The sequence below is a fragment of the Suncus etruscus genome, chromosome 4 (assembly GCF_024139225.1).
Source record: "Suncus etruscus isolate mSunEtr1 chromosome 4, mSunEtr1.pri.cur, whole genome shotgun sequence".
Lineage (NCBI taxonomy): Eukaryota > Metazoa > Chordata > Mammalia > Eulipotyphla > Soricidae > Suncus > Suncus etruscus.
Window position 1 is genome coordinate 53,718,193 of NC_064851.1, and position 121,896 is coordinate 53,840,088.

Genomic DNA, 121,896 nt, shown 5'->3' on the forward strand with positions numbered 1-121,896 from the left:
TTGGGTTTTGGGTCACACCTGGCAGTGCTCAGGGGTTACTCCTGACTCTATGCTCAGAAATTGCTCCTGAAAGTCTTGGGTGACCATATGGATGTCAGGATTCAAACCACTGTCCCTCTACATTCAAGTCAAATGTCTTACCCTCATGCTATCTCTTCGACCCCTCATTCTTGTTTGTTTTAAGGAGTATTTTGATTTCCTCTTTGATTTCTTCTCTGACCCAGTAGTAAGTTGTTTAATTTCTAGTTGTTAAAGTTTTTTTTCCTATGTATATGCTATTCACCTCTAATCTCAATGAGTGATTATCTGAAAAGGTAGTTCTTACAATTTCTAGCCTATTTATTTTCTAGAGGTATGTTTTATGGCTCATCATGTTCTGTATCTTGGTGATTGACTATGTAAATTGGAAAAGAATGTGTACTCAGTTCTCTGGGGATGGAAAACTTCCTTCTTTTTCTGTTTTCTGTGAATAAAAGCGTTAGAACATTATTATAGATATCTATAAAGAGCAGTTGGTTGAACACCTGCTCAATCTAAACAACTGTATCTATTCTTCACAGGAGAGTTTAATCCATTGACATTTAAGGAAACTATTGACAAGAAGGACTGTTGAGTCATATGTTGTAAAAGGTTGTTGTTGTTTTTACAATTGGGGGTTTGATTTGTGTAATTAATCTTTAATTAGCTCACTCAGGATTGGTTTGGTTAGAGCAAATATTGAGAGTTCTTTTTGTCTGAGAATGTTTTTAACCCTCCCTCTCATGTAAATGAGAGTTTAGTTAACTCTAGGTTAAAAGTTTCTTTCATTTAGTAGTTTATGTTTTAAACTCTTTATTTAAGCACCATGATTGCAAACATGATTGTAGTTATGTTTCAGTCATTAACAAAATGGCCCCCTTCACCAGTGCAACATTCCCACCACCAATGCCTCCACTCCCTCCTTCCCATCCCCTGCCTGTATTTGAGACAAGCATTTTAATACAGTTACTTTATTTAAGTTTAGTAAGCTCTTATTTTTATTTAAAGCATAAGTTTAAAAAATATAATAATAATGGTGTGAGAGTGGCAATTGTTGTTTGCATAGGCCCAGAAAATATGGGAAAATGGAGTAAAAGCCTTGCCCTAAATACAAGGAGACCTTATTCCTAAAGTTCATTTAGTAATTTAAATGAACCTTACACCCTGAACATTGACATAACAACCTGGCACAGACCTCAGAAGAAAGGGCATTTTCCGTTCACCCTTGAACCAGGGAAGCCATCCACAAAACATCCAGGTTTCTCTATAACATCACCTGGAAGCAATCCTCTGCCACAGAAGACCCTACCACTGCTCAGATATCGACCTGCTCAAAAGAGACTTCCCTGAACACTGAGAAGACTTAACAACAACAACGACCTGCTTACAGGACAGGGCTCTCTGCATTGCCCTTTAATGGTGAGGTGAAACGAGAGGACGCTCCACATCCTGACTTCAAGGTAGGATATGCAGATTCCAGGATCTTTAATACAGAAACATGATACCAACAACAGAGACTGTGTGAAAAGTGTGTTGGTACTACAGTCAATGTCTTGGATTGAACGATCTAGCTTGCCTGGAGCCTAGAGTTGGTCTTATGCCAGGAAACTTCAGGGGTAGGGTTTCTTTGTATTTAGGCCAAGGCCTTTCCATGCTTCTCATATTTTGGTGGGCCTATGCAAACAACAATTGCCACTCTAACACCGTTTTTACTGTGCTTCTTTGACTCTAATCCTTAAAAAAAAAACACTTAAAATTTGAGGTTAACTTAAGCTAATATGCATGTACATGGAAATGTAAAAAATACTATGCCTCTAATGTTTAAGGAGTTATGTAAGTTTTATGGCTTTAGATTGCCTTGTGTGCTGTTAAGAAATATTATAATGTGTTACAAACTGAGGACTTGAGGGACAAAGTAATTGTATATGGATTCTGTTTTATTTATCTTAATGTTCTTTGGCTGAAATTTCAAAGTTAAGATATCAGCAAGGGGACTTCTGAGAATTATGTTATGGGTGATTATCTTTACACTGTAACTTTACCTTGTCCTCTTTCTTTGCATCTTTGTTCTCATAATTAAAAATAAAAAAATTAAAAAAATATGTCATTCCACTCTTTTCTTGTCTGGATTGTTTCAAATGGAAGATCTTATTTGATTCTTTTGTTCTTTGCTTTATACTTGAGGGGTTTTTTCTCCCTTACTGCTCAAAAGAGTTGGTCTCTCTCTCTCTCTCTCTCTCTCTCTCTCTCTCTCTCTCTCTCTCTCTCTCTCTCTCTCTCTCTCTCTCTCTCTCTCTCATCATTTGGTTTCCTAAATGTCTTGGTGTTGTCCTGTATGGTCTATTTTGTTTGGCACTTTTTTTGCTTCTTGAATTTGTAGAGAAATCTCTTTCCCAAGGGTGGGGAAGTTCTCTGCTTTTATTTCCCTCACTATCTGTTCTTCCCTTTTTCCATTTTCTTCCCCTTCTGGATTTCCTAAAATACCAAGATTACTCCTCTTGTCTTTCTTCATGAAGTACCTTACATTTTCTTCCAATGTTTTGTCTCTCCTTTCTTTTTTGACTTCTTTATGATTGGCTTATAATTTGTCCCCAACTTTATCTATGTGATTCTCCACCTGTGTAATTCTACTATTATGGCCTGATAACATGCTTTTTAGGTCCTTCAATTCCATTTGTATCAATTTCTCATCTTCTCATAGTTTATCATCTTTGAATTGGTTGAATTGTTCATCTATAGATTTCTTAGTTTTACAGGCTAGTGACTTCTTGAATTACATTGCTAAACCATTAAATGTTGATTTTAGGTCCTCAAATATACAAATCAGGCATTTGGGTGGACTTGGAGATTTGCCAATTTTTCTCTCCATATCCCCCACAGTAGATGACTTATTTAGCTTCCCCATTTATCTTTGTATTTAGTGGTGAAGAGTTATAGAGTATCAGGGTTTTTAAGAAAGTGATCTATTGAATTGTTTGTATAAAAATGTGATCAAGGTATATCTTCTTAGAGGTCATTTTTCTAAACTAGCAATGTTGTCTAAGTATGGTAAAAAAAATATTGCATAATAGTTTATTGATTTTTTTCAGCTAGTCTTTGAGCTGTATGTTTTCTAAGAGAAAAAAGTTGCTAAATCCAATCTGCCAGAAAGTCTATGATATATATTGAAATTACTTCCGCATGGTTTGGGAAAGGAAACTGATGGGAAGGAAGGGGGATTTAGTAATGATCTGGAAGTTGTCTGGGAAAAGACCCAAAAGAACAGTCCCATTTGCATTTGGTGGAAGGGATTAAAGCATGAGGTTCCCTATTCCCTCCCCAACACAAACCTGACTGGCCCCAAAGGGAAGATGAACAGTGATGGCACCGAAACCTAGAAGACTAAGGGAGGGGTGGTAAAAGGGCCCCATTCAACCTTAATTTATTGGTTTCTAACATCAATTATTCAATGAAATAAAATTATTCTCTTTGTTGCAAGAGGAGACTAGGCACTCAGTCTGTGATGTGACTCCTCCTAAGAAGATTTGGTAATACAAACCTTCTGGTGCCCATGAGTTTTGAAAACAGTGTAAGCTAGTAGAAACCATATTGACAATGTATTCATTTGTATTCATACCACATTTTGTTCACAAAATGACATTTGAATTTACAAAACAATTTGAAATGTGGTTTTAGTGTGCACTTCATTATGTTTGATTGTTGCAGTGCAAGATTCACGATGAATGGTTCTTTTCAATCTGTAACAGAACATAAATACTTTTCAGCATTAGCCCCTTGCTTGTAGCCTATTAACTTATCAACAAATAAGTGGAGGAGATACAGATAGAATTTGAGAAAAGATTATTTTACAGGAGTATGGATATTTGTTTCTTGTGGAGCAGTCTATTTCCATATACTCTTGTGACCTATGGAAATGGAAATCATGGAAATATTTTGACTGGGGGGAGCTTAATATATGGTTCATCTTCTCTAGTGCTCCACTCAAGACCATATGGGATACAGAAATGAACTAGTTCTAACTACAAAGCACTCTGATAGCCTGAAGCAGAGGAAGGTATTACAAATATGTGTGCTATGTAGAAATCCCACTGTGATTTCCATAACGTGTCTGTCTGAAGGTGCTTGTCCACTATGGGAAGCAAATCACTAAAATATTCTCAATTCGCTCTGAGCACTGACCCTTCAACTTGGCCAATAAGGCCAATTGGAACCATGTGTATAGACTACAAATTGTGCAAAGCTCTGTGGAACCCTTGCCAATTTGACTTCTGGTCATGATCTCTGAACCTTATCAGGTCCATGATTGTAGATCAGTAAGCATAAACTTAGCCTTCTAGAAACTATATACCTCTAGGTATACTATAAGTCATTCAGAATTGGGTTTTGTACTGAAATGAAATCATTCAGTACTAGCATCATTCAGTACTCTACCACTTTCTAGCTACATTAATTTGCACAAGTTCATGTCAATTCCTGAGATGCCAGCCATCTTATATATAAATATATATTATCATGTAATAACCTCATATATAATAACCTCCTATGTTAGTCATTATATAATACCTAATGTATAACATCTAATTAAAGTAGATAATTGTGTCTATCTTCTAGGATAAATGTTCAATGAAAGAAAAGACAGAATAAAAAAGAATAAAATGCTTAAGCACTTTACATTCTCTCAATTTTAGTTTCCTTTCCTACAAAGTAGAAATAACAAAGTACTTAATAGTATTCTTTATGTCTGTGCCCAGCTAGCTCCATCAATTCACTTTACTCTAGAAATAGATGTAAACTAAGCTGTGATGGGTACACTGACCACTCAACAAAAATTTGGTAATCTCAAGAAAAAAGGCAGGCCAAGTTCCCAACTTGTTCCACCCATCACTCACAATCGCCTCTTCAACAATGGTCTTGCTTACACACTTTTCTTAGGATCTCTACAGTTACCAATCTGACCAGAACTCTAGGTATGCCAGTATATCACCAGGACATTTTTGGAAGTGAGTGCAGGCATCCTCCTACCACCTTCTTGTATTCCTAGAAAGACCTGGCAGCTGAAAATATACCCACCAAAGCCATAGTATCAACAATAGTGCTTGTGACTTTGTGGCCACTCAAAAGCCCCATTTTTGTTTAATATTGTCATCCTCATAGAAACACATTAATTTAAATTTCAATGTGTATCTTAAGTCACCTAATGTTCAAAAACAAATGAAGTAACATAATAGTCAACTAGCAACAAAGTGGGTCTTCTACATAGAATCAATCACTGTGCTTGTAGTAACTAGGAAGTCATATTTTCAAACTCTGACATTAATTTTACAGCAAAAAGTATCACTGGATATTATTTATTCTTTGAAGCTTACAAAGAAAATGGGGAATAGAAAGTCAATTAAAATACAAAATACATTTCAATCTCCACATAGAAATATTTCCTAAAGAAAAATAATATAGAAATACTACCCAATAGGGCATATACTCTTATTATACAAATAACAATGAAAACAATAGAAATTTATGCAAATAACCACAAAGAGAATGTATGTAAAAAGTTTCTGCTTAGAAATAATTTTGGGGTTTTTTTTTGGGGGGGCGGTCACAGCCAGCGGTGCTCAAGGGTTACTCCTGGTTCTGCTCTCAGAAATTTTGGCAGGCTTGATGGACCATACGGAATGCCAGGTATAGAACCACCATCCATCCTGGATTGGCTGTGTGCAAGGCAAACTCCCTACCACTGTGCTATCTCACCGGTTCCAGAAATAAATTTTTCATTTTTCATAAATTCTATGTTTACTTCGGTTTGCCTATACTTCTGTCATTCATGAATAATCTTTTGTAGCCAATTAAATAGAGATGCCTCCCCTAACATACATTTATAAGATAATCTACAAAAACTTTATATTAAAAATAGGAGTATAAATTTCTCTTTAATTTTAAACACTCATTTTAACATCAGCTCTTAACATAAAAAAGAAATTATTCTACACTATCAGTTACCACTGAATATTCCAGATGCATATTTGTTACATTCTCTGTGATTTCCAAGTCTTTGAAAATATAGAAAGAGCAGTCATTTCTCATTGTGAAAAAAAATTGTGATGATAATTTATGTTTGAGAATGAAACAACCACTTGAGCAACTTTTCACACACTTTCAGTGTGGTATTCATGTCAACATCAGACAGAGCCAAGGTGGCTTATGAGCAGAGATTAAATGATATATAAATCATGTCAAGAGTACCACATGTAAAACTCTCTACTCTAAAATATATAAGTATCTTGGTACTGTCTTTGTCTTTACTACAGCTTATAATTTTTTCCTTTCTTAATAATTCTCAGTGTTTTGATGTCATATGTTTTGCCTTACTCAACCATTAAGAGTACAGGTGTGCTGCTGTGTTTCTGATGGAGTGTCGCTATTCCAGAAAGCTCCATCTAAAACACAATTTCACATATGTAATCAAAATCTGAAGATGAGTCAACCATATGTCTTTGCTCTGGTATTTAAGAGGACTAGATTTGACAGAATATATAATTATTAAAACACATATGATAATTAAGAAATAATACCAAACACGAAAATATCTCAACTTTTTTTCTACAAATTTGCATGGAGCAAATGTAGTTTTAAATTTTGTGTGCATCCTTCTAGAGTTATATTGCAAACATTAAAAAGTTAAATAATTTTCAAAATATAAACAAGAATCCTGAGAGATTTTTTTTGTTTTCTTATGAGAAAGAAAATGAGCACTTTTAAAAAGCTCAACATCTATGAGAACAGTCTGATCATGTGGCTTAATCTGGATATTATTTTTGTGACATACTTTGTAGTGCTTGTTGGAGGCTTGTTCCAGCAGTGTTTATATCTTGTGCTATGAAGTTCAGAAGCAATTGGCTAAAAAGATGCTGAAAGAAAGGGAACAAACAAAGGGGCAGTGTCATATTCTTTGTACTCCTATCCAGAGCTTGCACAGCCAATTCCTTGGTGACAAATGTGGTACTATGTGGGTGGTTGTCCAATTTCAAATACTCAGCTGTTATTATTCCCAGAATACTAACAAACTGCCTTCCTCACTTCAGAATCCACAGATGATGATCCTCTGGTCCTTTAAAAAAACTGAGTACAATATGATGATTTTTAAGAATTGGTATCTAAAGATATAAGGACTTTATGTAGAGCTTCATACATCTTTTGGCTAAATTGCGTGATTTCTTCCATTGTTCCCTTGTTAGAAAACCACCTTTCAGTTTAGAACTTTATAAAGAATTGTAGACACAGATGAACAGAAATTCAAATCTGGACACAAGTTTTAGGAGATATATCTCAAACTTAAAAATCTAACATTGTAAGTGTGAAAAAAGTTTGTGAACTGAAAAATTCTGTCCTAAATATAATTTATTTAAGGTTACAAATCAAGAAACCAATGTCTTGTAGTTAGGTCTGACAAATAACTGCAGAATCAGTTTCCATGTTCCTAACAAATGTCCTAAAATGTTTAAAAATAAATCATGAATTCCATGAGTTTAATTTTGCTTATATTTTTAATAAATAATTATAAATTTTTTCAAATAAATAGTCTAACTTACAAGCAATGAAAGAAGTAATTAAAAAGAAAATTGTCAATCAAAATCAGAATGCTTCTACATTCTTTTGGTCATCATAAAATTGGCTAAATGGAAATGCCAATTAGGAGCTAACTTATATTTCACAGCATTCATAAACACCCTTATTTGAGTATGATTCAGATAATTGTGTGATTTTAATACCATAAGCCTCTCAGTACCTTCGTATAAAAAAGTACTGCAATCCAAAGTTTCAAGGCAAGGCATAGTCTAGCAATCAGTGTGGGGCCATAGTTCTAGGCCTGAGTTCAAGGATTCCTAATCTAATTGAGTCACTGTGGTACTGAAAAGCAAATTCAGAAACCCAGTCCCAATTTTATACCACAGGAAAACCAAGGAAAGAGCCCAACATTGGGTTCAGATGCAGCTCAAAGTAACTGTTTTGACTTGATCATAGACCTCACAGTAGCAACAAAAACCAAGATCTCTACTACTTGAGCCTAAAGTGGTGTTCTAAGGATTGATGAGTGGAGGTGAAATCATTGTACATTTATTTCTAGGTATTCTCATAGCAACCACAACTGGCATTGATCTTAGGACTGCATACAAAAAAATATATGCATCTACAGAAAACAGTAAAGGGGCCTGGCTCATAAATGGGACCTGGTAGAGCCACAGACCTACTGAGTCTCAGCCAATCCCACCAACCTCTTGCATGAGGATTTCTGAATGATTCCCACCCATCAGCACAAAGGGTGGAGTTCCAGTTCCTCCACTCAAATATTCTCCATGTTAGCTGCTTAGAATGTATAAAAGAATCAGATAATTGCTAAGAAAAGAAGTTGAAAAAAATAGAAAAAGAAGGAAGTACAGAAGGATTGCTTATTCATATAAAAGAAACTAAATAAATGCTTTATATAATCGTGGTCTTTTAGTATCTATAGTTTTATGCACTGACCTTAACAATAAATAAGAAGTAGAAGTGATTTTCACATTACTCAATCATTGGGATATATAAGAAAATACCCTCCTCCCCACATAACCCCATCTTGGGTACTCCAGTAGCACACCAAGCCTGGAAGATGCCAGATGTCTACTAGCTTACATTTCGGTATCCAGTTCCTCCTTATTTATTTTCTTTTGGAAAGTGATGAAGCTAGGGATAAGGATATATAACATTATTTATTCAGTAGTTTTGTCAAAGCAACTGATGACCACTGTCAGCATGCCAATCACCCCCATTTTCTTTATTGCACCCTGCCTCTAATTCAACAGATTATAAGTTGAAAAAGTAGGGAAACAACTGGCATAGCTTTAATTCTTACTCAACCTAGAGGTAGATCTCCATCCACCCTTACTCCAGTGATCCTCCTTTCATTTGAATAACTGGGATAAAAAGTTGCTAGTCATATTATTTCAATATCATAGCAAGAAATTTTAAACAAATATTTATAATTTATATATTCAGTGCTGTTCTGGTTTAGATTCTAAAACTAATAAGAGGAATAAAATTGGATAATATAGAAGAAAATGCTACTAGAGAGAATATCTTTCACAGTGTGGTGCTTAGGATAAACATACATTTATATACTGTTTATTATACTTCAAAAAGCACTTTAAAAATTTACTGTGGGGAAAATTTTTCTAGCTGTATTTACAAAGTGACTTGAGATGTGGGAAACTTGTCTATTGCTTATGTTATTTTTTTCACTCACTTTTGAAATCTTTGAGGCTACATTTCCCTTGAGTGAAACAGATTGCCACCCACCTTGGTTCTTCCTGCCTCTGCCCTGACAGAACCTCTTTGTTGTTTTATCTAATCAGATTCAGAGGCTCTGCTATGGTTAGTTCATTGGATTTTTCAAAGAGGTTATATTTCTTATTTTCCAGGTTTCAGAAGACTAAAAATAACTGGGTAAAAAAATCTGCAAGGCAAAGCTGCTTGTTCTGCCAGTATTGTGCAGAGATAAGATCAGACTTATCCCAACAAAAGCATATCTTTGTCTTTTGGTGACAGTTAAAGCAAACTTGTATCTGATCTCAGTTTGAGATCTGGTGCCTCTGATTTGTTTTATATTCAGATTTAATAATTCTAATTTTTTTATTAAAAGTATCTATTTAAACACCTATACTTCTGTTCCTAACTAAACAATTAAATTTACTTTAAATCTTGTCTGAGCTTCATTATTGTTCCTCAAATAGTTTAAAACAAAACTAGTAAACTGAAAATGACACCAGTGTAAGTGTATTCAAATGTCTCCTCCACCATTTGTAGCCACTTTCAACATGTCAGGTTCATTCTAGTTCTTTTGCCATTTAGTTTAAGTTTTTCTTTTTTGTTGTTGTTGTTTTTGGGTCACACCTGGCAGTGCTCAGGAAAAACTCCTGGCTACATGCTCAGAAATTGCTCCTGGCAGGCACAGGGGACCATATGGGAAGCTGGATTCGAACTGATAGACTGATGGCCTTCTGCATGAAAGGCAGACGCCTTACTTCCATGCTATCTCTCCGGCCTCTTAGTTTAAGTTCTTATCAAGAAACTGGTAATGGTGGCCTTAAGACATTATGAAAGATTGTGAGTAAAGACAGGCAATTCTCCTTTCGTGAAAGGCCAAAATCTCCATCTCTCTGTTCTCAAAAGATTAATTATACCTATGAAGCATAGTTGAGGAAATAACTGTCATACAAAAAAAAGTAAAATATATTTGGCTTTGCCTTTTTATGTTTTAGCTTGTAGAGACATAAAAATTAAGAGACTAAGTCAGGGGGGAAAGTTCAATTAAGAAGTTTGTTCCATTAACTCTGCTGGGGTGTCAGAGGAGATATAGAATTTCAGTTCTGAACCTACAATAATGTGAAACTAGAGATTATGAAAATAAATATGTAGCTATTTCAGAGTTGTCTTTTTTTTTTATAAAGGTTACAGTTCCATGCTGAATTCAAAGCAAACAAACAGTGGTGAGTTAAGAACTTTGTTCAAACTACTTTCTTCGTCACGTTCACGGTGATAATCTGTCTTACAAAACTAAGCAATAGGAAAAAAGAATAAATAACACTAAAACATGCTATTGTTTGTGGAAAGCATATGTGCGTAATGTCAAAATTTTAATAACTACTTTATCTTAAATAAAGCATTCACAAATATAAAGAGGTACATTCCATCATTAGGCTTGACCAAATGTTTTCTATGTTTGAACTAAGTTCCAACTAATAATCATTATAATGAAATTTATATAAATATGAAGTAGGAGAGAAATAAATAAGATCTTCAACATATGTTCTGTCTTGAGCAGCTGTTATTCTGTTGGTAAGAAGTTTTTATTTCACCCACCAAGATTTTCAGTCCTGTTATTCAGGTTGAAGTTTTCTCATTTCTACTTTCATATCCTCTTGATTCTTATTTGTGGTTTTCTCATTTTGTTCATGTTTTCTTTGAATACTTTGAGCATACTCCAGATCTCCTCTCTAAAGTCTTTATCAGAGAAGCTATAGATATGGCCAGTACTTTTTGGGACTGCAGAGCTACCATCTTCATTCTCTAAGTATATTGGTGTTCTGCATTGCCTTTGAATTTTAATGTTTTTTTGTTTGTTTGTTTGTTTTTTTACCACAATTGTGGTAAAATTGTGCTGGAGTTTATTATATAGAGTATATGTGCATGGCTAGAAGCATAGTGGCTGCACTATTCTCAATGTAGAGGTCTCATTGTGTCATTTCTGGGTTTCGAATCTGGTGCCACTTATTGCCACCTTCAAGGGCATGGGGAGTTCACCACACTGCTGGTCAGCCTTCCTGCTGGTTCCCTCCCTAGGAATCAACTTTAAAAAAAAAAGATGAGAAACTATACCATGAAAACTTCAAAACACTTAAGAAATTATAAAAGACATAAGTAAAAGAAAAAAAACATTTTATGCTCATGAGTTGAAAGAATGAGTGTTATTAAAATGTCCATCTTGCCAAAATTACTATTCAATTAATGCAATGTATTGTAGATTTAGTGTAATTCCTATCCAAACTTAGACAATACCCTTCAATTATAAAGTTTGTGTGGGATAATAAAAGACCTAATTAGCAAAACTACACTGAAGAACAAGAAATTGGGAGGCATCTTATTACCTAACTTGAAGCTGTATGACAAAGCCATAGTGATCTAAATGGAATGGTGTTGAAGCAATGACAGATATCATACTAATGGATCAGAATAGAATAGCCAAATTATTAATAAAATATTTAAGTCTATTGAGATGAATAAAAAAATCACACAGTTCTCTTCTAATTCCTAGCAGCTACCTTCTCAGTAGACTGTTCTTAACCAGTCATGCCAACCCTGCCTCTCCACTCATGATTCAACACACATGAGTTCTGTGGCACATTTTGAGATATCTCAGACAGATCAATTGTATCCTTCATGACAGTACACACCTTTAGTTGTTTGTCTGCTATATCCCTGTTGTCAAAACAAAACCACTAGATGTATTGGTTCAAAGTACAATTATTATCATGGAAATCCCAAGCTCTATAAAGATTTTATTTATCTCCTCAGTTTAGACTCCCCTGGAGTCATGAGAAGTATTCTCTCTGATTCTGCTATGCCTCTTCTTTAAAAACAAATAGCATTGGTGGTGGGAATGTGGCTCTGATAAAGGGAGTTGTTGTTTTTTTTTATAATTAAAACATAACTACAAACTTGTTTGTAATCATGGTACTTAAATAAAAATAAAAAATAAATAAAAGCAAACAGTAGAACATAAACATATAAATTTCTTTCTTATTTCTTAGCTATGTATTAAAAATACATTTCAAGTAAAATTATAATTATGCATGTAGGGGGAAACGGGATTAGAGTGGTTAAACATAGTGATGCTCAGGGTTTACTATTGGCTCTGTGCTCAGGAATCATTGCTAGTGGTGTTCAGGGAAACATATTTGGTACTAGAAATTTAACTGGGGCTGGAAAGTTTTAAGGCAAATGTCTTAACCTTTATACTATTTCTCCATGCTTTGAATCAAGTTATTTTATTTAATGTGTTCCATAAATTTATGAGAGAATACATTTATTAAAAATCAAGGTTTCTTTTGCATTTTCAGAGACATTAAGGCAGCTACCTCACCCTTTAAATAATGGTCAGTGTTTGCTACTCTAATGATTTTGAGAAATCCTATTCCGTTACATTAAGAATTAATCAAGATTTGCTCTGTGTCTTTTAGAATTAAGATAAAAAAAAACAGATTTTCTCACTAATGCAATGGTTTCCAGATTAAAAGAACCTCTATTAATTTATTTTTAGAACTTTGCAGGACAGAGAACATATAATTCACTCTTAAGAACTTCAGGTTCTCCAATGATCACATATCATACTATCCACAGTTATTTGACTATCGCTGCTAGAGATAAAAATTAATAGATTGCCAAAATTCTATTCTAACTGAATTTACCCTTGCTTTGAAATAATGTGTTCTGACCCACGCTCATGTCAAAGAATTATCTTTTTATCTAAAATATAGGAATATATATCTTACAATTATTCAAGAAATGTTTAAAAAAATGTACATTATAACAGCCATTAATATAATAAAATGTACCAAAACACACAAAGTCAATAATTATTAACTACTAAATGAACACTATTTGGACCAAAAATTGATATGACAAAAATCAACTGCAGAGTACTCACATTCCAAAAGCTTATGAAATTGTTCCACTAACAATATAACACTATTTTCAACTTTAAGTATCAAAAGGTCACTGAAGCCTTGGATGTGAACATAAAACATGAATTGGGTTTTCTTCTTTTTTTTATGCAGTTTTCCCAAAGTTTATTGAATTCCTTTAATAAGGCAATAGTGTTAGAGAAGTAATAATGTCAGTGGTTTTGACTGTTGATGTGAAATAGTTCACAGATTATGCAGTACTTTTATTCTTTTGACTGTCACCACAGAAAAACAGCTCATTTCTCATTAAAATCTCTTGCACAGGGCAATCAAGGGAGAGAATAGAGATAAAATTTATTGAGGAACTTGTTAGAAGCATTTGTTTTGGTTTGGTGGAATTGTAGACATTTTCTATATATTTCTTTTTCTTTCAAAAGAAACCTTATTTCCTATCAATGAGATTTATACAGTGACTAAAAATGGCAAATATTCCCTGACTTTCTGAATAAAAGGATTCTATAGAAAAGAACTTCAATAAATTCTCCCACTTCATATGAAATGTTAGTTTTTATTTTTTTAAATATCCAAAAACTAATAAAACTGAGTAAGATATTTCTCAGCTAATGTAATATAAAAGTATTTATACACAAATTACAAAATCTATTTAATTGACAGGCTTTCAGTTTACTAATTAATCGATCAACTATTAGCAACAAAAAGTTGAGAAATATTTGTTTTTTGTTGTTGTTGTTTTTTGGACTACATTCTACAGTGCTCAGGGATCAAACCTAGCAGTACTCAGGGGAGTGTCAGAGATGGATTCTAGGAGGATAACATGATTTACATATATGAGTCTCTAAATTTAATCATAGAACTAATTTTTTTTTTTGGTTTTTGGGTCACACCCGGAAACGCTCAGGGGTTACTCCTGCCTCTAAGCTCAGAAATCGCTCCTGGCAGACTCCGGGGACATATGGGTTGCTGGGACTCGAACCACCATCCTTCTGCATGCAAGCCAAATGCTTTATCTCCATGCTATCTCTCTGGCCCAGAACTAAATTTTTTAAATTGAAAAAATTGAAGAAAATGGTGATTTTAAATTAGTGAAGAATGAAGCATGAAATATATATATAACATTAATATGCAAATATATGCATTAAACATTAATATACATTCATATAGTTGATATATTAAATAGTTAATATAAATTTTTGAAGCTCCAGAGTTTTCTTTTGTTTATTTGTTTGTTTGTGGTCCACATTCAAAGGTGCTATAGGGTTATTCCTGGTTTTATTCTCAGAAGTGACCTCTGGTGGTACATAGAAGACATATGCAGTGCCACGGATGGAACCAGCTGGGCCAAGAAGCATGTTTACCTCTTGTACAATCTGTCTGGCCTTAGAAGTTTCAGCTTTTTTGGTTTTTGGCTTTTGGCTTTTGGGCCACACCGGGCGGCGCTCAGGGGTTACTCCTGGCTCTATGCTCAGAAATCGCTCCTGGCAGGCATGGGGACCATATGGGATGCTGGGATTTGAACCACCGTTGGTCCTGGGTCAGCTACTTGCAAAGCAGATGCCCTACGGCTGTGATATCTCTCCGGCCCCAGTTCCAGCTTTTATTTGGTACTCATTGCCTTCCCCACCACTCCCACACACACTTATTATATATAATCATTTGTTGTGTGTAAATAGAATGATTTCATATAAAGTATGCTATATATTTGAGCGAAAAGATTCAGAATTTAAGAGCTTCTGGGAAATGAGGGTAAGTCAGTAAAAAGAATTACCCTTAAAGGGGCAAAGGAGGGCCCGGAGAGATAGCACAGCGGCGTTTGCCTTGCAAGCAGCCGATCCAGGAGCAAAGGTGCTTGGTTCGAATCCCAGTGTCCCATATGGTTCCCCGTGCCTGCCAGGAGCTATTTCTGAACAGACAGCCAGCAGTAACTCCTGAGCAATGCTGGGTGTGGCCCAAAAACTAAAAAAAAAAGGGGGGGGCAAAGGAGTGGTAGGAGAGATAGCACAGTGGTAGAGCGTTTGCCTTGCATGCTGCTGACAAGGGATGGATTTAGTTCGATTCCTAGCACCCATATGGTTCTCCAGCCTGCCAGGGGTAATTTCTGAGTGCAAAGCCAGGAGTAACCCTTGAGCACCACTGGGTGTGGTCCAACAACCAATCAATCAATCAATAAAGTTTAAGGGGGAAAGGGCAAAGGAAGGAAAAGACATGGTATAAATAATAGAGAAGACCAATATTTATCCTTTTATTTTACTTTATTGTCTTTATTACTGTTTTAAAAGCTTGCAAGGGCTAGAAAGTTAGCATATTGTGCTTGAATGAACATTTTTTTTCTCTCAGATGGCAAAGATGCCATTAACTTCACTTCATAGTTCTGAAGTATAGAGCCATGAATAACTCCTGAACACAGAAACACGGATCGCCCCTGAGCTTTGACCAAAAATAAACTCAAAATGAAATTTTATGAAGGAAGTAAAAGTCTGCAAAAAAAAAAAAGACTCAATGAACAAATGAAAAAATTGTTTTAATAGCTAGGGATCCAAACTACTGTGCAATGACTTGGGAATTTGCCTTGCACTTGGCCAACCCGGGTTTGATACTCACATCCTTTATGGTTTCCACATCTTGTCAGGAGTAATAGCATATGGCTGATCAAGAAACAATCCCTGGCATCCAATATGGTCCCCCAAATCCACCAAGGGCGATTCCTGAAGAGATAGAAGTAACCTCTTAGCATGTCTGGGTGTGGCAGTAAAACAAAATACATGAGAATATATGGCTCATGTTTTTAGAACCCAAATGCAAATTATTTATATTTTTTTATTTTGACCATATTGGCTTACATATCTTTCACAGTAATATTTTAGGTATATATTAACATTGAATCAGGGGATATTTCCATCACCATATTTGTCCTCCCTCCACCCCCGTTCCCATCCTGAATCCCATATTCCCCACCCTCAGCCCCCGGGGCTGCTAAAATAAGTGATCCCCTCTGTGTCTAGCTTCCTACTTAGTGATCGTACATCTGTTTGGTCCTGGTACCCTCCCTTATTTCCCCCTCTATTTGAGAGGCAGAACTAGATAGTTCAAGTTATGTAGTTTTGTTTGAAGAAAAGAAAAACAATAAAATGGGGTAAAAATCAAATAAGCCGAAAACGGGTGGGGCGAGGCTCTCAACCTCAGTTAAGAGAGGAAAGGAAAAAAGGAATTGAAACACCACAACAATAAAAAGAAATATTGTATAAAATATCCAGTGAGTACTACAGCAATAAAGACAAGCACCACATAATAGACTCCATCCTGAAGTAAAAACATGCCAGAGTGTGTAAAGAAAGAAAAAGATACAATAAAATTAGAGACATCAACTTCAATATCCACACCAAAACAGTCAAAAATAGATAAATAAATAAAAGAGATTATTTATGCCTTTTTTTTCCTGCATAGGCCAGTAAATATTGGGGACATTAGAGAGGGAATTCCCTCGGCCTAAGAGATACAGAGTTTCTCCACCCTTGAAATATATTGTCGTGGGATTAACTATAGACTCCTTGCAAGTTCATTTTCTCTCCCCTCGGTGCTTTTGTGGTGTATGGAAGACTTCTGCTTCATCATGAGTGATAAAATCAGACCTCTGTATCTAGAGATCTTGGTGTCTGCACAGGTCAAGGAGTGGAAGTCTTTCTTAGTGGTTCTAGTTGTTCTGTTCCTTCAGTGTCGTTTTAATCCATCTTCTGAGGTTGGTGGTCTTGGTCTTTGTGCTGATCCTAGGATGGAACCTGGGATAGAGTCTTTCCAGATGTGTTTCCAGATGACCCATTCGGTTGCGATTGTCTCAGTCAGACCTCTGGAATTCGAGATCTTGTTTGTTGTACAGATCGTAGAACAAAACCTAGACTAGGGCTTTTTTTTAATCTAGTCATGATTGTAGCAACCAGTCATCTGTAGATAGCGATCTTGGCTTTTGTACAGATCAAATTATTTTGATGTATTTTTGTATTTATAACGATTGAGACACTTTGCAATGATTTGTAAAGTTTATTCTATATTCACAAAGAAACTTTCTATTAAACACTTCTTGATATTAGTTGCACTTTCGTCCTTCCTTCAAAGTAAGTAGAATTTGTTAACTGTAAATCTACAAAATTTAAATGAAATTAAGTATTATATATTAACATGATAATACATAATCTAATACTTAATATTATATTCTTTTTTTAATATTATTTCTTAAACTGAAAATGAAAGCATCGACATAAAAAGAAGGCCCGATGTTTTTGTAATGCACCAGATAATTGTAATCATTTTTTAAATTTAATTTACTTTATTTAAAGAGTAACTATTACATAGTTGACATAGTCATCATACATTTATTTAAAGATAAATGGGAGATAAATTATTTTTAAAGAAAAAATAAAGGAAGAAAAAAAGTACAATAACAAGAAAATTTGTGAAAATATTGTATCTCTAATGAAATCATTAAATCACTGTCAGAAGATATAGTAAGTTCTTGTTGCTAGTTGACCTTTTTGTTACTTCATTTGTTTCTAAACATTGGATGGTTTCAGATACACATTTGTGTCTAAATTCCTGTGTATTTCTATGGAGATTTCAGTATTGAAAAAAATGGAGTTTTATATGGCCATAAATAAGCCTATGCAGTCTAGGAACTCCAAGCATTATTATTGATACTGTGACTTTTGTTGGGCATGTTTTTGGCTACCAGGGTCCAGAGTGCTCGAATGCAATAGAATTGAAGGAGGGTGCACACACTCATTCAAAAAAGTCCTGGTGACATAATATCTAATCTTGGCATACCTGGAGCTTTGGCCAAATTGGTGTCTCTGCAGAGAGCCTTAGAGGAGTGGTGAAGCAGGTCCATTTGTGATGTGGCAATTGTGGGAAATGGGTGCTGCAGGCATGGATTCGTCAAGGTAAGGACTTGGCCCTCTCAAAACTGCCAGCTTTCAGATTCAGATAATGTTATTCTTTTTATTTTACTTTACAAATAAAATTAAGTAGATCTTGTCTTTCCTTTTTTAAAAGTCTTATAACAAATTAAGATTCAAATTTAAATTTTTTAAATAAAGTTTAATGTTCTGTTCTATACTGTCCTTTCATGACCTCTGATGGTGAAAGTGTGCACTGACATACAAATATCAACACAAGAAATGCAAAAATTCTGTTCACCGAGTTACTGGAGAATTTTTCTTTTTATTTTTATCTTAAAAATAAATAATGTGGGCCCAGAGAGATAGCACAGCAGCATTTGCCTTGCAAGCAGCCAATCCAGGACCAAAGGTGGTTGGTTCGAATTCCGGTATCCCATATGGTCCCCCATGCCTGCCAGGAGCTATTTCTGAGCAGACAGCCAGGAATAACCCCTGAGCACCGCCGCGTGTGACCCAAAAACAAAAAATAAATAAATAAATAGTGAAATTATGGAATATATTGCTGAATTATTCCAGTGTATTTAAAATAGTGTTAATAATGTTGGACAATTTCAAAGCATCTTCTTATGCAGTCTATAAATCTTTAAATATGTGTGAATTTTCTATGGCAAATGAGCATTTTTTAAATTTTTAACAATTACTTTATTTGAGGGGCTAGAGCAATAGCACAGCAGTATGGCATTTGCCTTGGTCTTCCAAGCCAGGAGTGATTTCTGAGCATATAGCTATGAGTAACCCCTGAGAGACACCAGGTGTAGTCCAAGTCCCCTCACATACACCCAAAATTACTTTATTTGAATACCCTGGTTTACAAGGTTTTTCAAAATTGTTTTATTTTCACAGTTAGAAAGCTTGTCGTTAATTGAGTTTAGTCACTTCACCATATTTCCTGCCACCAATGTCCCCAGTTTCCCTCCTGTCTCCCCTCTGCCTTCTCATCTGTGTGTCTCTGTGGCATTTTCTTGTCTCTTTCTTTTTGTCTCACTCTTTATCGCTCTTTCTTTCATTTTTCCCTTTTAGGCACTGTGTTTTGCAATATTGTTAATGAAGTTGTATCAGATATATCACTTTATTTCCTTTCAGCACCCAGTTCTTGTCCAAAGTGATAATTTCCAATTACCATTGTTATAGTGGTCCCTTCTCTGCCTTAACTGTACTCCCCCACTACCTGTGGGAGCCTTATTACTATGGACCAGCCCTGCTGCCCCTAATCCTATTGTCTCTAGATATTATTGTGATACTATTATGCTTTTGTAAGATGCCACAAATGAATGTGACCATTCTATAGCTCTTTTTCCTTCTACCTCATTTTTCACAGCATAATACTCTCCATTTTATCTATGTATCAGCAAATATCATGATTTTATTTTTCCTAGCAAGTATAGGAGTAATCCATTATGTAGACATAACACAATTTCTTAATCATTCTCAGGACTGGCATTGTTTCCAGGATTAGTGTATTGTAATAGTGTTACAATGAACGTTGAATACAGAGGGCTTTCCTGTATTGAGTTTTTGGTATCTTAAAATATATTCCTAAAAGTGCACAATTGTGAATGGGATTATTTTTAATGACTCTTTCTTCTCTTTTATTATTTGTATATATAAAAACAATGAAAGTTAGCATATTAACTTTGTAGCCTGACACTTTAGTATACAAATAAATTGTCACTAGAAGCTTTATTTTAGAGCCTTTAGGATTTTCCAAATATACTATCATATCATCTTCAAAGATTGAGAAACTTGACTTCTTCCTTTTCTATCTGGATGTTCTTAATAGTTTTTTATTACCTAATGGCTATGGCAAGAATAACCAGTAACTATATTGATTAGAAAAAACAAGGATGTGGGCCCGGAGAGATAGCACAGTGGTGTTTGCCTTGCAAGCAGCCGATCCAGGACCAAAGGTGGTTGGTTCGAATCCCGGTGTCCCATATGGTCCCCCATGCCTGCCAGGAGCTATTTCTGAGCAGACAGCCAAGAATAACCCCTGAGCACCGCTGGGTGTGGCCCAAAAACCAAAAAAAAAAAAAAAAAAGAAAAAACAAGGATGTATAACCTTATCTTGTGCCATATTTTAGAGGAGAGGAATGGCTTTGTTTTCCTTCATTGAGTATAATGTTTGCCACATATATTTTCAGTGTATCATGATCTGAAAAATATTTAGTCGATACAATTTCTATCCTCTTTATTTTTATGTATGTATGATTTAAGGCCTAGCATGTGGTCTATATCTTGAAAAATGTCCCATGTGCATTGGCAAAGAATATGTGTATATAAAACTATATATACATATATATCTACTAATCCATTTCTTTCTTCAAATCCAGTTTATATTTTTTAAGTTTTAGCATGGTTGTATATCAATAAGTGACTGGGCAGTGTTGAAGTTCCCCACTACTATTGTATTGCTATTGATGTTTTTATTCAAGTCTATTAGCATTTGTGTTAAGTAATTTGAGTCCTCTCACTGGGTGCTTATATATTTAGGGGTGTGATTTCTTCCTGTTGTACACATACCTTGATTATTAAGAAATAACTGTCTCTGTCTCATTTAATCTTTTCAAGGTTGAAATCTATGTTGTCCAATATTAGCCAGACTTTTCTTTCACCCCAGACTTTTTAAGGAAGTTGTTTGCTTGAAGAATTGGCCTCCAATCTTTGGCTTTGAGTCAATGTTTATTCTTACTATTCAGATGTGTTTTTTTTTCAGGCAGCAAAATGTTTGATTCAATTTTCTGATCTATTTTGCTACTCTGACTCTTAACTGGGTCAGTCAGTCCATGACATCAAGAAAGATTATTAGTACTAGATTTGTGTCAACTTTTTGTAGAAATTTGTTGTGTAGGGGTCAGAGTCATGTCTTAGTGGTAGGGTGTTTGCCTTGCATGCAGCTGACCTAAGATGTACCACAGTCTTATCCCCTGACATTCCATGTGCTCTCACAAGCAGGAGTGCAGAGCAGGAGTAACCCCTGAGCATCATTCAGTGTGCTCAAAAACAAAAAACAAAAAAGTTGTGTTTGTCAAAGAACAAGAACAACCAGTACTGGTGTGAATGTCGAGAGAAAGAAACTATCATTCACTGCTGTTGGAATGCCATCTGGTCTGATCTTTCTGAAAAACAATATGGATATTCTTCAAAAACCTAGAAATTGAGCTCCTATTTGAAGCAGCAATACTACTACTAGAGCTATACCCTAGGAACACAAAAACACAATACAAAAATGCCTGCTGAACACCTATATTCATTGAAGCACTGTTTACAATAGTTAAAATATACAAATAACTCAGATTTCTAACAACAGATGTGTAGCTAAAGAAACTGGTACATCTACACAATGGAATACTACACAGCTGTTAGAAAAATGAAGTTGTGAAATTGTCCTATAGATGATTGGACATGGAGATTATGCTGAATGAAATTAGTCAGAGTGAGAGAGACAGACACAGAATAATTTTACTCATATGTGGGATTTAAGTAAAATAAAAGGCAGTATAATAATAATATCTAGCAGGGGTCTTCAAACTACAGCCCATGGGCCACATATTGTATTTATTCCCATTTTGTTTCTTCACTTATAAATAAGATATATGCAGTGTGCATAGAAATTTGTTCATAATTTTTGTTTTTACTATAATCTGGCCCTCCAACAGTCTGAAGGACAGTGAACTGGCCCCCTGTTTAAAAAGTTTGAGGACCCCTGATAGAATATAGAAATGAGGGTGGAAAGACCATCCCATGTTATGAAGCTTACTACAAAGAGTGGCAAGCTCAGTTAGAGAAATAACTGCACCAACTACTATCGTGACAATAATAGTAAGAGGGAAATAGAATACCTGTTTCAAAGATGGGCAGGGGGTGGAGAGGATGGAAATGGAGAATGTTGATGGTGAGAAAGTTACAATGGTGAAGGTTACTATAAATTCTATAACTGAAACCCAAATACAAACATTTTTGTAAGCATAGTGCTTAAATAAATAAAAAAGAAATTATTTTTTAAAAAACTGTTGTGTTTGTTAGGACTGTCTTGCCTAAAAGTAGAACTTCAGTTCTTCTTTTAAGGTTGACTTTGAGATATAAAGTTCTTAAGCAGTTGTTTATTCTGAAGAAGTGTTTTGTTTCTTCAAAACTGAATAAAAATCTGACTGGGTGAAATATTCTTGGATAGGTATTCATCTCGTTGAGTTTTTCTAAGATATATCCCACCATTGTTTTCAGGCCTAGAGGGTTGTTTATGATAAATCTACTGTAAATCTTAAGGATTCTGCTTCTTCATATATAATTTCTTTTTTCTATTTTGCCACTTTCAGTATTGTATATCTGGGGGTTTCATCATTGTGAATAAGATGTGCTTTGGGGTACTTTTATTTAGGTCTCTTTTTCCTTGTACTCTTTGGTAGTACAGGATGTGGTTGCATGCACTTCTCAGCTCTGTGACCTTCTCAGCAATGTTGTTCTTTTTTTTTTTTTTTTTTTTAATTTTTTTTTTATTTAAACACCTTGATTACATACATGATTGTGTTTGGGTTTCAGTCATAAAAGGAACACCACCCATCACCAGTGCAACATTCCCATCACCCAAGTCCCAAATCACCCTCCTCCCCACCCAACCCCCGCCTGTACCCTAAACAGGCTCTACATTTCCCTCATACATTCTCAATATTAGGACAGTTCAAAATGTAGTTATTTCTCTAACTAAACTCATCACTCTTTGTGGTGAGCTTCCTGAGGTGAGCTGGAACTTCCAGCTCTTTTCTCTTTTGTGTCTGAAAATTATTATTACAAGGGTGTCTTTCATTTTTCTTAAAACCCATAGATGAGTGAGACCATTCTGCGTTTTTCTCTCTCTCTCTGACTTATTTCACTCAGCATAATAGATTCCATGTACATCCATGTATAGGAAAATTTCATGACTTCATCTCTCCTGACAGCTGCATAATATTCCATTGTGTATATGTACCACAGTTTCTTTAGCCATTCATCTGTTGAAGGGCATCTTGGTTGTTTCCAGAGTCTTGCTATGGTAAATAGAGCTGCAATGAATATAGGTGTAAGGAAGGGGTTTTTGTATTGTATTTTTGTGTTCCTAGGGTATATTCCTAGGAGTGGTATAGCTGGATCGTATGGGAGCTCGATTTCCAGTTTTTGGAGGAATCTCCATATCGCTTTCCATAAAGGTTGAACTAGACAGCATTCCCACCAGCAGTGGATAAGAGTTCCTTTCTCTCCACATCCCCGCCAACACTGTTTATTCTCATTCTTTGTGATGTGTGCCATTCTCTGGGGTGTGAGGTGGTATCTCATCGTTGTTTTGATTTGCATCTCCCTGATGATTAGTGATGTGGAACATTTTTTCATGTGTCTTTTGGCCATGTGTATTTCTTCTTTGTCAAAGTGTCTGTTCATTTCTTCTCCCCATTTTTTGATGGGGTTAGATGTTTTTTTCTTGTAAAGTTCTGTCAGTGCCTTGTATATTTTGGAGATTAGCCCCTTATCTGATGGGTATTGGGTGAATAGTTTCTCCCACTCAGTGGGTGGCTCTTGTATCCTGGGCACTATTTCCTTTGAGGTGCAGAAGCTTCTCAGCTTAATATATTCCCATCTGTTAATCTCTGCTTTCACTTGCTTGGAGAGTGCAGTTTCCTCCTTGAAGATGCCTGTAATGTCCTGTAGTGTTTTGCCTATGTGCTGTTCTATATATCTTATGGTTTTGGGGCTGATATCGAGGTCTTTAATCCATTTGGATTTTACCTTTGTACATGATGTTAGCTGGGGGTCTAAGTTTAATTTTTTGCAAGTGGCTATCCAATTGTGCCAACACCACTTGTTGAAGAGGCTTTCCCTGCTCCATTTAGGATTTCCTGCTCCTTTATCAAAAATTAGATGGTTGTACGTCTGGGGAACATTTTCTGAGTATTCAAGCCTATTCCACTGATCTGAGGACCTATCCTTATTCCAATACCATGCTGTTTTGATAACTGTTGCTTTGTAGTACAGTTTAAAGTTGGGAAAAGTAATTCCTCCCATATTCTTTTTCCCAATGATTGCTTTAGCTATTCGAGGGTGTTTATTGTTCCAAATGAATTTCAAAAGTGTCTGATCCACTTCTTTGAAGAATGTCATGGGTATCTTTAGAGGGATGGCATTAAATCTGTATAATGCCTTGGGGAGTATTGACATTTTGATGATGTTAATCCTGCCAATCCATGAGCAGGGTATGTGTTTCCATTTCCGTGTGTCCTCTCTTATTTCTTGGAGCAGAGTTTTATAGTTTTCTTTGTATAGGTCCTTCACATATTTAGTCAAGTTGATTCCAAGATATTTGAGTTTGTGTGGTACTATTGTGAATGGGGTTGTTTTCTTAATGTCCATTTCTTCTTTATTACTGTTGGTGTATAGAAAGGCCATTGATTTTTGTGTGTTAATTTTGTAGCCTGCCACCTTGCTATATGAGTCTATTGTTTCTAGAAGCTTTTTGATAGAGTCTTTAGGGTTTTCTAAGTAGAGTATCATGTCATCTGCAAACAGTGAGAGCTTGACTTCTTCCTTTCCTATCTGGATTCCCTTGATATCCTTTTCTTGCCTAATCGCTATAGCAAGTACTTCCAGTGCTATGTTGAATAGGAGTGGTGAGAGAGGACAGCCTTGTCTTGTGCCAGAATTTAGAGGGAAGGCTTTCAGTTTTTCTCCATTGAGGATAATATTTGCCACTGGCTTGTGGTAGATGGCCTTCACTATATTGAGAAAGGTTCCCTCCATTCCCATCTTGCTGAGAGTTTTGATCAAGAATGGGTGTTGGACCTTATCAAATGCTTTCTCTGCATCTATTGATATGATCATGTGGTTTTTATTTTTCTTGTTATTGATGTTGTGTATTATGTTGATAGATTTACGGATGTTAAACCAGCCTTGCATTCCTGGGATGAAACCTACTTGATCGTAGTGGATGATCTTCTTAATGAGGCATTGAATCCTATTTGCCAGGATTTTGTTGAGGATCTTTGCATCTGCATTCATCAGTGATATTGGTCTGTAATTTTCTTTTTTGGTAGCGTCTCTGTCTGGTTTAGGTATCAAGGTGATGTTGGCTTCATAAAAGCTATTTGGAAGTGTTTCTGTTTGTTCAATTTCATGAAAGAGTCTTGCCAAGATTGGCAGTAGTTCCTCTTGGAAAGTTTGATAGAATTCATTAGTGAATCCATCTGGACCTGGGCTTTTGTTTTTCGGCAGACATTTGATTACTGTTTTAATTTCATCAATGGTGATGGGGGTGTTTAGATATGCTACATCCTCTTCCTTCAACCGTGGAAGATTATAAGAGTCCAAGAATTTATCCATTTCTTCCAGGTTCTCATTTTTAGTGGCGTAGAGTTTTTCAAAGTAGTTTCTGATTACCCTTTGAATCTCTGTCATATCAGTAGTGATCTCTCCTTTTTCATTCCTGATACGAGTTATCAAGTTTCTCTCTCTCTCTTTCTTTGTTAGGTTTGCCAGTGGTCTATCAATCTTGTTTATTTTTTTCAAAGAACCAACTTCTGCTTTCGTTGATCTTTCGGATTGTTTTTTGAGTTTCCACTTCGTTGATTTCTGCTCTCAGCTTTGTTATTTCCTTCTGTCTTCCTGTTCTTGGGTCCTTTTGTTGAGCATTTTCTAGTTCTATTAGCTGTGTCATTAAGCTACTCAGGTAAGCTCCTTCTTCCTTCCTGATGTGTGCTTGCAAAGCTATAAATTTTCCTCTCAGTACTGCTTTTGCTGTGTCCCATAAGTTCTGAGAGTTTGTGTCTTTATTGTCATTTGTTTCCAGGAACCTTTTTATTTCCTCCTTGATTTCATCTCGGACCCACTGGTTATTGAGCATGAGGCTGTTTAACTTCCAGGTGTTAAAGTGTTTCTTCTGAGTCCCTTTGGAGTTCACAAATAATTTCAGAGCCTTGTGGTCAGCGAAGGTAGTCTGCAAAATTTCTATCCTCTTGATCTTATGGAGGTATGTTTTATGTGCCAGCATGTAGTCTATCCTGGAGAATGTCCCATGTACATTGGAGAAGAATGTGTATCCAGGTTTCTGGGGATGGAGTGTCCTATATATATCCACTAGGCCTCTTTCTTCCATTTCTCTCCTCAGGTCTAGTATATTCTTGTTGGGTTTCAGTCTGGTTGACCTGTCCAGTGTTGACAAAGCCGTGTTTAGGTCCCCCACAATTATTGTGTTGTTGTTGATATTATTTTTCAGATTTGTCAGCAGTTGTATTAAATATTTTGCTGGCCCCTCATTCGGTGCATATATGTTTAGGAGAGTGAATTCTTCCTGCTCTACGTACCCCTTGATTAATATAAAATGTCCGTCTTTGTCCCTTACAACCTTCCTGAGTATAAAGTTTGCATTATCTGATATTAGTATGGCCACTCCAGCTTTTTTATGGGTGTTGTTTGCTTGGATAACTTTTCTCCAGCCTTTTATTTTGAGTCTATGTTTGTTCTGACTATTCAGGTGCGTTTCTTGTAGGCAGCAGAAGGTTGGATTGAGTTTTTTGATCCATTTAGCCACTCTGTGTCTCTTAACTGGTGCATTTAGTCCATTGACGTTGAGAGAAAGAATTGTCCTGGGATTTAACGCCATCTTTATTTCAAAATTTGGTGTGTCTTTTGGGTAGTCTTGTCTTAGATTAGGTCTTTCAGTTTTTCTCTTAAGACTGGTTTTGTGTCTGTGAAGTTTCTGAGCTGTTTTTTGTCTGTGAAACCATGTATTCTTCCATCAAACCGGAAAGTGAGTTTTGCTGGGTATAGTATTCTGGGTGAAGCATTCATTTCATTCAGTCTTGTCACAATATCCCACCACTGCTTTCTGGCATTGAGCGTTTCTGGTGACAGGTCTGCTGTAAATCTCAGGGAAGCTTGCTTGAACATGATTTCCCCTTTTGATCTTGCTGTTTTCAGAATTCTGTCTCTATCTGTGGGATTTGTCATTGTGACTAGGATGTGTCTTGGGGTGGTTTTTCTGGGGTCTCTTTTGGTTGGTACTCTTCGGGCATGCAGGATTTGATCACATATATTCTTTAGCTCTGGAAGTTTCTCTTTAATGATGTTCTTGACCATTGATTCTTCCTGGAAATTTTCTTCCTGGGTCTCTGGGACTCCAATGATTCTTAAGTTGTTTCTGTTGATCTTATCATAGACTTCTATTTTCGTCTGTTCCCATTCTTTGACTAATTTTTCCATTGTCTGCTCATTTGCTTTAAGTTTTTTGTCCAATCTCTCCTGCTGTATGGAATTGTTATGTATCTCATCTTCCACAGCACCAAGTCTATTCTCAGCTTCTGATACCCTGTCCCAGAGCTTATCCATTTTGTCATTCACTTCGTTTACTGAGTTTTTCAGGCCTGTTAGTTGACATGTTATTTCAGTTTGGAGTTTTGTCATTTCTGCCTTCATATTTTCTTGGTTCTTATTAGTGTTCTGTTCAACTCGATCCATGGTTTCTTGGAGTCTGTTGAGCACCTTCCATATTGCTAGTCTAAAGTCCTTATCTGAGAGGTTGATTAGTTGTTCAGTCATTATCTGGTCCTCAGAATTGTCATCTTCATTCTCTATGTCTGATGCTGGCCTGCGCTGTTTCCCCATTGTCACATTTGTATTGTGGGTTTTTCTACGTGTTGTAGTGGTATTCATTGTCTATATGATGTAGGCAGCACACTCCTCTGGCTCCTCCCTTTCTGGATGGGCTGACTTGCCTCTAAGGGAGGGGAGTCCTCCGTGGATGAAGCCTCACACTGGGTCAAATCTTAGGCCCGAGCATGTAACAGAGAAGACAGTCCAGAGAGAAATGTTTGCTTCTGTGATATAGCGCCGTTCTTAGTGTGATTTTTCCTTCTTGTTGCAATGGAGTTCTTTCCTTAGAAAGAGTGCACGGCCGCGTAGCGAAGCGGAGCGGCCGTGCTCCTCTGAGCCTCTTTTTGCCCCACTCGCAAGAGTTTCACGCAAGAGGACAGTAGACAGACATAGACAGGTCACACTCACAGTCTTTCACAGCTGAGCCCCACTGGGCCGGTGTACTTTCGCGGATTTTCCCCGCCTGGTGTCACACATGGAGCCAGCTTTTGCAAAGGATAGCCGGTTTTTATGCTCTGAAGTCCCTCCCTGAAAATGGCGTCTGGGCGAGCGAGGTTTCTGGAGGCTCTTTTTGCCCCACTCGCAAGAGTTTCACGCAAGAGGACAGTAGACAGACATAGACAGGTCACACTCACAGTCTTTCACAGCTGAGCCCCACTGGGCCGGTGTACTTTCGCGGATTTTCCCCGCCTGGTGTCACACACAGGGAGCCAGCTTTTGCAAAGGATAGCCGGTTTTTTGCAGCAATGTTGTTCTTAACTGCTGATTCTTCATGGGGGTCTTTCTTCAGTTTCTTGCATGTAGTTGACCATGTTTCCCAGCATCACTTGTTGAAAAAAACTCTACTTCATATTTTTGTTCATTTATCAAAAATCACTTTTTAATATATCTGGGGACCTGTTTCAGAATATTCAATTTTGTTCCATTTATCTGAGTGGTTGTATTCCAGTTCCATGCCATTTTAATTATACCTCTTTATGATATAGTTTGAAGTTATTCAAATGGTGCCTTCAAACTTTTTTCCCAAGAATTTTAGCTATTTGTGGAGATTTATTCTTCCATATGAATTTCAGGAGAGCCTAATCTTTGCAAATGTCATCTTTGTAAAATGTCATGGCATTCATATAGGATCTGTATTGAATGTACAGTGTTTGGGGGAGTACTGCCATTTTAATTATGTTAATCCTCCCAATTCATTAGTAAGGTATGTGTTTCCATTTCCCATTATCCTCTATAATTTCTTGAAGCAGTATTTGACATTTTCTTTGTATAGATCTTTCACCTCTTTAGTTAAGTTAATTCCAATTTTTCTGAGGTACAGTTGTGAATGAGATTGGTTTTTAAATATCTCCATCTTTATTATTTGTAATGACTTGTCATAAGAAAGCTATGGATTTTTTGTTGTTAATTTCTTAGCCTAAAACTTATCTGTTGTTCTTATTGTTTCTAGAAGCTTTTTTGTAAAGTTTTCAAGATTTTCTAAATATAGTATTATATCATCCTCAAATAGTGAGAACTTGACTTCTCCTTTTCCTATCTGGATCAGGATTATTATTAAATGATATTGTTTCAATGATATTTATTAAGAATGTAGAGATGTGGGCCCGGAGAGATAGCACAGCGGTGTTTGCCTGGCAAGCAGCCAATCCAGGACCAAAGGTGGTTGGTTCGAATCCCGGTGTCCCATATGGTCCCCCGTGCCTGCCAGGAGCTATTTCTGAGCAGACAGCCAGGAGTAACCCCTGAGCACTGCCGGGTGTGGCCCAAAAAGCAAAAAAAAAAAAAAAAAAAAAAAAAAAAAAGAATGTAGAGATGTCTGTATTGCTTGTGTGTTTATAAATAAACTGCCTTTTTTGGTCAGTTGAGCTTAACTTAAAGCACATGGTAAGTACCAAAGCTCTTTCTCTCTGAGAAGAATAGAATAACCTTACATCTACAGGAGACTGTGGGCAATAATAAGGCTGGAATTAAAATACTAGGACAATATATTTAAAAATTACACATTATTTTTGGGTCATCTAATGTCATAGCTAAAATTTATGTAACTTCTGCAGTTAAGTCTTGGAAATTGGAATTCATTGATTTCCTTGAACCCACCAAAATGGTTCAGAGCTCCATTCTGCTCGCTAAAAGGGAGCATTCTTCTATTGCTTGGATCATCCAAGACAACCTGAGGATTCTGTGTAAATATTATTATTAAAACAGGTACTAGCACCAGTTTTAGCTATCTACCAGATGATTCTTAAGTTTTTTTCCATTTCAAGAGACACAGAGTTGCAAAATGGATCCATAAATTGAATCCAACTTTTTTGTTTCAATTTATGAGTTGGAGAAGGGATGAAATGTATGTTTATATGTACTGAATTGGTATTTAATATATATTGCCATGTCTCTTCAGGAACCGAGATGTGGGTGTGCAATCAGTTCTTTTTTCATAACTACTTAATATTCATTTTCCAAAGTTGACATTTCCTGACCTTAAAATATTTGCCTATTGAATACAGGGTTATGGTTCCCAGAAGGGAGTACTCTTCTTTCTGGAAAATAAAAGGTTTAAAAGTTCTACATAAATTTGATTATCACCCAGTCACTTGAAGTACCTAACACATACCAGATATTGGGCTCCTCATTCTTTGAATCATCAACGAAAGGGTACTGACATGTTAATAATCTGAAATATTTATCTACTTATATTAAAAATTAATCCAAGACTTTGCCATATAATAGAGACAGGGAGTAATATGCAGAGATATTGGTGACTAGTTCTTCTCCTTGTATGTTTGTATCAAGCAAATAGATGAATGCAACACTTGGATTTAATAAGGATTTAACAAAACAGGATTTTTTGAGTTACTCTATCAGAAAAAAAAAACTTCTATTCTCGAAGCTATTGGCCAAGGTTGAAATTTAGTATTAGAAGTGGAGGAGAGAAATGGTCACTGTCAATAAGCTTCAGTATCAGGGTCAATAACTAGTTCTAGAAATCTATTTGTAGACACTGTTGCTTACCAGCACCTTGAAGGAAACTTAGTGACATATCAGAGTTAATGAAGAGATAGAATGGATCTAGAGATGCAAAAGTTATACTATATCAGCTAACACTTATGCATTAGTTAAAGTAATCTCAACATTACAACCAATTAATTTTTGATAGAGGGAAATAAATACAAAGTGGAACAAGGAAAGTCTCTTCAAAAATAATGTTGGGAAAACTGGTCAGCTACATGGCAAAAATGATAACTGAGAACTCTCAACACCATGCACAAAAGTCAAATGAAAAGGGATTTAAGATGTGATATCACTTAAGGTCCATAGAGGAAAACATAGATGGAACACTCAATAGCACTGATGCTAGACATCTTCAAGAATGAACCACCACTGGCCAAGTAAGTGGAAGCAAAGATAAACAATGAGAATAAATTTTTATTTATTTTTAATATATATATCTTTAAGTGCCATGATTGCAAGCATGTTTGTAGTTGGGTTTCAGTCATAAACAGAATAACCCGCTTCATCAGTGCAATATCCCCACAATGAAAATAATTAAGCTGAGAAGCTTCCGCAGCTCGAAGGGAACAGTGACTAGGAAGCAAAGACTACCCTCAAAACAGGAGAAACTGTTCACCCAATACCCATCAGATAAGGAGTTAATACCTAAAATATACAAGACACTGGTAGAGTTTAGCAAGAAAAAAAAAACACCTAATCCAATCCAAAAATGGTGGAGGAGGCCCGAGCTCTAGCAAAGTGGCAGGGCTTTTCCCTTGCATTCAGCTGACCCAGGACTGACCCAGGTTCCACCCCAGGTATCCTCATAGGTATCCCCTGAGCCTACTAGGATAGTTTTTTGCACATAGCCAGGAGTAACCCCTGAGTGCCACCGAGTGTGTCCCAAAAATAAAAACAAACAAAAATGGGGGGAGGGGCTGAAGCAATAGCACAGCAATAGGGCATTTGCCTTGCATGCAGCCAACTGAGGGGGGACCTGGTTAAGTTCCCAGCATTTCATATGATCCCCCAGCCTGTCAGGGGATATTCCTGAGTGCAGAACCAGGAGTAACACCTAAGCATCACTGGGTGTGGCCCAACAACCAACTAATCAATCAAAATAAAGTTTTTTTTTTAAAAAAAAATTTAAAAATGGGGGAAAAATGGACACATTTCCTGAAAGAAAAGATAACTGGCCAAAGGCACATGAGAAAAAAATTGTACATCTCTAATCAAAACAACACTGCGATATCATTTCACACCACAAAGACTGGCACACATCACAAAGAACAGTGTTGGCTTGAGGTAGAGTGGGACTCTTACTCACAGCTAGTGGGAATGTCGACTGCTCTAGCCTTTTCCAAAAACAAACAAAAAAAAAATCGAGCTTCTATATGATCCAGCAATACTATTTCTAAGGATATACCCCAGGAACTCAAAAAAACCATGTAGAAAACCCCTCTACCTTCTAATGTTCAGGTAGCACTATTACAACTTCCAGAATCTGAAAACAATCCAAGTGCTCAGAACAGATGAGTGGATAAAGAAACTGTGATACATCTACACAATGAAATATTAGTTATTAGGGCAAATAAAAATGAATTTGCATATACATCGGTGGACAGAGTGAGAGAGAGAGAGAGAGAGAGAGAGAGAGAGAGAGAGAGAGAGAGAGAGAGAGAGAGAGAGAGAGAGAGAGAGAGAGAGAGAGAATAATGGCACTCATGCATATTTTATTATCAGGTCACATCTGGCTTTCAGTAAATATTTTGGGGTGGGGATGTACACTGCGATGAACATTTTTTACTTGAGTTTAGGCCAAAGATGAAGTTCTGAGCCTTGGCAATTCTTTGAAATGTATTGACTTTACTTCCATCTTTCCTTTCGTTTTGTTTTTGGCCACACTTGGCACGGGTATGTAGGACTCCTGGCAGATCTCAGAGGATCCCCGGTGCCATCATCCGCAAGCTGTCTCGCGCTCGTACTTTGGGGCAACAGTACAGATCACCTTTAAAACTGGATAGAGTAGGGATAGGACGCCCTCGAGAAACGGATGCATCGAGGAGATAAAGGCACCCGCGAGCTCAGAGCAGTGTGGACATAGTCGTATATTCTTAGTCTCTCGTCCACCAGGTGGTGGAAGCTTTCCCTCTTGCTGGAATTTTCCCTCCATCGCACCGATCTGAGTGTCAGAGTGCAAACCCAGGCTTCTGACCGCTGAAACAGTCCAAATACCCGTAACTTTCTTTCCCCAAGCGTCCGAATGCAAAGACCCAGCGGTCCCGGATGTTGAGCCAGGGGGCGGGAAATTCTAGGAACTACATTTCCCAGAAGGCCGTGGAATCGCCTACAACTCCCATCAGGCACCGTGCTGGCCTGTTCCCGCCTTCCGCTTTTCCTCCAGGCGTATAGAAAGTTGCGGCGTTCCCGCGGCTGAAGCAGCAGAGACTCTTACTGCTTAGGACGTCTCCCCCGCCCCCACAGCCCAAGCTGCTCTTCACCTCCTTGGCAAGAGTCACTGCTTCGCGTCCCTCGAGGCCGCTAGTCCAGGGCTAGGTCTTAGTCATGTGACCCGGGCGGCACCGCAACACCTAGGCAACGGCTGGGCCTCCCACGCCCCTGCTCTGCCCCCGCCCCCGCCACCGGGACGTTCGCTAAAGAACACAACTCCGGGGCTTGGGAGGCGAGGCGAGTGGCTTCCCTCCGGGTTTGCTGGTCTGGCCAGGCACTTTGCAGAAAGGAAGGAGTGCAACTGTCTTCCAGAGGTGATCCTTGATTTCACGAAGGGGTGGTAAGGGAGTTGCATGTATTTGCTATGAAATTGCACAGTTAGAAGCTGCGTGATTGCCTCGTACTTATCGGCCTTTCCCTACAAAGCAAGCACACTTGCACACCACTTTTTGGTTATTTGTATCCTATTTGTGAATTTTGTTATAGGTCATCTCCAGTTGTCTGTACCTGCATATATATATGTATATGTATATATATACATATACACACACACACACACACACACACAACTTTTTGAGTTTTGCTCGATTCTTCCACACTATAACTGTGGATCGATATAAATTTCACTTCTAAGGCAGTACAAACTGCTTTGCAGAAAGAAAAAAAAACAGACTTGAATTTGCTGATTTGTCATTTTTAAAAGACTTTTTAAGCAGAATTTGTTGGCCAGGTATGTTAATCTTTCGCATAAAAATTGGAAATTAAACTGAGGATGTTGATGTCAGTAAGAGTACTTGGGTAAAGAGGAAACGTTGTATGACTACAATTCAACGATCAGCGACTTTTTAACTGCATATCTCACAGTGATTTAATTAAGAAGATTATAAAGAATTGGAAATATTGTGGAGAACTGTTAGCAGTTGGTTATGGGCAATGGTAGAGGGACTCCAGCACTTTAGTTAGGGAAATCGTGTCCAGCTAACTTTGTATGATGATGAACACATCATCATAAATACAGTTGGTAACCTTGTTACCAGAATTACAGTAAACATTATTAATTATTAAATATTATTAATTGAATAGTAACAATGAAAATGCAGTACTGAATCATGTGTACAAGTCAATGTGAAAGCATGTTTTCCAAGTCAGTGTTATTATTTGGAAACTTAAAATCCAGCTTACTCAATAATAATTGAGCTTATATGTAACTACGTTTTAAGAGAAATATATGACATATGGTTGAATTTATACTGAATGAGGATTTTCTCAGAAGATGTTGCTGTTTTGTTATTTAGTGTTTCCATTGTAATATTTTAGAATGCTCACTTTAGGAAAGTGAAGATTATTATTATGGCTCATTATTCAAAGGAAGAGTTGGATGAAGAATTTGAGCAGTTTATGAAAGAGGTAAATTTATATTTTCAGCAGCTTTTGTAAATTGTCTTTTAAGAGACTTCTTCAGTCTTCTTACTTAAGAGAGAATCAGTTCATTACCAAGCTCTGTAAATTGTCTCCAAAGTATATGGGTCATCCCTCTAGTTCTCTCCCTGTTCCCTGTTCCCATCCTTGTCCATATTGTCTTAACTCACCAGGGCTCTGCAATGGTTTATATCTAGGCCCTACAGTCCATCACACTGCTGATCATCATGATATAATTAAAATGTACAATTATGAAATACTTTGTTGACTTTCCATTGCATATGGTTTAAGGCCCAATTCCTTCCACTGCTTCACAAAGCCCTGGCTAAATGTTCTCTTGCCTGCCTCTCTGACATTATACTATTCTTTTCTCTTATTCACTTATGCTACTATTGCCTTTTTTACTCACCCCTATTTGCCATACATTTTATATTATGATATTTGCAATGATTGCCAGTAATACTCCTCAGAGATTCTTAACCTGACTGGTTAACATCTTCATAAGAACTTCTGGATGGAGACAGAAATAGAGCAGATCAGATATAGCACCATTCAGTATTTTACTGGCTTATATTTCTTGCTTTCCATGATAATAATTTTGATCCATGGTGGCTGTGTCTTCATGCATAATAAAGCTGAATAAATACTTAAGGAATGGATAAATTAGAGTAGAGAGTTCTATACATATTTTATGTTTCTATAAACAAAGAGACCTTGACTACAACACTCAAGAGATTCACATTTTAAACTACTATGCTAAATGTTTCTTTGAGGATCACACCCAGTGGTGCTCAGGAATTACTCCTGGTGGGTTTAGGGTATTATATGGGATTCGGGGATCAAACCCACGTTGGCTGCATGTAAGGGAAGTGCCTTATGGCCCCTAACCCATCATACTAATCTTTAAAAAATTTATTTTTTTAAGTAAGGGGTTAGACCACACTAGGCAGTGCCTTGAGCTTATTCTAGCTCTGTTAAGGGATCACTCTGACAATGTGGGGTGCAAACATTGAAGTCAGCTTCTTACAAAGCAAGTGCTCTACTCCTTTCCTATGGGGATTCCTTGTTGGTATATATGGTGTAGTAGATATATAGGGAGTCTGATGTATGATGTAGTATAATAACTGCTGAAATAGATGAGTAGGGAAGGCCACTGTGAAACCTTGGCCAAAATAAATGAACATTATTGCTAACCTTTGATAATAAAGTTTTGGCAGGCTTTCTTTATGCAGAGGACCCCCACCCACTTGAATCAGCTGCCTATTTTCAGGTTTAGCTTCTGTCACAGATTGCTTGATTTATTGTAGGATCTCCCTTAACTACCCTGGTCCTTTGTTGATTCCTATAACAAGCTCCATAGATAACTTACAGATGCCCTGTGTATATGCCTAGAGATGGACGGACACTCACAATGGAGTAACACTTGAAAGTATAACATCAGAATAAACTAATTAGTCAAGTCTAGTGACAGGGGACTCCTTAAAGTTATAGACTCTGAAGACAAAAGATAGGGCTTATTTTGATTTTCAACAGCTAAATTTTAATCACATTTTATCAAATTTAATCGTATTTCCCACTATTCTGGGAAACCACAAGGGGTCAGTCAATACCTAATTCTGGATCTTGTTACTGTTCTCTAAATATGTTAAGACAGTAATCCTAATAGAATGAATTTCTGATGTTTGACTTGATTTTCTAATTCACATTATTATTGCAAATCTATTTTTGTATTATGCTATTTAATATTGAAATCATTATATTTGTATAAATAAAGATGTATAGATTTAGGTGTCTTAGTAACAGAAGTGAAAAGAAGTAATTTGTTGCCTTTATGATAACAAAATCTGTTTTGCTTACCTATTTGCTCCTCTACTAAAAGGATGTATTCCATACTTTAAAAAGGCTGAAAGAACTGTATTCAGGAATGCACTTAGCTTTCCTTTGTTTGAAGTGCAGTCACTTATGTGGCTAATAAAGAATTCCTGACTAAGCTTTGCCCAGAGCTTCCATTCTTGCCATACTGGAATATAACAGTCACAAAGTTATTCATAAGATGGAGGAAGTGATACTATGGATTTAAAGGTAGATTTTCAGGAGGTAAATTAAAAGTCACCAACAAATTTCTTAATGTAATTAGGAAAGATTTCAGACAGTAATCCTTTTTAATTTGGGTACTCAGGAGGCCATTGATCAGTAGAGTTGTGTATGGAAACTGATTTTTCAGGGGTTGAGCAGTGAACACCATAAGTGAATACCGTAAGCTTTTCCATTTCCACTGAGAATAATTATAAACCTTAAACTGAAAATAAATTATTTAAATTAGTTTTAAATGGCTATAAAATTTATTTTCAAAAAGCATGTATACTGGGCTGGAGAGAGAGTACAGGAGTTAATACAGTTATTTTTCACACAGATGATCTGGTTTGATTCTCCAACACAGTCAAGCAAATATGAATTCTAGAATATGGTCTCCAGAACAGTCAAGAGTGATCCATGTACACTGTATGGTTTCTCCCACACATACACACATGTGTTCTACTTTCTCACACACCCATCCTGGCAATAAAATAACCTTAGTCATAATCCAGTTTATAAAACTATATTATAAAGGACAAGTGTAAGTAGAGTGAAAGGGAGGGAGGAATAGAATCTTTTTTGATGGTTTTGTGGGTTTTTGTGTTTCTCTTTTTTCCTATGTTTTGTTGATGTTTTTCTCTGTGATCTCTATGCTTAATTCTGAATGTGAAATAGATATTAAGAGATAATGTTTGATTTTTAAGTTATTTTTTCACAAAGTTTAGGAATTAATTTATTCACTATTGTGATACATCTGTTATTGTTAACTCTGAATTAATGAAAGCATTTTTATTGATGAGGATGGGATATAGAAATTTAAAAAAATATTTTTATATCTGATTTAGCTTTCTGATGAGTCTTTTGAAAACTCAAATAAAGCACTGACACAACCTAAAGAAGAGAAGATGAAAGAAGTACTGCCATGGTGGTTAAGTGAAAATGACTCTGAAGATGGCGGTAAATATTGTTGGTTTTTAATTTTAAAGTGTTTAACCACAAGTGGTCAGTCAATACCTAATTCTGGGATCTTGTTCCTGATCTCTAAATATGTTAGAAAAATAAACCTAATAGTATAATTTTTAGATCTTTGACTTCATTTTCTAATTCACATTATTATATTATTGCAAATATGTTTTTGTATTATGCTATTTAATATTGAGATCATTATATGTATACATTAAGATGTATAGATTTAGATGTCTTAGTAACAGAAGTCTAAAATAATTTGTTTTCTTTATGATAACAAAATCTGTTGATAGGTTTGGCATATGTTTATACAGTCCCAGGACTATTCCTCTTTTTAAAATTATTTTTCCTTGCATTTTAACACCCTGATAACAAAATTGTTCATGATTGAGTTTCAGTTTTGCAGTGTACATCACTCTTCACCAGTGAACATTTCAAAATCTACCACCAATGTCCCCAGTTTCTCTTCCCCATTCCCCCTACGTGCCTCAAAGTGAGCTCATTTTCTAGTTTTTTGAGGAATAACCATATTGTTTTCCAAAAAGGCTGGATTAGTCAGAATTCCCATCAGCAGTGAATGAAGTGTCCTTTTTTCTCCACATCAGCACCAGTACTGGTTGTTCTTGTTCTTTATGATGTATGCTAGTCTCTGTGGTGTGAGATTATATCTCACTAATGTTTTGATTTGCATCTCCCTTATGATTTATAATATGGAACATTTTATTATGTGCCTTCTGGCCACCTCTGTTTCTTCTTAAGGAAATGTCTATTCTTTTTTTCCCCCATTTTTGAGTGGGGTTAGATATTTTTTTCTAACTGAGTTCTACTAGTGCCTTATCAAATGGGTGTTGGGTGAAGAGTATTTCCTATTCTGTATGTAGTCTTTGTATCCTAGTCACTGCTTCCTTTGAAGTCAATAAATTTCTCAGTTTAATTAATCCCATTTGTTTTTCTTTGCTTTCCACTTGCTTGATCAATGGTGTTTCATCCTGGAAGATGCCTTTAGTTTCAGCGTCATAGAGTGTTCTGCCTATATTTTCTTCTGTGTGTCTTATGGTTTTGAGTCTGATACCAAGGTCTTTAATCCACTTTTATTTTGCCTTTGTGCAGGACATTCATAGATGTCTGAGTTCACTTTTTCTGCATGTAGCTGATATTTTCCCAGCACCACTTGTTGAAGAGGGTTTCCTTGCTTTTCTGTATATTTCTTTTTTTTAATTTTATTTATTCATTTATAATTAATATACTTATTTAAGCACCATGATTACAAACATGTTTATAGTTGGGTTTCAGTTATAGAAAAGAACACCTCCCATCACCAGTGCAACATTCCCACCACCGATGCCCTTCATCTTCTTCCTCCCCTACAGATGAATGAAACTATTCTGTGTCTATCTCTCTCCCTTTGACTTATTTTACTCAGCATAAAAGTTTTCATATCCATCCATGTATATGACAAATTTCATGACTTCATTTTTCCTAACAGCTACACAGTATTCCATTGTGTATATATATCACAGTTGCTTTAGCCACCATTCTGTTGTCAGGCCTCTAGGTTGTTTCCAGATTCGGGCTATTAGAAATGTGCTGCAATGAACATAGGTGTGCTGAGGGCCTTTTTTAATTGTGCTTTTGTGTTCCTAGGGTATATTCCTAGAGTCGTATTGCTAGATTCTATTGGAGCTCAATTTCCGTTTTTGGAATAATATGCATATTGTTTTCCATAAAGACTAGACAGCATTCCCACTAGCAGTGAATACAAGTTTGTTTTTCCCCACATCCCTGCCAGTACTGATTGTTCTTTTTCTTTGTGATATGTGCCAATCTCTATGGCATGAAATAATAATTTATTGTTGATTTGATTTGCATTTCCCTTATGATTAATAATGTGGAGCATTTTTTCATGTGCCTTTTGGCCATCAGTGATTCTTCTTTGAGTAAGTGCCTGTTCATTTCTTTAACCCCTTTTTTTGGTGGGTTAGATTTCTTTTGTTGTTGTAATTTCTGTCTATCTTAGATATTAACCCCTTATCTGATGGGCATTGGGTGAATAGTTTCTCCCATTCAGTGAGTAGCCTTTGTATCTTAGTCAATATTTCCTTTGAGGTATAGAAGCTTCTTAGTTTAATGTAGTCCCATTTTTTATCTCTGTTTCAACTTTGGACAGTGGCGTTTCCTCCTTGAAGAAAATGCAACCTTCTAAATGAATGTTTTGTTTTTTTTTATCATGGGGAATTGTAGAAGTAGAATTGCTGAGTCATATGGCAGCTTCATTCTTAGTTCTCTGAGAACCTTCCATACTGTTTACTGTGAATGCTCCATACTGTTTTCCATAAGGGTTTAACCACACAGCATTCTTATCACCACATCCCCACCAGCACAGATTGTTTCCTGTATGTTTGATATATGCCATCTTCACTGCTTTAAGATTGTATCTCATTAAGTAGAAAACCTGTCTCAAATACAGGCATGGGTGGGGAGGAAGGGGTGGGAATTGGTGGTGGGAAGGTTGCACTGGTGAAGGGGGGTGTTCTGTTTATGAATGAAACCCAAGTACAATCATGCTTGTAATTATGGTGCTTAAATAAAGATTTTATAAAATTTAAAATAAAAAAAATTGTCAGAAGACTCCATATGCCAGTTCTTCTGTTTCTCTTCAGCTGGTATGTTTGGGGCTCTGGTCAAAATAGCTAGCCATAGGACCCTGGGCTGACCACTTAGTCCAAGGGACTGAGATCTCCCCCCATGCCAGATAGGTCTTCAGGGCCATGCCTGGTTAATCGGGCCCTGCGGGGAGAGTGGGGGAGAGAAATTTCTCCCCTATGCATCCACAAACTACAGAGGCAGGGGCTGGCTGCACCCAGAAGACTCCATATGCCAATTCTTCTGTTTCTCTTCAGCTGGTATGTTGGGGGTTCTGGGCAGGACAGCTAGCCATAGGCCCCTGGGCTGACCACTTAGTCCAGGGGACTGAGATTCCCCCCCACACCAGACAGGTCTTCAGGGCCACGCCTGGTTAATTGGGCCCTGGGGGGGGAAGGTGGGGGTCCCCTGGAATGACCATTAGTCCAGAGGACTGAGATCCCCCACCACACCAGACAGGTCTTCAGGGCCACGCCTGGTTAATCGGGCCCTGGGGGGGAGGGTAGGGGAGAGAAATTCCTCCCCTATGCATACTGGACCCCATTCAGGAGTTCTTTTCTTACTAGTATTCATTTTCAAAAGTGCGCAGGCTCTTTTAACAACACCCAAAAATATTCTTAATTCTCGACTGTTTCTAGGAGAAAAAAATTGAATTCCCTAGATTTTGAGGATAATATTCAAATAGGTCTCTAAAATCAGTGTATATGTAGACGTGACTTCCTATATAGTGGTCCTCTCTGACTGCCAAGCCTAATCCATAAACAATCCATCTATACAATGTATTTAACCCCTCTGATATATTTCCCCTCCTCCACACAGAGTCCCTTCTACTCCCTCATCTACCAATCTGGATTCATTATCTTCCCCTTAATTAACCCTCTTTATCCTCAGTTCTTTAATTTGTTAGGCACCAAGACTGACCTCCTACCCCAACAGATTCTGCCCTTTTGCATACTCCTACAAAGATAATTCTTACTCCTTAACTGTCTCAACCCCAACCATCAGTACCCCACATTTACCCTTTTTAACTTCAGTACTACAGTTTTAATCACAGACCAAAGTCATGCATTGGATTTAACAACCCCCAACTATGTCAAAAGACATAAAATGGACACATAAGTCTTTTGCATAATTTATGTGTATTTTCTTTAACAGCTATAACTCTTTCTAAATATTCTTTTACCATGACGATTCTACCCACTTTTTATCTTGTCTTTTTGTGAGCTGTTCAATAAGGAATTTTGGTGAAAGAGTCCCTCAGTTTAATGCTTATGATTGAACCATGGCATGGAGATTGTCGGACTTGTTCCTATGGCCCCTATATGTGCCGATAATGCCACGTGGCATTGTTCCTTGTTTGCATAGGCACATTAAAATGGGAAAATACTATACATACAAATAAGTTCTTATCTAATAGAGGTTGGAACACACAAATCTTGTAGTGCAATGGGACCTTACACCCTGAACATTGATATAATGACCTGGCACAGGCCTCAGAAGAATGGGCATCCTCCACTCACCCCTGAACCAGGGAAGCTATCTATGGAACATTCAAGGTTTTTTATAACAACACCTGGAAGCAATCCTCTACCAGGAAAGACCCTACTACAGCTCTGACATCGACCTGCTCAAAAGAGACTTCCCTAAACACTAAGAATACTTGAGAACAACAATGACCTGCTTACAGGACAGAGTTCTCTGCGTTGCCCTATAATTGTGAGGTGAAACGAGAGGACGCTCTGCACCATCCTGACTGAATATAGGATATGCAGATTCCAGGATCTTTAATACAGAAACATGATACCAACAACAGAGACTGTATGAAAAATAAAAGTGTATTGGCACTACAGACAATGACCTGGATTGGACAAACTAGTTTGCCTGGAGCCTAGAGTTGGTCTTATGCCAGGAAACTTCAGGGTTAGGGTGTCCTTGTATTTAGGCCAAGGCTTTTCCTTTCCATGTCCCTCATATTTTGGTGAGCCTATGCAAACGCTAATTGCCACTCTAACACCGTTTTTACTGTGCTCCTTTGACTCTAATCCTTAAGAAAAACAACCCACTTAAACTTTTGAGGTTAACTTAAACTAATATGCATGTGCATGGAAATGTAAAAAAGTACTTTGCCTTCAATGTTTAAGGAGTTACATAAGTTTTATGTCTTTAGATTGTTTTGTGTGCTGCTAAGAAATATGTACTAAAATCTGGGGACTTGAGGACAAAGTAATTGTACATGGGTTCTGTTTTATTTTTCTTAATGTTCTTTGGCTGAAAGTTCAAAGTTAAGATATCAGCAATGGGACTACTGAGAATTCTGTTTATGGGTGATTGTCCTTCCACTGTAACTTTGCCTTGTCCTCTTTGCATCTTTGTTTTCATAATTAAAAAAATTATTAATAAAAATGTAAAGAGCCGCATGTGGCTTGCGACCATTGTCCTATACCCAAGAAATTTTCACTTTTAAATAATTTTCCATGAGTAGTAGATGAATTTATTTTATTATATGGAGTACCTTAGGTAAGATATGTAGATAGAAACACTGTTTTAGTAAAGTCAGTATTTCACAATGTAATTATTTAATCGACAGGTAGAGATAATTGGAATTTGTTGTCATTAACATTAATCTAAATGGAATTATAAATTGAACTTTAAATTCATAGCATTTATATTTTCAGTGTTAAATATAGTTGATATGTATGTACTAAAATAAATCTATATTGGAGAAATGTCATTTAACAACAATTAAAAATGGTATATTTTCAAAAAAAGATTGTATCTCATTATTGTCTTGATTTAAATTTCTCTAAGAGACGATGAGCATTTTCTCATTTGCCTGTTGGCCATCTTTTGTTTTTTCTCAATGAGGTGTCTGTTGATTTCATTTCTCCATCTTTTGATTGGAGTTTTAGATTTGGGGTGTTTATCTATGTGAATACTTTGTATAGCCTAAATATCAACCCTTAATCTAATTATTTGAATACAAATATTTCTTCCCACTCAGCTGGTTTTAGTTGCTAGCCTGTGTTTCTTTTGCCATATAGAAACTTTTCAGTTTGAGATAGTTCCATTTGTTCAGTTTGATTCCGTGTCCTGTGCCATTGGCATCATATCACTGAAAACTCCTTTGAAGTCTAGATATTGGAGTGTTCTGCCTGTTTTCCTCAATGTGCTTATAGATTCATGTCTGATTGCAAGGTCTTCGATCCACTTTGAGTTGACTTTTGTGTAAGGTATGCGATATGGATTCAATTTGAATTTCTTACACATAGTTATCCAATTTTTCTAATACTGTTTGTTGAAGAGGCTTTTTTAATCCATTTAGTACTCCATCATTTAGTAATTCATTTAGTACTCAGCTCCTTGTCAAGAAGTACTTGACCGTATACTTCAATGGTTGTCATTGTATCTATTGGCCTTAAGTCTGTCTCTGTTTCAACACCATTCTGTTTTCATCACTGTGGCTTTTGTAGTAATTCCTTTGTAGTGAATTACAGCTTCAAATTAGGTGTTGAGTTTTTTATTCTTCTGTATAGTGTTGGCTACCTGGGTTCTTTTTTTGATTCCACACAAACTTTATAATTGGCTGATCTAAGTCCTTGAAGAATGTTGTTTGAATTTGGATAGGGATTGCATTGAATTAATATAGTAGTTGATGTAAGGTGGTAATTTTGATAATATTGATTCTTCCTATCCATGAATATGTTATGTTTTTCCATTTCTTTAATTTTTTTTATTTCTTAAGTATTTTGAAATGTTTGTGGTGTAGGTCTTTCACATCTTTGTTAATTTAATCTAAGTACTTGTAAGTTGGGTTTTTTTACATATTTTAAATGGAATAGATTCTGATCTCTTTCTTCTCTAAGTCATTATTTGTATAAAAGATTGCAACCATTATTGTTTATTGACTTTGAAGCCAGCCAATTTGCTGTATTGGTTTATTGTTTCTAGAATCTTTTTTGTGGACTTTTTGGGTCTTCAATGAGTATTATGTCATTTGCATATAGAGATTAGATAGTTTGCCTTTCTCCTTTCCAATTTGGACCATCAGTTAAAGGGTTTATATTTAGGATATACAGAGTATTTTTAAAGATTAACCCCCAAATCTAAAAATTCCATCATAAATCGGTGAGATGAGCAGACACCTTATTGAGGAAGACCAGAAATTATTTATGTCAGGTTCAGGTCCATATAGGATGCCAGGGATCAAACCTAGGTAGGCCTCATGCAAGACAACCACTCTACCCTCTGTACTATTATTCCATCCCCATGATTTCCCTGAAAAGAAGTTAAGGTTCTATATATTCTGACTAGAACCCTCCATTCTACCATCATCGGCTATAATCATTGCATTCTATCTTCTTGAAACCAAATTCATTTTAGTTTAAGTTCTTCTTAAATTCTCAGATCAGTGGAATAGGCTTGAGTACTCGGAGAAAGTTCCCCAGACATATAGTCACCTAATATTTTATAAAAGAGCAAGAAATCCTAAATCGAGTAAGGAAAGCCTCTTCAATAAGAGGTACTAGCACAACTGGTTAGCCACTTGCAAAAAAGCAAACTTAGACCCCCAGCTAACACCATGTACGAAGGTAAAATCCAAATGGATTAAAGACTTTGATATCAGACATGAAACCATAAAGTATATAGAACAACACGTAGGTAAAACACTCCATGACATCGAGAGTAAAGGCATCTTAAAGGAGGAAACAGCACTCTCCAAACAAGTGGAAGAAGAGATAAACAGATGGGACTATATTAAGCTGAGAAGCTTCTGCACTTCAAAGGAAATAGTGCCCAGAATACAAGAGCCACCCACTGAGTGGGAGAAACTATTTACCCAATATCCATCAGATAAGGGCACTGACAGAACTTTACAAGAAAAAACCATAACCCCATCAAAAAATGGGGAGAAGAAATGAACAGACACTTTGACAAAAAAGAAAAAAAATAGTAAAAGACACATTAAAAAATGCTCCACATCACTAATCATCGGGGAGATACAAATCAAAACAACTATGAGGTACCATCTCACACCACAGAGATTGGTGCACATCACAAAGAATGAGAACAAACAGTGTTGGCGGGGATGCAGAGAGAAAGGAACTCTTGTGCACTGCTGGTAGGAATGTCATCTAGTCCAACCTTTATGGAAAGCGATATGGAGATTCCTCTAAAAGTTGGAAATAGAGCTCTCATATGATCCAGCTATACCACTCCTAGGGATATACCCTAGAAACACAAAAATACAATACAAAAATTCCTCACATCATATTCATTGCAGCACTGTTTACAATAGCTAGACTCTGGAAACAACTAGATGCCCCTCAACAGATGAATGGCTAAAGAAACTGTGGTACATATATACAATGGAATATTATGTAACCATCAGAAGAGATGAAGTCATGAAATTTTCCTATACATGGATGTATATGAAATCTATTATTCTGAGTGAAATAAGTCAGGGAGAGAGAGATAGACACAGAATAGTCTCACTCATATATGGGTTTTAAGAAAAATAAAAGACATTCTTGCAGTAATTCTCAGAGACAAAAGAGAGGAGGGCTGGAAGGTCCAGCTCAGGACTTGAGGCTCACCACAAAGAGTGATGAGTGCAGTTAGAGTAATAATTACACTGAGAACCATCATAACAAAATGTGAATGAATGAGGGGTGTGGATAGCCTTGTCTAGAGCACAGGCCAGGGTGGGGTGGGGAGGAGCGACACTTGGGTCATTGGTGATGGGAATGTTGCACTGGTGAAGGGTTTGTGTGTGTGTGTGTGTGTGTGTGTGTATGTGTGTGTGTGTGTTTATAAAAAATAAATAAAGCATCTATCACAAAAAATTTCTTTTTTACATCTTTCCACCACACACAATGACATTGCCTTTCTCCTCGGTCTTTGGTAAAAACTTACTTCTATGTACTCTGCAATTCTTCCCTAACTTTTCTAGATTTCAAAAACCCAGTTGTCTTTTTTGTTTCATGTCAAAATATTCCAATAGCATTTATACCTTGTGGTGATTGTTATAACTACTATTAGGATCATTCCTGAAATTGGGGGTTTTATGAATCCATGTATCTCACTTCTGTATTATCTTATATTTTTCCCAAGAAAATAATCTGGTCCTTAGTTCATTTACAAATATTAAGGTATGTTATAATTTGAGTAACTAGCACTAGTAACCTAAGACAGTTTGATTTCAGTCATTGAGGACAGAGTAATAGGATAGTGTGGAGGATACTTACAGGTTCAATTCTCTTTATCCTATATGGTCCCCTGTGCCTGACAAGGTTGATCTTTGAGTGAAGAGCCAAGAGACTGTTCTGAGCACAGTTGAGAGTGGCCCAAAAAACAAACAAGCAAGAGGGTAAATGCCTAAAAGAGAATTAAACATTTCACTTAGGAGTGGAATGCATTATGAGTCACTATTAACCATTACTGCTGAACTGTTTATTCCTATGGTTTCACATCATTTTTTTTTTTTTTTTTTGGTTTTTGGGCCACACCCGGTAATGCTCAGGGGTTACTCTTGGCTATGTGCTCAGAAGTTGCTCCTGGCTTGGGGGACCATATGGGACACCGGGGGATCGAACCGCGGTCCGTCCTAGGCTAGCGCAGGCAAGGCAGGCAGGCACCTTACCTTTAGCGCCACCGCCCGGCCCCTTCACATCATTTTTAATTGCTATTTAAAATATTGTGCCTATACAAGAGAGCATCTATTCTTTCTAATGTGTTTACTTATCACTTTAGATAACTAATTCTCTGCACCTAATAGGAATTTCATCCCTTATTTCAATTTTTCTTCTTTAATAATATATTTTAATAATATAGTACTATAAAATATAATATATTTATATATAATATATATAAAATATAATAATAATATAAAAATAATAATCTTTTTTTTTTTGTTTTTGGGCCACACCCGTTTGACGCTCAGGGGTTACTCCTGGCTATGTGCTCAGAAATCGCCCCTGGCTTGGGGGGACCATATGGGACGCCGGGGGATCGAACCGCGGTCCTTCCTTGGCTAGCGCTTGCAAGGCAGACACCTTACCTCCAGCGCCACCTACCCGGCCCCAAATAATAATCTTTTAATAATATCTTTATTTAAGCACCATGATTAAAAACAAGATTGTAGTTGATTTCCAGTCATAGACAAAACACCCCCCTTCATCAGTGCAACATTCCCCACCCCAATGTCTCCCATCTCCATTCTCCCCTACCCCTGCCTGCATTCAAAACAGGCATTTTACTTCTCTCACTCATTAGCATTGTCATGATAACTCTTAGTTTAGTTTTTTCTTTAAGTGGACTCACCACTCTTTGTAGTGAGCTTCATATTGTGAGCTGGTCCTTCCAGGCCTTATCTCTATTGTCTGTGGGCATTATAACAATAATGTCTTTTGTGTTTCTTAAAAACCTGTCCACTTTCTTCCATTTCTCTTTTCATAGCTAGTATATTCTTGTTGGGTGTTATCCGGTTTGACCTATCAGAGGGTGACAGGGCAGTGTTGATATCTCCTACTATTATTGTATTGCTATTGATATCTTCATTCAGATTTATCAACAGTTGTATTAAATATTTTGCTGCCCCATCATTGAGTGCATATATGTTTAGGAGTATGTTTTCTTCCTATTGTATATTTACTTTGATTAGTACAAAATGTCCATCTTTGTACCTTATAACTTTTCTGAGTCTGAATTTTGTATCATCTGATATTAATATAGCCACTCCAGCTATTTTAAGGAAGTTGTTTGCTTTGATGACTTACCTTCAGCCTTTGATTTTGAGTCTCTGTTTGTTCTGACTATTCTAATGTGTTTCTTGTAGGCAACAGAATGTTGGATTCAGCTTTTTGATCCATTTTGCCACTCTGACTCTTAACAGGTGCATTTAGTCCATTGACATTGAGAGAAATAAATGTCATGGGATTTAGTGTCATCTTTGTGTAGATCTTTGGTGTGCCTGTTGGTCTGTTTGTCTTAAAGTAGAGCTTTTTGTTTTCTTTAAAGGCTGGTTTTGAATCTGTAATATTTCTGAGCTGTATTTCCATGAAGCTATGCATACTTTCTTTAAACCTGAAAGTGAATCTGTCTTGGTACAGTATTCTATGTGAAACATTCATTTCGTTGAGTTTTGTTACCTCTCATGGCCCACCCAACAGTGGAAGGCACATCACCACTGTTTTCTGGCCTTGACACCTGTGACAGGTCTGTTGTAAATCTTTTTTTTTTTTTTTTGCTTTGCTTTGCTTTTTGGGCCAACATAGTGATGCTCAGGGGTTACTCCTGGTTTTGTGCTCAGAAATAGCTTCTGGCTTGGGGGACCATATGGGAACCCAGGGGATTGAACCGAGGTCCATCTTAGGCAAATGCAGGGCAACCAAGCACCTTACTGCTTGCGCCACCACTCTGGCCCCATAAATTTTAAGGATGCTCCTTTGAATGTTATTTTCCTTTTGATCTTGTTGCTTTCAGTATTCTCTCCCTGTCTGTGGGACTTGTCATTGTGACTAGGATATGTCTTGGGATGCTTTTCTTCAAGTCTGTTTTAGCTGGTACTCTTTGGGCTTGCAGGGTTTGGTTGCATGCAGTTTTTAGCTCTGAGAGTTTCTCTGCATTGATGTCCTTGATTGTTGATTTTTTCTGGGTATTTTTTTCCTGGGTCTCTGGGACTCCAATGATTCTTATGTTGTTTCTGTGAGTTTATTAAAGACTTCTATTTTCATCTGTTCACATTCTTTGAGTAATCTTCCATTGTCTGATCATTTGCTTTGAGGCTCTTTTCCAATCTCTTCTTTGTTTGGAGTTGTTACACATCTCATCTTCTAGCTTAATGATTCTATCCTTAGCTGTTACCTCATTGAAGAGGCTTTCCAGTGAGATTTTCATTTCCTCTACTGAGTTTTTCAGACCTGTTATTTCTGTTTGGAGTTTTCTGATTTCTATGCTATCCACTTGATTCTTATTTGTGTTCCATTCAACTTGATCTATGCTTTCTTTGAGTTTTATGAACATTCTCTATATTTCTTCTCTGAACTTCTTATCTGAGAAGCTAACTAGATGGTTGGCAGTTTTCAGGTCATCAGAGCTGCCATCTTCATTCTCTATGCCTGGTGTTGGCCTCCATTGTTTCCCCATAGTCAAGCATGTAGTGTGTTTTTTTTCTACTCTTTATGGTTAGGTTCATTGGCTATAAAATGTGCGTGGCTGTGAAGCTGAGCAGCCGCCCTCCTCTTGCTCCACAGTTCGTTGGTGGGACAGCTCACCTCTGAAGAAGAGCCTTTAGGGAACGATGGGTGAAGAGGATCAAAGTTCAGGCCACATGGGGCCAGCGTGATGGTGCATCGGTAGGGCATTTACCTTGCATGTGTCTGACTCATGACGGACCATGGTTCGATCCCCTAGCATCCCATATGGTTCCCCAAGCCAGGAGCCATATCTGAGCAGATAGCCAGGAGTAACCCCTGAGTGTCACCACGTGTGGCCTCCCCCCAAAAAAAGGTCAGGCCAGTGGCCTCCCCCCAAAAAAAGGTCAGGCCACAGCTCAGCTCACCTCTAAAGGAGAGCCCTCAGGGAATGATGATGGGCAGAGAGGATCAAAGTTCAGGCCACAGGACAGCAGAGGAACAAAGACCAATGCTGTGTGTGTCAAAGCGGCACATAGCAGCACTCAGTTCCACCCCTTACTTTAATTTTGGAACAAGGGTGAAGACTTTGAACAGTTGCTATAAAGGAGCCTAACATTGATGTGCACTTTTTCATTTGGAATGTCTAGAGAGAAATTGCTGGTGGATCTTTTTAATATTTATATCACATTTTTATTATTTTACTATCTATTTTAATACTTTTGTACTCCTAGAGGTAAGGAAACTTTTCAGTTGTTTTCTAGTATTTTGTGGATAAAGTTTAATGTCCTCTTTCTAGCCTGTAACAGTTGCTTCTGACTTGACCTCTTGGCTCTGGGCTTGTTCTTTCCAGACTCATCTTAACTTTGTAGATCTTGCCTTTTTGACCTTTGTGTACTCTTATATGTTTGCCAGAACTCCAACGATTGACCTTTGTCTACCTTTCCTAGTTCATTCAGGTATTTTCTCTAGTCCTTTATGGCAAAAGAGAATCTAATAGGTTATATGACATGCTTCAAAATAGGATTTTAATTTTTTCTTATTCAAAGAATTGAAATGTTCTATTTAATATTAGAATTATTATTTGTCCTTTGTGTATTTTGGACCTGATATATTCTTTTGATTTGGATCTGATATATTCTGTTGATGTATAATTTAATAGGCTAGCTTTATCTTGTAGTTACTGTTCATAAAATTGGCGTAACAATCCACTGCATTGACATTGTGGTTAATAAAGTTTTCAGAGAATAATTAACTATTCAACTATATTAATTCTTATTCCTAGGATTGCTTGCAACAAATGTAAGCTATATTAAAACCAAGAAGACTTCTCAGCCTCTTACAAAAATTGAAGAAGAGTGCACTGAAAGGATTCAGTTTCTTAAGAGCAGTGGAACTTCTATCTTAAGTATTGACAGCTTAGAAACAAATGGTAAGAAATGTAAGGGATATGGGTTGACAGGTAATTAATTACTGTGCTATAATTTTTTTAAATAACTCATCACTACTATGTAGCTTACTTTACTGAAGCATGCAGACAAATTTAATATCATTTGGGAAGGTTTTATGCTTACACATGTAAAGAAGCCTTATACAGTTCACATATTGGCTATCAATCTAAATCTGTATTTGGTGTGTGAGAGGTTATGCATTTTTAAATTTTTTCATTCCTTTATTTAAACACTATGGTGTACAAGGTTGCTCATAACACATTTGTTTTCCTCACAGGTACAAATTTTTGTGTTGTCCATTATTGAGTTTCAGTCATGCAATGTACAACATCCTTCAGCAGTGCACATTTCCTGCCAACATTCCACCCCACTGCCTGCCTCTGTGGCAGACATTTTTTTCCTGTGTGTGTGTCTCATTTTTCTTCTCTCTATCACTCTCACTTTTCTTTTAGACACTGTGGTTTATATTACCATTACTGAAGGGGTACCCCACTTATAACTTTATCTCCTTTCAGCATCTAACTCTTGTTCAAAGTGATCATTTCCAATTATCATTGTCAAAGTGGTACCTTCTCTGCCCTAACTGCAATTCCCTGATATTTGTGACAAGCTTTCTACCATGAATGGTCCTCCAGGACCTCATTTCTATTGTCTCTGGATAAAACTACCATACTATATGTTTTTGTATATTCCAAAAATGAGTGTGATCTTTCTGTCTATTTCTTTACCTCTGACTCATTTCCCCAGCATCAAACTCTATCCATATCTATTCTTGTATAAGCAAATTTTATGACACCATTTTTCCTAAAAATTGTGTAGTATTCCATTGTGTAGATGCACCTCAGTTTCTTAACCACTCATCTGTTCTCAGTACTTGTATTTTTTCCAGGTTTTGGCTATTGTGGACAAAGCTCAATAACATAAGAATGAAGAAGGTGTTTCAGCATTTTGATTTTGAGCTGCGAAAGTATATTTCTAGGACTAGTATGACTGAATCATATAGGAGATTAATTATTAGTTTTTGAAGAATATTCATATTGCTTTTCAAAAAGGATAGACCCTTTGACATTCCAACCAGCAGTAAATAAGAGTGCCTTTCTCCCTGCATCTACACCAGCACTGGTTGTTCACGTTCTTTGTGATATGTGTCAGTCTCTGATGTAATATGATGTCTCATTGTTGTTTTTATTTGCACACCCTGATGATTAGTCATGTGGAACATTTTTTGTGTTTTCTTCTGTATCTCTTTCTGTGTTCCTGTATTTCTTCTGTATTTATATTTCTGTTTTTCTTCAAGGAAATGTCTGTTCATCTCTTTTTTCAATTTTGAATAAGGTTAGATGTTAAGCTATACCAGTGCTGTATATATCTTAGATATTAACCCCTTATCAGATGAGTATTTGGTGAATGATTTCTCCCATTCCATGAGTAGTCTGAATTCTAGTAACCTTTCCCTTTGAGTGAGTGGGGTTGGATTATTGGAGAGTTGTTAAACTTCATTGTTATGGAGAGTTATGTCTATGTTTTTCCTCTGTAAATATTTTGGTTTCAGGTTTATTTTCAGGGTAATCCATTTTGATTTGGCTTTTGTGCATGTCATTAAAGGGAGATCTGAGTTCACTTTTTAGCTTGTATTTTCAAATTTTCCCAAAACTGCATGTTTCTTTCCCCATTTTTGAAGAGTAGTTACTCATATACCTGAGGGTAGTCTGAGGATATTCAAGTATATTCCATCGATCTGAGAGTCTGTCTTTTTCCAGTGCCATGTTTTGTTTTGTTTTTTATGACTACTGCTTTTTAATACAGTTTAAAGTTGAGGAAAGTGATGCTTCCCAACACCTTTTTCCCAAGAAAAGCTTTAGCTTTACTTTGATATGCTTTTTTGAAAAATGTCATGGGTATGCTTAAATTGCATTAAATTTGCACATTGCTTTGGCAAATATTGCCATTTGAATTCTGTTAATCCTCCAATCCATGAGCAGGGTATATGTTTTCATGTTCTTCTATATTCTTTTATTTATTGAAGCAGTGTTTTGAAATTATATTTGTATAGATCTTTCACCTCTTTTGTTAAATTGACTCCAAGTACTTGATTTTCTGAGACACAATTGGGATTTTTTTTAATTTCTTTTTATTTTTATATTATTATGGGGGATTTACATTTTATTTTCTTTTAGGGTTTGTAGACCTTTTATGTATATTTTAAAATATATATTTAAGCAATATGGTTACAAAAATGTTCATAGTTGAGTTTCAGTCATCGAATATACACCACATTAATGTAACTTTCAACCAATGTTCCCTATTTTCCTCCTTCCCCACTGCCTGATTTTCTTTGGAATAGGCATTCTATTTCTTTCATTATATTGCCATGGTACTTGTTAGTGCAGTTATTTCTCCAAGTACACTCACCACAATTTGTGATAAATTTCATATTATGGAATGGTCTTTCAGGCCCTCATCTCAATTGTCTCTGGGTATTATTACCATACTGTCTTTTATTTTTCTTATATCCCACAGATAAGTGAGACTATTGTGTGTTTGTCTCTCTCCCTCTGACTCATTTTACTCACACTGATAGTCTCCATGTCCATCTATGTATAAGTAAATTTAATGACTTCATTTTCCTGTGTAATTCAACCAGCAGTGAATGAGAGTTCCTTTCTCCCCACATCCATACCAGCACTGATTTTTCTTCTTAGTGATGTGTGCCAATCTCTGTAGCATAAGATGATACCTCATTATTCTTTTTATTTGCATCTCCCTGATGATTAATGGTATGGAACATTTTTTCCATGTACCTTTTTACCATCTGTATTTCTTCTTTCAGGAAAATTCTGTTCAATTCTTTTTTTTTTTTATTGTCCCCTTTTTGGATGGGGTAAGATGATTTTTCTCGTTAAGTTCAGTCAGTACCCTGTATATTTTAGATATTAGCCTCTTATCTGATGGGTACTGGGTGAAAAGTTTCTCCCGTTCTGTGGGTGGCCTTTGTTTTCTACTCACTTTTTCCTCTGAAGTGAAAAAGCTTTCAGTTTAATGTAATCCCAGTTGTTTATCTCTGCTTCCACTTGTTTGGACAGTGGTGTTTCCTCCTTGAAGATACCTTTAGACTCAGTGTCATGGGCTGTTTTGCCTACGTTTCCTCTATATGCCTTACAGTTTCAGGTCTTTAATCCATTTTGATGTGCATTAAGTTGTACAGTGCTTTGGGGAGCATTGCTATTTTAATGATGTAAATCCTCCCAATTCATGAACAGGGTATGTCTCCCTGTGTCCCTTTTACTTCTTGAAGCAGTGTTTTATAGTTTTCTTTGCATCAGTCCTTCACTTCTTCAGTTAATTTGACTCCAGTGTATTTGAGTTTCTGTCACACTATTATGAATGGTTTTTTTTAATGTCTATTCTCTTTCATTATTTGTGTATAAGAATGCCATTTTTTGCATATTAATGTGTAACCTGCCACTTTGCTATATGAATCTTTTGTTTCCAGAAAGTTTTTGATAGAGTCTTAGGGTTTTCTAAATATAGAATCATGTCATCTGCAAAAAGAGCTTGACTTTTTCCTTTTCTGTCTGGATACCCTTGATATCTTCTTCTTGCCTAATTGCTATGGCAAGAACTTTTAGTACTATGTTGAATAGGAGTGGTGAGAAGAGGAAGCCTTTTCTTGTGCCAGATTTTAGAGGAAAGGCTTTTAGTTTTTCTTCATTGTATATAATGTTTGCCATGGGTTTGTGGTAAAAGGCATCGACTCTGTTGAGAACAGTTCCTTCCATTCCCATCTTGGTGAGCTTTTATCATGAGTGGATATTAGACCTCAGCAAATGCTTTCTCTGCAACTATTGATATGATTATATGGTTTCTATTCTTTCTTTTGTTGATATAGTGCATTTAATTAATTGATATTGAGATAGATGATTGTCACAGAATATTGTGCCACCTTTTAGCAGAACTGTGTTGGGCTAGTGGGCTAGTGGAGCTTGTCTTTCCTTAAAGTATCTCTTCAGTTCTTTTAAAGTTTGAGTCTCTAAAGTTCTTGATCTGTTGTTTATTCATGAAGATGTGTGTCCTTTCACATCTGAGAGTCTAGCTGGATGAAATATTCTTGGTAAGATGTTCATTTTATTGATTTTTTTCATTCTATCTCACCACTGCCTTCAGTCCTTAAAATTTTAATAAATCTGCTCCTTTGTGTATGTTTTTTTTCTTTTTTCTTTTTTGATATTGCTGTTTTTAGTTTTATGGGCTGTTTGTTCCATGGATCCTTTGAGTTCCTTGAACATTCTCAACATTTTCTCTTATAAGGGAGGCTATACAAAGGTAACTGATACTTTTAGTCTTCAGAACTACCATTTTCACTCACTAAGCATGGTGCAGTTCTGTATTGCTTTCCCATTGTGACCTTTGCTTTATGGTGTTTTTATTTTGTTATTTGTTGTTTTGGGTGTGTTGACTATTTGACTATTTGCAGCTGCAAAATAAAGCAGAGCAGCCACGCTTTTTTGGGGAGAACATTGTCCTACTTTTGAGTCAAAGAGAGTCCCCCCCTATTGGTCTTTTTTATTTGCCTCCTTTTCTTGGGACTTTGTGGCTAGGTGGAGCCCAGCTGGGTTGGCTAGGAACTCCCACACCCTTTTCAAGATTGTTCTCTTTTCCTTGAGGTGCACTGACCTGGGATTAAAATGGCTCTTCTGAGTCAAAGAGGATCACTCTGCCAGTATATCTATCTACTTCAGTTTTTTGGAACTTTGTGGCTGGGTGGAGCCTAGCTGGGGTGACTGGAAGACTCCATCCTTTTACCTAGTACTTCTCTTTTCCTCAGAATACACAGATATGGGGTGAAAATCACTTTTATTTGTCAAAAAGGACCCTGCAGCTGGTCTGTCTGTATGCCCCCACTCCTTTGGATGCTGTGTCTGAAAAAAAAATTTTTTTTTGGTTTTTGGGTCACACCCAGCAGCACTTAGGTTACTCCTGGCTCTACACTCTGAAATTGATCCTGGCAGGGTCGGGGGACCATATAGGATGCCAGGATTTGAACCAAGATCCTTCTGCATAAAAGGCAAACTCCCTACCTCCATGCTATATCTCTGGTCCTGAAATATTCTTAATTAAAATATTTTATTATATAAATCAATGCATAATTACCTTTATTTTATCAAAAACTTATGTACTTACAAAATATTTTCTCTCTATTTAGAGATAGTTTCTGATCTTAATCATAGTGTTGTTGGAATGGGATTGGACACATTAGAAGAACAAGAAGAAAAAGAACAGTTTTTTGCTAGACTTGAGAAAGGCTTAACATCTTCCATTGATTATTCAAGACTAAATAAGGAATTGGATTTTAATGACTCTGCACATTTTAAAGATTTACATAGGTAATATAAGCATAATATAAACTAATTATTAAATAATTTTATTTTTGCAATTTTGACATATTCATAAACTTTATAGGTAAACTTTAGCAGGAAAATGATATATCTTATTGTAGCTTATTCTTTGCTTATTATTTTGCACATTTTAAAATATTATATAAAAAGAGAATATGTTGGTTTGTGTTTAGTAGCATACACTGTCTCTAGATATCTGAAATTTTATGCCTGAGTGCTATAACAAAGAACATTGCCAAAAATACCTTACTTGAAATTAATTTAAGTAATCTACAAATAAATCTAGGGAGAAAAAAACTAAAAGGAAAGGGGAGAACTGGGAGGGGTGAGAAATGATTGGTCTGGGGGCCAGAGCAGTGGTGCAGCTGTAGGATGCTTGCCTTGCATGCAACTGACCTAGGATGGACTGCAGTTTGATCCCTCCAGCATCCCATATGGTCCCCCAAGCCAGGAGCGATTTCTGAAAGCAGAACCAGGAGTAATCCCTGAGTGTCACTGGGTATGACCCAAAAATCAAATTAAAAAAAAAAGTTTGGTCTGTCCAGTCTTTGTTTTTGATTAAAACTGATGATTACTAGGAAGCTTTTACCCTAGAAATCCTGCTTCTCAATGAAGGACTTTTTTTGTAAGTATAGCAGACTTTTATAGTCTCAAGACTTTAGTCAAATTGGATGTCATTGATTTACTCAATTACAGTTTTCCATTTTATTTTATTTTAAATAAAAGTCAAATTGCAATTCTATTTAAGAATACCAAAAATTAAGGGTAAGAGAAACATATCCTCTGATCAGAAGATTTCTTTATCTCCAAAAGATGCTTAGTTTCTTGTAGACTAAAGACAAAGAAGTACAGTGACAAGTCAGGGATATGGCTCAGTGGTAGAGCATGAATTTTGCATGCAAAGACTCTGGGTTTGATATCTGGTACCACAGTACCTTCCTGAAACTATCATAAGTGTCCCTGGTAGTCCTTGAGCACCAACTGGTGATATTAGCCCTATGTGCCATAAAGTACAGACCCCACACCAACTTTTTTTTTTTAAAGGAGTAAAACAATGGGACCAGAGAAATAGTACAGCGGATAAGGCTATTTGCTCTGCACATTGTTGACATGAGTTCATTTACCTGGCATCCCAAACTCTTACAGGTAATGATTCCTAAATGCAGAATTAAGAAACCCCTGGACTGGGGGCGGAAAGATAGCATGGAGATAGAGCATTTTCCTTGCATGCAGAAGGATGGTGGTTCGAATCCCGGCATCCCATATGGTCCCCTGAGCTTGCCAGGAGCGATTTCTGAGCATAGAGCCAACAGTAACCCCTGAGTGCTGCCAGATGTGACCCCCCCCCAAAAAAAAATAAAGCAAAGTAAAGTAACCCCTGGACTGTAGTGATAGCACAGTGGGTAGGGCATTATTTGCCTTGCATGTAGCTAACCTGTAACGGACCCAGGTTCAATCCCCCACCATCCCATATGGTCCCACGAGCCTGCCAGGAGTGATTTCTGAGAGCAGAGCAAGAAGTAAGCCCTGGGTGCTGCATGGTTGGCCAAAAAAACAAAAATAAATCAATGTCTTAAAAAAAAAAAGAGTAGCCCCTGAGGACTGCTGCGTATGGCCCTGAAACAAAAAAGTAAATAGAAAAAGATTTAGAACAGTGACTACTGTGAACTATGCAGAGTCTGAGATTTTTACCCTACTTTATAATCTAACAAGTTAGCCTTTCAGTTTTATGGAGACTAACAAGTAAACACAAGAACCTGAGTCAGAAATAAAGTCCTTTATTAAAAATCAATAAAATTATTAAAAAGCCCTTTATTAAAATTAAATATCAAGGTGTCAGTAAAGGTTTTTATGCCTTAACAAGTCACTTGGCATAACACTAAGGGTCTGTTGTGACTGTCAGCCAAGCTGTGAGTTTCTTTACAGGAGAGAAATACATAAATTTAAGGAATATTTTGCTTTTATGGTATGTGGAAACACACCTGCTTTATGGGCTCAATCAATACCTTCTCTCTAAGAGATGTTCACTGCACACCCAACTCTGAGATATAAATTAGAAAAAAAAAAGTCTTATTGCTATCCCCAGCCAAATTCATGGATATTGTTTCTCAAAATAGTGATAGCACATATAAAAGCATGCACAAGTGTGCTGGCCACAAAGATTTGCATCTCTGCATATTTCTTAACTTGTTTTTATTTCACAATCATGGTATTTCAACTAGTACTTCTGCTCTAGAACACTTTATTATACAGCCTGTATTAGCAAATATTTGCTGTTATAAATATTATTGCTTGATAGTTTCTTAGAGCTGCTAATAATCATACAAAAGATAATTGAAAGAAATCAATTTGTGAGGTATATGTCCTAACATAATGAAAAAATTTTAAGGTCCTGAGTTTTCTGAAATCTATTTAGCCTTCATTTCATAATTGCAATCCTTATTAGCACATAAATATAAACCTTGTTTCTGGCCTCCAGTGACTTCTCTAGTTCTCATAATTTGTGGTAAATCCAATCTTTAGCTAAAGGGTTATCTGAGTTGTAATCTGAGTTTTAAGATGATTTATATATAAATGTACACATTTATATGTGTATATGTAGTTAGGAAATATGGAATTTTTATTTATTTTAGATTATCAGTTACAGCTGATTTGAAATTTTGAGGATTCTTGGTTCTCAAAACATTTCCTTTAGATAGCTTCCTATATTTCTGCTGTTTTTTTATTTTCAGTCATATATTGAACACATGGCCTCATATTGGTAAGGTATGTGCTCAACCATGGATCACATCTTTTCCCCTCTCATTTAGTTTATAACTTTTTTTTTTTTTGGTTTTTGGGTCACACCCGGCGTTGTTCAGGGTTACTCCTGGCTGTCTGCTCAGAAATAGCTCCTGGCAGGCACGGGGGACCATATGGGACACCGGGATTGGAACCAACCACCTTTGGTCCTGGATCAGCTGCTTGCAAGGCAAACACCGCTGTGCTATCTCTCCGGGCCCTAGTTTATAACTTTTAATAAAGCAAGAGTATACTTAAAACAAATTTATGCTGTTTGAAAGTTTTTAATATATACAAATATATAGAGGGGATTGCATGGAAATATTAATATATTAACATGTAATAATAAATGTTTTCCAGGAATCAATCTAATATAAAACTAGCTGAAGATAAGCATGAGAGTGAATCAAAATATGAAGAACTGGCAGGTGATAATGTCATTTGTTTATAATTTACAGTATTTGAAAAGATAACTATAGCTCTCAGTATTGATAAAAGAGGTCCGGAGCAATAGCAAAGCAGGTAGGGTGTTTGCCTTGAACGTGGCTGACCCAGGTTTGATCCTTTGTATTCTGTACGGCCCCCCTAGCCTGCCAGGAGCAATTTTAAGGCAGAGCCAGGAGATCCCCTGAGTTTTCTGGATGTGGACTAAAAACCAAGAAAAATCCTCTGAAGGTGTCTTAACTTAGTTTCAAGACTCCAAAATGTATTTCCAAGCTTCTATTATCAATTATACCTAAGTTTTCTCCTTCATTCCAGGAGAAGACAAAGGACAACTATTCCAAAAAGTAGGCTCTAGTTTTTCTCACATCAAGGCTTTTGTTATCTGATTTTTGTAACATAAAAAAGATTGTATGTATTTCTGAATTCATTTCATTCTGAAGGGGCCAACCCCCTGCTATAACTAATAAATCTCATTCATTCCTTTGACTTAAAGGCTATAAACAATAGGCTATTAAACTTTGAAGAGATCCTGGCCAAATTGTGCCTGTCCCCCCATCTTCATTAGTCTGGTGGTATCTGTTAACATGTTGTATGTATGAAACCCTGTTATTAACTTTATTGCAAATCAGGATGCTTCAAGTTTTAAAAAAGGGGGATAATATAGATCAAAGATACTAGGTTGTAGATCCAGTTAAGAGAAATCATTCAAATGGGCTCTGTTCAGTGCTATCCAGTGTGACTGTAGATATGAAAGAGCAAGATGGGGGAACCATCCAGGGAGAAACTGGCTAATGATGTCAAGGGATATGGTCTGAAAGAGAGCTTTCCCTAGTATATGAGATAAGGTGGCCTTGTATTATTCCAGATTTGAGGTTGCCAGCATTGAAATCAATAAATGTTTACTATATAACAATAATAAAAGACACAGATACAGCTCTCTCTTCTATTATAAATCCTTTGAGATATCATTTGGGACTTGAGCTGAAAAGTGCCCAGAACTAAGAAACAATGCATGTCAGCATTATTTGCATAAAGGAGAAATGATGTAAATAGGACAGAAATAGCATTTTTATAAACTGTTTTAGATGTAGAGGAAAACTACCTACTGAGGTTTAGAAATATAGTTTTAAAAAACTTAGGACTGGAGTGAAAGCACTGTGGGTAGGGCATTTGCCTTGCAAAGGGCTGGCCTGGGTTTGGCATCCCAAATGGTCCCCCAAGCACTGCCTAAAATGATCCCTGAGCACAGAGCCAGAAGTAACCCCTGAGCAATGCCAGGTGTGGCCCCAAAACAAAAACAGACAAAATCCAGTCTTTTTAATAGTGTCAATAGTTCACAAAAATGCTGACTTTTATAGAAACAACTTGAGGTTTTGTATTTAAAAACATACTGGACAGTATGCTATCTGCTGGATAGCCCTGAAAAATTTTTATTTGTATTATAAAAGATCAAGTGTGTAAAATTCATAATTATTTAAAAGTAAAGACCTAAGTTAAGATAGTTTTATGAATTGAATATTTGTTCAATCTCTGTCATAAAAACCAAAGCCTGGGGCCAGAGAGATAGCAGGAGGTAAGGCATTTGCCTAGCATGCAGAAGGACGGTGGTTTGAATCCCTGTATCCCATGTGGTCCCCTGAGCCCGCAAGGAGTGATTTCTGAGCTTAGAGCCAGGAGTAACCCCTGAGCACTGCCTGGTGTGACCCAAAAACAAAAAACAAAAAACCTATTTTTTCCAGCACATTGGAAATATGTTAATATTTCAATAAATAAAGAGTTTTAATGTATAAATTGGAGAGGGGAATAGTAATTTCCTTAAAATTTGATATTTTTGACAGTGTGATTTTTACCTAATTTTTAATTCTTCAGAAAACTACAGTGATGATTTTGAAGATGAGGAAATTGATGTACCTTTGGCTACTAAAGATGAAGAGATTAATTTTAAAGAAAATTCAGAAAAAATAAGTGTACCTGAAAAGGTATAATGACAGTTTTAAAACTTTCAACACTTCATTCACTGTTACTTTAGGAAGAGTTTAAAACTGGAGTTCTTCATACTGTCATTACTGTAAAGTTGCAGTCTAACATGGCATTTTCTTAAATCAGGAACTTTGTTTTAAATAATAAAGGAGAAAAGGTTTGTAACTTTATTATACTAGGAGTTTTATATGATATAGCTATTTCTCTTGTAGTTGAAAAAAGAAAATTTCTTTGTGGGGTAAATGAGCATATGGCAACTAAATATTTTAGATAAGGCATATTAAGGCCTATATTTATTACTAAATAACTGATAAAGTCCTAAAGAGACATGTAGAAGAGCTGTTTCATAAGTTGTCTCTATGCTTAAAGAATTATTGGTGAATGAGAGTGATGAAAGAAACCTAAAAAGTAAATTTCCTATTCTAATTTCATAATGTAGAAAAACATTGGCTTTTTTACTATATACTATTTTCATTGTAGTTATTTATAAAATCTTAAGTTTCAAATTATGCATATGCTAATATTTATTTTTTAATTTAGGAAGAAGAGAAAACTGGAATGTTGGCTAATGGTAAGTTTTATGTATGCTCTTATTATTTAATTGGGAAAATTGCTCTGTCCAGGATAGTTTATAAACATACCTGTACTTTGAAATACCATACAACTGAAAGCTGGCAATCTCAGGAGGAGAGGGCAGACCAAGTTCCCACCCTGCTGAATCCATGCCTATTGCACTCAATACCCACAACTGTAGCTTCACCAATGGCCCTACTTCACCACTAATCTACAAGTCTGTTGAGATACCAGTCTGACCAAAATTAAAGGTATAAAGGTATTTTGGCTGATATCATCAGGACATATTTGGAGTGAGTGTGGGTACTCTCTCTACCTCCACTCTCACACTCTCTTGTACTTCTCGAAGTTTTGGCAACTAAAACCACACCTCACAAAAGCTGCAGTATTAGCAGTAGTGCTTGGAATTCCTGGACTGGATTGTGCATCCATGGCAGCTCCAATGTTTTTAATACTGTCATCCCCATAGGAACCCCAATTTAGATACCAGTGTATATCTGAAGCCACCTAATGTTCAGAACCAACAGAATAATTAGCTAGCAACAAGAGCTCACTAACCTGATATTAGCTTAATTAAATCATTGAGAGATAAAAATAATTTTCATAAGCTTTCTTGTTGCTGGACCTGGAAACAAATATATTATGATCAACTATGTGATGCATGTTCTATACATAAAGTAATTTATATTTTATAAAAAATGGCCAGAGAGATAATACAAGGTTAAAGCGCTTGCCTTCCACCCAACCCCAGTTTGATTCTTGCAACCACATATGATCCCTCAGTGCTACCAGAAGTGATCTCTGAGCACAGAATCAGTTGTAAGCACTGAATAGTTGTAAGCACTGGGGAGTATGTCCCCAAACAAAATCAGAAATGGGCAAAAGACCTAAATACACACTTTTCTAAAGATGATGCATAAGTTTTCTACAGAAAGATTCTTTACTTCACTAATCAGGGAAAGAAACCAAAACCACAATGCCAAAGCGGTAGCACAAAGGGCAGATCATTTGCCTTGCACACAACCAACCTGGGTTCAATCCCTGGAATCCCATATGATCCTATGAGCATCACCAGAAGTAATTCATGAATGCAGACCCTAGATTGAACCCTGAGTACCACCAAGTATGGCCCTAAAACCCAAAACCCCAAACAAAACTAATGAGATATCACTTTAACCTCTGAAACAACTGCTAGCAGAAAAGGAAGGTGAATTTTAGTGAGAGTGTGGGGAAAAAAGAAATTATTGCAAACTATTGGAGAAAATGTAAATTCATACTGTTACTATGGTAACCAAGAAAAAGTTTCTAAAAAATTAAAAATAGAATGACCTTTATATTAGTCCCACATGTGATTATATAGAAGTTACTGTACTTCCATATCATTGCAGTATCCTCAAGATATGGATTTGCCTAAGTATTCACGGATTGTTGAATTGATAAAGGAAATTACATGTTACTGTGTGAATATTACAGTGTAATACTCTGGAACAAAGACTTGCTATTTACATCAGAGTATATGAATGTGGAGAATATTAGGCTAAGTGAAACATGCTGGATGTAGAAAGACAATACTCCATAATCTTACCAATATGTGAAATATAAAAACATCAGACTTACAGAATGAGGTTATATAAGAGTTACCAGAGATTAAAGACGATGTTGGTCAGATGCGACAAAGGTTCAGTAAGATGAAGTTCTAGAGATCTAGTAGTGTAAGCATAATTCATGTTTTAAGTTTTATATACATGAAATTTGCTGAGAAGGAATCTTATGCATCTATTACATGGACAAAGAAATTATTAAGGTGACATGTTAATTAGCTTGTTAAAATTTCACAATGCATATGTATATCAAATCAATCATTAAGTTGCATGCTTTAAATATGTAGTTTTACTTATAAGATATGCTTCTAAAATTATGGGGTAAGAGATAGTGTTTCTGTTTTATTTTTCTCTCTTCCCTCAACAGTGTTTTTTTAATAAAATTTTTCTCAGGCTTTGTGATTACCACATATTATTGTTTATTAAACATATATAAAAGCATTATATGTATGCTAATGCTTGCCTCCTCTTGTATATGAAATATTTTAAATGCTGATTATAGATGATTTTGTATATACTTGTTTATTACATACACATACTTTTATTACATACTCATATGTGAATATCTGAGAATTAAAAGCATGTTGTTTTATTATTATCATGTTGTTATATAGTTATAAAATATAATGTATAATATATTATAAATATTCTTCTGATTTTTAAGTTACATATGATTAAATATCTTATTCAAGAAACCATACACATTTATCAACAACCCTAATATGATTTTCTTTTATATTATTCCAGTGGTGCTGATTGATTCATTAGACTCCATTGTAGAGTCCAATCTTGATGAAGAAAATAAAGCAACAACTAAGCCCATGGCCTTGCCAGAAGTGAATGAGAGTGAAATGGCAGGAACAGGTAAAAGTGTTTTCAAAACAATCTATTCTCAAAATATGTGAGATTTTATGCTTAATTGACTTCATTTATAGTTTTTAATAATATGCAATAATGGGTATATTTGTTGATAATTATTGACAATAAAATTGTGCATCTTACATGTTTTCTGTATTTAGCAAATTAATCTGAACTTGCTAATAGTGGCAATCCTTGACATAGCACTGTAGGTGAATATCTAGATCATTCTAGATTTACCTAAAGTTATAAAGGTCTTTAAGACAATTCCTTTTCAAATCCTCTTAAAGCATGGAATGGAACACTTATCTCTAAATAAAATATAGAACTCTGTATAGGTAAAAATGTTAAGTTATCATATAAATATTTACATTTGCTACGTTTACTTATAAAGTTAATAAGAATATTGGTCTTTAAAATCAGAAATTGTAAATATGGGGCCAGAGTGGTGGTACAAGCAGTAAGGCATTTGCCTTGCACGTGCTAACATAGGATGGACCACGGTTCAATCTCCTGGCATCCCATATGGTCTCCCAAGCCTGGAGCAATTTCTGAGCACATAGCCAGAGTAACACCTGAGCATCACCAGGCTAGCCCAAAAAGCAAAAAAAAAAAAAAAAAAAAAAAAAGAAAAGAAAAAGAAAATTGTTAAATTAATATTTAGCTTGTTCTTTAAAGGCCATGGACTCTTGGACTCATATCTCTCTCTGCTGTTTTAAGTTTGTGTTATTTCTGGTATATTCTCTTTCTCCCTCTCATCTTTATTTTTTTATTTTTTAATTTAAATTTTTTTTTGTTTTTTTTTGTTTTTGGGTCATATCCAGCAGCACTCAGGGGTTACTACTGGCTCTACATTCAGAAATCGCTCCTGGCAGGCTCAGGGGACCATACGGGATGCCGGGATTTGAACCACTGTCTTTCTGCATGCAAGAAAAAAGCCTTACCTCCATGCTATATCCCCAGCCCCTAATTTAAAATTTTAATTTAAATTTTTTATTTTCTATTTTTATATTTTATATGTAATATATAATATATTTTATATTTTAATTGTATATTTAAGGTACATAGTGACAGTAAATTCAGGCAATTCCCACCACCAGTGTTAACCTTCTTCCCCCATTGTTCCCAGCATGCATCCCATACCTCCACCCTCAGCCTCCTGGACTGCTAGTATAACAGGTCTCTTTTGTATACAGCTTGTTGTAGTGTGTGTCTCTTGATTCTATTGTCATTGACTTTAAGTTGGATATTTAGGTCGTTTCATTTTTTATTTTCACTTAATGCCCATCAGACCGCTTTGCTCCTGCTATCATCCACTTTTTTTTTATAGGAAGCCATAGAAATATGAGGCAGAACAAGATGATTCATGTTCTGTGGTTCTGTTAAAAAAATAAATAAAATTGAGCAGGAGCCCCTGTCTAGAAGCTATAAATATAAATTTAAAAGAAGAAAAAGAGGGAAAAGGCAGGGGTCTGATGTGGCAAGTTTGTTTTTGTTTCTTTGTTTTTGTTTTGTTTTGTTTTGTTTTGCTTAGGCATAGTAAGTATTGGGGGAAATTAGAAAGGAAAATCCCTTGGCCTATGAGATACAGGGTTTCTCCACTCTTGAAGCATACTCTCTTGAGACTGACTGCAGGCTTTGGATATGTTCATTGTCAAACCCCAAGGTCTTTCGTTATGGTGCCAGGAAACGTTCTGCTCAGTCACAGTTGTCAAAGTCAGTCCTCTGTAATTAGAGATGTTTTTGTACAGAGCCTAGGATGAAGTCTAGGATAGAGTTTTTTGTTAAATGGTCCCAAGAAAAGTTCTTCTCAGTGGTGGTTGTAGTTGGTCTTCTGTAATTAGTGATCTTGGTTTTTCACAGATCTTAGAATAGAGTGTCTTTGGATTTCATCTTACCATTAAGTAATGAAGTAGGACAACTTGTCCTTAAATCAAGTTGTTGCTTTTTCCTTGTTGTCAGGGCGTTGAATGAACCTACCCTGGTACAAGTTGGTGCCAGAGCAGTATTAGGAACTCACTGGGGGGATTGATTCCAGGTGCTGCTGCAGGGAACTGTGCGAGTTCTAAGGTTGGGGTCAAGGGTTCTGGGTCGAACAGTTGATGTTCGATCACATAAGATCTAAATTGAGTCCCCATGACAAATGTTCAAGGTGAAAGATGCCTGCCCCCTGTATTATGAAATTTATTGGTTCTTACACTATTAGATAAGAACTTTATCTATACATAACATTTCCCCATTTTAGTGTGCCTATGCAAAAAGGAACAATGCCATATTATTGGTGCATTTGGGGACAAAAATGACAAGCTATACAATCTCTGTGCCCTGGTTTTGACCTTCGTTTTTATCCCAAGCAAGACTTCTAGAATTTCGTATGAAGCAGAACCAAATCAATCAAAAGAAAAATAAAGGGATGAAGGAGGCTACCTCTACATTTGGAAATAAACATACTAAGAGTTAGAACTATTAAGAAAAAAACATTAAAGAAAATATAGATATTTTCATTGAGTCTTTTGAGATAGTCTTGGGGGAAGATAATAAATCCAGGGCACATTTTCATCCAAGACTGTGGTCTTACTGAGTTTGAGAAATGGTTTGCAGCAGTAAAGCAGTCCCTCACATCTTTCTAAGTTAATTTTATTCAAGAAAAACTATTTCACTTCACTTAAAAAAAATTGAAAACGTATTTTATATTCTCATATGTTTACACTTCCAGTATGTTTATATATTTTGCTTTTGTTATATAATACAGTTTTTTGTTTCTTTCTTTACTACATAAGGAAATTTAAGTTTTAATCAGCATGCTTTACAAGTCTTGGTTGATCATTGTGTTCAAGTTTTGATACTTAGGGAGAACAAAAGGAAAAGAAATGATAAATCAGGGCAGAGCAACAGCACAGTGCATAGTGTCTTTCCCTTGCCCACAGCTGACCTGAATTTGAACCGTGGCATCCCATATGGTCCCCAAGCCCACCAGAAGTGGTTCCTGGGTGTAGAGCTAGGAGTAACCCTGAGCATTTCTGGGTGTGGCCCTAAAACAAACAAAAAAAAAACATATAAATCACTAATCAGCTTTAAATATTTGATTACATTTGGCTTTTATTTTATTATTAAAATATATCTATAGAACATTCTTGTCTCATATAGTACAATTTGGTTAATTTTTTAAATACTGAATATACTCATTAAATCATTATATAGCATATATATATATATATATATATTTTTTTTTTTTTTGGTGTCACAGTTGGAAGTACCCAGGGCTTATTGCTCGCTCTGTATTCAGGAACCAGTCTTTTGCACGCTTGGGGACCATGTGAGGTGTTGGGGTCAAACCCAGGTTGACTTTGTACAATAGCTCTGCCCTGACCATCATCAGATTTAAAAACAAAACATGACCCAAGCCAAAGAAATCAAATCTCTTATTTCTGCTATTCCAAAATCTTTATGACATGTTTCATTAACTTCCATTTTTAAATATAAATATAAGGGTAAACAAATTGCAACAGGGGACTGTAGTGATGGCACAGCAGATAGGAAATTTGCTTTTCCAGCATCTCTTATGGCTCCCTGAACCTGCCAGTAGTAACTTCTGAGCCAGAGCCAGGAGTAATTCCTGAGTTCTGCCACTTGGTGTGATCTGAAAACCAAGCATGTTTCTCAGTCTACTGCTATTTAAGTGCTTGTCAAATATGTATTAGAAACGTGCAGCATAGTTTTCTGTAAGCAGACATGAACTTTTTTTTCTTAAAAGAACCAGTAGAAGGGTTGGAAAGATAATATAGTGAGTTAGGCACTTGCTTTACATGCAGTTAACCCTGGTTTGATTCCAGGCACCCCATATGGTTCCTCAGCCCACCAAGAGTTATCCCTGAGCACAGTTGAGAGTAAGACCTGACAATAGCTGGGTGTGGCTAAAAAAATAGAAAAAGAAAAGCAAGGAGAGTAGTGAGGGATAGAAGGAAGGAACAGAGGGAGGAAGGGAAGAAGACCTTCAAGTTTTTAGGATATTCATTAAAGCGGGCCCGTAGAGATAGCACAGCGGTGTTTGCCTTGCAAGCAGCCGATCCAGGACCAAAGGTGGTTGGTTCGAATCCCAGTGTCCCATATGGTCCCCTGTGCCTACCAGGAGCTATTTCTGAGCAGACAGCCAGGAGTAACCCCTGAGCATCGCCAGGTGTAGCCCAAAAACCAAAAAAAGAAAAAAAATGGATATTCATTAAAGCAAAACAGAAAGCAAAATTTATCACTTTTTTTTGGTTGAAAATAAAACAGTACATAAATGATACACTGTAGTTGATATATTAATTTGATTATAGTTTTAAAGCATGTTTTGAAATAAAATTATAATAAAGTATTATGACATTTACTGTTTTCTATGGAACACGGGACTGCTACTTAGAATGGAAAGCACTGCTATAATTTATACAAAAAACTCAAACATGATAAATGTATTTCTTAAAGTAAAGATGATCCAAGCAATTGTATAAAATTATAGTTTTTGTTTCTCATTTCTTAAATGGCCTGGACTCTGAAAACATTTTAAATTAATTACTGAAAAAGACTAGACTAAGCACTTTTTGTCATGTAGCCTGAGATTCATATTCCCAGCCTTTCTACTTATAAGCTAGGTGACAAGTGGGAAAATTCCTTGAAGGTTATTTCCCCTTCTTAAAAATGAGACTTTGTGATATCCAACTCTAGTATGTACATGCATTTTTAATAAGTATTGTCAAAAATATAGCTGGCGGTAAAGTTCTTGCTTAAGTATATAAAATCCTATGTTAGATTCATGCACTGCCAAAAAGAAAAAAAATTCCATAAGCATCTTCAACCTCTATTTTTTTTATTGTTCTTTTATATTCCTTTGAAATTAAATATTTGAAAACTTAAAAGAATGTACTGGGCATGGATTATTGGATTTACATATTATTTTAAAAACAATTTTGAAATCTTATCAGCATTTGAACATATTTAATTTGTTTTTATTTTATTTTATTTTATTGGTCTAAGGTTCATACCTAAATGTTTGGTGGATATTCTTGGCTCTGTGCTCAAGTGACTATATGTACTACATAGGATCAAAGCAGGGTCCAACTGAAATAACTGCATGTGAGCCAAGTGTCTTTCCTCTTGTGCTATCTCTCTGACCCTTTATTTTTATTGTTACAAGGGCCAAACCCAGCAAAATTCTCTGGAATCCAAGACCCCTCTTGGTATTGATTAGCCTGAGCAGCAGTGCTAGTGCCAGTGTTGTTGAAAGGCCACCAGAGCCATACCCAGTTTTGCTTAAGGACCATCTGCTAGTGGTTGGAGGCCATGCAGTTCCAGAGATGTAATCAGGGCCTTGTACATGCTGGGCATGTTATCTATTTCTTGAGTCATCTCTCCAAGCCTTTGTTTTGTTTTCTTTTGTTTTTTCCAAAGTTTCTTCAGGTATTTTGCAGATTTATTTATGTGATACATTGTCAAAGATCACCTTTTAAAAATATTGGGCTGAAAGATACTACAGCAGCTAGTATGCTTACCATGCATGCAAATTACCCATGTTTATTTCTCAGTGCCCCAAATGGTCCCCAAACCCCAATAGTAAATTTCTTAGCACAGATTCAGGAATAAGCTCTGAGTACAACAGATGTGCCCAAAAAAACAAACAATATTTGTGCATGAATTATATATATACTTATATATTTATACACAATTAAGTTCTTGTATTTCCTTTTATTTTATGAACTTGATCATTATTAAAATGAAGTTTTTCTAATACCAGTCAAGATCTTGCCCTTTACTTGGTTGTGTTAGATCAGAAACAAGTATCAATTTTTGTTATGCCTACTTGACTAGCACTATTGGGTTATGTTATAATTATATAAAGTAGCTCAACTCTGTTAGTATTCAAAAATTTAGATAAAGACAAGAGAACAGTTTGGTTCAGCATATACATATGAGCAATAGCTAAAAGCCATAGGTCTTAATGAAATTAGCCAGGTCTAAAAAAAAATGATGAGTCTACTCTAAAGGAAGGTTAAGGATCATTCCCATCAGAATGAGAAATGAAGGAGAAGGGACACAGAGAAGTCCCAGGTCAAGTATATACCCAATTTTTCACAGTGTTGAAGAGAAATAGTGGTGATTGGATTTCACAATAAAAAAATTACTTTTCATCACACACTGAATTGCAAATGTTGAAGAGATTTACAAGTTACTTAGTGGCATAGGGAAGTAGAGAGAAATGAATGAGTTATTGACAGTGAAGGAACAGAATATTTGAAAGGATTATATGTCAGTTTGGGCAGTCTTGGAATTGTTTTCTTCAGTACACAGATGCAGATCAAGAGTAATAGGAAGTGAATTTGGAATTTGGCTCAGCCATAAAGCACATATGCTACTTTTGTAAAGTCCTGGGTTCAATCACTTAAGAAACCACTTAAGAAACAGTAATAGCAAAAAAAATATGATAATAACTAAAGGAGTGAAAATAAAAGTTATCACAGTAGGTTGTACTCAATATGCTGTTAAGTTATGTAACCATGTAACCTGCTCTGTGAGTTCACACTGGTAGGCTATAGCAATTATTATCAATATTTGTACTTAACTATGTTTTTATTGTCCTGCATCCTTATTTGACTCTAACAGATGATTTTAATGTTTTATGTTTCTCATATTCTTGTGTGATCACGTTAGGGATTGCATTTATTTTAACAGCTCTTTCTTACGGACAAAGCAATAGTGACATTGAAGCTCTGCATCAGGCTTATTGTCACATAGCCCATTCTTTGGGAGATGCAGAAAAAAGAATTGAGAGTACTGAGATGGAATATATCAAGAGCTCAATGAAAGAACATTTTCAAGAAAATGAAGAGTCCTCTAAAAACATCTCCACTACAGAATCTGGTAAAAAAAAAAAAAAAGAAAAGAAAAGAAAAGTTATTGTTTGAAATCCTTGGAACAATTTCTATTCTTTCTGCACAGCCAGGAAATAGATCAGGAGTTGTGGTGATAGGCCTTGTGTCACAGGGAATAGTGTTCTGTCTCTGGCACCACATTCTCCACCTGCCTCTCTAAGCATCACTGACTACATCTCTGTAGTTCATCAAGCACCAATAGGTGCTTACCAGCTCTGGCCAGATATAGGGACAAGTAGCCCCCAGAGTCCTCTGATTATTGCTTTGGGAGACTCCCAAAATGAATAATTACAATTTTTTTGTAATAATTATTTCTCAGTCTCTGAAATATGTGAAGGATTTGTCCAAATGAAACCTGAAATTTTATAAATTTAAAACCAAATACAGGGTAAATTTTTATTTTATCTTTCGATATACATTGGCCAAATTAAGAAATCATTTTATGATTTTTCTGAAGAGAGAGTACAGTAACTGCATGCCTTCATGTAGCCAATTCTGGTTCAATCTCCAGCAATGCATCTGGTTGTTCAAACCCTGTAAGGACCCCTAAATGCAGATCCAGGAGTGAGCCCTAAGCACTCCAGATGTCAGCAACTCCCCCCAAATATTCTTTTTACAATTTTTTTTAACTTTTCCATGCTCAACTATTATAGTATTTTTTTAAATAGAGAACAGTATGGCCAAGGATAGGGCACATGAGACCTGAGTTGGGGCAGGGGAAAGAAAAGAAAGATGATAAGGGCAGGAGGGGAGGAGAAGAAAGGGAAGGACCAGGAGAATAAGGTACTTTAAGACTGATCAAGCAGGGGCCAGAAAGATAGCCTGGAGGTAAAGCATTTGCCTTGGCGTGTAGAAGGTTGGTGGTTCGAATCCCGGCATCCCATATGGTCCCCTGAGCCTGCCAGGAGCGATTTCTGAGCATACAGGAGTAACCCCTGATTGCTGCTGGATGTGACCCCCCCAAAAAAAAGATTGATTAAGTAAATATTTGTCTGATATGTATATACATGTTTAATGTATGTGTACATAATAAGCATGTGCGATACATGTATATTTTTCTTGAATAGGAAAAGTTTACAAACTAAAACCAATTTTGTTGTATTTGTCATTTGTCAATTATGTTAAGAGAAATGAAATTTTAATGGTATTACAGTTTAAATTAAGCAGTTTACTATTCTATATTTCTCTTTAGATCTGCCAACTGTAGAGGAGCTGATGAGACCTATCAGAATAGATTCCACTGGGGTCAGGGATTTTGATTTCAAACCTGTCAGGTATGAAGGTTTGGGAAATTAATTATGTGTGTTGTGTATTCAGTTTTATTTCTTTATTTAATTATTTAATGATTTTAGATCGTAAGATTCATAAGATTTTAGAATCATTTGTTAATATCATTCCCAGAGAATAATTCATGGGCAACTTGTATAAGTCTACTAGTTACTGCTCTCTTATTTGTTACCAATCTTTCCTCAGTTCTTTAAAATTCTAGTATTAAATTTTTTTAAAGCTAAAAAAAGATGTTTCCTTTAATAGTCTTAAGGTTTTTCACTGAAAAATGCAAACTCTTCAGCTTTAAATATCTCAGGGACAGTTGTTTTAAATACTAAGTGGGAGCATGCAGTTTATCTCTATGCATGACTTGCCTCTTATATAAAACAGTACATTTGGTATTTAGTCACAAAACAGTTGTCATCTTATGGGTGGGTCATTTGGCTATAACATAAAGAGGCTTTATGAAAATTTAATTTGTATTATGTTGTAGTTTGAGGCCGTGCTCTGTTCCCCAGCCTGAGTAGCACATTGGTATCACTTGTGCTGAGACAACTTGACATCAATTTGTGAAGAAATTAAAGTGTCACGGTCATTATCTCATGAGAACTTATTATTATATAAGAAAAGCATATTTATTTCTGTCTTTAAAAATATGAAGCTCATGTAAACCCTGTTTGATGATGGAAAGGGTAGTTTTTATAGTAAAAAGTATCTTTTGTACTTACTGGAGGCAATGTAAAGTTCTTTACATATACTACTTCATTTAGTTGTACAGCAGTTTCATGAGGTATATTATATTTTCCTTGTTTTTCATGTAAGAAAGTTGAGAAGAGGAGCCAGAGAGATAGACAGGATTAAGATCTTTGCCTTTCCTATAGTCAGCCCTGATTTTTAAGAGTAGCACTGCATGTGGTTCCTTATGCACAGAGCCAGGCATGAATATTAAGCACCTCTGGGTGTGACCCTCCTGCACCATTCCAGTGAAAGAAAAAACTGAAGATGAGCCCATGCATGAAGTTTGGTGTTGGAACATGATCCTTGAATGTTTGATCTCTGGCATTGCAACCATCAAGAAAATGTGTTAAGAGGTTAAATAAGTTGTGCAGCATCATAAGATTATAACCAGAGAATATAAGATGTACATGTGTTTTATCATTTACATTGTCAGATCTCTGATATCCATAAAACAGTTCTAAGAAAAGTCTCATACATTCATATATTGATTTGTTCATTTATAATTTCAGCAGGCCCTTCCTGTCTGATACATACCACATATCCTTCATTATAAGTCTAGTTGAGGTGATTGCTTGGCTGTATTTCATAATTTGTAGTAGCTAAGGAAATAATACTGCTACTTTTAAGTCCATCTACCTGAATTCTTGTGTTCTTCTACGGACCTGCTATGCTAGTTTATTTATCTCTTGGGGCCACACTTTGTTATTCTCAGAACTTACTCTTTCCTTCCTTCCTTCCTTACTTGTTTAAGGATCTCTACTATTAGTGGTGCTCCTGGGGACCCTGGAGGGTATAGGAATAAAGCCAGAATGCATGTAAAGCAACCATCTTATCACCTATCTTTCCAGCCCTTGAAATTTGAAATTTCTATTTAATAACTTTTAAATTAATTGATTTACAATACAATATGGTGCTTTCTTATATCCATAATTCCAGTAACAAACCCAAACCCATTACCAGTGTACACAGCAAGGTAACAACAAAAGGCCTAATTCATCACAACTAATACATATAATCCATAGATCTGAGTTTGTGGTATTAGTTGCTTTGCTTTCTTTTCTTTTCTTCTTTTTTTTTTTGGTTTTTAGGCAACACTTGGCAACACTTAGGAGTTACTCCTGCCTCTGAACTCAGATATTACTCCTGCAGGGTTGGGGGACCATATTGGACGCTGGGGATCAAACCTACATGCAGATCAGCTACATGCAGATACCCTCCCTGCTTTGCTATCAGCCAATCACTTAAGTTCTTGTCACCATTGCACTCACATTTTAAAAACAGTAAATACTGAATGACTGCCTTTCTATGCAGTGAGTTGTAAAGTGGTAGTTTATATGTACTCAGAACAGAAAGTCTCTGATGAATATCTAGCCATATTTTACTCCAATAAAAATGATTGTATTATGCCTGATTAATCTAGCTACTTTAAAATCTACGAACAATTATTGAAAGACAATTTACCATGTAAGAAAATAATAGCCTTTTAGGTTTTTTTTTTTTTGAAAATTACAATCTAAATGACCTGATTAAAAATGATTAAATAGTTGGAAAATGGTGGTTTGTATTTTTGAAATTCTCATTCAGAGTATGTTGATATCTGACTTGACTTTAAACATTCTTCAGGGATGTTATCCTTTTTTATTTTAGTGGTATTGAATTCAGACTTATATACCACTGAAATGACTTTTTCAAAATATTAGTTATTTTTCTGAATTTTTTGTGCTTCAGCAAATATGTACATAAATTAGTACTTCTTTAGTATCTTCTAGAAATATACAAAACATTTCTCCTGCCACAAGACATGCTGATTTTATAAGATATTTCAGATGAGCATGTAAATAATTATTTTAAAATTACTTTGTTTCTTATACAAAATTAACCGCAGTTTCATTTGTGGTTTTGAAATAAGTCTCAGTGGGGCCATAGTGATAGTACTGTGGGTAGGGCACTTGTCTTGCACAGAACCAACCTGGATCCAATCATTGATATTTCATATGGTCCTTGGAACACTGCCAGGAGTAATTCCTGCCTGAGTGCAGAGCCAGGAATAACCCCTGAGCATTACCAGATGTGACCACAAAACAAAAAGCCCCAGAATTTTCTATATAATTCTAACATTAAACTATCTGAAAATTGTTATCTTAAATTTAGAACTATTACATTACACTATCAAAATACTTTGGTAAGCCCGAATCATAATATTTTATTGGATATTTATTATTTTAATAGTGTCATCTAATTTTAATAGTGAAAACCATGCACATATATAAATATTATATATACACGCATGCAGTTTTTTCTCTTTATTTTTATAATATATTTAAACATCATGATTAAAAACATATTTGTTGTTGGGTTACAGTTATATAAATGAACACCCCCCCCTTTCACCAGTACAATTTTCCTACCATCAATGACCCCAATCTCCTTCTTCGCCCTCCCCCTGCCTGTATTTGAGACAGGCATTCTATTTTTCTCACTCACTGCCATTGTTATGATAGTTGTTAGTGTAGTTATTTATCTGCTTGTACTCACCTCTCTTTGTGTTCAGCTTCATACCTTCATACTGTGGCCAGTTCTTAAAGCCCTCATCTTTATTGCCTCTGGATATTATTACAATACTGTCTTTTTTCACTCTGTGTTTCTTTTTTTTCTTTCTTTCATTTCTGGGTCGCACTCAGCAGTGCTCAAAGGTTCCTCCTGGCTCTACACTCAGAAATTGCTCCTGGCAGGCTCAGGGACTTTATAGGATGCAGGAATTCAAACTGCTATCCTTCTGCATGCAAGGCAAATGTCCTACCTCCATGCTATCTCTCTGGCCCCTCACTCTGTGTTTCTTAACTGGAGCATGTAGTCCATTGATGTTGAGGGAAATATTTGCCATGGGATTTAGTGGCATCTTTATGTAGGACTTTGGTGTGTCTCTTGGTCTGTCTTGTCTTAAAGTAGACCTTTCAGTTGTTTTTTTTTTTTAAGGCTGGTTTTGGGTCTCTAAAGTTTCTGAGCTGTTGTTGTGAAGCTATGTATACTTTCTCTGCTGGTTGTAGTATTCTAGTGAAGCATTCATTTCATTTGAGTTTTGTCACTATATCCCACCACAGCCTTCTGGACTTGAGGATTTCTTAATGACAGGTCTGCTGTAAATCTTAAGGATGCTCCTTTAAATGTAATTTCCCTTTTTGATCTTGCTCCTTTCAGTATTCTATCCCTATCTGGGATTCATCATTGTGACTAGGATGTGTTTTGCAGTGCTTTTCTTTAGGTTTCCTTTAGCGGTACTCTTCGGGTATGCAGTATTTGGTTGCATGCAGTCCTTAGCTCTGAGAGTTTCTCTGCAATGATATCCTTAACCATTGATTCTTCCTGGGGATTTTCTTCCTGGACTTCTGGAATTCCAATGATTTTTCAGGTTGTTTTATTGAAACAAAGACTTCTGTTTTAATCTGTTCCCATTCTTTGAGGTTTTTTTCATTGTCTGATCATATGCTAAAGTCTCTTTTTCAATCTCTTCTGTTGTATAGAATTGTTATGCATCTCATCTTACAAGTCACTGATTCAGTCCTCAGCTGCTGTTACTCTGTTGGAGAGACTTTCCAGTGAAGTTTTCAATTCACCTACTGTTTTCATTCCTGTTATTTCAGTTTGAAATTTTCTCATTTCTATTTTCATGTCCTCTTGAATCTTATTTATCATTTATTCAGCTTGATCTGTGCTTTCTTTGAGTTCTGTGACTATCTTCCATATTTTTTCTCTAAACTTCCTATCTGAGAGGCTAAATAAGTGGTTGGTACTTTTTGGATCTTCAGAGATGCCATCTTCATTCTCTATTCATGTTGTTGGCCTACGTTGTTTCCCCATTGTCATGCTTGTAGGGAAGTGTTTTCTATGTGTTCTGCTGGGATTCATTTGCTAGGAGATGTGTGCAGCTGTAAAGTGAAGCATAAAAGCTGGCTCCTCTGGTTCTTCATCTTTCTTGGGCAAAGACAGCTCACCTCTGTTGTCTTGCCCTCAGGAACTGTTCTGGACGGGGTGGTTTACAGCCCAGCATGCAGCAGAGCAAGACTATTCATATTGTCTTCCATGTACCAAAGCATATAGCAGAAATCAAGTCACACACATGTAGTTTAAAAATATTTAAGGAGGACCAAAGCAATAGCACAATGGGTTAGGTATTTGACTTGTACAAGGCTGACCTGGGTTAATTCCCAGCATAATATATGAAACCCCCACTCCACACTAGTTGTGATCCTTGATTGAAGAGCCAGGAGTAAACCCTGAGCTTAGCCCAAAAACATAACCTACATATGTGTGTTTGTGTTTGTGTTAGATTACACCTTGTTTTACCCAAAACAAAGATCATCCCTGGTCCCTTTATATCTGTCTTTTTACAACTTGGATTTGCCCCAAAACAGAGGTTGTCTTATATGTAAACCTGGGCAATACTGTTTCAGTATAGCTTGAGCTATTTTGTTTACTCTGTCTACTCCACCTGGGTTGGTCTCTGTAATCAATAAAACGACAGTCTGGAAGGAAGCTGGCACTCCATACAATAGAAGATACATACATAGAATGTATACATACATAGAAGATACATACATACAAACATACATAGAAAATTGACAGACTGCATGTGTTTCATCCTCAGTCTAGTTTGAATTACTTAATACATGACCCTGCTTCAGATCTGCTCACCTGGGATTGGAAAGATGGCACTGGGGTAATTTTACATACAGATATATTTAGGCATATATATGTATATATATATTTCTATGGATCATACAAGGTTTATATTCTTTTTGTTCTTTTTGTTTGTTTTATAGCTATAAGAAAATGGCTGATAGTAAAGAAACTGAATTTATTAGCCCTTTCCCACTTGAGATGAACCAAAATATTATGTCTCAAGACCAACAAAATGTAAACCAATTTTCTCATAGTAATGAAGAAAATATAGATTTGGAGAAGATAAAAAATGAAGCCATAGAAAATAATAGTTCAAGAATAAATGCTATGGAAGAACATATAGATAAAATGTGCCTTGATATGTTAAGGAAAAAAATATCTGTTGCTTCTTCATTATCACTTCAAGATAACAAAATAAATAAAGTAAGTGTTTATAATCTAAATTAATTTGACATGATTCTTGTAGGTACTGTTGATAAGTATGTAAACTAGTTAGATTGATCTTATATATGATAAAATAATTTTAAAACTTGCTTCCTATTTCTCTCTCATGTTCATTGTAATTACTGTATTTTCCGGCTTATAAAATGACTTTTGAAACAAAAAAAAAGTCAACCGGGAGGCGGTGAGGTGGCGCTAGAGGTAAGGTGTCTGCCTTGTACGCACTAGCCAAGGAAAGATCGCGACCACGGTTCGATCCCCCGGGATCCCATATGGTCCCCCCAAGCCAGGGGCAATTTCTGAGCACTTAGCCAGGAGTAACCCCTGAGCATCAAATGGGTGTGGCCCAAAAAACCAAAAAAAAAAAATTTAAAAAAAAGAAAGGAAAATAAAGTCAACAGAAAATCGGAAAATCGGTGGTCGTCTTATATGCCAAGTATATCCCAAAAATTGTTTCAATATGCCGCTAAACGAAAATTGTCTGAATATTGCCACAAAACGAATTTTCCAACTCGATCCTGCACCAATCACTGCCAGGCTGCTGCTCGGGCCTCTCTAACTCAGCCAATCCAAGCAGGCTTTTTATGCATGCAAATTAGACAATGTTCTGTACCCGAATCTACACTGTAAAAAGCCTGCTCAGATTGGCCAGAGTCAGAGAGGAAGTCTATCACAGTATAACCTTTGAACCTTTGCTTGTTGTGATTGGCTCACTGGGGTACATGAGCACTGGAACACATGCAGCACATGCAGCACATGCAGCACAGGAATGTTCTGTCTGATACAGCGAATATAGGCCTAAACTTATGTTTTAACTGCAAAATTAGGGGGTTGTCTTATACGTCCAGACATCTTTTACGCCGGCAAATACGGTATATATCTTATTTTATGGCAAACCTGTATTTTTTTATTTACATGCTTGCTTTTATACTTGACTTTGAAGATGGGCTTCAAATGTTCAAAGTCTGATTAATTATATTAGATAACTTTAATGTAGTGGTTAGCCTTTTACTGATATATATTTAAGAATCACTTGTTTCCATCTTTTAAATCTTTGGTTACAACTAGAAATGAAGTTTGTGAAAATACTAAACAGTTTGATTTGTGCACAGAGTTTGACATCTCACCTCAGTTCTGAAGAAGGGACTGCAACTGATAGACAGGTACCATACAAAAAGGCCAGAAGTGTACCTCCTTTACTTAAAGGGAAATCCCAGAGTGGAGTATATGCATCAGTAAGAAGCTCAGGCTATGGCAAACCCAATTCATCATTCAAAGCATTCTCTACTCTTGAAAAGAAAGCTTCAAAGGATATTATGAAAAGCAAAAACCTGAGATCCATTCCCACCTCAAATCAAGCTGGGAAAAAAGGTAACCCTCTACTTTTTTTTTATGTCTGTGCATAAAGTGTGAATATCCACATGCCATAATCCCACAATGAAGGGAGAAGCGAGTCTGGAGCAGGGTCGCCAGAGGAAATAATCCAAACCAGGCTGAAGAGAGATGAAATATGGGTCTAGGGACATATCTACCACATGGAGCAAGAGAGAGAGAGGCCCCCAGAACCACAATATTTATTGGGAAAATAGGACCACGCCCATAGGTGGGAGGATGTAAGTAAAGAACCTATCTAGAAGTTCTTCCTGCCCAATAGGTCTTTGACATATAAACAAGGAAGCCATCATTGTTAAGTGTGAAGGCCCAATACCATTAACAGTTTAGGTTAAAGGCTGATTAATCAATTCAACAATAAAATGTATTATTTTATATACCTATTTTTTTCTCTCTATGAATTTTCTTTATTTGTGGAAAAGAATTTCTCTTAAGAAAGTACATTCTATTTTCTGAAAATTCCTTTTTCATCATGAGATCCAGTGAATTTTCTTGAATGAGACCTACAAAAATGGGAAAAAGTATAGAAAACCAGACTTTTTTTAATTTCGTTATATTTCTGTTATCCAAAATGCTTGTCAAAAAAAGAGCTATAAATTGAGAATACAAATAGCAATGGACAAATGAAGGTTAATAAGATATTATCTGGATGTTAATTCAATATATACTTGGATATACACTGATTTTAATGCCATATATGCATAGTTTTTATAAGGCAGAGTGCCACTGGTAATGATTTCCTAATGTAACTATTAGTACTGACAGTGGGAAAGCATCATTTTCAACTTTGAAAGCCATACATCTATTTTAAAAAAAGAAATAGAATATTTAGACTTTTGCTTTTAGTGGAAAGAGCAATGTACCTAGTTTCATTTTGTAATTTACTTTGTAATTAGATGTAATAGGCTTGAGAGATAGAATTGTAGGAAGGGCAATTGCCCTGCATATGATCAACCTAGATTTGATCCCCATACACCATATGGTTCCATGAGCCCACCAGGAGTAATTCCTGAATGCAGAGCCAGGGGTAAACCCTGAGTAAGCCACACCTCTGGGTATGGCCCAAAACTAACAAAATCAAATAAAAAAATACAGTATCTCTACTCTTAATGGATATGTATTTGCTATATAATGACCTATGATCTGATTTCTTATTTTTTCTTAACTTTTATATGGATTGTCAGCTTTTGATGTTGTCATCCGATTGGTATTAATAATGACCAACTCAAGGAATCTAGTACTTAAGGGAAGAAAACTAAGTATTTCTCAGATTTTAGACTCATCAAGAAAAGTGTGAACATTTTCATTTGTGGTTAAAGAGTATTCATTCTGCTTCTCCAGAAATGAAAAATTAGATTTTGTTTTTTATTAGGACTAATTATACCTTGCTTTAGATAAATTAACTTTCCAACATTTTGAAGCTTATATAATCATTTAACAAATAAGTAACTTTTGAGCATCTTTTTGTGTCCAAAACTATTAGATATCCTTAAGCTTCATAAGTAAACATAACAGGCAAAGATAAGCCTTGTTCTCTGTCTTTGTGTAATTTTATCTGCTGTGGAAGAACAGATGTTCTTACTATAAGCTAAATAAATAAGTGGTATTATATGCAATGAAAGAAAAGTGAAAATTAGGAGCCAGAGCCAGTAGTAAGCCCTGAGTATGCCACACCTCTGGATGTGGACCTACAACAGGTCGAGCTCTTGCTTAGCATGCAATCAATTTGGATTTAATATTTAGCATCTCATAAGGTTCCCTAAGCACTGCCAGAGCTGCATGCAGAGCCACAAGTGGCCCTTGAACATCAGGTGTGTCCCCAGAAAAAAAGAAAAAATTAGAGCAAATTTAGAAATATAGATGATTGCCTTTCTAAATAATACATAGTTTACATAGTTAGTTTACATAGTAATACATAGTTAGGACTGAATATGTAACTGAATGTAGAGTTTGTACAGCAACCAAAAAAAGATAACAAAAATTAACATATTCAAATGCACTTTGAATATGAGAAGATACTAGATTTACACTATGCTAGGGGCTACCAAATTCAAAGGTAGTGCTCCCCTATGGTGCATTTCTCAGAAACAAAGAGGTTGTGAATATTGCTGAATGTGGGCCAAATCCTTACTCCCCAAAATATCAGCATCTTGAAGAAATTATACCAAAATAAATATTTAGTGGTTAACTTGTATTCCTCAAGGTCACTTAAACTTTTTAAATTTTTTAATACCATATTGACCTTAGAGTTACCTCTTAATCAGATAATTACTTAATAATTTACTTTAAAAATGAAAATTTGAGCATAATATATGCATTACTCATATTTTTATTAATATGTATCACCAGAATGTCACTGGAAATATTGTATCTCTTAAAGTCAAAATTTAGACTAATGAAATTTTTTATCTATTTGTATAGTTTCATTGCTTATATGTTTCATAAGTTAACAGATACTTTTTTGATTTATATATTTTTATTTGTAATTTCTTTGTACATATTAAAGAATAATATTCTTTTTTTTATTGGTTTTTGGGCCACACCTGGTGTACGCTCAGGGATTACTCCTGGCTATGCCTATGCGCTCAGAAATCGCTCCTGGCTTGGGTGACCATATGGGACGTCGGGGGATCGAACCAAGGCAAACACCCTACTGCCTGTGCCACCACTCCAACCCCTAAAGAATAACTTATTCTTAAAAGAACAATTCATTTAAAAATAACAAAGATTGAAACTGTCAGCCACTTTACTTTTTCCTCATATATTTAGCTCATTTTTCTTTAACATGAGAAGTTAAACATTGAGCAATCACTGTCAAATTGAGAAGAATACTAATCATGGCAGCAGTTCTCAGTGCAGCGAAACAGTGGTGTTAATGTATTGTGTACACCAGAATTTTGAGATACTAATTTATTTTAGTGTGTATGCTGCTGAAGTGATCATGATCCTCATTTATTTAATGTTCCCATTCTGTGTCTTCTTGCTGTTACTTAATTTGAATATATTCATCTTTGGACTTATGGTGCTTTTTATCAATTGTTTACATTATTTAGAAATCTTATCTGGAACAAAGCTTATCAAGCCTGCAGCATTGCATAAACCATCTCTGAAAACAGAAGGTTTACTAGATACAACTAAGAAGTCTAAAGATAATACAGAAATTGATTCCAGTGGTCAGTTTCAGAATGTATGTATTTAATTTCAGAATGCCATTTATAATTTCATGTTCTAAAACTGATTAAAGCTAAACTACAAATAGAACATATGAAATTTTATTTGCTCCAAGAATGATACTCTAATCATTTCTAGGCATTTATACAGAACTAAATTTTTATTTTTTGTGAACGTTTTTTAAAATTGTAATGAAATTGTTTTTCTTAAAAGGAGTCTTCTGAATACCAAAGTGATAACAAGGAAACAGAATTAATTTTATTTAAAAGAGTTCAGGAAGCAGAGGAAAAATGGAGGGGTGCACAAGCTATAATTGAGCATATTAAAGTTACATTCTCAGAAAAAGAGAAAGAGCTGGAACATAAGATGGAAGAACTGAAAAGGCAACAAGAAAAGAAACTCTTAGAGCTGAATCAATATAATTATATTCTTCAATCTAAGGTACTGGGGAAAATTGTCCTTTTATTCTTTTCTTCAATTAAAATAAAGTATTATTCTCACTAAGCACATATAGCCTTCCTATTAAGCCTTTTTGTCTATGGCTGTTTGACATCCTGAATTTGCTGTCTAAAGTATGAACATAATGGATGAACATAGTCCCCAAGAGGACCCCCTTTATTGTATAACCTAAATCAATCACTCTGCGGGGAGATTTTTTTAAATATGCCTTACTGTGATAATGTTCTGCGGATTGCTGTCTCTTGAAAATAAGTCTTCTAGTCCCCTGTCTAGATGTAGAAGATCTAGATTTAGAAAATGACAGAGTAACATTCCTGAGTTATTTCTATCTCCATATTCATCAGCTTAAAACCTCACTTTAATGATTTTGTATTGCTGATGTGCTCATTCATTGTGATCCTAAGACAATTCTAGATCTGTGTTCCCAAGAAAATTCATGTTTCCCACTCTTTCCTTTCCAAACAAAACAATGAGTTTGTTTTTCCAAAGTTAAATAGCTTTGAAGAGACAAATAGAAAACAGAAGTGGTTACATTTTGAAGCAACTGATTCTATCACTGAAGAAAAATTGAAGCAAATTCAAAAAGAAATACAAGAACAAGAAACTCTTCTTCAGGGGTATCAGCAGGTATGGTGATTCTTCAACCCTGGGCTGCTTCTTGAAATACATTGATCATCAAAAATAAAATAAAGACAAAAATTTTAATAGGTGACAAGTATAAGAAAGTGATTTCATTAGTCCTCACATGTCTCATGGAAAGAAAATTAAAGGCTGGATTCCAGATTCAAAGAACCTAAATTTAGGCTTAGCTTCCAACACCCTCTCTGCAGCCTTGGGAAAATCTCATTCTCTCTCTAAACTAGAATATTCATCTTTGAAGATGGTATGGCAATGATAGTTTATGTTTCACACACTATCATTGTTGTGGATTTAAGCAATACAGACCAGTCTTTTAGTACCTGGTGCACAAGACCCATCAGCGCACATTTTAATATTTTTACTAGGCATGTACCATGTGAGACTTTATCCTAACTCTTCCTTGTCACTTCCCTCCCCATTTTTTAAACTTTTGTTTTCTTGTTTAGCAACCAAAGCCAGAGATTAAAACTGTCAGTTAAAAGTACATTGAGGTAGGGAAGACAACTAGAGAAAGCATAGTAATGCTTTAGAAGGCATAATAATATATCACATAGTGATTACAAATTTTATTTTAATTAAACAGCTGATTTTGCCCTGGAGTGCCCAACCTGATGTTCTGATATTATTGTTGTGTAGAACATAGTTTTTTCTTTTGTTTTGTTTTGGGGCACACACAGCTGCACTCGGGTTACTCTTGGCTTTGCACTCAGAAATTTTTCTAACAGGCTCTGTCGAGTGCCTTAGGGATGCTGGTGATTTAACTCAGGTCGGCTGCATGTATGGCAGGTGTCCTCTGTGCTATTGCTTTAGAATATGATTTTTTGGGGGTAGGGATTTGGGCCACACCCGGTGATAGGGTTACTCCTGGCTATGCATTCAGAAATCGTTCCTGGCTTGGGGGATCGAACCATAGTCTGTCCTAGGTCAGCCATGTGCAAGGCAAATGCCCTACTGCTGTGCCACCACTCCAGCCCCTAGAATATGATTTTTAAAGGGGCAAACTTAATGTGTGCTAATACATAGAAGAATTTCTGTGTCTTTTCATTTATTTTTCTGGATTTTTTTTAATTTTGCAGATGTATAAACACAGATCACTTACCAAGAGCTAGAGTAATTATTGCCAGAGCAATAATACACTAGGTAGGGCATTTTCTTTGCATGCAACTAACCCAGGTTTGATCTCTATCACCCAAAGCCCATCACAGGTGACCCCCTGAACACAGAGTCAGTAGTAAGCCCTGAACATAACCAGGTGTAGCCCAAAAACTCAAAACAAAACAAACCACTTACCAAGCACTAGATTAGGCATTCTGAGAGCTCCAAAGTTATCATTAGATCCTTTTGATTTTTACTGTTGGAATCACTCTTTAGTTTAAACTTAGTGATGAGTGGTGAGCTGGGTTTAGTCTCTTCTCTGCCTTGACCTGATATTTCCAGAAATAACCTGTATAATTCTCTGTTCATAAAATATAAAGAGAATTAGAATGGACACCTATTATAGCTACATTCATCTGCAAGAAAAGCCAGGCAGAAGCAAACAAAAAGAGGTTGGAAACAGTTTTACTGAGCTCTTACCTTGGAATATGCAGTTCCTATAGTGCCTGTCAACTTCACACTGTAAAATGTTGTACATGTATTGATTTTAGATTCTTCAGCTTTAGCTGTTTTGCTAAAGTTAGTATTTTTGAACATTTGGAAAGAAATATTTTCAGATTTACTCAAAGATTATGAAAAAATTAAAACCTCATATATATTTAAAGGATGTATTTGTTATTAATATATAACTTATATAAGTACTGTGTTTTTAACTTTATTTTCTACTTCTAAAAAGGAAAATGAAAGATTATATAACCAAGTGAAAGATCTCCAAGAACAAAACAAGAAGAATGAAGAACGAATGTTCAAGGAAAATCAGAGCTTATTCAGTGAGTTAGCTTCCTTAAAGTAAGTCGTTTTAATCTATAGAATCAAATAAACTAGTTTGAATCATTAAATATACTATTGAAATCCATTTTTATTTTCAAAATAGAGAACAGATGCACAAAAATCGTGTTATGTCTCAAGTGGTTGAAGATTCAGAGCCCACAAGAAACCAGAGTTTTACAGAGCTATTAGCAGAATTACGATTGGCACAGGTAAGGGTTTTGATGGGGGTTGTTTTTTTGGTTTTGTTTGGTTTGGTTTGGTTTTGGATTTGGGGCCGCAGCCAGTGAAGCTCAGGGGTTACTCCTGTCTATGCGCTCAGATAACGCTCCTGGCTTGGGGGACCATATGGGACACTGAAGATCAAACCCAGGTCCACCCTGGGTCAGCCACTTACCGTGGCACAGGTAAGTTTTACAGATTTTAACCTTAGAAGTTTAAAGGCTGGGGGCCGGAGAGATAGCAAGGAGGAAAGGCGTTTGCCTTTCATGCAGAAGGTCATCGGTTCGAATCCCAGTGTCCCATATGGTCCCCTGTGCCTGCCAGAAGCAATTTCTGAGCATGAAGCCAGGAGTAACCCCTGAGCACTGCCGGGTGTGACCCAAAAAAAAAACACAAAAAAAAAAAGAAGTTTAAAGGCTGGAGAAGGCTGGAGAAATAGTACAGTGGGTATACAATTGCCATGCATGTAGCCAACCCAGATTCTATTCCTAGCACCTCATATTGTTCTTAAATTCTACCTGGGAAAGACTGGGGGTTATTTGATGGTGAAAATCATGGTGAATGACTTTGGTTATTCAGGAAGTCTTAGGCAAATGAATAATACAGTCTTCTTCAAACAATCACTCTGGCTGCTGAGAGGAGAGAGGGTTGAAGACATAGGTTGTTTGGGAGGTTGTTGCAGTGTAATAAATATAACCTGTATGGAAATAAATTGAACAGAAAATAGTGGTTTTCAATTGCTAGTTCTTAAGAAGATGAAAAAAGGGTCTGGAGTGGTGGCGCAAGCCATAGTGCGTCTCCCTTGCACCTGATAACCGAGGACAGATTGCAATTCGGGCCCCTGTATCCCATAAGGTCCCCCAAGCCAGAAGTAATTTCTGAGCGCATAGCCAGGTTCAACCCCTGAGAGTCACCAGGTGTGGCCCAAAAACAAAACAAAAAAAAAGATGAAAAAATAGGACAGTCTTTAAAGATTTGCTGAGTAAAATTACTAATATTCCAAAGGGAGGGGTTAGTGAAAAGTCAGTACAAATTGGAAAAATAATAGCAGTATCTATAAGAGATTAGCTAAAAGATTATACCTCAGTTTGTGGTCGGAAATAGTTTTTGTATTTGTTTTAATATTAAGAAAGAAAAATGCGGATTTTTGGAAGACATCAAACGACTAAAGCAAGACAAACAAGCTCTTGAAGTAGATGTGGAAAAAATTAAAAAAGAAAGAGATCAAGCCAAAGATCAAATTGCTCATGCCACAGGTAAAACGTTGACTTAGGCAGTTTACCTGTTTACATGTAATTGTTATTATCTTGAACTTAATTAGTAGCATTTGGATAGTAAAATCAAAATGCTAGTCATTGCATTTTCATTTAAGAAACATTTAAAAATCATAATTATTAATATGTATGTTCATTTGATTTATTTTTGCAGGAGTAATTAGAGATCAAAAGAAAATGAACAATGGGGCCAGATCATTAGTATAGCTGGTAGGGCACTTTCCTTGCACACAGCTGACATGGATCCCCAGTATCCCCCCTCATCCCTAGCACTGCCAGGAATAATTTCTGAGTGTGGAGCAAGGAGTATCCCTTGAGCATCTCCATGGGTGCCCCCCCCCCCCAAAAAAAAGAAAGAAAGAAAACCAGAAGCCAGAGTGATGGCGCAGTAGTAGGATGGTTTGCCTTGCAAGAGGCTGACCTAGGATGGACTGTGATTTAATCCCCCGGAGTCCCATATGGTCCCCCCAAGCCAGGAGTGATTTCTGAGTGCATAGCAGAAGTAACCCCTGCGCATCACCAGGTGTGACCCAGAATGAAAGAAAACCAATAGTGAATTGAGTTTATGGTATTTTATTTTAGTTATTTTTATGTCTGTCATCCCAGTGGCCTGTTGAATCATTGACTCTCAAGTATTTGCCAAATGAATAAATATATTATACTATGTTTGTAGAAAACAAAAAAATAAATGACATTTCTTATATAGAAAACAAAGGAAAGTAAAATAAAAATTCAAGATATTTTTGTTATTGATTTTTAAATATATATGTATATGTATATATACATGTATATGTATATATGTATGTATGAGATCCACTAATAAGTGTTTTTGGAGAGGACTAGCATTTTGAGCTGACTTTTGTTAGATGGTATGGTTTAGAAGTTCAGAAATGGAGGGAAGAAGGCTACTCAAGTACATCTCATAAAATTTTTATTAAATGTATTAGTGGATTGTAGTGCTGGTGATAAGATACAGGGTGAGGATTCTGTTTAGGCACATTATTGAGCTTTTTTCTTTAATATAATATTGTCCATGTGTAAAACATGCACAGTAAAATTTATTTCAGCTTTCTCCCCCTGGTGAAGCCTTTGTTCCCTTTTGTACACATATTTTTCTCTCTTATATTTCTCTTCAGTTATTTTACTTAAAAGTAAAAATAATTAGGGGGCTGGGGTGATAACACAGTAGTTTGGGCATTTGCCTTGCACATGGCCGACCTGGGTTGATTCCTGACATCCCATATGGTCTCCAAAACCTGCAAGGAGTCATTTCTGAGTACAGAGCCAGAGTAGCCCCTGAGCGCTGCCAGGTGTGGATCAAAAACCACAAAAAAAAAAACTAAAAGTAAAAATAAATTTAAAAATAAAATTTATTCCTACATTTTAATTAGAAAATTACATTTGCTTCCCTCATCTGTAAAATAGAACATTAGTATATATTATATAAGTCTGTTAATTTAAATAGTACATGGTAAACTTACTACTTGTCATCATTTTTTGTTTGTTTGTTTTCCTTTATTTGGGGATTTTGTTGTTGTTTTTGTTACTGCTGTTGGTTTTTGAGCCATAACCTGCAACACTCAGATATTACTCCTGAGTGGGCGCTCATAAATCACTTCCAGAGCAACTTAGGGGACAATGAATCACCAGAAACTGAATCTGGGCATGCATTCCAGTTTTTTTGAGTCTTTTGAACCTTCCCCATCTCTTGTATTAAACATTTTCCACTGGAAGAAAGTTGATTTTTAGTATGGAAGTCAATGGGAAAGGTGATTTGTTAACTGATTATTTAAAGATTTCTACGTTGTCAATATTGTTACAAGTGTTAGGATTTGGATAATGACTACATTTTGCTTCTTACCTATTTTCTTTATAGACTTTTTCATATTATTTTTAATGCCAAAGGACTTTAGTCTTAAAATCAAAAGCTACTTTATTTCCATATTTTGAAAAGTTACTTTCTTTTATAGGTGAAAAAATATATGAAATAAAGATTTTAGAAGAAACCCATAAACAAGAAGTTGTTCGTCTGCAAAAAAGATTGCAGTGGTATGCTGAAAATCAGGAGCTTCTAGATAAGGATGCAGTTCGACTTAAAGAAGCACATGAAGAAATTGAGAAGCTCAAACTTGAGGTACTGAATTTTTCAGTATATTTCTGAAAATGAACACTTACTTTTAATCATTGAAACTTACCTTGTACTTATCATTGATTCAATACTTAAAATGTTTTTAAACAAAATAACTGGGTTTTATTTTTGTTTACTTTCAGATATGTAGTCTATTTCAGATTAGATTAGATTGATTATTTTAGAGCTAAGCCCTGTCAAGCCCCTAGATAATTAGAATTCTGCCTACCTCTATAGCTCCATTTTGTGCTGTTGATCTCTCCTAGCTCATCATAATTCACTCTGATTCTTAAGCATATAGCCATAGCCTGAAGTACTCTGGCTGCAGTACTTCCTAGGTCTTATTCTTTTGACTCTCAGTTCACATATTTTTCTTAATACCCCTTTCAAATGTGTCTGCCATTCCCACATCTCTCCTCTAATTCTTTCTTCCCATTTTTTGTTTCATTTTATATCAAGAACTTGCCACTTCTGGAGGTTATTTACTTACAATTTACTCTATTAATACCTAAGTTTTACACTAGAGCATAAAATCTATGTCAGGAGAAGACTAGTTTACCAGCTCTATTTCCAGTACAATATCATATCTTGATAGGAATTTTTAAGTGGATGAGTAAAAATATGTCTGATTCCTTCTTGGCATTCCTCTACTTCTACATATACTCATTATTTGTAGTGCTGGCAGTCACATTCTGTGTCACATATCTGCCCTCTACCACTGAGCTAACATCCTGGCCCTGGGCTTTTTAATTGTTGTGTTTGGTTTTTTTTTTTATTACTTACAGGTTGAGAGACTGAAAACTGAATCTGCAAATCCATCTATACAGCAGAAGATACATTTAAATGATAGAGCTGTTGATGCCAAAAAAATTCAGGATCTAGAGCGACAAGTATGTTATGAGTAAATTTGTATGATTAAAGTAGTTACACAAGAAAGTTGAATGAATTGTGATTGTTATATTAAAGTGAGATTTTAGCTCTTTTCTTTTTATTAAAGCCAGTCAAATTGAGTAGTGGGGGGATTATATACCAACTTCTGTGATACTAACGTTAATAAGTTCTGATAAATCAGTGCCATCGGACCAGCCTTTAGCTCTTGTTTTCATAATAAAGGTGAAAGGAAAGTTGATGGTAGAAATATCACTGGAGGGATCAGAGAGATAGCATGGAGGTAGGATGTTTGCCTTGCATGCAAAAGGATGGTGGTTTGAATCCCGGTATCCCATATGGTCCCCTGAGCCTGCCAGGAGCAACCCCTGAACGCTGCTGGGTGTAACCCAGAAACCAAAAAAAATTTTTTCCACTGGCAAAAAAAGGATGATTTAATTTATGTATATAACTAAATGAGTCATAGTCACTCCTTTAACATATATAAAATATGACACATTCTGTTCCAATTATATAAATTTAATTTATTCACATAAGTATATGTTATAGAATGAAATCACACTATATATGATGTAATAAATGATGAGTAACCAATTTTCTCAAGTGTTTCAACAATTATCATACTGTCGTATCAATATTTTCTGTGACTTTAATATATCACACTTAAAAATACTACTTTATTTACTATCAGAAATGTATAAAATCAAGTATAAAAATTCTTTAAAGAGCAGAGGGGGGAAAACACAAAAACATTGATAGATTCCTTCAACAAATAATAGCTATGCATCTATATCAGACATTTGATAGAAATCTTTATGAAAGAAATATCATTACACTTAGTCACCAAAAATTTGTGGAGGAGGATAAACAAATAAGTTAGCAATTACAATAAATATGTGGTCAGCCACTTTTATAAATGGAGCCAACATACTTCTTAGTGGTCAGTTTTGATAAACATTTCAAAAATCCCAGAACTGTGAATACCTTTTACCCTGAAACTCCATATCTATAAGTTTATTCTTAGTTTATAATAAAAATATTTTTAATCTTTAAATAAAATGATTTTAAAAGTAAATTTTTATCAAGGTATTTTATACAGTATACACTCTTTACATTCTCTTTTGTTTCAAAAGTTCTTATAGGATTTGGCCAACCTGAAAAAAAATTTTAATACATTTGTTTAAGTATGGTCACGCTTACTTTAAACAGACTTGATGTATGCATTTAAAATAATATTAATAGGACAGAAAGATAGTACAGTGTGAAGGGCATTTGCCATATACATTGCTGACACAGGTTTTATCTCTGGTACTCTATGATCTTCTGAGTACCACCAGGTGTGGTCCAAAAAACAAATGATAACAATAATAATATAGTAGATTATATTATGTAATATGCAGTTATACATAAAGAATTTGGGGAAGTAGTGGGGTACTTGATTTAGATAACCCAGGTTTGCTCTCCAATACCCCGTATTGTCCTCCAATTCCTGCCAGGAGTGATTCCTGAGCATTGTTAAGTAAAGCCCTAAAAGAAAAACAATCCAAAACATCATCATCATTATCATATATTTTTGACTAATGTATCTTTCTTTTATTTTTTTATTTTTATTTTTTATATAATGATCTTTATTTAAACACCGTGATTACAAACATGATTATAGTTGTATGATTACAGTCATGTAAAGAACACCCCCCTTCACCAGTGCAACATTCCCACCACCAATTTCCCAGATCTCCCTCCTCCCCATCCCCCTACACCTGTACTCGAGACAGGCTTTCTACTTCCCTCATTCATTCACATTGTTATGATAGTTTTCAGTGTAGTCATCTCTCCAACTGCACTCATCACTCTATGTGATGAGCTTCATGTCATGAGCTGCACCTACCAGCCCTCATCTCTCTTGTCTCTGAGATACTGTTAAAAATGTCTTACATTTTTCTTAAAGCCCATAGATGAGTGAAACCATTCTGCATCTTTCTCTCTCCCTCTGACTTACTTCATTCAGCATAATAGATTCCATGTACATCCATGTATAGGAAAATTTCATGACTTCATCTCTCCTGATAGCTGTATAGTATTCCATTGTGTATATGTACCACAGTTTCTTTAGCCACTCATCTGTTGAAGGGCATCTTGGTTGTTTCCAGAGTCTGGCTATTGTAAATAGCGCTGCAATGAATATAGGAGTAAGGAAGGGATTTTTGTATTGTATTTTTGTGTTCCTCGGGTATATTCCTAGGAGTGGTATAGCTGGATCGTATGGAAGCTCAATTTCCAGTTTGTGAAAGAATCTCCATATCGAAATGTATCTTTCAAATGAGATAGACCTACTGATGAAAACTAGCATGCCAACTATTAGTCTTTTGCAAAGAATCAAAAATTCAAATTCTGAGTATGTAGTTAGAGTTCTTTGCCTGGCCAAAGGTAAGTGAGAAAAGTATAAAAGAAAGGAGACCCATTAATTGGAAGCCTGTTTTAAATTCTTGGGAAGCTTTGCACAAAACCCTGGAAGCAGAACAATGATCTCCCAGAGTTGATCATTTTCTTTTTTTTCTTTTTGGTTTTTGGGTTACACCCAGCAGTGCTCAGGGGTTACTCCTGGCTCTACGCTCAGGATTCGCTCCTGGCAGGCTCAGGGGGCCATATGGGATGCCGGGATTCGAACCACTGTCCTTCTGCATGCAAGGCAAATGCGCTACCTCCATGCTATCTCTCCTGTCCCAGAGTTGATCATTTTCATGAACTCTGTCTCTGATTGTTTACACTAAGGAATGATCTTTTGTTTTTGTTTTTTTTGGGCCACACCCAGTGACTCTCAGGTTACTCTTGGCTATGCGCTCAGAAATCATTCCTGGCTTGGGGGACCATATGGGACGCCAGGGGATCAAACCATGGTCCATCCTAGGTCAGTGCGTGCAAGGCAAATGCCCTACTGCTGCACCACCACTCCAGTGCCAGAAATGATCATTTTATTTTGTTGTTGTTGTTTGTTTTTTGGGTCATACCCAGCAGCGCTCAGGGGTTACTCCTGGCTCTATGCTCAAAAATCGCTCCTAGTAGGCTAGGGGGACCAAAGGGATGCTGGGATTCGAACCACCGTCCTTCTACATGCTGTGCTATCTCTCCGGCCCAGGAATGATCATTTTATTATGCTTTGACTCAGAGATTTTTTTTATAAATGTAATTTATTAAAATTACATGTCATGTAATAATGCTTATTAAAAAGACTACTTTTTATTAGAATCTTATTTTGTAAGATGGACTGTTTTTTCTTATTTTTAAGACTTCTGTTTAGTCCTAAGTATTTAAACAAAGTAAGAACTTATAGTCCTGTTCATCAAGAGGATAATTCTATTGGTCATATCATACTTAAATAGCTGGCTATTATTACATCACCAAACCAGAAGACCATTGAACTTGAATATTATACCTATTTTATGAAAATGAAAACTGTAAAGCAAAATTAACTTTATATTGTACCTGTTCTTACATAAAAAGGTATGGGTTTTGGTAGTTTAGTTAAGTTGCCAGGAACGAAATAGGACAAAAGTAGTTTGCAGAATAAGATATACTTTGAAGTACTCTGGTTTAAAATTACTTGGTTTTTATTGGTGCTTAACATTTAAATTAGCCAATGTTCGAACAATATCACGGGCTGGTCCTTGGTCCTCATCTCTTTTGTCTCTGGCTATTACTATATTGTCTTTTATTTTTCTTAAAACCCCATAGGTGAGTGAGACTATTCAGTATTTATCTCTTTCCCTCTGACTTATTTCATTCAGCATAATAGTCTCCATGTCCCACCCCATTTATAGGCATGTATAGGCAAGGATTTGATTCTATAGTGTATAACTGACTCAGTGATCATTAAAAAAGAGCATTCTTAATAGCAAAAGTAAGACATGAAATAGTGGTACATATTGACAGAAATATCTTTGTGAATATAACCTTCTTTTATTAACACCATCATTCAAATTTTATTGGCATGTCATCTTTTTTAAAATATAAAAATTTTTAAATAGCTATTTATTAGTACATCCTAGTTTACTGCATATGCATTTTCATATATTAATTATCCCATTTCCATGAAGTTTTATGTCTTTGTGGTTTTAAAAACCTTAGTCAGTATTTTATAACCAAGGTATATTCTAGTTTATACAGGATACTTTTAAAAAATTTTTGAAATAAAATACTCTATCCTTAAATGGCACCTAAATATAAAATTTATTTTCAATGACATTTTTGCTGATACTAATCAACTAAAGAATAGTATGAAAAAGGTTAAAGACATTACAAAGTCTAGAAATTAATATATCTACATTTCAAAATAATAATATATTGAAAGTATTTCTTTTTTAATATAAAATCTTTATTTAAGCACCATGATTACAGCATGATTGTAGTTTAGTTTCAGTCATTAAACAGAACATCCCCCTTCACCAGTGCAACATTCCCACCACCAATGGTCACCTCCCTCCTTCCCAACCCCTGCCTGATTTGAGACAAGCATTCTACTTTTCTCACTCATTAAAGTTATCATGATAGTTGTTAGTGTAGTTATTTCCATAATTGCACTCACCACTCTTTGTGGAGAACTTCATATTTTGAGCCAGTCCTTCTGCCCTCATCTCTATTGATTCTGGGCATTATTACAAAAATGTTCTTAATGTTTCTTAAAACCCATAGATGAGTGAGACTATTCTGTGTCTATTTCTCCCTCTGACTTATTTCAGTCAGCATAATAGATTCCATGTATATACACGTATAGGAAAATTCATGACTTCATCTCTTCTGATGGCTGCATAATATTCCATTATGTATATATACCACAGTTTCTTTTATTTCTTAATTTTATTTATAAATAAACTCATTCTAAGTATGTGAAAATTAATTTTTAAAAAAATATAGGTGTTATTTTTGTCAGTTTTTTCCAAGAAGTTTTCAAGAGGCCTGAGCCATTCAAGCTTGTAGTTCAAGGCTAGGATCCTGAGGTTGTTGGGGTTTACCAGAGCAACTGGGTGTGCCTAAGAGCCTTGTAGTTGTGTCATTGTCCTTCAAAACTGTAGCCAGTTATGTTTGAGCACATGATTGCCAGTAGTTGCCAAGGTATTTGCCTTAACTTGCAAGGCATGTGCCCTTACCACTGCACTATCTCTCATCCCTATATTTTCTCTTTCTTAATATACATTAAGTAAATATGTTTGTGTGTGTATTTATGTATAAAATCTTACTTTCATATCTAACTCAAATAGCTAATTTTGACTATTAGAGAAAGCAAAGCTATGAAAAATTTAAGATGAACTTATTATTTCAATTTGTGTGATTCTTCCTGTTGTATGTATCACTTAATTATTAAGAAATATCCATCTCTGTGCTTTATAACTTTTTTTAAAGTCTAAAGTCTGTGTCACCTAAAATTAGGATGGCTACTTCAGGCTTTTTAATGGAATTGTTTCCTTGAATGATTGTGTTCCAACCCTTGAGTTTGAGTCTGTGTATTTTGAATATTCAGATGTCTTTCTAGTAGGCAACAAAACATTGGATTCAGCTTTTTGATTCTTTTGGCACTTTGTCTCTTTAAATGGTGCATTTATTCCATTGTAGTGAGAGATGATTGTCATGGGATTAATGTCATCTTTTATTAGGATATTGGTGTCTTGTGGTCTCTTATCTTTAACTAGATCTTTAAATTCATTGCTTAAGTCTGATTTTGAGTATGTTTAGCTTCAAAGTTGTTTATTCATGAATAAATAAAAAAATAAATAAAATAAATAAAATCTTAGCGATGCAATAATTTCATAGATTTTTCTCACTATACCCCACCACTGCTTTTGTGCCTTGAGGAATTTTTTTACAAATCTGCCATAATTATTAAGTATGCTTCTTTGAATATAATTTCCCTTTTTGATCTTGCTGCTTTCAGTATTCTATCCCTATCTGTAGGATTTGTCATTTTGACTAAGATAAATTTTACAGTGCTTTTCTTTGAATATCTTTTAGCTGGTACTCTTCAGGCATTCAGAATTTGATTATAGGCATTCTTTAGATGTGGGAGTTTTTCTGCAATGATATCCTCGATTGTTGATATTTTATAGGCGGGTTTTTTTCCCCCTGCATCTCTGGGACTTTGTTGATTTTTATGTTGTTTCTGTTGAGTTTATCAAAGACTTCTGTTTCCATCAGTTCACATTCTTTGAGGACTTTTCCCGTTGTCTGATAGTATGTTTTGAGGCTCTTTTCCAACCTCTTCTGTTATATGGAGTGTTAACCATCTCATCTTCCAGCTACTGCTTCTGATTTCAGCCACTGTTACCCTGTTGGTTAGGCTTTCTAGTGAGGTTTTCTACCTCACTTTCTACCAAGTTTTTCAGTCCTGTTATTTCAGTTTGAAGTTTTCTCATTTCTACTCTCATATCCTTTTGATTCTTATTTGTGACACATTCATTTCATTCCATGCTTTCTTTGAATTTTATGAACATCTCCATATTTCTTCTCTAAAGTCCTTATTTTAGAAGCTAAATAAATGGTTGGTACTTTTTGGGTCATCAGAGCTACCATTTTCATTCTCTAAGCATCATGGAAAACTGTGTTGTTTCTCCATTGTTGCAGTTGTAGTATGGTATTTTCTAAGTCCTGTGCTGGTGGTGTAACCTTGACTAGGAAGATTGCATGACTGCAAAGTAAAGCAGAGCTGTCATGCTCCACTAGCTCTGTCTTGGATTCTGTCCCTCACTGGGTGCTGCCAATGTGGCCTTCAGGTCGCAAAGCCTCAGGCTTCACACTGTGGTCTCTGCTGTTTCCTGGAAATGGTTTCTACCACTCTGGTCCCCACCTCAGATTCTGAACCTCACCCTCACCTGGGTACCACCAATGTGATTTCCGGGTCCCAAAGCCACAGGTTCCGCAGTTCAGTCCCTGCCTTAGATTTTGTTGCTCACCTGGTCACCGTCAACATGACTTCAAGGTACCAGAACCACAAATATTCTGCCACTGTGACCTCTGTTTTCTTGTGTAAAGAGTTCTGCAGCTCTGGGTTCCTCCTCAGATTCTGTCCCTCACCTGGACCCATTTAATTCTTATGTTTGAAAAGATTGAGGAGATTTTGTCTTGTAGAGGCAGTTGTTTAGGGAGCTAAATGTTAACTGTAAGAAAGTTGCATATTTAGTCACAAGTAAGTAATTTTCCAATCACTAGCACATGAACATTGTTATCTGAAGAAGTGGTTACTGAGAACAAAAGGAAAGTTCCTCAATAAGGCTAGCAATCATCAGTATAATAGAAAAATCCAAATATCTACTCCAAATCTAAGGATTTTTATAAATGACTTGTTCATATATCAAACAGTCTGCAGGTATCAATTTTGAAATGAACTGTGCACTTGATTCAATCTTGAGATATAATACAAACATCCTTTGAAATTATATTAGGACTGCTAGACTACTGTCTGAATTTATACATTACAATGCTTAGTTTTAATGTATCTGTGACCTTTATATAAATATATCTTAATAGGTTAAGGAAATGGAAGGAATTCTAAAGAGAAGATATCCCAATTCTTTACCAGCTTTAATATTGGCTGCATCTGTAGCAGGTGATACAGTGGATAGAAATACAGTGGAATTTATGGAAAGAAGAATTAAAAAATTAGAAGCTGATCTGGAGGGCAAAGATGAAGAAGCAAAGAGAAGCCTTCGTACTATGGAACAACAGTTTCAGAGGATAAAGGTAAGTGCGAGGTCACCATAGTACATCATAGATGGATAGATAGCTTTTAGCAGATTGTTCTTTCTCCCAGACACTTTTCATAGTTTTCAGCAGAGACAAAGGAGGCCTATATCTAGGGCTACAGTGGTAGTCTGGTGGATAAGGCCTTGAACATGGTGGACCCAAGTTTGATGCCCTGCAGCCTAATGTTCCTCCCAAGTCCACCAGGAATGATCCCTGAATGCAGAGCCAGTAGTAAGCCCTAAACACCAGTGTTGTGGCCCAAAAATAACAACAAAAAGAGAATGATCCAACCTTTTTCAGCCCTTTCATTTCAGACATAGAATGATCAATCACAGAATAATTTTTACATAAGACCTTATCAATATTAAATTGTTAGTTTCAAAAGTCATGAAAAAGCAAACTATTTTGAATGTATAATTTTTTAATGTACCATTTTGAAAATATTTTCACCTATAATTTACCTAGAAAAGGGAGAAGGGAATGAGAGGTTTTGAGAGATAGATTCAGAACACAGAAGTGTATAACAGAAATGATTGACTTTCTGAATTTTCTGACTTCCTCATTAGACATGAACAAATTAAAACATACAAGTGCTTCTGTAACCACATTTGAAACTTAATGTATTTTATTTGCTTTTAAAAATTAGTTAAGCTTATGAGCTCTTTGGTGATTTATTATTTAAAGTGCTATTATTTAAAGTCATCCTTCATAATTCACAACTCTTTTTTTTTTTTTTGTGGTTTTTGGGTCACACCCGGCAGTACTCAGGGGTTATTTCTGGCTCCAGGCTCAGAAATTGCACCTGGCAGGCACAGGGGACCATATGGGGCGCCGGGATTCGAACCGATGACCTCCTGCATGAAAGGCAAACGCCTTACCTCCATGCTATCTCTCCGGCCCACAACTCTTATAAGAAAAGATGTTATTTATCCCTTTTACAGATCGAGGAACTGAAATTTTCAAGTTCATTCTTTTTAAAGGATCTGCTGCCACTGAGCAGCAGTTTGGTCCCTATGCAGCACTACTTCTAGGAAGATTCACTTCCCATCTTTTATATCCTGAGAGAAGCAGCACATGATGCTACATTCTAGACATGCTAAAATATGGAAAACCTAGAAGTATATTGGATTTCTAGTTAGGCTCATTGAAAATAAGTTGGGTTTCCTCTGTTTCAGTCCTTTTTCTTCTTTCTTTCTTTCTTCTTTCTTTTCTTCTTTCTTCTTTTCTTTCTTTCTTCTTTCTTTTCTTTCTTTCTTCTTTCTTTCTTTCTTTCTTCTTTCTTTCTTCCTCCTTCCTTCCTTCCTTCCTTCCTTCCTTCCTTCCTTCCTTCCTTCCTTCCTTCCTTCCTTCCTTCTTTCTTTTCTTTTCTTTTCTTTTCTTTTCTTTTTCTTTTCTTTTCTTTTCTTTTCCTTTCTTTCTTTCCTTTTTTTTTTCCAAATTTACCAGCACTCTGCATGGGTCACTTTCTTCCTTCAGTATCCTAAAATTCCAAGGTCCACTTCATCTTAAATCCTGCCTTTCCCTACTTTTTTTTTTAACTGCTCTTAGTTTATCTGCCTTGTACTCCAGCTAACTGATGAATTTCTTCCACTGTTCCACTCACATAGCTTTGTATTTCTGAAAGGTAAGAGACTGTCATGAAAGTCAGGCTGCTCTATAGGGGGACAGTTACCTTGTGAATTCTCAGTGTCTCTTGCAAGCCTATTGTATGTGATTAATTTCTTCTTCCTGGCACTGAGTTTTTACTCCAAACCTCCCATCAAATTTATTTTGTGCCTATTATCTACTGTTTTCTATGTCTTGCTCCTACTATCTCTAATTTTTTCTCCTATATGTAGGAGAGAGATTGCACCATCATGCAAAATACACGGACAGGCTCCAGTCCACAGACCCAGTCCATAGACCCATAGACTCATAGATTTTGGTGCGCTTTGATGAGTTGTGCTTATTTTGTAACCTTTGGGAGTCTTCATTTTCTGAAATTTAAAAGAAATGATAAATACTACTTTTACTCCAAATTATTTTTAAATTCTTTCTTTAGCCCCATTTCACTCTACCTGTTGTCATTAATGAAAACGATTTAGATTACTTTGAGATTCTTCAGGCTAAAAACAATTAACTACTTTACTTCAACTTTTTTTTTTACCAACTCTAGAACTTAGAATCATAATTTTATTTTCTTACCTTGTTTGAAGGGTTTTGTTTTTGTTGTCGCACTTGGTGATGGTTAGGAGAAAGTCTTGGCTGTAAAATCAGGAATTATTTCCAGTGGTACTAGGAGAACCATATGGGATACCAGGATTGAAGCCATATAGGCCACATGCAAGGCAAGCACGTTACCCACTATACTATTGTTCCAGCCTCTCTTATCATATTCCTATACATACATATACACCTTGGTTTATATCTTCAGTGTATTTGTTCCTCATGATAAATAGCAGGTCTATAAATTCATATATCGTTAGGGCTTTCTCCCTGTGTTTCTCATTCCATGCTTCATATATCCTCTAATACTAATCATTTTTGCCATGTTTCCAGTACCCACCAAAAAAACTTGTATACTCATATAGTTCATTGATTGAACTTCACTTTAATGCCCTTCCTGATAGTGGTATTTTTGTTTGTGGCCACATCCAACAGTGCTTACCCTTGGGTCTTCATTTTGAGATCACTCTTGGCAGTTATGCAAAAGGTCAAACCAGAGTCACATGCAAGCAAGTGCCACATGAAAGGCAAGTGCTTAACCTCCTATACTGTTTATTTGGCACAATAGCATTTTTTTTTACAAAACGCTCTGAACAAAAAGATAATGAACCAAGTTTAGATTATTTTTTGATAAGCTGGCTTTTATTAGTTATGTACCTTTCCTTAACTTATTTTAGCTCTTTTTCTTTCTTTCTTTCTTTTTTTTTTTATTTTGGTTTTTGGTTTTGGGGCCACACGTCGTGATGCTTAGGGGTTACTCCTAGTTATGAGCTCAAAATTCACTCCTAGGTTGGAGGACCATATGGGATGCCGGGGATCGAACCACAGTCCATCCTAGGCTAGCACATGAAAGGCAAATTCCCTACCACTTGCACCACCACTTCGGTCCCTATTTTAGCTCTTTTAAGAGCTAAAAGTTAAGGTTATCTAACCTTTCAGATATAATGTCACTATTATACACTTAATAGCCATTGTATATATGTTACTTCTATATATACTGGGAAAATGTTCAGTTGACTTACTGTCTTTCAAATTTGCTTTATTTTGATAGTCTATAAAAAAAAACTCTGCAGTAGATTTGAGGTTTATTTCTCTACTCTTGCTCTAACAAAATAAACATCCCTTTTCATAGTTAGGTATTTCTGTTATTCAGCTCTTGATTGCCTGCCCTGGATTCCCTAATAGGTATCTACCTCTAGCCATTGTAGATCTAGGTATCTTCCTTTGTTGCATTCACCATTGTAATTGTATCATTTATTATCTCTTTCTTACCTCTTGCTTCTGTATTCCATTATGGCTGGAACTGTTCTGTTTTTAGTTTTTATATACAACTAGGTAACCAAACAGAGAGAAAATGTTGATTAAGCATTTCAGTGAATGACCTCTCTCACTCTGTATTGGGATGTTTTATTATATGGAAAGCCTTCGTACTGTCTGGAGTTAGTAAAAAATAATGAATTATAATGATGGGCATTATTACTAAGTTTCAACTGATTAAATAGTGATTTGAATTCTGATGCGAGCCTCATTTTTTATGTCTCTAAATCTATGTCCTAATTATCTTCTTTCCTGTTTCCCTTTATCTTCTCACTTCTTAACACTTCTTCCCTTATTTTGTGGTTCTCTATGTACACCGAAACTCATTTTTTCTTCAACAATAATCTTTTTACTCCATAGCTGTCATGCTTTCACTTATCTTCAAATTCACTTATCTCTCAAAACTGAACCTAAATGTTCCACTATACTGTTTCTCCACATTTTTCAAGTGTCCAGGCCTAATGGTTCTTCATCTCTTCTGTACATGGCATAGACCTATTATCACAGTTATTATTATCCACTGAACTGTTAACCTGGTATTATTTGAAGATAAGACTTTTTTTGTTTTAAGAATCTGATAGTATCTGATATACAGCTATGAAGCTCAGCCACAATCATGTTTGTAACCAAGGTGTTTAAATAAAAAATGTTATTTTAAAAAATATATTGGTTTAATAAATAGCACTATTAGAGATTATATACATTATTTATATTTATAAAATTGTTATATATCTATATTTTTCTACATTATATATTTATATATTACACATTTATAAATATATGAATAAAATTTATGTTTTATTTAAATTTGTATATATAAAGAATTTTAGGGATTGGAGAGAAAATAAAGTAGACAAGGTTCTTGCCTTGTAAATAGCTGACCAGGTTCAATTCCTAGCATCCCAAATGGTTCATGATATCTGCCAGGAGTAATTCTTGAGTGTATAACCAAGGGTAACCCCTGATTATATTCAGGTCCAGCCCCAAAACAAACAAAAAGTTCAAATATGTGAATACCCTGCTGGCTTATAATCTGTGTGATTTCTAAATGGATGTTAGACATTAAAATTGCTATTCCTCAAAGATACTAGTACCTCTCATTTAATGCTATCTTTAGCCTAAATAGTTTTTAGTTTTTATAAAGAATGTTATAATCAGAACCAATACTGATTGTCCCTGGAATACTATCAGAAGCAACTCCTGAGCACAGACCTAGACAAAGCCTCTAACTCTCCTGACTATAGCCTAAAAGACAAAATAGAACAATGGGGTATATAATTAAATGTGTAATATCATGTTTCTAAAGCATTCTGAATTGTGAAATTTACATAACAAAAATTGATGACATATGTTGGGCCCTTCAAAGATTAAGATTTTAATATATTTGACTGACACAAGGAATACAATGTTGAAGATAGTAAAATATATAATGAGTAAACTTTGGATGAAGGGAGAGATGGAACTTGGTTGAATACACAGCTGTAGGAGCTAATAAAATTCTTAGCGGTGCTTTGACATTACATTGATTTTCTTTTTCCTTTAGATTCAGTATGAACAGAGAGTAGAGGAGCAAGAGAAGATACTTGCCTACAAACTAACGGAAGCATCCCAGCACCAACATGATGACTCCAGGGTTAAAGCACTGGAAAGGGAACTCAGCAACATTAAGGAAGCCCATCAGATCACCATCAAACACTTGGAAGCTGAAATAGACACTCTTAAACAACAAAAGGCTGAACTCGAACTCAAGAAAAATGATAAAGACGATAAAGACTTCCAGTCCTTAGAATTCCAGGTAGAACAGGCACATGCTAAAGCTAAACTGTTACAACTCAATAAGGAGCTTGCTGCAAAAGGCAAAGAAATACAAGACCTTTCAAAAACTGTGGAAAGACTTCAAAAGGAGAGAAGAGTGATGTTATCCAATCAGAACTCCAAGAGCAGAGAAGTGACTTCAAAGAGGGCAAAGAAGGATGTTCTTCACCCAAGTAAAGAAAGTGCTTTTTCTGGAACTCAGAATAGCAAACTCTATCAACCATATACGTTCACTGACTCCTATATTTCAGAGGTTTTACAAGAAAACTGCAGACTGAAAAATGAACTTGAGGGGCTAATCTTGGAGCAGAATGAACTGAAGAAGAAATCTGAAATAACAGTGACCCAATTTGAAAATTCCATTAAAAGGTAAAGTGAAATATTTTGTTGGAGATATTAAAGAATAAAAATGAAAATATCCTAAGGTTTATTTCCTCTGAATAATTAAATCCTGAACTAAACTCAGAACTAGTTTTTAAGAAATTATATGGGTTGCTGAGCATGGGTATGGTTCTCTTCATTAGGATTTTCTGTGTGCTAGAAGCCTAAAGTTTAGTGAACCTGAATCTATGCCAACCCAGATCATATCTGAGAGGTATGTGTTCTTACCTCTCTCCAAAGTGTTAATAAGCAACTACATTGGACTTTACAAATGAAAATCTTCACTGATAATTGCCCCAGGCAGATGACTTAGAAAACAGCCATTATTAAAACTACCTATCATACTACTAAGAGCAAAAAGTTCCTCTTTTCTCAGAAAGCTCTTCAAACTAACCTTGAGTCATTCACTAAAGTTTTGTTTTGGGTTTTGTTGTTGCTTTAGGCCATTCCAGGTGGTACTCAGGGCTCACTACTAACTGTGCTCGGAGATCACGCCTGTAGTCATGAGCAAGACAATTGTACTCTTTCTCTGGTTAACCTCTTGTACTATTTCTCTGCTTCCTTGTGAAGTTTTATACTCATCTCTTTCTCGTAGGCTCCAAATACTATCCATTATCCCTAATGTTTTTAGATGTTTTCAGATAATCAAGCTATATTCTAATCTGTGTAGCATTTCAGTACCAAATTTTCATGAGTAGCCTCTTCTATATTTCCACCTCATTTCCTTAAGTATATTAAACATGACCTGTTTGTTGTTGTTTTTTTTATTTTTTCCCAATCCAGACAAGTTTTCTCTCTGTCTTTATTTTCCTTGACAATATTAGATCTACCCTAAGTTACTTCCCACCTTAACCTCAAAGACATGGCAGTTCTAGGACTACATTTTTGTTCTTTTTCCTGGTTCCTCTTCATTCTGTTCAAAATATTATAAACATTTCTTATTTTTCTTTCCCCACACTAATTTCCCAGATTTTAGTTTCTGTTTTCCCCCAATCTTCTTGCTTATGAAAAAAATTATTATTCTTTAAATATTCCATCAGAGTCACTCTTAACAACTCTCAGCTTCCTAAAAAATTAAGTATTAAGGACATTTTTCTAGGGCTGAGAAAGATAGTATAGGAAGTAAGACACTTATCTTATATTTCCATGCCCATTTGAATTCCTATATGTAATTTAGGACTCTATTTGGTCCTAAACATTGACAAAAAATCCCTTATTATCACTAGGAGTAACCCAACCACACATACTCAAAATTTTTTATCTATATCTCAGAGTCCCATCACTACATTAATATCACACTATGGTATCAATTTATAGAAAACTCTTATTTCTGTTACAAGTTCTACCCTCCAAGAGTTTCCCAGGAAATTTTTAGTTTCCCATCCAACTCTTATATAATTTATAATAATGTCATAATAAATATTGAGAATAGATCAAGGAGTATACATGGAGTAGGTGTAGAAAGTGCAAAGAGAGCACCTAACAGATACTTGTTCATTGATTGGCAGTCATCCTGGCAACCATCATGCCCCAAATGGAAATCTTGTTTCTTTAGTCTTAAGTATGGCAATAATAGAATAATGGTATGGCAAAAGTAATAAAGAGTACGAGTATGGTAAAAATATGGTAAAAGCCCTGAGTATGGCAAAAGTAATAAATAATTATATTCTTCCCTGGAACAACTTAAAATTCTAATTTTACTATGAAATTTTACTTACTCCAGAGTAAAAAGAGCATATATTATCCTTTTCAGTGTTTGGATGTCCTTTCTCAGATGTGAACATCTCACCTGTAGTAGGCAGGTTTGGGGGTTCAATCAGACCTTGCTGCCTAGATTGCTGTCTGCATTTTTGCTGATACATATTTTATTGAATAGCCATAAGTTTACATCTGGGAACCACAGTGCATAGCTGGTGGGCATGGGAACAGAGACCTGAACCAGTTAAGGGAGGAGCACTGGAGAAACTGGTTGCCTGAGTGAGTTATTATTTGCTTTCCCTAATGTGTTCCATACTAAATTCTTGCATCTGACTCATACCTGGGAGCAGAGAACCAGTTGAGCAGTGATATTTCATTACCTCTCAGCCTCAAAGTAGAGGATTTGCTGTCCAGTGGTCATTATATAAGAACAGTATCAGACTTGGAAAGTAGCTCAGTATTCGCAGTTGTATAATTAAGGATCTCATTTTGAATGCTAGGCCAAGCATCATCACATCCCTGGACCCAAAGAAGTGAACTACCTGCTACAATAGACTGAGTATTACTGAGTGTTCCCCAGGACCCCCTAAGAACTGCTTGGAAAGCCCTCACCCAAAATCAATAAAACAAATACCAGTTCCTTATTGCTAATGCCATAGGGGAATGCAGAGACTGGAGAGAAGAGGAAAGGAGAGAAAACCTAAGTAATGTTCCAGAATGAATTCATGATTTTCCAAAGAACAAAAAGAAGAGACTATCATAAAGTAATTTACACAGTCCATGTTGGGTGCAGGCTACTCACAGGAAAGGAATGTTCCCTTAAAATGCATGAAATAGTTTTATGTAGGACTAGGATGTTTCCAGGAAATATGAGGAATATGCTTCTGCCACTTCAAAGCTTATCATATGGGTATTTTTCCAAATGCCCATCCTTGGGGTCCACTGTTAGAAATCTGTCAAGGAGACTGCTGACTCATCCCTTTATATGTCTTTGATGGATCCTTGATGGGCCCAATTTGCCTTTGCCTTTATGAAATTCATCTGGATTCCATTGTCAGGGTACCTCTCTACCTACCTACCTGCTTCAATGACTATCATTTGTTAAACTGTCTCTGGATTTAAAACATTCCAAACTAATGAGGCATCTGTATGCACTGAGAATTATTATAAAGTTCACTTTAATCTCACATGTGTAGAATCTTATGCACTGGAGTGGTTGCCCAAAGAAAAAGCACTAGAGAAAGTCAAACAATTTTGAATGACTATCTAAGCTAGAACTGGATTGAAACTTGAGCATATCTTATCAAATAAAATGTCAGTTCTTGTTATTTAATTCCAATCCAAACTGAACACTGAGAAATAGAATTTCTTCAGAAAGTGGGAATAGAGTAAAAGGCCCAAACTTTGAAATCCCATTCACCTGGATTCAAACCACATCTCTGCTAGTGTAGGACCCAGGTATATCATTTCTTTCCTAAATTCAGACTGATCTTTATAAAACTTAGTGATCTCATTTAGTGGTTATAAGGACTAATAGACTAATATACAAAGAGGTAAACATTGGAGTCCTTTTCCTTTAATTTTTAATGCTGACTTCTTTCACTATAGTTGGTTTAGCTCTAAATTAGAAGTTGAAGAAAAACTCTCATAGATGGTTTTAATTTTCTCTAAAGGGTCAAGGAAGATACTGCAGCACATATCACATCTCTCAAGGCATCTCATCAGAGGGAGATTGAGAAACTCCTTTGCCAAAATGCAATAGAAAATTCTTCTTCCAAGTTAGCTGAACTAAATCGTAAAATAGCATCTCAAGAGGTAGGTAACTGTTACAGTCATCCTTTGCTCTTATTTTTTTTAGTACTGTTAACATTATTTAATTTAGAATTTTTTTTAAAAAAGTGGGGATGAGGGTGGGAGTTTGGAGAGATAGTACAGTAAGTAGGATACTAGCCTTGCATGTGGCTGACCCAGCTTCTATCACCAGCATTCTATATGGTCCCCGAAGCAATACGAGGAGTATTTATTTTTTTAATTGAAACTATTGTGATTTACAAAATCCTTCATAGTTGGGTTTTAGACATACAATGAATTAGGGCCAATCCTACCACCAGTGTTGACCTTCCTCCAACATGTTCCAAGAGTGTATCCCAACCACTACCCTTTGTTCCCTAGCATGCCAGTATAACAGGCCCATTTAAAGTTTAGATTGTTAAGAGTTTGGGTCTCTTGAAATCCATTGCTGTTAAGTTTGGATTGGATATTTAGTTCTGTCCTTTTTTTTTTTTTTATCTCAACCAGTGCACTGAGACCGCTTGGCCCCCTAACTCTCATTTATATTTATGTTTCTCATCCTCTACTTAGTTTCTTTTCTTCTCCTCACTATACTCAGAAGTGAAAGGTATTCTAAATACCACATATAAGTGACATTTTGTGTTTATCCTTCTTCTGGTTTACTTCATTTAACATATACAATATCATTGATGTTGCTGCAATTGCATGATTGCATCATTCCTTATAGCTATATAGTATTCCATTGTATATAAGTACCACATCTTCATGATCCACTCAGCAGTTGTTGGACATCTTGGTTGATTCCAAGTCTTAGCTATTATACTGAGTGCTGTGATGAATAGCAGTGTGCATACATCCTTTTGGATGGATGTTTTTCTATTTTGGGATAGATATTCAAAAGAGGGGTTGCTGCATCATTTGGCAGCGCAATTCTGAGTTTACTGAGAACCCTCCATACTGTTTTTTATAGGGGTTGGATAGACAGCATTCCCACCAGCAGTTGATGAGAGTTTGTTTCTCACCCTGCCAACAGAGATTGTTCCCATTTTTTGATATGTGCCACCCTCACTGGTATATCACATTGTTGTCTTGATTTGGATTTTCCTAATGATGATGAACATATTTTTATGTGTGTAAGAAGTATTCTTGAATGCAGAAGTAATTCCTGAGCATTTCCAGATGTGGCCCAAAAGCAAAAGAAAACAATTAATTTTAATTTAAGCACTGTAATTTACAAAATTTTTCATAGTTCAGTTTATGGTATACAATTTTCTAATACCTGCCCCATTATCAGTGTCAACTTTCTGCCACCAGTGTCTCCCTTTATCCTCCCTTCACCCAACTGCAGGTACATTTTTAAGTTTTCTTTTTTGTTTTGGGGCCACAACTGTTGGTGCTCAGGGGTTACTCCTGGCTATCTGCTCAGAAACAGCTCCTGGCAGGCACAGAGGACCATAAGGGATGCCGGGATTTGAACCAACCACCTTAGGTCCTGCGTTGACTGCTTGCAAGGCAAACACCTCTGTGCTATCTCTTCAACCCCTATTTTTAAGTTTTCTTTCTTCTTTACTTTCAGTTTATTTCCTTCTTTGTTCTCAGCTCTATATCTAGGTTCCAGAGTGTCCCTACTTTGATGACTTGCTTTCCCTTGCTCTGTTATTCTATGTACCATGTATAAGAGAGTTCATCCAGGCTTTATCTTTCTTATTTTGATTAACTTTGCTCAACTTAATATTCCTCAGTTAGTTCCATCCAAGTTGTAATGAATTTCATCATTTCGACCTTCCTTATAGCTACAGCTACATAGTTCTCTATTGTTTATATTATACCATACCACCATGGTTCAGTCTCTTGTTATTGGATTACCTAGATTGAGACCATAGCCTCACTACAACATTAAGTGCTGAAGTGAATAATGCTGTGCATATATATGTACTTTTGAATGAACATTTTGTATACTAGAGGGATATACCCAGAAATAGAATTGATGGGCCACATAGTAACTCTATATTTACCTTTCTGAACAATCTCCATATGATTTTCCATAAGAGTTGAATCAGATAGCATTCCTCCCAGCAGTGGATGAGAGTTCTTTTTTTTCCCTATCTTTTCCAACACATTATTCTCTTTTTGGTGAGGTAGAAGGTGTTGTAGATTTGTTTGTTGTAGTTTATTTGGCTGTTTTGTTCATATTATTTTTTAATGTGTTGTCATTCTCACTAGTGTGAGATGGTATTTTATTTTTGTATTGATTAAAATTTCCCTGACGAGCACTTTTTTATGTGCATAATGGTCTTCTGTCTTCTTTTTAAAAATATTTGTTCATTTCTTCTCTATATTTTGATAGGGTTGTTGAGAGATTTTTGTAGTTCATCATTGTGAGTTTTTTTAAATATTTTAGGTAGTAAACCTTTATTTGATTGCTTAGTACAAATATTTTTTCACATACAGTTAGGTGCCTTTTAGTTTTAGCCCTTTTGCTGTTGTTGTTATTGTTTTAGATTTTTTTAATTGAATCACCTTGAAACATAGAGTTAAAAAGTTGTTGATGGTTGAGTTTCATACAATGTTCTCACACCCATTTCTTGAATATTAGTTTTGAAATATACACATGTGTTTATTTCTTGCCACAAATTTCCCTTTTGGTGAGATTTCCCCACCTTCACCTCCTTGTTTCAGGCTTTTCTTTGCCGTGCAGAAAGTCTTTAATTTGATATAGACTCATTTGTTTTCTATTTCCTTTGACATTAGAATTATAACATTGAAAAAAACCCTTGATATACCAATCTTGAAGTGTTCTGTCAATGCCAATGTTTTCCTCAGTAGTTTATGATTTGGTGTATCAGTGGGTATTGAGATATATATTTACATAAATACATATATGTAGTATTTTTTAATTAATGTGATAAGAAGCAATCTTCATGAGATGGAAAAGCAATGTCATTGTGCCTTAAGTATTACTTTCCCAACATTCTAAGTGTCATTGTATTATTATAAATTAAACTAAGTCGCATAGTCCACTGGTCAAAGGAAAGCATTAGGAAGAAGAGATAAACATTTTTATAGGTTTTTATAATTTCTTAATGGAAGTTTCTTGTTTACTTCTGTATCTTTGTCAAAAAATATAAAAGTGACTTCTTTTTATTTTAGGTTGAAGTTTGGAAGTTTCTTGTTTACTTCTGTATCTTTGTCAAAAAATATAAAAGTGACTTCTTTTTTTTTAGGTTGATATTGTCCTTTTATTGGTCAATAACTTGATTTTCCTCAAACACCAAGTACAAAGATAGTATTAGCCATTTTCTTCAAAATGCCTGAACTTCATAGAAGTTTTTTTCAGAAGACAAATTTTTTAGGCCTTCAGAAGAAGAAGCCAAGTAGTTAATATGTCTATGTATCTGTATTAAATGTGGTGTCTTATATATAGTGGTTGAAAGAAACAAAATGATGGACTTTTTCAGTGAATTGAACTCATTCAAAATCAATCTTAATTCTTTTTAGCAATTTATTTCCGTGCTTAAAAATGGTAACTTAAAAATATCAATTTTGGGAGCCGGCGAGGTGGTGCTAGAGGTAAGGTGTCTGCCTTGCAAGTGCTAGCCAAGGAAGGACCGCGATTTGATCCCCTGGTGTCCCATATGGTCCCCCCAAGCCAGGGGCAATTTCTGAGCGCTTAGCCAGGAGTAACCCCTGAGCATCAAACGGGTGTGGCCCCAAAAACCAAAAAAAAAAAAAAAATCAATTTTGGAATCCTGAGCAATAGAATAGTGAGTGGGGCATTTGCTTTACAAACAACTGATCTGGTTTCAATCCCTAGCACCCCATGTGGTCTGTTGAGCACCCCAAGAAATAATGAATATGAGCATTGCTGAGTGTGGTCCTCCCAAAGTTCGTTTTTCTTAAATCATCAGAATTAACACATGTGTATATTTCAAAACTAATGTTCAAGAAAAAGTCTTATTAATTCATTCTCCTAATATAATGTCCTAGGTACTTATAAAGCATTTTCAAAATCAAGTTAATGAGCTGCAGGTAAAACAAGAGTCTCTTGTAGTTTCTCAAGTTCGAGAAGAAGTTCTGCAAAAGGAGGTAGGAAATTACCAAAATATTGAATGGCTGACAAACATAGGCTTTTCCAAGCCATTTCAATAATATTCCTATATGACACTTTATTATCATCTATAATATGCCAAAAGCAATATTAATATAAAAAGTTTTTCATATGTTTGTATTCGTTGTTGAGACTTTTCTGACTGATGTGTTGAGATATTGTTTGAAGAGGGTTTTTTGCTTTTAAAATTGGATGGCTGTGACCATTTCTGCATAAAATACTATATTACCTAAATTGATTAAGAGACAAAACAACCATGATGGTCATACTGCATCACTAATAACAATACTATAAGAAATAGGTATTTCTGAAAATTCACCATAATTATAACTCTAAGACACTTTATTTTAGAAGAACCATATAAACTTTGCTTCCTGTACTTTAAAGTATATACATTTGTGTTTGACTATTCATTCTCTTCAATAAAGGTAATTCTAATCTGTCTCTTAATAAAGTGCATGTTGTAACATGCTAATGCCTTCCCAATAATGAAATTTCACTAAAATACCTGGTTTCCTTTGTGTTTTGAGATGTTCTCTTTGTCTTATGAGATATTTCCTTCTCTGACTAGTTGGGAAATACCAGCTCTTCTGAGCTTGATGTGAGCTCCAGGAATTGTTCAGATCCTCTTGTTATGGCTTTGAAACTCTGCAACAAAAACTAATTGGTTTAAGAGCTTGTTTGATTATTTCCTCTGGGGAATCAGAGAATACAGGAATACAACTGCTCTGCAGGAAATAGTGGTTTCATACATCTGTTTGTTCTGGATGTTGAAGGAAAGGAGGCAAATCTCTAACTCTTTATAGCTCCATATGAAAGCATTTTACTTTTAAAAAACATTCCTAAACAATGGTAAAAAAAAAATGTTTGATTTTGACTGCTTATTTATTTTTTTTGTTTTAGAGAGGGTTTTTGCTTTTTTTGGTTTTTTTTTGCTTTTTTGATGCAAGGCCAAGTTCTTTCTCTCCTCGGCTATCACCCAGGCTCTTTTCAAAAATAACATGTATAGAGTCATAAGAAAATTTTCAGAATAGTTGAAACAAATCTTCTATCGTTAAGGAGTATGTTAATTTTGTATCTCTCCTTCAAATCTGAAAGAGAGTCTGACTGGGTAAAGTATTCTTGGTAAGGTGTTCATTTCACTGAATTTTTTTCACTATATTTCACCCGTTTTTTAGGGCACAGGTGGTTTCTCTTTGGTAAATTCTCCTAAATCTTTTTTTTATTTTTAAAAGACATTTAATTTTTTAACAAATAATACATTTTAGCAATTGAATAGTTTTTATTTCATCCCAATCTCTTAGCTAACTTTTCAAATGTATTTATCAAGTTGATCCTGTATTTTTTTTTTCATTTTTATTTTGACCACAAATCTTTCACAGTAATATTTTAGGTACACGGTGACATTGAATCAGGGGCATTCCCACCACCAATTGCTGTCCTCCCCTCCACCCGTTTTCCAGCACGCACTCCATCCAAGTCCCCCTCCTTTTGCTCCCCAGGCTGCTAGTATAAGTGGTCCCCTCTGTGTCCTAACTTGTTGTAGATCAATTTTGTTGTCCTTGGCTTTGGATTTGGTGTTTGAGTCTGATCATTTTTATTTCTACTCAGTGTTCATACAAAGCACAGATTATGTTTTTGTTATTGTTGTTGCTTGCTGTGTGTGTGTGTGTGTGTGTGTGTGTGTGTGTGTGTGTGTGTGCTTTGTTTTGTTTTTATTTCGGGACTGTGGTTATTGTTTAGTTGTTGTATTATTGATGTGAAGCTTATTACTGTGGTGCTTTTTGGGTTTTTTGTTTTGATTTTTTTTTGTATTGTTACGTTTTTCTTTCTTTTTCCCTTTCTTCTCTTAAAATGATATGTATATCCCTCGGACTCCCTCCCCATTTTTTTCTTGTTTGATTTTTGCCCCTTTATTTCTCTTCTTCTCTTTTTTTTTTTTTTTTTTTTTTTTTTTTGGTTTTTGGGTCACACCTGACAGTGCTCAGGGGTTACTCCTGGCTCTATGCTCAGAAATCACTCCTGGCAGGCTCAGTGGACCATATGGGATACTGGGATTTGAACCACCAATCTTCTGCATGAAAGGCAAACAGAACCACATAACTTGAACCTTCTTGTTCTGCCTCAAAAATTGAGGGGGAAATAATGGAAGGTACCAAGACCTAAACAGTAGTATGAACATTGAGTAGATTCTCTAAATATTAAGATATTTTTATGTGGGTATCTTTTAGCTGGCACCCACATCCAGGATATAGATGCATTTATTTTCCAACTTTGGACTTTCTCATCAGTGATGTCTTTTGACTGCTTCTTCTTCATAAAATGGTTTCTTTCTGACTCTCAGGGAGCCCCAATTATTATGTTGGTTCTGTGAATTTATTTCAGTGTTCTCTTGTAGTCCTTTTCATTCATTTTTGATGCTTTTTTTCTATCTTCTGTTACCTGGATGTTTTCTGCACTTTATCTTCAAGCTCACTGATTTAGTCATTAGCAGCTGTTATTTTTATGGTGAGGCTTTTTCAATGGATTTTTTATTTTCACTTAGCAAGTTTTTCAGTTCTGCTTGTGTTTTTCTCATTTCTGCTTTCATATCCTCCTGTGTTTTAACCAGGACCATTCCATTGTTTCTTTGAGCTTGTTGATTATTCCCTAAGCAATTCCAATCTGGAATCCATTTCAGAGAGGTTACATTGGTCCTTACATTGGGTCTGCAGGATTGCAAACTTCACCCATAAAGCATTGTGTGGTTTTTTTTGTTGTTGTTGATTTACTTTGGTAGTGTAGTCTTTTTTTTTTTTTTCAGTTCCTTTTTTTTTCCTTTTGTAGTTCCCTTTGTAGTCTCAAGGTGCTTCTTGTCACTGTCAGCCTTCCCTACACCAGGAGAGGTCTCAGAGTTTATGTGTTTGAGAAATTATCTTTCCTCTGTGGAGGCTGCTTTCATTTTGGAAGACCACACCTCTCAGCATGGCCTCTGCCCTTTAGGTAACAAATTCTTAGAATGAACAATGCAGATGGTTCCGCCTCCATTTTATGCGTCTCTGATCTCAGTACAGCTGGGATTGCACTGCCACGAATCTGTGCCCTCACTTTAGATTTTCGAACTTATTTTTTCATCCTACTTGACTCCAACAGTAGCTCCTGTTAATTCTTTTCTTGCATCCTTGGATTGTAGAAAAGCAACTTAAATTTATACTAAGATTCCATCCTTTTGATAACTTAGTCTTAGAGGGAATAATACTGGTATTATTGCTTATTTTCCAGTTTTACAGATACTGTATGCATTTACCAGTGGTCCTCAAACAACGGCCCATGGGCCACATATTGTATTTGTTCCCATTTTGTTTCTTCACTTTTAAAATAAGATATTTGCAATGTGCAAAGGAATTCTTTCATAGTTTTTGTTTTTACTATAGTTTGGCACTCTAATGGTCTGAGGGACAGTGAACTGGCCCCTGTTTAAAAAGTTTGAGGACCACTGCTATTGGTCATGGATTCCTTTTCATCAGTGAAATTTTGTTTTATATTAATCTTTATAATATTCCCAAGTTTGAAATATCACAAAAGATTTGACTTCTCATTAGTAAGACAGACTGTTCTGACTACATATGAATATAATCAGAATTCATGTAATTTATATTAAATAGACTATAGCTAGCTGCTATTATTTATGAGTGAGGTAGAATGATTAAATGATTTTAAAATTTATGATAATATCTAAAGTTACTATTTAGTCACAGTGAACAGTGAACTGTTGAGCAAAGAGCCAGGTGTACTCCCATCCTTCAAAATAGTAAAAAGTGCAGAGGCCAAATAGGTAGCTCAAAGGATTGAATACATGCTTTGAATACAGTGGCCCAAGTTCAATCATAGGCACCTTGTCCTCTAAGCACCTCTCAGAGTAATCTCCAAACACAGCTGTGAAAGCATCACTTCCATAGTGATCGGGGAAATAGTCAGTTTGTGTGTGAATAGGGTGCTGAAAGGATATGCATATGTCTTCAGTAAAAGGATATTAATATGCTGAAAGAAAGTAAAAGATTATGCTTATATTTTACAAATCAGTATCTTAAAGGAACAAAGAACAAGAAAAATGTTTCTGCCATAGACACTGGACATGGAGAGAGAGAGAAACTGGGGACATTGGTGGAGGGAAAGGGGGACACCAGTGAAGGATTGATGTTGGAACAGTGTATACCTAAAATGCAATCTGAATAACTTCATAAATTGGTAATTCACAGTGCTAATTCACAGTGATTCAATAAATTTCAAAAAAAAAAAAAAAGACCAAAAACCTACCTTAGAGTATATGGTTTTGCTTGTTGCCATTTTGTATTATCAGTACTAGGTTATTCACAAATTTTTCATCTCTTCACAAGTTTTATATAAGATGCAGTAAACATAATTATTGTGAGATAGCTCAATGAGCTGAGTGTATTCTTTTCATGCAGTTGACCTGGGTTCAATCATCAGCATCATGTGGTCCCCTGAGCACTGCTAAATGTGTCCCAACCTTCCCCTCTAAAAAATAAAAAGTATAAATTTAAAATTATTTTCTTGAAATCATAATTTATCATTTATTAAACATCTTTGTGTAGATTACAAAACTTATGGAAGAATTGAAAGAAGCCAAAGAAAATCATACCCCAGAAATGAAACATTTCATGGGCTTAGAAAAGAAAATTAAACAGATGGAACTAAGACATAAGCAAAGAGAGCAAGAACTTCAACAGGTAAAGTTTAAATCACATTTATATATTTCTTTAATTCTTTACTTCTTAAGTGCCACTATCTTGCTTTTATTTTGGTATTTCTAGTAAAACTTTTGTGTTTTCATTGTATTTGTATTATTACAAATAAATCTAGAGTTACTGAAGGAAATAAGACTTTAAATATATTATTTAAATAAACCAAATTCTTGGTTTATTTCTGAATAAACATACATATATAATATTCTTTTTTTTTTTAGATATGGAACGCTTCACGAATTTGCATGTCATCCTTGCGCAGGGGCCATGCTAATCTTCTCTGTATCGTTCCAATTTTAGTATATGTGCTTCCGAAGCGAGCACATATATAATATTCTTAATTATAAATGAATGCATAAAATGTTACAAGGGGATTAGAGAGATAGCCCATCAGGTAGGATGCTTGCCATTTGGTCCCCAATCCCCCCAAGGAAGAATCCTTAAACACAGAGCCAGGAATCAGCCCTGAATACCACTGGTGCAACCCAAAAACAAACCAAAAAGTTACACATTTTAACTTAGACTATGGCTTAAAGAACAAAGTGTCACATTTTCAGTAAATGTTTTAAGAAATAAGTATAGGGGCTGAGACATAGTATTGTGGGTCTTGCAAATAGCCACCTGGGTTACATCCCGTTTTCAGTATTAGCTCTTTCCCCCAGTTACCACCCGAAATGATCCCTGAGGGTTAAACCAGGAGTAAGCCCTGAACACAGCTGGGTTCAGAAAACCAAAGGAGGGGCCTATCAATAATAGAGTGGATAGGCAGTTGCCTTAAACGGGCAGACCCTGGTTAGATCCCAAGCATTCATATAATTACCTGGGCACTCCCAGAAGTAATTTTGAGCACTGCTCCTGGGTGTGGCCCAAAGAAGAAGGAAAAAAAGAAAAACTGAAGAGGGGGGGAAAGAAAGCTAGAAATGTGTATTAAGGACATCACTTAAAAATATGTATCTAATACCGATAATAACATGATTACTGTACTTAATTAACAATAAAGGGGCCCAGAGCAATAGCACAGCATTTGCCATGCATGCAACTGACCAGGGTTTGATCCCTGGCATCCCATATGGTACCCCCAGTTTGCCAGGAATGATTTCTGAGCACAGAGCCAGAAGTAACTCCTGAGCACCACCTGGTGTGCCCCCCCCCCAAAACAACAACAAATAAAATAATAGATACTGAAAATGGTAATGATTTTTATTCACCTGCCTTGATGCTGAAATTTGGCTTTCTAGAAGTAGTTTATTTGCTTGATCTGCCACCATCAAGTATCACAGAAGGGGCAGTTTAAATGACAATACATTTTTCTCACAATTATGGAGCCTTCAGACACAAGATTAGGTTCCTTCCAGTATTGGTCTTTTGGTAAAAGCATTTTCTGACTTGCTTAATGCCTGTGTTGACATACACTTGGTGAATGGAGAAAGGAAGGAGATCGGGAAAGAAAATTATTTGGTATCTTTTATGAGGAGAATAAATCATTTTATTCTATTCCCTTCCTTATGATACCATTAAATCATAGTTCCTTACTTCAAATATATCCGAGCGGTGAGTTAGGGTGTAAACATAAAACGAAAATACCTTAAGTATGCAAAATTGTATGATTGATCTAGACTTCCACAAGGAACCTTACTCTCTTTAAGATTCTAGCTCTTTTATTAGTACAAGAACTAAGATGTGAAATGGATGACAAAGATTGATGTTATTAATTACTCATTATTACTCTTCAACTTTTTATTAATGGTTTTTTACTAAACCACATTTACTAAAAATCCATTAGCACATTTCACAGTTACCATTGCAATGTACACCACCCTTCACCAGTGTAACTTTTCTCTCATCAATGTTTCCCATTTTCCTCCTACTTTCTTGTAAAATAAAACCCATGAGTTGTGCGAGCACTCCAGACACTGTGTTTCTAAACCCCATGCAGACGGGTCTGAAGAAGCAGGGTAGAGGCAAAAGACTAATAAACCAAGCCAGACAGGAAAGAGCCATGAAGCGACTATGCTTTTCATAGGTTCTCCACCTAAGCCAAAAACCAGACCTGCCTTTCTTTATTAACCAGTACCCATACACAGCAGAGGGAAGGTGAAGAGAGACAAAAGTAACTATCCAGTGGGCTTTTACATATCAAAGGAAGAAGTTTAAGGAAGGAGGAAATTGGTGGACCACCTGTGCCTTTGTTTTGGGTTAATAGCTGGGTATCATCTTACACTTACTATTAAAAGAACTTTTTTTTTGTATTAAAAGAACTATTAAATAGCTCTTTAAATGGTACTTTTATTCAAAGCTTCAAAAATTTTATTTTTTTGTCCCCCCCATTCACAATACAGACCAGGCAAAGGGCCTTGTTTGAGGTGTATATGGGGAGTATTTACTGTACCTCCTCTTCTATACAGTCAGTGTAAAGAACACAGCCTGTGGTAAACATTGGGAGGCCTTATCTTTTCTTTCAAAGCTTCAAAAATTTTAGATTTCCAGAAGGATTAAGTCCTGACTCCCACTCTTTCTCATCTTTAAATTCAAGCCCATTTATTGATACTCGTGAGCCCTTTAGGTAATACTCTCCCTATTGCCTCACCCTCAGACCTACAACTTACATTTGCTCAACATTCATTGGAGGTCCAAAGTTTTCTTTACCCTAAACATAGTGAACTCTAAGAATAATTTGGATTTTATTTTTGGTAGATAATACAGCAGACATGTCAAGTACTGGAAACTAAGGAAAACAAAGAAATCGAGAAATGGAAAAGACTTGCACAGTTGAAGAACCAAGAGCTAGATAAATTCCGCAGAGAATTAGACTCAATACTGGATGTTCTTCGAGAGCTTCACCAGCAAGGGGTGATTGTGCCAGTTGCTTTCGCTAATGAAGTGAATGCACCAAACTATTACTAGAAATTTGTATTTCATATGAAATTGTACCACCATCAGAAGGAAGCCTTTGAAAAAAAAATGTGCATGTTTTTGTTTTCCAAAAACAAATAGGAAGCAACATTTTAAAATAAATTGCCTTTAGCCAAGAGAAAAGGAGCATTATAATGTATTTCTTGTTGCAGAGGCTTTTCTTGCTCCACTTTATATTTCTTGCCCTTTTATCAAAGACTGGTTGCTCATGTAATTGAGGACCAGTCTATTCCAGAATATTCAAGTCTATTCCATTGATCTGCAGGTCAATGTTTTTATTATCATGCTGAGTTTTGGGGGTTTTTTTTGTTTTTTTTTGTTTTTACTTTTGGGGCCACACCCTGTGACTCTCAGGGGTTACTCCTGGATATGCTCTCAGAAATCGCTCCTGGCTTGGGGACCATATGGGACGCCGGGGATCGAACCCTGGTTTGTCCTAGGTTAGGATGTGCAAGGCAAATACCCTACCTCTTGCACCACTGCTCTGCCCCTATCATGCTGTTTTTAATGACTACTTCTTTATAGTACAGTTTAAAGTTGGGGAATGTGATGTCTCCTATCTTCTTTTCCCCATGGAATACTTTAGCTATTCATGAAAGTTTATTTCATATGAATTTCAGGAGTATTTGATATATTTCTTTTTATAATGTCATGTAATCCTTCTGAGATTACATTTATTTTGTACAGTGTTTTGGAAAGTATTGCCATGTTAATGATGTTACTCCTCCCAATCCATGAATGAGATACATGTCTCCATTTCACTGTGACCTCTTTTATCTCTTAAAGTAGTATTTTGTAGCTTTCTTTGTATAATTCTTTCACCTCTTTAGTTGACTTCAAGATTTTTTGAGAAACAGTTGTGAATAGGATTTTTTAATATCTCCTTTTTTTATTACTTGTATATAAAAAAACATGGATCTGTGTATTTATTCTGTAGCATGACAATTTGCTATATAAATCTATTGTTTCTAGAAGCTTTTTTGTAGTCTTTGGGATTTTTTAAATATTTGCAAACAGTGAGAGCTTACGTCTTCCTTTCCTATCTGAATGCCCTTAATATCCTTAACTTGGCTAGTGTCAAAGGCAAGTACTTCCAGTAATATATTGAACAGAAGTGGCAAGAAGGGGCAGCCTTATCTTGTTCCAGATTTTAAATAAACAAATTCCGGTTTTTCCCCATTATGTATAAGGTTTACCATTGAATTGTAGCAAATGGCTTTTGAGGATGCCATTAAAGAATAGTTCCTTCAGTTTTTATCTTTTTGGGGTTTTTTTTTGGGGGGGTTGTGTGTTTTGGGGCCACACCTGGTGATGCTCAGGGGTTACTCATGGCTATGCACTCAGAAATCCCTCCTGGCTTGGGGGACGATATGGGATGCCAGAGGGATTGAACCACTGTCCATCCTAGGCTAGCGCACAAGGCATCCTGCTTGAGCCACCACTCCAGTCCCTAGTTCTTATCTTGTTGAGAGTTTTTATCATGAATGATTGCCGGACTTTTCCAAATGCTTTTTCTACATCTTTTGATGATCATATAATTTTTATCTTCCATATGACTCAGCAATGCCACTCCTAGGAATGTACCCTAAGGAGCCCAAAAATACAATGCAGAAAAACCCTCTGTATTCCTATGTTCATTGCAGCAATATTCACAATAGCCAGAATTGAAACAATCCAAGTGCCTGAGAACAGCTAAGGAAACTATAGTACCTCTACACAATGTAATACTACGCAACTCTTTGGAAAAATGAAGTCATGAAATTTGCTGTACATGGATAGATTTAGAAAGTATTATGCTAAGCAAATTGAGTCAGAGGTATAGACATAGAATGATCACACCATTTGTAGGATATAACACAAATAAGATGATATGGTAATAATATCTAGAGGCAATAGAGACAAGGCCCAGAAGTTTGCCACAAATAGCAAAAGGGTGCAGTTAGGACAGAGAAGGGACCGCTGTGACAATGATAGTTGGAAGTGATCACTCTGGGCAAAAACTGGGTGCTAAACGGAAATAAAGTGATAGGCATGATACTCTTTCAGCAGTAATAATGCAAACCACAGTGTCTAAAAGATAAAAGAAAGGTAGGAGAGGAAAAAATATGTCTGCTCCAGAGGCAGGCAGTAGGGAGGGTGGGAGGAAAACTGGGAATATTGATGGGGGGAAATATATACAGGTGAAGGGTGTTTTACATTCTATGACTGAATCTCAATCATGAATAACTTTGTAACTGAAAAAATACTGTTATGAACAACCTCATAACCACAGTGTTAAAAATAATTTAAAAACCTTTTTTCTGAAAGAAAAAACACATTAAATAAAGAACATTAATTATAGTTTTATATGTATAATGTCAGAGACTTTTAAGTTAAAATACAAATTATTTTATTATTTGAGTGTGTTTTGTGTAGTTTTTTTCTTTCAGTTTTCCAAGCCCATCATCCCCGTCCTTTGTCCTTTTGATTGCTCTTGTGTCATTTATTCCAACCATAA

General features: G+C 35.9%; 1 protein-coding gene and 2 non-coding genes across 3 annotated transcripts; 1 reads left to right on the forward strand and 2 right to left on the reverse strand.

The window, feature by feature from the left end:
• The first annotated feature begins 34,597 nt into the window (after positions 1-34,597).
• Positions 34,598-119,522, forward strand: CEP162 (centrosomal protein 162). Its single transcript, XM_049772311.1, has 26 exons — positions 34,598-34,654; positions 37,588-37,699; positions 50,768-50,914; positions 56,137-56,317; positions 59,471-59,538; positions 61,424-61,533; positions 62,075-62,105; positions 64,456-64,572; positions 71,272-71,460; positions 72,664-72,745; positions 78,299-78,581; positions 79,712-79,970; positions 83,045-83,178; positions 83,376-83,603; positions 84,111-84,248; positions 86,092-86,204; positions 86,290-86,395; positions 87,535-87,661; positions 89,650-89,813; positions 90,593-90,697; positions 98,211-98,423; positions 103,492-104,132; positions 107,516-107,657; positions 111,621-111,719; positions 116,337-116,471; positions 119,181-119,522. Exons 1-26 carry the CDS (start codon positions 34,598-34,600, stop codon positions 119,388-119,390), a joined length of 4,191 nt encoding a protein of 1,396 aa, XP_049628268.1. The 3' UTR covers positions 119,391-119,522.
• LOC126008371 (U6 spliceosomal RNA) lies at positions 116,704-116,810 on the reverse strand. Its single transcript, XR_007495705.1, has one exon. It is a non-coding gene; the product is annotated as a U6 spliceosomal RNA (small nuclear RNA).
• LOC126007851 (small nucleolar RNA SNORA51) lies at positions 118,800-118,932 on the reverse strand. Its single transcript, XR_007495329.1, has one exon. It is a non-coding gene; the product is annotated as a small nucleolar RNA SNORA51 (small nucleolar RNA).
• Positions 119,523-121,896: the final 2,374 nt, after the last annotated feature.

Coding starts and splice junctions, on each gene's coding strand:
- CEP162 (XM_049772311.1), top strand. CDS start 34,598: ATGGCTCATTATTCAAAGGAAGAGTTGGATGAAGAATTTGAGCAGTTT. Junction 61,534..62,074: donor AAATAAGTGTACCTGAAAAG/GTATAATGACAG, acceptor TTTTTAATTTAG/GAAGAAGAGAAAACTGGAAT. Junction 98,424..103,491: donor AACAGTTTCAGAGGATAAAG/GTAAGTGCGAGG, acceptor TTTTTCCTTTAG/ATTCAGTATGAACAGAGAGT.